Source organism: Sander lucioperca, chromosome 7 (assembly GCF_008315115.2).
Source record: "Sander lucioperca isolate FBNREF2018 chromosome 7, SLUC_FBN_1.2, whole genome shotgun sequence".
Taxonomy (NCBI): Eukaryota; Metazoa; Chordata; class Actinopteri; order Perciformes; family Percidae; genus Sander; species Sander lucioperca.
The window spans coordinates 16,326,124-16,468,117 of record NC_050179.1 but is presented as its reverse complement, the minus strand read 5'-3'; the positions used below and the strand labels follow the sequence as shown (position 1 = coordinate 16,468,117).

The 141,994-nt window shown below is 40.9% G+C and overlaps 9 protein-coding genes across 21 annotated transcripts in view; 2 read left to right on the top strand and 7 right to left on the bottom strand.

Annotated features, from left to right (window-relative positions):
- itpr2 (inositol 1,4,5-trisphosphate receptor, type 2) overlaps nt 1-16,965 on the bottom strand; it is a 64,784-nt gene extending 47,819 nt beyond the window's left edge. Inside the window, exons 1-16 of one of the 2 annotated variants that reach the window (XM_036003548.1) lie at nt 16,582-16,965; nt 10,901-10,971; nt 10,518-10,636; nt 10,313-10,399; nt 8,774-8,932; nt 7,828-7,926; nt 7,133-7,216; nt 6,846-6,992; nt 5,669-5,768; nt 5,309-5,349; nt 2,996-3,147; nt 2,625-2,724; nt 2,326-2,486; nt 2,090-2,231; nt 1,716-1,874; nt 525-697 (exon numbers count right to left, since the gene is read on the bottom strand). In XM_036003548.1, coding sequence (XP_035859441.1) covers nt 525-697; nt 1,716-1,874; nt 2,090-2,231; nt 2,326-2,486; nt 2,625-2,724; nt 2,996-3,147; nt 5,309-5,349; nt 5,669-5,768; nt 6,846-6,992; nt 7,133-7,216; nt 7,828-7,926; nt 8,774-8,932; nt 10,313-10,399; nt 10,518-10,636; nt 10,901-10,971; nt 16,582-16,673 — 1,886 coding nt within the window. In that variant the 5' untranslated portion in view covers nt 16,674-16,965. Of the gene's footprint in view, nt 1-524; nt 698-1,715; nt 1,875-2,089; nt 2,232-2,325; nt 2,487-2,624; nt 2,725-2,995; nt 3,148-5,308; nt 5,354-5,668; nt 5,769-6,845; nt 6,993-7,132; nt 7,217-7,827; nt 7,927-8,773; nt 8,933-10,312; nt 10,400-10,517; nt 10,637-10,900; nt 10,972-16,581 lie in introns of both variants that reach the window. The other variant, XM_031316926.2, reaches the window with a different exon arrangement.
- A 5,337-nt stretch (nt 16,966-22,302) lies between these two features.
- On the top strand, nt 22,303-39,153 carry plekhg7 (pleckstrin homology domain containing, family G (with RhoGef domain) member 7). 2 transcript variants are annotated; one of them, XM_036003553.1, is made up of 17 exons: nt 22,303-22,567; nt 23,241-24,021; nt 25,513-25,535; nt 29,684-29,802; nt 31,276-31,316; nt 31,658-31,759; nt 32,161-32,310; nt 32,534-32,629; nt 33,490-33,588; nt 34,135-34,248; nt 35,938-36,112; nt 37,027-37,142; nt 37,426-37,513; nt 37,608-37,687; nt 37,803-37,956; nt 38,103-38,200; nt 38,881-39,153. In XM_036003553.1, exons 2-17 carry the CDS (start codon nt 23,377-23,379, stop codon nt 38,989-38,991), a joined length of 2,211 nt encoding a protein of 736 aa, XP_035859446.1. In that variant the 5' UTR covers nt 22,303-22,567; nt 23,241-23,376; the 3' UTR covers nt 38,992-39,153. The 2 variants fall into 2 exon arrangements, with proteins under 2 accessions (XP_035859446.1, XP_031172860.1); XM_031317000.2 differs by having other exon boundaries at nt 29,675-29,802.
- A 2,888-nt stretch (nt 39,154-42,041) lies between these two features.
- On the bottom strand, nt 42,042-69,838 carry eea1 (early endosome antigen 1). Of its 3 annotated transcripts, XM_031317007.2 has the most exons (30): nt 69,667-69,838; nt 64,876-64,953; nt 64,636-64,748; nt 64,471-64,525; nt 64,311-64,376; nt 64,156-64,186; nt 63,967-64,071; nt 63,590-63,711; nt 59,274-59,429; nt 58,267-58,281; nt 57,868-57,984; nt 56,383-56,721; nt 54,668-54,817; nt 54,254-54,373; nt 51,162-51,365; nt 50,681-50,881; nt 50,392-50,505; nt 50,067-50,222; nt 49,783-49,922; nt 49,248-49,578; nt 49,043-49,144; nt 48,758-48,952; nt 48,370-48,552; nt 47,313-47,498; nt 47,077-47,208; nt 46,437-46,622; nt 46,091-46,329; nt 43,510-43,630; nt 43,290-43,388; nt 42,042-43,182 (listed from the first exon to the last, which is right to left on the bottom strand). In XM_031317007.2, the coding sequence occupies exons 1-30, from the start codon at nt 69,688-69,690 to the stop codon at nt 43,060-43,062; spliced, it is 4,203 nt and encodes a 1,400-aa protein (XP_031172867.1). In that variant the 5' UTR covers nt 69,691-69,838; the 3' UTR covers nt 42,042-43,059. The 3 variants fall into 3 exon arrangements, with proteins under 3 accessions (XP_031172867.1, XP_031172872.1, XP_035859442.1); XM_031317012.2 differs by lacking the exon at nt 58,267-58,281; XM_036003549.1 differs by lacking the exons at nt 64,636-64,748; nt 64,876-64,953; nt 69,667-69,838 and having other exon boundaries at nt 64,315-64,376.
- A 78-nt stretch (nt 69,839-69,916) lies between these two features.
- Nucleotides 69,917-86,638, bottom strand: nudt4a (nudix (nucleoside diphosphate linked moiety X)-type motif 4a). 3 transcript variants are annotated; one of them, XM_031317019.2, is made up of 6 exons: nt 86,010-86,638; nt 77,452-77,562; nt 74,950-74,976; nt 74,372-74,416; nt 73,671-73,758; nt 69,917-71,565 (listed from the first exon to the last, which is right to left on the bottom strand). In XM_031317019.2, exons 1-6 carry the CDS (start codon nt 86,106-86,108, stop codon nt 71,339-71,341), a joined length of 597 nt encoding a protein of 198 aa, XP_031172879.1. In that variant the 5' UTR covers nt 86,109-86,638; the 3' UTR covers nt 69,917-71,338. The 3 variants fall into 3 exon arrangements, with proteins under 3 accessions (XP_031172879.1, XP_031172888.1, XP_031172896.1); XM_031317028.2 differs by lacking the exon at nt 74,950-74,976 and having other exon boundaries at nt 86,010-86,631; XM_031317036.2 differs by lacking the exons at nt 74,950-74,976; nt 77,452-77,562 and having other exon boundaries at nt 86,010-86,637.
- Nucleotides 86,639-90,283: 3,645 nt separating this feature from the next.
- ube2na (ubiquitin-conjugating enzyme E2Na) lies at nt 90,284-96,488 on the bottom strand. 2 transcript variants are annotated; one of them, XR_004897937.1, is made up of 5 exons: nt 96,346-96,488; nt 91,714-91,960; nt 91,172-91,312; nt 90,364-90,513; nt 90,284-90,333 (listed from the first exon to the last, which is right to left on the bottom strand). XR_004897937.1 is itself a non-coding variant. In XM_031317056.2 (4 exons), exons 1-4 carry the CDS (start codon nt 96,373-96,375, stop codon nt 90,467-90,469), a joined length of 465 nt encoding a protein of 154 aa, XP_031172916.1. In that variant the 5' UTR covers nt 96,376-96,488; the 3' UTR covers nt 90,343-90,466. The 2 variants fall into 2 exon arrangements, 1 of the variants encoding a protein (XP_031172916.1); XM_031317056.2 differs by lacking the exon at nt 90,284-90,333 and having other exon boundaries at nt 90,343-90,513.
- A 1,771-nt stretch (nt 96,489-98,259) lies between these two features.
- c1qtnf13 (C1q and TNF related 13) lies at nt 98,260-109,268 on the top strand. The gene is made up of 3 exons (XM_031317066.2): nt 98,260-98,408; nt 100,315-101,445; nt 109,257-109,268. The coding sequence occupies exons 1-2, from the start codon at nt 98,378-98,380 to the stop codon at nt 101,385-101,387; spliced, it is 1,104 nt and encodes a 367-aa protein (XP_031172926.1). The 5' UTR covers nt 98,260-98,377; the 3' UTR covers nt 101,388-101,445; nt 109,257-109,268.
- On the bottom strand, nt 102,369-122,910 carry nr1h4 (nuclear receptor subfamily 1, group H, member 4). 4 transcript variants are annotated; one of them, XM_031317076.2, is made up of 10 exons: nt 122,724-122,910; nt 121,830-121,994; nt 114,412-114,789; nt 109,032-109,172; nt 107,245-107,411; nt 107,042-107,140; nt 106,606-106,705; nt 106,356-106,502; nt 103,711-103,824; nt 102,369-103,597 (listed from the first exon to the last, which is right to left on the bottom strand). In XM_031317076.2, the coding sequence occupies exons 2-10, from the start codon at nt 121,915-121,917 to the stop codon at nt 103,359-103,361; spliced, it is 1,473 nt and encodes a 490-aa protein (XP_031172936.1). In that variant the 5' UTR covers nt 121,918-121,994; nt 122,724-122,910; the 3' UTR covers nt 102,369-103,358. The 4 variants fall into 4 exon arrangements, with proteins under 4 accessions (XP_031172936.1, XP_031172941.1, XP_031172949.1 ...); XM_031317081.2 differs by having other exon boundaries at nt 103,350-103,597; nt 107,245-107,387; XM_031317089.2 differs by lacking the exons at nt 121,830-121,994; nt 122,724-122,910 and adding an exon at nt 116,012-116,243 and having other exon boundaries at nt 103,350-103,597.
- A 2,490-nt stretch (nt 122,911-125,400) lies between these two features.
- Nucleotides 125,401-136,704, bottom strand: slc17a8 (solute carrier family 17 member 8). The gene is made up of 12 exons (XM_031317097.2): nt 136,604-136,704; nt 134,015-134,270; nt 133,634-133,752; nt 131,887-132,001; nt 131,240-131,327; nt 130,440-130,526; nt 128,669-128,811; nt 128,360-128,509; nt 128,106-128,238; nt 127,506-127,616; nt 126,547-126,674; nt 125,401-126,072 (listed from the first exon to the last, which is right to left on the bottom strand). Exons 1-12 carry the CDS (start codon nt 136,702-136,704, stop codon nt 125,743-125,745), a joined length of 1,761 nt encoding a protein of 586 aa, XP_031172957.1. The 3' UTR covers nt 125,401-125,742.
- A 4,600-nt stretch (nt 136,705-141,304) lies between these two features.
- LOC116062434 (centrosome-associated protein CEP250-like) overlaps nt 141,305-141,994 on the bottom strand; it is a 3,730-nt gene continuing 3,040 nt past the window's right edge. For 2 of the 3 annotated variants that reach the window (XM_031317107.2, XM_036003551.1), the window contains one exon: nt 141,306-141,994. This exon is cut by the window's right edge. In XM_031317107.2, the coding sequence (XP_031172967.1) occupies nt 141,563-141,994 (432 nt within the window). In that variant the 3' untranslated portion in view covers nt 141,306-141,562. The other variant, XM_036003552.1, reaches the window with a different exon arrangement.

The following is a 141,994-nucleotide window of genomic DNA, read 5'->3' as shown; positions in this document are numbered from 1 at the left end:
ATGAACTGATTGTACACATGAAAGTGTGTGTGTGTGTGTGTGTGTGTGTGTGTGTGTGTGTGTGTGTGTGTGTGTGTGTGTTTCTGACTGTAACTAACATCTTTGTCCCCTTTTTTTACATGTAAAAAATCTTCATTCCTCCTTTTTGTTTTTTTGACAGATATGGCTCTTACAGTATATACTCTATTGTATTTTGACATAAAAAGCAGGGGGAAACACAATAACAGCAACACCAATACCACACCACAAAATATGGTGCCACAGCGACAGTAGAGGGAAGGTTAGAGGTGAATTTCTGATAAAAATCTGAATTATTTCACAAAAGTAGAGTAGGTAAGATTTACATATTGGATTGCATTATTCTGCATTGTCCTGTGTTCCTGTCATAGGGTTCAGTCCTTGTCTTACAAAAGTCTTATGTATGACTACTAATTTTCATGCACAATGTCAGATTTATCGTATACTTTTCATTATTGAATTGTTCCCTCGGATCATCTACTCTTCTGGAGGTGTACATGTCTGACCTGGGCTCTCTGTTGCGCCTCAGCAGGCTGACGAAGGTCTCAATCTCTCTGGCTGTGATGTGTTTTTCCAGAAGCTTGCGGTTGTTGTGCAGCAGAGCAGTGATTGTGTCCTCAGCCAGGATCTCATACCCAATCTGAGACTGCATGATTGAGAACTTTTTGGCTATATATTCCTACGTGGCACAAGAGACATATGGTTATAAACACTTTTGATAGAAGTGGTGATGAAATGAAGTTCAGAGAAAACGTCTGAGTAAAGACGTAAAGAAGAGAGCATAAAAAGGTGATGAATCACTGCATCTAGCCTTCATCAGTCTTTTTCACAGCAGACAATTTGAAGTGTAGTAGAAAAGCACAGGTGTTACTAACAACATTAACAATGGCTCTGTTCTATTCAAGTGTCACATTAAAACATGGCAGTGTGATCGTTCATTTTATTATTTACACCTGCCCTTTTACTACTGGACATGTCAAAATACATTATGTAAAGAGAAGACCTGTTGCTTTAATGAAGTAATTATTAGATGGCCTGGCTGAGAGTGAGGCGAATGAAAATAAAAGCAGGAAACCATAAATAACAAACGTGTCTTCTAGCAAGGTACCGTGTGTTTTCTTCCTGTTTTACTCTTGTAATAAAACCACACACATTGATCTGTGAAATGCTCAAATTCAGGACAACAGTTGCACAAGTAGAGTGATGTCCTAAGTCAGTCAAATTATGTAGTACAATAAGTATGCAGGAGTAGCTAAGGTTATCTTAATAGCTAGCTAGCTAGCTAATAGCTAACATCAGTAGGTGACAGTAGTAGCAAAAGCCATGAGTGTATTGAGCCAAGAATGGGTGCGTTTTATTCCTTATATAAATAAAAAATGTATTTATATAAAGAGAAAATGTGACCTTTCTTATCTCATAAAAATATATGTGAGCTCACACAAATTGTCAGGATTTTCTTTCTGTTGATCCACTAATGGATGACTGTTTGAGCACTAATTTTCTTGATTTAGGCAGCTGTGGTCTCTGCATAGATTTTTCCAGACAGTCATCAGAATCTATACTGACAAGCTCCTAGTCAAAAGCCATCTCTCTGTGCTTAAGCTTCCCCAAATCCCTGTGATAATGTGTAGTGTCAATGAGCCTGACAAACTCAATGAATACTTAATATTAGACTTGTGTAGAAGGCGGAAACATGCCTGGTTCTTGCGATAGTCCTGTTGGGAGTGGCGTAGCACCCTGTAGCAGAGTCTCAACATGTATTTGAAGTGAGCATAGCGCTGGTCTCCCAAATCCTCCAATTTTAGCATCGGACCATCACCCTGATCTGTAAATGGAGCCTTCAGGATGCCAAAGATCTGGAGGAACAGAAACGCACATACAATGATGGAGAACCAACCAACCAAGCATCTACGGACTATAACAGGAAAATACTTCAATAAGTACACTTCTTAAGTCCAATCTGTGGAAATGCGATAATTTAAGATTTGCACTCGTCATCACTGTCAATTCTGGAACCTCATGTTAAACTTTAGATCAATCTGCAACGACACACAGAAGTGTGTGTGCTGACCTGGGCGAGGATGTTCTGTTCCCTCATGAGTTTCTGCCTCTCTCGATTGGGTGTGGAGGTGACCACTGACAGAACATCCTGACCGTTGTTTGGTACCATGCACACAAAGAAAGCCAGGTCCTCCAGGAGCTTAGTCACAAACCTAAAATACATATGAAGGCAAAAATAACATGTGAAATCATAAAATATGCACACCATCTTGTGTCACCTGTGTCGTCACGCTTATGCATCTGTACCTCCTCTCATTCTGAGCGATGTTGCCATACTGAAGCTTCCTCACAGTGGACTCCAGGACTTTGTTGGCATCGTTAGCAAAGTCTAAGTCTCTGACCTCCGACAGGGGAACAGATACGATGGCAAAAGCCTCCTTGTCCTCTTTAGTGGGACAGGTGCCGATCTATTGTAACAGCCAAAAGAAATGTCTCAATAATGCATCCATGTTTGTTTTACCAAAGTATGTGTTTGTGTATGTGTTTGTGTATATGTGTGTGTGTGTGTGTGTGTGTGTGTGTGTGTGTGTGTGTGTGTGTCCGACCTTGAGCATAACTGGACGCTCCTCCTCTGAATCGATGGGGACGTTGGTGCTCGTCACCCAGGTGTTGGTGCACAGGTGCCTAAGTCTGACATAGGAGTTTCTGAGGAAGCATGGGACAAGTCATTTACAGTCACATGCATAACTGATTGTATGCTTACTGCTGTTGTTGAACTGAAAAGTATCCATCTTGGTCAGTCAGTTAGCTGCTAGCATGGCTAAAGGGATGGCAATGTCGGCCTGTCGTTTGGTCCACGACTTTGATCCAGACTGAAATATCTTGGGATGGATTGCCATGACATTTGGTACAGACACCAATGTCCCCCTCAGGATGAATTGTAACAACTTAAGTGCCCCAAATGTGAGTGACTGACCTGGGCACAAGACAGTCGGCCCGCTGCAGAGTGGTGGCATCCAGCTCAAACAGAGAAGCAATGTCATTCCCATGGGGAACAGAAACCAGGGTGAAAGCAATCTTATCTGCTGCTTGATGCTTCCTCTTGGAAAACACAGTATCCGTCTCATTCTGCAGGACACACACACACACATAGATACATACACACACACACACATAGATACACACCGCCATGCACACACGCAGAGGAAGTAGAAATTAGCGTCTGCAGTTAAGTCGTTTATCAATACTCACACAGTAGATTTTATACGGTCCTGACAATCATTAAACATCCACTACACAGTGCTGCATGTTCGGTCCATATTCAAGTCTATGAAAGAGAGATGCATGCAAAGCTTGTTCCCACGAGTGTGTTTACACTTTTGCAAGTCAATGGATCTTGCTTGCCGCAGGTTTGGGCTGCAACTAATCATTGATTTGGTTATTGATTATTCTGTAAGCTATTTCCATGAATGGATTGTAATGATTGTTGAGTCACTGAAGTGTCAAAGTTAAGTGCAAGAGCCCATTAGAAGTTTTCAGAGCCTAAATTGATGTTGCATTGCTTATTTTGTTAACCAACCATCAAAAAACTCAAAATGTAGGTACAATAAGTTGATAAATCAATTTTTCAATTAGTCCATCAACAGAAGATTAATCAGCAATTTGTTTCAATTTTGACAAAAATGTAAGCCATTTTTCAAGATTACTGGTTCCAGCTTCTCAAATGTGCTGATTTGCTGCTGTTCTTTGTCATATTTGATAGTAAATTGAAAATATTTGGGTTTTGAACTGTTGGTTGAATAAAAGAAGCAATATATTCACATTAGGCTATGGGAAATTACAATTTCACTTTTCTCTGACATTTTATACACAAAATGATTGATCGATCGGTAAAATAATCTGCAGACTAATAGATAACCATGGCATACCATACCATAATTCAATTTCTAATAATAAAACAAGAAAAAAGGCAAGTGTATTACTTTAAATGATGGCATCACACATGACAACTACACAGGATACTGTAAAAATAAGTGTTATAATAACTTCAAGTACTTTTCTGTCCATTAATTGATTAATTGATAAATAGTTTAGGGCTAACGGCAGTGTGCACAGCAGGACAACTCCTCTTACCTTCATGCCCAGCAGCACTAGGCCATCATTTTAAACTGTTCCACACTTTACACTATACACTTTACATTTCCTCATAAATGGTGTACAGCTATGTTATAAAAATTCAGCCTCATCTCAATGAACAAGAACTGTTATGTTGAATATTTGTAAGCCTATGCGAAGCTGAGCATAGAAATATTTTGTGTCAAGTTGCCATATCTTTCCACACATGCTCGATGTAAATTCTGATAAATGAGCCCAACTGTTGATAAAATCTACAATGGAGGACAAACGGATCCAAAATAGTTTGTGAGCCAAACTATACTGTCACAGCTTCTTACACTAATGAAGTATCAAATTACACAGAGATGTAGCCAGAGAGCCATGACTTCTGTGTGGTGTGTTAAGACACTGCAGTACGTAGGCTGGTACAGTGTGCGCTGTGTAGATGCAGCACATAATGGCGAGGGTTAATTTCTCCCACTGTTCTCTGCATGTCAATGGGAAGCTCCCCAGAGCTGCCTCCACGCCTCAGCTTCTCTATCCTCCCACTCCTCTCCCCTCCTCCTTCTCTCCCCCTCTGCTGGTGACTCACCCCACCAGCTTAGCACAGGCGAGTGGAGCAGAGCAGACAGCACGTCTGCCTCCCCTCCATCCCCTCTCGCAGGGCACCCCCACACCCAGACGTTATGTAAGGAGCCCCCTGTGTGTCTGAAATTCAGCACGTGCATGAGAAAGTGTGTGAGGCTGAGGGAGTTTGTGTGCGTGTTCCTTGCACTGCCAGAATACAAATGTGCAAGGTAGCTAAGAGCTGAAAGAAAGCTGTAGATATAGATTCAGAGATGGTGTGAGTGTAAGACAACTGGTGGTGTTGCATAACCAAAGGATGAGGAGACAGGGAAGGGTTCGAAGTTGGACAGACAATGTATAACTGCTGAGATAATCGTTCTTTCCACTAAAAACACTTGTATAATCTTCTCTCCTCTTCACCAACTCATTCTCTCTTTCAGTCAATCTGGCTCATCTATGGTGTAAAATGATATTTGCACTGCTGGCGTCTTGAATTATAAATATCAACTTACTATATACAATCACGTAAAAAATCTGTTAGTAATAGCCAGTCTGAGATCGGGTGTATGTGACTTTGCAGCTAAATGTGCTTGTTTGACTGACTCACCTCTCCTTTGGGCTCCACCGTGTTGTCTTTGAATTCAGGGTTTGCCTGCACAGAAATTGAGCGGTCAGTGACCTCATATATAAAAAGCTCTGATGATAATCATGTCATTATCATCTACCATCACCCTAAAATACAAACTATTCAACAGCAGATGAGCGACAGTGGCCATATCAATGGGAATACTGCCACCTACAGCACATCAACTAAAATCCCCTTCAACTGTGCATATTCAGAAACTGCAAAGCAGATACTCAGTTGTTTTATATTAGTAAAAACTACTCTTTAAAAGTACTGTGGAATTAAACACAATGAGAAGCAGCTAAATTTAGGAATAAAAAAAAAAAAAAAAACGAGTAAAACTCACCTCGGCTGCAAGGTAATTCCCAGTCGCCAGGTGTTTGAAGCGGAAGAGACTGTTCCACTGGCCGGCTCCGCCCCTGCAGGGGTCATAGTGCACAACCTGGAACGAAAACAAAAAATAAGGAGCATTACATACCTAGAAGCATCGGTTTTTGTCCACTGTTTATGATGTTTTCTGTCTCCTGCATGTGGTTTAGGGTCACAGGGACTTTTATAACATCGCTCACAGTTTTCAGTTTAGGTACAACAACGCTGCTCATTTAGTTTCTGGTTTCGTTTAACAGGCAGAACAGCTCTTTGTTGGATAAGCTTGACTTAATAGCAGTCAGAGGATGATTTATTTTATTTAGAGAGGTTATTCAAAGTGAGAATAACTCACAAACCAAATTACTTCCAGTTTTTAGCCTGTCACTCCGGTGTCAACCTATGTGCCAAGTACAACAGGAATTTGTGTTTGTCATACTAGCGCAACAACATGTCAGCAATTGATATGGTAACACATGTACATTCTGGCAGCAGAGGGACAACAGGAACTTCAACTTAGTGCACGCTAATAAAGGGAAACATAGTGTCCAGTACAATAGATAGGAGATTACAAAGAACTACAGGTTAAAGTGGCAGACAGGCAGACAGTTTGTATTCTCAGAGGGGAAATTATGGCATAAATGTGTGAGATAATGTTCCTTAGTTATGACAAAACTGTAAATTTAAGTGCTTAAAAACGCATCATTTGTTGATTTATGTTAATTTAAACTGAGCTGTGTATGGCTGGTTGTTACTAAAGGGACAACACATATATTTAAATTGTCCATGAACTGCACACAGAACAAAGTCACCAGAGCATGATAAATGAACATGACTCCTTTCTAAAAAAAAAAATCAATGATTTTAATATCAATCAATCAATTAAGTATCAATGGCAAAATGAAAGTGAGATGCTTTAAATTCCTGTGTGCGCGTGGCCGGGTTAGATCAGTTGGTAGAGCAGGCACACATATATAAAGGTTTACTCCTCGACGCAGCGGCCGCGGGTTCGACTCTGACCTGCGGCCCTTTGCTGCATGTCATTCCCCCTCTCTCTCCCCTTACATGTCTTCATCCGTCCTGTGGAAATAAAGGCCTAAAATGCCCCAAAAAATAATCTTTAAAAAAAAAAAAAATCCTGTGTGTGCTTCACCTCGATCTCCCAGAGAGCCTTGGAGCTGGTGGCGGAGGTGGCAGACTGCCGCAATGTGGTCCTGAGGAAGACGTGCTGCTGCTTCTTGTACTCGTCACAGGTCAGAAACTTCTCCTGCTCAGCGTGGAACAGCCTCACCACGTCTCCCTGACAGAGGACACAAGCAAAACATGAGACTGCCGCAAGATAACTGCATGCTGTTTGTTCTGAAAACATGGAAACCAGATGCAGTCGTGCTAAAAAGATGCACTGAGAAAACAGATCGAAGAGCAATAAAAACAACATACCCCCTTTAGCACGTCTTCCCTGTAGTCGCTAAACTTCATGAACAATGTAACCTTCCAGCTGGTGGTACAGTTAACAGCATTAACCTGCAGCATGAAGCAGAGAGTAAGGAAAAACACAACATGAAATAAAATACTTATCATACACACGCAGTCTGTTAAAATCCTTTGTAACATCACCATTGTTTTGTTTCGACCACAGTTAAACGACTAAAACGATAGATCATTCATAAACTATCTATGATAGCTATAAACTATAGCTAGATGACAAGCTATAGTTTCTTCTTGGTGAAAAGTTTTTATTTAGTTTAGAGTTGTTCCGATACCGATACCAGAAATCGGAAATGCTTCCGATACTGCCTAAAATGCTGGTATCGGCGAGTTTGTGAGTCTATGCATCAATCCGATACTACGTAATTTAGCCCTGAAAAAAAATCTACCTTAAAAGTAGTTTATTAATGTTTTTTATCTGTTATGACTGACTGTCAAAGTAGATAATAAAAGAAAGTTCTCTGGCATTCATTCTCTGTAATCTCTGTATTTGTTGTATGTTTTACAAAGGGTTTGACCTGAGCCAGACTGTACAACAATGATGCAACTATATCACATCCATACAGGAATAGGAGTATACAGCTGTATTACAGCTATAGTGAATTGTTTCAGTACTGATAGAAACAATATAGATGAATTAGTCCCACCTCTTTGCAGCCGGGGTTGTCGAGCAGCTCGATGTTACTGGCATGAAGAGGCTGCCCTGCGTTCACTGGCATCAGCACCACCTTGTCTCCAACCACCACCTTAAAACCAATAAGAGACAGTTATATCCCAGCACAGGTGGAGACACCGGTTGGTAAACTTCAAGAAGTGTTGGGTGATAAATGGAACCAAGAAGTTACAGTAAGGGTGTGTCCATGCAAGGGGCTTAAGTCTAAAGTCTGCAAACACCCTTTATTTAAAAAAAGAAAAAGAAAAAAAGGCGCTATGTGCAACAGCAACAGGTTGAGATTCACATGAGAGAGCGGTTGAGCTGCTCACGGCAAAGAAGTTCATCCGTACCATGGTGACTGGACATGAATGCAGCATACAGAGACATATGGGGACTGGAAAGTACACTGCCTGTCATTGTATCATCGCTTGCATAATACATGCTCTAACCCAATCTAAGTTATAATAGAGTCTACACAGTATCTACTGTTAACCAGCCACACACAAACACACTGTGGCTTCAGAAACGAGTTGCTCATCACACTTATCCCTGTGCTGTTCTGGTATATACAAAAACGATTTAAATACAATGAAACAGAATCAGTGATATGCAGTAGATAGAAAGTAACAACCCGACTGGATGCTTTTAAAGCTCAACCTAAACGTCTAACATGCAGTGGGAAGGCCGGTGTATCCATGCTTTTTATATGACATCCTGTGTCTGACCTCATAATGTACAAACACCATGCACAATCAGGAGCAATACCTTTAACCATACGATGCTAAAGCCAAAAGGGGGAAGGACAAAAATCAGAAATGTTACTGGGACAGGACGAACAACGAACTGACATTGTATAGGATTAAAAAGTACTTTTAAGAGAGAGAAATGTCACGTTGTTGATCAGTACTTTCTATAGAAATGTGTGGACAGAGACCTACATTATCTCCTTCGCTGCGGAGCTTCCAGAAGGGTTGAATGTAGAACCAGGATCCCTCGTTCCCGGCCGGGTCCAAAGAAACCCGCATGGCGTTCTTCTCAAGCAAAGCAGGGAGACGCTTGTTCACCGTCAGGTACTTATTACTCTTAATGTGCAGGAGCTGAGACAAAAGAGTCATAGTGTTTAAATACTGCAAGAGCAGTGGTGGAAGAAGTATTCAGATCCTTAAGTAAAAGTACTAATACCAAACTGTAAAAATAGAAGTAAAGTCCTGCATTGAAAATGTTACTTTAGTAAAAGTATGTACACCTTCACAATGCATGTTTTGTCCAATCAACAGTCCAAACCCTCAAAGTATGAAACATGTAATTTAAATTTTCAAACTAATTACAGAGGAAAATTAAACCATGGACCATGAAATATTGACATTGACTTAAAGTAATTATCAAATAGTTTTCTGACAATCAATAACCGATTAACTGACTAATCAACTAATCGTTTCAGCTCTGCAAAGACAAACAAAAATATTTTGAGATCACCATATGTTTTGTATACAAAACTCTTAATCTGTAATGTAACTAGCCGCTAAAGCAGTCAATAACTTTTAGTCGATTCAACTACTCAAGCGCAGTACCTGAGTTATTGTATTATAAGAGTTACTTTCCATCACTGTACAGGAGTAAGAAAAGTTTTTTGGGAGAAAAAGAAATAAGAATGTTGGTTATCGCCAAAAGGTAACTTCTTGTTTGAGTCAAAAGAGTTGGTTTACTATTTTATTCGATATGGCCTCATTTGAAAAAGTGTGTGTATTACCACAAAACACATTTCTCCATTCCATTTAAAGTGCTCATATCATGCTCATTTTCAGGTTCATAATTGTATTTAGAGGTTATATCAGAATAGGTTTACATGGTTTAATTTTCAAAAAACACCATATTTTTGTTGTACTGCACATTGCTGCAGCTCCTCTTTTCATCCTGTGTGTTGAGCTCTCCGTTTTAGCTACAGAGTGAGACATCTCACTTCTGTTCCATCTTTGTTGGGAGTCGCACATGTGCAGTAGCTAGGTAAGGACTACTAGCCAATCAGAAGCAGAGTATGAGGGCGTGCCACGCTCCCTTTGGGGTGGACTTTGGGCTTTTTCACTTTGTAAACCTATAACGTGCACACAAAAAAGATATATAACACAATAAAGGAAAATGGAAAAAGCCAAAAAGCATAATATGAGCACTTTAAGGGCTAAATTATACCAATGTTTTAAGTCAACCCTAACAAATTGATTATTGAACAAGACCTGTTTACTGAAGGAATAATAAAGACTGCCTTTCGCAACATGTTGCTTTTCTCAATTCAACCTGTAAAACAAGATTTTAGAAATCAGTGAAACCAAATACTACCACTGTGGACTTTTACGAAATTGCCTGAAGTATCAGAGATTGAGTTACAGTAACACAACCTTGGTAAACAAGAAAACCAAAGCAAGCCTCTCGACTAAAGAGAATCTGAAGCCGCAGGTGTTTGCTGAAGAGATGGGCTGTACCTGGATGACATTACTGTATTTCACAACTTCTCCAAGGAGCTTCTTGTTCTCGGAATCGTTCTGTTTCTGCTCCAGTTCAGCCGCATCCTGAGTAATGAAACAGAGATTTACTACAGCTTTGGGATGCAAATGAAAATGGAGATCCAGATGCAGATTGGGATTGTTGTTTTTTTAGGTTGTTTTTTTGTTATTTTAAAAGCTCTACCTGTAACTTCTTAAACAAGTCTCCCTGTGTATTGTTGTTTCCTTGTTTTCCTTGTTTTGCCTTCCAGAACTGCTTCTGGGCCGAGTATCTGTTCATGGGACACACCTTGAAGAGGCAATCTGGAGAAGAGGAGAAGCATTCAGGTACACAGGAGTCACTCTCTGTTAAGTCAGGTTAAGTGGCACTCAAGGGTCTGAATGTGGTGACACAGCATTTTTGAGGTTGATGGTTATTGACCCACCAGCAGCCTGCGGAGCCACTTAAACACATACAAGCTTCTCTAAAACCACAATGTTGTGTGTGTGTGTGTGTGTGTGTGTGTGTGTGTGTGTGTGTGTGTGTGTGTGACCTCAAACCAGTGCGGCTAGTACACTCATACACACCTCTGAACTTTTTGGGCGGGTTGGCCAGGTCTCCAGCATCAGGCTGGACCACACACCTGTCATCGACAAGCCTGCAGAGAAAAGGACAAAATGATAATCAAAAATCATCAATCAGCATAATTTCAGCATAGGTAAATCCACTTCTGAGACTTTTTTTATGCGAGAAATCAACTGTAGAGGTCAAATATGGGCCGTTTTACAAAAATTGATGGCTAATTGCAAATTTTGTCCGACTGTGTGTCGCAGTTCAGCAGGAGCTCAGCAGGCTACGTGACAGCGGCCGGTGCTGCCTCACCGCCCCGTGTCCTTCATAGACTCCGGCTCGCTGTGAGCTAGCTGGATCTCTGTCATGAAGGGAAGCCCGCGGCGCTCCATACCCGCGCAAAGTCACCGGTTCTGGGTTACTGGACTACAAAATGCCGAGGCCCTGATGGAGCTCCAGGGCCTGCAGCTAGCCGATCTTTACCCATAGGATTGAAGGGACAGTAGCAGCTAATGAAATCCCTAGCTAATGTTCACAAAAATGCATTAAATTGAAATCTGACACCATTGTTAGCTTTATAAGACCTTGGGGTATATGTTATATAAGTGGCATGACGAAATTCAAACTGTAAATATACTCTAGTTATGCCGGCAGCTGGCAGCCAGCCGAGCCCCGGTAGTCCAGTAACCGAGAAACGGTGACTTTCACTGGGTGAGGTTGCTGTTTTCACGTCAGACTGTGTGGAGCTCCTAAAGTCCGACACGTCTTACCAAATTTGCAATTAGCCATCAATTTTTGTAAAACGGCCCATATTTGAGCTTTATATAGTTGATTTCTCGCTTAAAAAAGTCTCAGAAGTGAATTTAATAACGAAATAGCCTGACAAACAACGTATAACTTTGCAGTGTCTGAAATATGAGACCTGCTGTCTCGTCTCCAATGTGTTTCTATGGGGTTCGCTCAAACCAATCAGCGTGCAGCTCATCTAAATACTCATGAGCATACCATATTTGGAAGAAAAGCTCTTGTTCCAAATAGAGCCATATTCACAGGGTAGTTAAGGGCCTAATAAAATAGAATTCAGGCAATTTTCAGCCCAACCAATGTTACATACCCTATTGTAGACCATAAGGAACAGTGTGAAATACCCTATATAATCATTCTATCACCCCTATCACAAAGATTTACATGACACACACTGTAGTCTAATTGTGGGATCACAGTCAAATGCAAATGCACAAAGCAGAGTCTCAGACTGCTATTAAAACCGATCTTTTGAATGCAGTTCAAAACCACACTTGCTCTACAGTTGATTGGCCACCTGCAGGATGAAGAGACTAATAAAGAGACTTTGACTTTGACTTTGAAGAGCTCAGCTGGCAACACAAGAAAGAGTGACGGCTCTGTTCACCATCACATCCATCTCCTGACAGCTCTTCCAGTATATAGACCGATGCTCTGGACATTTCTGGACAGAGCTCATCTAATTTAACATCGCTTTTATCTCCGCTTTCCAGCTCAGCGGGGGGGGGGGAGATCTGCTCAGTGTAGAGGCTGTAACGTGATGGATAAAGCGGGGTTAAATGATATCCAGGTGTCTGTGGCTTTCACATGGATGCATAGAAAATATAACAAAACCAGATATCAACATGGTGTGTGTAAAATGTAAATAAAGCTGAGAGTGAACATTGTATTGGCCACTGAAGACTGCGTTTCTCTGTCAAGTCTACTGTGGGTTCCTAAAACATGTAGGCGGCCACCAGAGGAAACCCTGTGGTTTCTGTGCAGGGTTGATTAGAGTGCATTCGAGGGGTGTCATCTAGTTAATAATAACTGCCATGTTTCCCACATCCTAGCCTTTTATTTGCTAGTTACTGACTATTTTACACACTAGACATGTTTCATTGACAGGTATAGTAATGCACAGCAGTAGGGATAGACCGATTATCGGGCCGTTTTCAATGACCTGTATCAGCGTTTTATTTGCCTGATAACCGATAGTTAATTAAGAAGTGCGCTGCCTTGACTCAGTGATAGCTGTCTGTCCCTCTGCTTCGGTTTCACTCACCACTGAGTCTGACTTAATGTCCCGCCCACAACACCATCTGACTATCTTTTGCTCGGTATTATGTTGAAAGTTTGTCATTTATTAAATAATTACTCAAAGCATTTTGTAACATTGCAAAAATCTTAATTTTGACACTGTTAATGCATATTGGTTTCAAATGTCGGTTATCGGTTTTATTAACTACTAATAATCGGTATTGGCCTTGAAAAAACAGTATTGGTCAATCCCTACACATCAGGTCAGTGAAATTCACACGTTTGGCTGACAGAGTCATGGAGATGATGACAGATATTTAGAGTAAATGCTTTGTTTTATTTGAGACTTAATTTAGTTCTGGAGTAACTCTAATCTAACTCAAGTCAAGACAAGGCTCAATATAAGAAAGCAAATGTGAGATAATCTGGTGTAAAAGTACACAGTTGAGAACTAGGTGTAATTCTCTGAGGGCAAGGGTCACAGTGTCTGAGGAAGTTTTTTTAGGATATACAGTGTGTGTAGGTTGTTTGCAGTTTTACAGTCACAGATGGCTTTATCATCCTGCTGGAATATATTCTATGACACCGGCAGCTCCACATCCATATCATCCCATTCCCTTTATCCCATTTGCACCAAAGGCCGAGGTGCACAAGCACATTCATTCATCCCGTCCACTGAGGAGAAACATAATGCAATGCACAATTCCTCCAATTCACACAAAGCTGGCAGCCCTGCTGAAGTGAGCGGAGCCATTTCCTATTAATGCTACGGCAGTTGATCAGCGTCAATCCATGGGCTGTGTATTATTTCTTCCAACTCTGTATCAGAGTTACATCTAAATGAGACACAATAGAGGCCAACAGGAAGCAGAATCAAGTGCTAAATGGCTAAACAGGAAGGCTCTCTGGAAATGTCCCTCCAGCTCATAAATAAGTAACCTTAAGTCCGCTGAGAGACAGGCTTTGGTTTAAACAGAGAGGCTTTGAGAGGCCTGACTATCTCAGCTAGTGCAAGGGTTTGCTCTGTAACTGAGTTAAACATGAACCAATGATACCAGGCTTGACACAGCAAGCTAATTTTAGCTCCACTGCTGTTGTGTTGAGCGGACTGAGACAACAATGCAGAAAGAAAAAAAAAAATACAGCATGTAATCCATGCAGAATAGCAGGTCTGATAGGTTCGTTATGACAGTGTTTTCAAAGAAAAAGCTAAAGTGCACAGAGGAATGACTCGTCTGTAAGAAAAGTGTAAGAGATTTGACACCCTGCCTGTTTTTGCATGTTTCAACGTGCTGATAAAGCAGCATAGTAATCTAATTGAGTCATGCACTTCCTCATTAAATGTATCCTGTCATTATTTCCTTTCTTATGGAACATATAAATAAAATGGGAAAATAATCATACACAAAACCACTTAAATAATGATTACAGAATAATTCTATATTTGTCCTATAATGTAGGCCATCTCTTATATAAGCACTACAGGTCCACAAGAAAGTGAATTGATTGATTACCATCAATCAAAAATATATTTTGTCTCTCCAAAGTGATGCTTTCTGATCATGACCACAAAATCCAAAAGGTCAACATCAATTAATGGTTCTGACCTTATAGGAAACTCAGAGGTCATTTGGCTTTTGAGTGTTTGCAATGTAAGGTGTGTGAGGAACTCGCAAAGCAAACAAGGGCATGAGTGGCCTTAGCCGAGGTTACGTTGTGCTCAGGGGCTGTGGCTCAGAGAGGTTCCTGCAGGGTCTGCCGCTCTCTCTCTCTCTCTCTCTCTCTCTCTCTCTGGGCCTTGGTGAGCTCTGGCACAGCACAGCCGTTGATAACATACTCGGCGCTCCGCTGTCAAACTACATGAGTTATTGAATCGTTGATAAGAGTTTGACTGCTTGTTTCACAACAACAAGAGCTGTGAACAATAGCCGCTGTGCACTTTTGCTTTTTCAAATGTACAGCTCCTGTGTGTGCTGCTGCTGCTACTTTCATTTGCATTAGCACAGGCCTTTACAGTTAAGGGAGCGTTTCAGCTAAAGAAAGTAGTTTGACTGTGTGCTGTCCTAGTGAGGCAGCCAAGGAACATTGTTGCAGACAGTGTAAGGTGCTAATGTTTTTTTAGCTGCCATTTTCTCCAAGACATTTAATTGTTTTGATCTTCCACAGCACAAGGCGTTAGAGAAGGTGCTTTAACATCAGAGTATGCCACCTGTTGGGAAGTTACTGTTTGTAAGAGGAAGAATTTAAGGGAGAGGAAAGGAAAAGAGTGAGAGTGAACAGAAGGAAAAGGAAGAGGTGGTGGGTGTGGTACACTCATTCCTCAGGGCCAGTCGATCTTTCCACTCATTTTCTGCAGGTTCAGAGGCCAGAGTGCACCAGGAACCACAAGGTATTCCACCTTGCACGGAAGCTTTCAGCTCAGGAGGAACTACAGCCAAACAAACTGCTGGTGAAATGTTTTTTTGCACTACTGTGTGACGAATGACACAATGAAAAGCAGTTTCAAACACACCTACACACAGCCTAAAATATAAAGTCAGACTGACAACTGTCAGCATAAGCTATATGACAAACCTAAAGGCAAAATAAAAACTGACATCACACTTTAAAGCAGTGGTTCCCAAACGCATGTGGGTGAAATGAAGCAGTGTTCACTTGTAAACCCTCATTATAAACTAAATGTCTATGTGCAGTCAGCAATTGTTAGACTACAGAGTATTTCACAAACAAAGCAAAGATTAGTAAAAAGTCTGATAGATTAAATAAAAAAGTAATGTTTTTTTCTTCTCTCCTGTCCCATTTCTTTACTTGTGGGCCCTCAGTTTTATCTTGTGGCGCATTGAAGGGGTCCTGACCACTAGGGTTGGTCACCAATGCTTTAAACGATGGCCTAGTGACTGAATCTTGCAAATCACTCTCTCCAAAATCATAATGTGGCTCAGATCTCTTCTAAAGTTGGCTGCTATACTATATTACATAATATAGAAGATCACAAGGACACCTCAAAGTGTATGAAACGCTCTCAACATAGGACATGGCTTCCTCAATTACTCACGTAAATAATAGATATCCTTATAGTATTATCAGAGGAGATAATGCAGTGTTCATTTAGGGTCAGATAACTCACATAGACACAATCAAACTATCTGTAAATGTCTAAATGTCTCTTAAGTGTTTTGTTTAATGGTCTACATAACTGAGTAACTTTATGCTGTAGGTGAGAAGGTGTGAGCACCATTCAAATCCATCACAACTATCCTAACTTCAAATAATAATAGTGAAACTCCATTATTTTGCTAAGGACCCCCCCTGGCACCACCTACTGTCGCCCTCTGGGTCCCCTGACCCTTCTTTGGGCACCACAGTAAAATGATCTGCTTGAAACCAACGACTTTTCTACCTGGGTAACACGCTGCTTTGCATTCCTGTTACATTTGCGTAAACGTGAAGAATTTCCTGAGAGGCAGCAGTTTGCGCGCTGACAGGCCTTGGCCACAAGTCGCACTTTAAGTTTTGACTAAAAGCAGTTTCCAGTGAACATGAAGAGAGGCATGAAGTGGCGTCAGATGTAACGTGGAAGTAGTAAAGATATGAGGATTAATCCATATGGAGTCCCCAGTGAGTAGAAAGTAAAAGGCACATAAGAGGAACTTACCCCAAAGTACTGATGAAGCCATTCACCGAGCCCTCCGCGTACAAAGACACAATGTCTCCAATGTGAAGAAAACTAGACCTGTGCTCTGACATTTTCGTTCAATTAATATACGTTTTAGATTTGTCCCGGTTTCTCCATTTAAAAACGACTGGTAGGCTACTTCTCTTCGGGTGAAGTAATCCTCACGTTACAGAGCCTCCAGATCAGCAGCAGTCCTCAGATTCAGATTCATTCTTCCAGCTCTACATTTCAGCAAGTCGACTAAGGGGGGGGAAAAGCAAAAGTGCAAAAGAAACTGGTGGCGAGTTTTAAAGGCAGCGCTGTGTTTTTGAGACTCTTTCAACTTCTTCCTGTATGTCAGACAAACCGGAGGGTGCTCTTCTTCACATCCACTTCAGGGGGAGGAGACTGCTGCTGTCAGGGCTGCGAGCCAATTCCGTTCAATGACATGTTTTGTTTTTTATTCGGTGCAGGCGCTCTTAAAAATCCTGAAAATATAATTGTTAGAAGAAAATATACATCGCAGTGTACATATAGGTCAAATGCATCATAAAGTCTGCTTAACAGATTACCTAGGCGTACTTGTTGTTTATATTGGAATATTGCATGATATAATGTGTGAATATATGGGCATAAACATTTCTCAGTAGTGACTTCACCTAATTCAAAATTCTTCACACAGTCAGCACAACAGTCAGTGTGTGGACTAAACTGTGGATCACTTTTCATTGCTTAGTCACACAAGTTTACAATGCAATGACCACACCTTTCACAATTTCCTGATCTGTTTTTTTTTAATCACTCAAAGTCAACCACCACCAAACTGTGTATTTAGACTCCATTTTGCACATGTCTACATATTATTATAAAAATGTGTTAAATCTACATACCACTAAATGACTGTAAATTGGATTGCAATTTGCCACATTCTGCTACATCTAGACTACATCTAAAATTAAGTCAAAAAATAAAAATGCTTATTGCTTATTGGGACATTAAAGACCGAGCACCTATTTTCATTCCTTGATGACCTCTATAAAATAAAATATGTGTGCCAAGTGAGGCAGAATCCAGGACGTTTTGAAATTGTGTGGGACTATGTGGTGTTTCACTATTCTCTTCCAGTCACAGAGTGGTTCAAGGCTCATCCCAGGATGGTTTTCCTTCCTTCCACCTTATTCTCCAAAACCACAGAGGAATTATTTTCCTGAATGGAAGTGGAAAGTGTCTGATCACCAGCCAGATGATCAGATGTCCCTCTTGGACGCAATAGATGCTGGATGTCTGGACATATCTGCAGATGATTGCCAGGGATGGATAAGGTATGCACAAAGATTCTTTCCCAGGTCTGCCTCTCTACAACAGTATAATGCCGATACATATTAAGAAACTAATAATGTCATTACTAGATTCTTAATATGCATTTATGTGTAATGTTGATGCTATGTGTCGTTTCACTCGGACGTTACTATATGTGATGTTTCAATGTGTTATGATTGTCGTCCTGATGTGTCAACTTACTGTTAGCAAGTTGAGCAGATTTCCCAGCTAAACAAGGGGAACGTTCCACACACGGTGGTCCTGCAGCCGTGGCAACAGAACCTGCCAATATTATCCCATTGTGATCTGGTAATGAGAGACAATAATAACTAATTTAGACTTTTGGGGGCTATTGTTATGCTACAATGGACATTATGTTGACCAGTGTTGACCTGGTGTTTCAGTGCATTTTGTGAAAACAATTGAACTATTATGCTATTAGATTTATGTTATTATTATTTTATAATTAGCCTATACTGCAGCCCATTCAGATTACTTTTAGCCAACTTTCCTGATATTCTCGTTGGTCTTATTAATGTGGCAAGCTGTTTGAAAATAATTTGCAATAATTGCCTCAGGAACCTGAGGTCATTTTTACAATTCATTGTCCGTCTGGTTTTATTTTCTAAAAAAGCTTGTAAAACATCAACCCTGTTGTCTACAGTCAATCTATGAACATCATTTTTTTCAGGAAAAACTGAGCTATTAGAATATTTGTGCTGCAGTGAGGTCACTTGAATGTAAAAAAAAGGTTGTATGACCTTAAGATGGGATAATAATGGCAGGCCCTGTTGCCACGGCTGCAGGGCCACCGTGTGTGGAACGTTCCCCTTGTAGCTGGGAAATCTCCTCAACTTGATAACAGTAAGTCGACACTTCAGGATGACAATCATAACAACACATTGAAACACCACATAGCAACGACACGTAGCAACGGCCGAGTGAAACGACGCATAGTAACGACACAAAGCATCGACAGAGTGCTACGACACAAAGCATCGACAGAGTGCTACGACACAGCAAGACAACACAGTCAAATGACAAGGAGGGCAACAGACGACAGGAGTTGAGTTGACAAAGACAAATGTTGAGTCATGTGAGCAATCGATATAGACAGACAGACATAGACATAGACAGACATTGACAGTAAGCATAGACATAGACATAGACATTGACAGTAAGCATAGACATAGACATAGACATTGACAGTAAGCATAGACATAGACATGGACATTGACACATAGACAGACACAGACCCGGCTCCAGACACAAATTCACGGACGGGCATGCCATTATTTTTGGGGGGGCACAAATTAAATAAATCTCATCATGTAACATTATGTTAATTATCTTGCAAATGAGCATTGAATGAATGCATACAGGTCTACACGTTTAACAGATTTTATTTGGTATTGAAACAGCATAACAGCAGAGTGACTTAATTTTCACTGCACAGTATGTACACTAAACATACAACTATTGCACACAACCCTTGCTTTGGGTTACAGTGTCGGCTAGCAGCACCGTGGCTAATGCTAGCTATGGCAGTGACAACTTCAGAACTAACGTTACTCCCTGTACTTTTGCCGTCTTTGTCAATTTCTTCCACCAACCTTGGAGCTCGTTGATTAACATTAAGGAAACGCCATATATCCATAGCCTAAATTATCTCTTTAGTTTACATTAAGCTACCTATTCTCTCATACAAATTCCCGATAGCTTCCTGACATGCAGGCTGCATGTCAATTTCCATTTGAACCGCATCAGTTTTGACAAACCAATCAAGCTTGTCAGTTAAAAAAGGGCTCGTCCGTCCAGGGCGGGCACAGCAGACTCTGGGGGCGGGCCCGGCCCCCTAAAGCCCGCCCATAACGCCGGGACTGGACAGACAGTAAGCATTTCGACTTAATTTTGGCATAAATGGAACCCCATACCATGGAAGAAGTATGGCAGTGGTTTTGGACATTTCCATGTAGTACCTTTATTGACACACCGGGGGCCGCTAGAGATCATGCCTCAAAGGGGTTAGACTACTACTCATACAGGCAATCCCTTATTCAGACCTATATCGCCCTCTAGTGTTCACTTCCCTGAATCAACAGGTAATTCTTTTGCTTTCCTGAAATGGACCACTGAAGGTTTTTTCATACCATACTGGTGCCAACGACTGGTTCCTCAGTCACATTCAGGGTGACACACATTTAAATATATATGGCATAGTCATCGGTAAGACATAGCCTAAACATTAATAGATTTCAGAGACATTATAGATAAATAAAAAACTAATTTTAAATTATTTTTTTAAAACGATATAGGAATAGTGAAACCAGAGGAATACCAGAAAAATGCCCTGGAGTCCCTGAAAGAGGTGTTGATGTTTATAGCCTAGTCTTCCATCACATATTACTACTGACCTTTTTAATGCTGTAAAATTATTTCATGTTGGCACACAAACTAGTTTATGTCTGCTTGGAAGTTACATCTTTAAAGCCCTGATGTGTGTAGTAGTCATTTTGACACAATGCCTCCAACAGAAAATAGTACTGTACTTTACAGTCACTATTTTTTTATTTCATATTGTGAGAGAAATAAAACTGCAAAATTAAAATGTATATCTTTAAAAATAAAATGTATGTAGTATGTGTGTATGCTGTGATAAAATTAAGAATGGAAGAAAAACATACAACAAATGATTTTCACGTTACTACACTATATACACACTGTACAATAGAAAAGGTAGTCTTGGTGTTGAAAAGTAACTAAGTACATTTACTCAAGTTCTTTACAAATTTGAGGTACTTTACTTGAGTTATTTGCATTTTAGGCTACTGTACTAGGCTACACCTCTACTACAATACATTTCAGTTACTTTTGACACTTCAAGCATATTTTTGTTGCTAATATTTTAAGTAAAAGGAGTACTTCTTCCACCATGGCCTACTTAACTATATCACTATTACATAATGTACTATAATGAAAGAAAAACAAATTGTTGCATACAAATATTCTTTAAAAGATTAAAGAATATACAGCATATATATGATGACATTTTTAACAACATTTTAAGAATTGAATGTCAATGGTGAGAACCAGTGATGAAAATAGGGGCACATTTTGAACGTATATAGTGTATGGTCAATACAATATAACTAAAAGGCCAGCAGTTGTACATTTGCTTATATTCCTATACTAAGGTAGAATAGAGTGTTGTTTCCATCTCCTACAATACCACTGTGACCAAAATAGATTAATACATGTAATTTAGTAAATAATTGCAATTAATTTTGTCCCTTGGGTTGGAGAGAGAGAGAGAGAGAGAGAGAGAGAAAGAGAGAGAGAGAGAGAGAGAGAGAGATAATGTCAGAAACCTATCTGGACCATTGAAAATAAGAAACTAAGCCAAAGTAGATTAGAATGCTATCTGGCACTAAAAAGAGATTATGAATTAGCTGAATATCTCTATACCGTCAGAGATAGAAAGCAGAGACAGATCCTAACCAAGTACAGGCTTTAGTCACCACAAACTGGCAATCGAAACAGGAAAACACAAAAAAGCATGACAACCAAAAGAAAACAGAACATGTGGTCACTGTGAGGTTGGGACAGAGATGCACTTTCTCCTACAATGTAAAACATTCAATAAAACAAGGAACATTTATCAAGTTCAACTCCGTAATCTCAGATTTCAAAGAGCTGAATGACCTCTCAAAATTAAAAATACTCATGGGAGAAGGAGAGAGGTCATATCTTGCTGCCCAATATGAATCACCACACACACACACACACACACACACACACACACACACACACACACACACACACACACACACACACACACACACACACACACCTATTTGTTTCACTATCTTTGTGGGGACCCGTCATTGACATAATGCATTCCCTAGCCCTTACCCTAACTTTAACCATCACAACTAAATGCCTAACCTTAACCCTTACCCTCACCCTAACCATAACCATAACCTAATTCTAACCCTAATCCTAAAACCAAGTCGTAATCCTCAAACAGCCCTTTAACCTTGCGGGGTCCAGCATGTTGGGCCACACAAGGCTGTGCAGACCCCACAAGTATACTGTATTCCCCGGTTTTTGGACCCCACGAATATAGTAAAACAAGCATACACACACACACACACACACACACACACACACACACACACGATATGTTTTTATGATTAATATAAATCAATCTTAATGGTGTGTGTTCATTTTAGGCCTACTGTTTGAATTGTAATTGTAATGCCAACAAAGCCCCTTTGAATTGAAAAAAAAATTGAATTGAATAGAAGAGAGAGAGAGCGAGAGAGAGAGAGAGAGGTCAGAGAAAGAGAGAGAGAGAGAGCGAGAGAGAGAGAGAGAGAGAGAGAGAGAGAGAGAGAGAGAGAGAGAGTATTGATGCAGGCAGTGCAGCAGTGCAGTCGCACCTTTCCACCAGCTCCGGACAAGGACACTCTCCCTCACTCCGCACCACACAGACCTGCTTCTTTTTTTTGTCAGAAAACTAAACACCGTCGGAGAATTTCTCCTTCTGAAATCTGCGAGCTTCATCTTGCACTTACTCTTTTTTTACCTCCGACAGCAGCAGGACTCTCCCGATCACACTTCACTTCACCGCCAGTCTTCAAGCCGTCGCGAGGTGCCGGCAGATGTAAGTAAACCAGCCTTCTTACATTTTAACGAGCTTCTTTTCCAAGCACGTGCGGTTTCTGCTTTCATCGTCAGATGAAATTCAGCGCAGTTGATTATCGCTGTAAACTTTCTTATACATTATTCATTCTTTTACCTTTGTTGCCTCGTGGATGTGCCGAGTTAACTGCGCGCGCGGCTTTGAATAAACAATGAAATTGACCTAATCTGGTGGAAAGGTGGGTATAAAAACGAGTGGGTTAGTGTTGTAGGCCTACCTTTAGTCGGCTATCAAAAGAGAAAATCAATATCAGTGTAGGCTACATACAGCTGACCAGACTACAGTCTGGGACAGGAAAGCTGAAATGAAGGTGCATGGCTGCTTTCGGCTCTTTGTGTCTCACACCACATTGTCAAGACTTAGATTGACTATGCAGTTACTGTACACTGAAATAGATTGTTCCCCCATTGACCAAGTCTACTCCACCAGTTTTGCCCCCCCCCCCCCCCCTCACACTGATGTGTTAATGCACACTTAACACACACTTTATCTTTTTAAGGGTACTTCACTGCCAACTGACCGTTTTCAACCCAGCTCAAATCCCCTTTCAGAAGATTAGGAGGCAAGTTGAGCCCACCCTGCTTCATTTTGCTTGTGGGTATTGACACATTTTCTACCCCCCCCCCCCCCCCAGGAGTTTGAGAGGTGAACGGTGTGAACAGTGCTGGAATGCAACAAGATTATCATCTGACCGTAACTCAGAGGAGGCGAAGCGACCAGGCCATTAGATCACACGTTTTCTGCTGCACTACAATGCTTTTGAGGTTATAATGTCTACGCTGAAGCACGTTATTCTACAGGATAAAGAGCAGGATGTTGAGAAGAAGCTGGACTGGAGTTACATTGAGTGGGTTGGAAATGAAGTTGTCACCACAGGTGTGGCAAATGTACAGACCCAAACGGACTGGGGGCCTTTTCAGCACAAGGAGTGTCAGACCAGCAACCCGGTCATAATGCACATAGATCTCACACGGACACACTCCAAGCAGAGAAATTCGTCCCTGGTGGACACTGATGGCTTGGTCGCACCTTTCTTCCAGTTTGACCGGCAGGCCCCTGCACGCATCTCCACATCTCCCACCTTGAGGAGGATGAGGAGCACCAGACGTCCTCTGGATATCCGGGATCCTGTCATGATGGGGAGCACTCAGGAGGAGCCTTCCTCTGAGAGCACAAAACCCCCCATAAGCCCCCTGTCCCTAGTACACAGAGGCCAATCTCCTCTTGCAGCAAGCCCACTCTCTGATGGAGAGATCTGTCACAATCATCGGCCCATTTCTTGCTCCAGCCGACAGAAAACCAGGTCACGTAGATCAAAGACTTTTGACAACGGTGTCACTTCCAAGAGACAAGAATGTCACAGTGCTCATCCTACTATTATTAAAGATTTTGGATTTCCTGAAAGTGGAGAACAGGTGAGCTTTTACCAGTCGTCTGTGGGATTTTAAATAAAGCATGTCTGGATATAATCATTTGTTTCTCTAATCATCACGCAAACTAGCGTTGCACGATATTAACAAAATGTGATATTGCGATATCGATATTCATTTCGATATTTTTAAACATAGGTAAAATTACAAAAGTTACAGGAAAACGCATCAAAATAGATTCATAACAAATTAAACAAATTTTCTTACAACACAAGGTTTATTTCAACGGACTGACATGAATAAATAAATAACGACCATGTCTACAGAACAGGACAGGTTTTACTGGTTGTACAGTATAAAATATATAAATAAAGAGAACAGGACACAACTTTTCTTTCGCTTGTCTGATTCGTTCCGTTTTGTTGTCTCTATCTATTTTTTCACTTACACTGTCACTCTGTCGAAATATGCACACATGTGGTACGCTCCGTAGAGTTTGTCACGTAGTGGACCCGTGCGCTGACGTGCACTAACATGTGCAAGTGGCACGGTAACTGGCCAATGAAACATGATCATTACAGCGTTTCAAGTGGCGTCTAAATCAAACACAACTAAGCCACACCACCAACGGACGGGACGCAGCGCTCCACAAAATAAACAAAATGTTGTATACTTATCGCGACGCTTTCAATATAATATTGCGCAACGTGATATCACGATAATGATATGGAGTCAATATATCATGCACTCCTAATGCAAACCTCTCCCCACCATCACCACAAGCTATGTGCTTTAGTCTGGTGAGGATTTTTATCCAAAGCCTATAAATTAAATGGTTAAAAATTCCTTCCTTGCGGAAACCTTCTCTCCCTCATGCTGCCTTACCTCCTGTGGTGGTCACTCACAATGCGAGCTTTGACAGCAAATGAATCAGCAGTTACATGCACTGACAGCTCTGACCAAACCCACTGCCTGGAGGACCCTGGGAAGTGCTCTCCTTGGGCCCCTATTCACCGCAGTCAGCAGTCACCCAATAATAGAGGGGTCAGTGAGCGATGGAAAAAGATAATGGGGAGATCTATTCATCAGCTCGTGGTATTCAACTGAGCACATTCTCAATAGAGTCCCGACATTCTCCTCAGATATCAGAGGCTTTTGAATCCAAGCGACCACTTAAAACACTGATTCAAATTTGAATGTCTTTGAAACTGATATAGCGGTGTCGTTAGCAGTTGGAGGTCTTTGCACCCTCAATTTAATGCTGAGTGCACAGTAAGATAGTGCTGTTATGGTATGTAAATAGTATAATATAATATATAATATATAGTATAACAGCTTTGGAGAAAAAAAAGTGTATCTGATTTGAACTTGTTTTGCTTACACACTGGAACTTCAAAGCATGTTAAGGAGACGTTAATCATCTCAGCACATTTACAGTTATGTATGTTTTCAGCAAATAGTGATGTCTTAGTGTATAGAATGGTTACAATTTGAAGTTTTTCATTGACTGATGTAGTATTTCTTCTCTTTTTGCAGGAGAAAGAGCTTTGCCATAATAGGTACGTGTACCTTGGACTGTTTTGCATGTTGTCTGTGGGCTGTTAGCATAGCCAAAAACACAGGGACTTCCCTTTCAAGCTTGTGAGAACATGTTTGCATATCAGCAATGTAGTAAAAACATTTCCTGTAATTGATAAGGTGGACTACAGTGTGCACATATATATATATATGTTTTTGATTAATCTCTAATTTCCATAGTAAACCACAGCTGTTTCAAAAATATCTGTGCAACATCATTTCCTTAAAGGGGTGGTTCAGAATTTCAGACATAGTACCTCATTTCCAAGTTAGCCAGTGTGTTATTTATCAGTGGAGACCTTTTTCAACACTTTTCATCCAGTCCTTCCAGTTGCAGAGTTCGCTGGTGCTAGGCTAGCGCAAGTCAACAGTATCTGCTAGCCTGCCACTAAAAACTGTCTTACCCACTCCACAGTACACCCGATGCAAATAAATGATAACGCCAGACTATCGATGTAAGTGTTTGTGTTAATAGAATAATGTTAGAAATAAAACTACCCTTGCATCGCATTGCAATAGTTATACTTTGTTCCCTGTAGGTAGCATAGGCTACAGCAGCGGCGGAGTGATATTACCTAGGCTACCGAGAAAGCCGGTTTACATGACAATCACGCAAGTTTATTTACCTGCCGCTGCAATTTGCATGTAAACTGTCCGAGCTTACATGACTTTTCTGTCAGCAATTACCTAAAGTTAGCGGTTAGCCCAGCCAGGTATCTACCAAGAGTGTAGCTATACCGTTAGCTAACGTTGTCACTTTCCACAATGCATTGAACTGTAACGTTATCTCCACTAACATTGTCAGTCTCAATCTATCAGTAGCAGCTAGGCTAACGTTATGAAAGGGGCTAGCTTTATTAGCTAGAGTAGCCTACCAAAAGTTATTACCTGTTCATCAGTAGCTGTTGGTGCATCTGGAAAGACGGATGGAACCGCATTCGTTGTCAGTGACTTGTGGTCCTTTAGATTGCGGGGTTTTTCAAAGTCGTCTTGTCTAAAATGATCACTACATATTCGCCACTTGAGTAGAGTCTCCGCCGGTGTCTTGATGTCCAAGCCAGCAGCAAGAAGCCACAGTTGGTTCCTTTCTGGATCTCCCAATGGAAATTTGTGGAAACTTTGTGGTGTCCATCTGTTTGATTTATTTTTACAATTTCTAAATGCACACTGAATCACCATGTTGCCTAGTCCTTAGTTTCCAATCCAATGCTTCAATACTACTGTACTAGGCTACTACTAGGTGTCCCGACTGTAGTGCGCTTCTCTGTTTATTTTTCGGTGCAGTACTACTAACCGGAGCAAAGTAAAATTCCGCCGCTGCTGAGAAACTAGTCCCTCAAAATGTAATGCAATCATTGAGATATAAGGGTAGTTTTATTTCTAACATTATTCTATCAACACAGACATTTACATCGATAGTCTGGCGTTATGATTTATTTGCCTTGGGTGTACTGTGGAGTGGGTAAGACTGTTTTTAGTGGCAGGCTAGCAGATACTGTTGACTTGCGCTAGCCTAGCACCAGCGAACTCTGCAACTGGAAGGACTGGATGAAAAGTGTTGAAAACGGTCTCCACAGATAAATAACACACTGGCTAACTTGGAAATGAGGTACTATGTCCAAAATTCTGAACCACCCCTTTAACACGTAAATTTGAGCTACAACATTCAGCATCATGAGTGCCATGCCTTCTATGCTCGTGAGTGAGGATGATTGGACCTTTGGTTTAAGGAGCCCTATTGTTCATTCATTGTCATTCACGTCTTTGTTAATGGAGCATAAGCTTGGTGGGTTACGTTTTGAGAGTCCCATGGTTATGTATGGGGCTAGACAAACCCTCATTAAGGCTGTTTTCTCTTACTGCCACCCACACCCCTCCTAATGGGCTGCCGGGCTCTTCCCCTCACTGGATAATTAGGCAGCTTTTGTCCCTGTAATTGCACCCTGGCACTGTGCCTCTTACAGTGACTGGGCCCTGCGAGCCATTGGTTGGGACAGTTTTGTTTTTGGGCATCATTATTTTCTCTTGTTGTGCGGGGAACAAAACACCCATTTTTTACAAGTACTGTCAGTGGCAGAGAGGCTAACACAGAGAAAGCTTTCTGAGTGGTCACACAACAACAAGATGTCATTGTGAGAATGCTGTGGAATGAACTGCAAGGAGGCACTGACCTGGTTTAGAGGAGTAATCGTGCCTTTCTTACTGTCCCATTAGCCACGCATCCTCTACAGTGCTCAGGTGCTGCTGCTGCTGACTATTGTCTGTCATAGCATCGCTGCCTGCCTATACATTGATCTGGAGGAGGGGGTTGTATCAGTTTACCTGGGGAGAACACAGTCCCTGCCAGTGGGAGCAATGAACAATTGGTGCTTTCACAGTTCAACAAAAGTGTTCTTGAGAAAAAAACGTGTCAGTGTTCTCCTGCTCAGTTGCACAGGTTGGCCCTGCAGTCATGTGGCCTACATGTGTATTGGAGTTAGTCTTGTTTGCTGCTTGTGCAAATGCAGCTACTGTATGAGGGGATATTATGAGCTATAAGAGGGAGAAAGTCATGTCTACAAAGCCGATTTTACATATAATGGTAGACAGAGACAAACCAGTACCAGCATTGTTCCCCTTGCTTGTACTTCTGCTCCACTTTATTGTATTGTTATAAACAGGGTCATTAGCTCTTATCTGTAAGCCAGGCTTCCTTATCATGTCCTGATAACCTTTACCATTACTAGGGGTGTGAATCTTCGCTGGTCTCACGTTTGGATTTTATTATCCTGTCAACGATTCGAATCGATTCAATGTCACAATGCATCACAATGTGTCACCTCCTCAATATTATTATGTATTGCTACACTTGGGTTTCATCAACAAATTCAAGCAGTCAGATATGTATGAACGCCCCTTTTTATTGTATCTGCTCTTAAAAAAGACACTTCCTGAATGCAGCGGAGTCTGAACACAGCAGACAAAAGGCAAAAACAAGTAACATCAGTAGGCAATAATCGATTATGGTCTGTCACTGGATCGATGCAGAACCGTCTAGGTCGGCATCGCGAAGTATTGATGCAGTGACTCATTTCAACACCCCTAACCGTTACACGTGTTGATCTAACCCGATGTAATGAGGATGCGTTTACTGTACAATCTAACATTGGTGTGAAGTGGATTCTGTAACTCCGATTTTGTGTTATTATTTCTCCTTTGTCAGACCATTTTCCATCTGCTTTTGAACTCTTAAACTCTTCTTTTTAAAGGCAAGACCCTGCTGTCAATCAGTGTCACCGTGCTAAAAGGGAACCATACCTTTGGCAAAACCAGCTTGTCTGGTTGCTGTGCAGCTTAGTTTAAATGACTGGAAACCTCTTGTTAGCATTGGCACAGTTTGGATTGTTATTGTTGAAGTCACACAGTCAACAATTAAGTTTTGCTACGTTTAGATTCATTTCATTCTTGTAACAAAGGAAAATATTAATGTGGCCATGCCCTTTCAAAATATTTAGTCAGCACATTTAATATCACGCTCACCTCTATAACATAATTGAATTACATTTATGAGGGTCTTTGGTTTTTAATTTTAACACTTCCATTTTACTTTCAGCAGTAATCCCTGAAGTACAACATCAGAGGATAAGTCAAAACACTTGAGAACAGTGGCTGTTTGAGCTTTGCCTGAGGCTAAAAGGTGTTTTTTCAGCCAAAGCCATGCCTTGGTTACTAACAATGAAAAGGAGACCAAGAGGATTATAACTGGCACACACTGGCAGCTCGCCTCCTTCCACACAAATAGGGTGATCCATTAATCAGCTGTCCACACATAACACTTATCCTTCATAATTTCTGCTCCTCATGTTAATCACCAAATCTTCACAATGCAGATGGTATTTCAGTGGTATTTCAACCATGTAAAATGACAAAAGGAATTCTGTTATTTCCTGTCTATTCTCTTTGTGCGGTATTACATTTACAGTAGAATAATAGTGGGTCTTCTTGTCACAGGGAATCTCAGATGTCCTGTGAGGCTGTTTTGAAAATGTCAAGCATTACTGCCTGCCAGTTTTAATGTTAGTGTGGTTGTCAGCCAAAAAAGAAGTGGAATACCATCTGAAGACGTAACACCTGTTTACAGTTCCCCTAGGCTCCATGAAAGGAGACGAAGCTCTGTGGTGGTCAGCTTGCCCGGATTGGATGTTTCACCAGGAGACCTTTTTGTATCCAATGGAGCAGCTGACATTTTAAATGATTCAAACTTCTCTGGTAAAATTCTACATTGTATTATATTTATATTTTAATGGTATCGTTTCTGGCTTTGTGAATCAAGTGGCTGATTTACCCTATGGATGCTTCCTCATGTACCGATTGGCATATCTCGCTGTCAGTCAAAATAAAAAATAACCCCCAGTCCTGAAGAGCAAAATGAGCTATCATGTGTAGGGATGCACCGATCCGACTTTTTCAGTCCCGATACCGATGCCTGGGCGATACCCGATACCGATCCGGTTGTTGAATTAATAATACACTGTATACCTTCCACCTTATACCTTCCTTCCACCATGTGGAAGAGACTAAATGCACCAGACTTTCCTAACTGAACATTACTCTCCTAATTAAGACAAAATAACATAGATGTAATGTATTGAATTCTTATTTATTTGTACGCTCAACTCTTCCAGCATGCGACACACGTGCGACAGAGGGAAAAAAAACTAACAAAACTGGATCGGCCCGTGGATCTGTTAATTTTTCCGATCCCCGATCTAGCTATTTTGTCAATATCGGGACCGATATCCGATTTTAACATCGGATCGGTGCACCCCTAATCATGTGTGTGGCTGTAATCTGTCCTTTCATGTTGTTGAGGCAATCTAAGCAAGATATCAGCATCAAAGTTTGGTTGTTTCCCACTTTCCATTAATGAAGGAAGTGACTGAAAATAGTTTTCTAAGTAGTTACTTTTGTTATGATGCTTTTGCAAACTATTCACAGTCTAGGTGTTGACCCTTTACCCTTTTGAAGGGAGGCAGATTAGTAAAATGGTTTAACTTGTAAAATCCAATTAACAGTTTCTTTGAGTAAATGTTTGTTTTTACACTTTCAAAACTTGACCCTGTATTATATTCTAGTTCAAAGACTGTTGTCAGCCCTGTAGTATTTTCACTCATTATCTGAATTACTGTTCTGTAATGAGCTTTCATGCTTTACAGCTTTTAGAATTTTAATAAATAGCATCTTATAAACATCATTTTTCTAGACAAACCGTTATTCTGTATATAATTCGTCATAAATTGCAAATGCAATTGTTCACACCAAAATTGTCAAACAATCCTGGTTATTCTAAAAAAAAAAAAAACTCCATATTTGAAGCTTATTAGAGACTTTGAGAGGCAGATAATTGGAACTAGCACTAAAACACAGTTTTAGACCTCAGATTGAAAAGGTTAATCAGCATACAGGTAGTCAGTGTGTGTTGGTGCTTCAAAGGATGCACCTTAACAGGGTATCAGTGTGAGGTGCAAAACCTAAAACATGTCCCAAAGATAAAAGAGCAACACATAGCCTTAACCTACACTATTTGCGTGCTTTAGAGGTCTCATATTTGCTAAACAAAGGCCAAACCAGTTGTAACCCTAACACACTGTTTTGTTTGATTCTAATCTCATCTGTTGCACAGCACACATTCTTGATCTTTTGTTCATAATCTGTATTTTATGTTTATGATTTTTGTTGCAGATACAAAGAAGTCAAAGTGGCCCTTTTCAAGGCGTGGCACGGTAGGTGTTTATCTGTTAGTTGTTGTTGTTATGTGTGGCTGATGCACTTTGTTTTAGCTGTGGGCAGTTGGTTTAGACATTGTTCTCTGGCCCACTTCTCAAAGCACATTAATGTGGTTCCTCTGGTCAACAATTGAAATGCAGAACTTAAACCAAACTTGTTAGTTTAGATTTTTAAAAACATAGTTTTTCAACGCTGTCATATAAAGAGATATTTGAACAAAATAACTTTTCAAACAGGTCCTTTTCCTCAATCAACACACATCCATAACTGAAAGTCATTTTTCAAAATCTGCCCATATACAGTATGATCACTGCATGTCTTTTCCCTCACCTTTCAGACTAAAGGGAAGTCACAGACAGGCACGACATCAGATATTGAAAAATATCTCTCAACATCACAGATTCAAGACTGGAGAAACCCTGACCTACAGAGGTATAAGGTGAGAAATGAGCACTGTCAGCTGCAAAAGCCCTTAAACATCCAGACTGTTTGTTAGGTAAATCCTCATGTTGGTTCAGACTGTGCAAAGGCTTCTAATGCAAGCAAAGTCAGCGTTTGACCTAAGAGATCCAGATTTAGAATCCAAAAAGATCTCAGTGTTTAACAAGTGACTCAGAAATAACAGGACGGCAGTTAGAGGGAAGCTCCCACAACGTTATATGACACAAGTTATGCAAGAACCAGAATTTCTAGGCAATAACCAGTCAGGTCAACCTGCACGCAATTATGGAGAGAAAAAAAAACAATGAGTGTGTCAGGGTGGCAGTAGGACCTTTACAGTAACAGAATATACTGTCTTTTCTTTTTTTTCGATTTGTCTTTCTGCCCGTCTGTATGCAGGACTACTCTCTGGCGGAGTTCCTGCGGGACCAGTCTTCCCAGGTGAGCGCCGCCTCTAACCCTCAGGGCTTCAAGAGACAAGAGGCCATCTGGGAACTCTTCACCAGCGAGTGTGTTTACTTCCTGGATCAGCTCATGGTTCTCAAAGAGGTGACCGTGCAAAGCCTCAGAATACACACACATACATACATACATACATACATACACACACACACACACACACACACACACAAACCACACATAAATAGACCAAACCCAAGAGAAACCCAACACCTGCTACTTTGTGTTTTTATTCTTTACAGCAGAGGATTGTAATGCTAGCACAACAGATAGCCTGAGCCTTTTCTTTCTCTGACTGCTTTGTTGCTTTCAGGTGTTTTTGGCTACCCTCACCAACCTGCACATGCGGAACTGCCTGACTGATGTCGACTCCTGGAGGCTGTTTGCAAACCTTAATGAGCTTTGCCTGGTGAGACCTGATGCAAATAAAAAGCACGAGGCCTGTTAGTTTTAGGCGTGTTTTATCAATAATTACAAGTGCAGCCTTCATAGCATTATAATAGAACATTTTGTTGTTGTGCAGCATCAAAAGGTAAAAGACAGAAAATCTTAACTCTTTGTTACTCTTGAAAAAGTGCTGTTATATGAAAAGATTAGTTATTTTGATTATTTATTTGTTAAAGCTTTACTTAACCAGGAAAGCCTTGTTGCGTTCAAGAGGCACCGATAGCAAGTAGTGAGAGACAAACAGCAAGACAGAAAACACAAGATACTGTCTGCCACGCAATCAGAATTAAACTGAAAAATCATGACTAACATTTAGAATAAAATCATTCAAAATATTTAAAAACAACAGCTGTCTAAAAACATAAAAGTAAAGACCAATCCAAAACAATAACTTAATGTGTGACATGCATAGTGTTTAAAACTGAGGTCAGTCTCTACCTATTAATTCGTTAATTCATTCATCACTCATTCACTTAACTGTTACAGTTGATCACATTTAATAGTCTTTTTAGTGGGAAATCAACTCCTTGTTGTTTTTGCCTTTTTAATTGACAACACTTACATTCTCACATTTACACTACAGTTACTGGTGATAACAAAGTGACCTGTAATATTGAAGGACTGCACCATTCATAGGGAAAGACATATTTATATTAGTTATTTTTGGTATTAATTATAATTAGTTGTATTTGTGATTCAGAAGACAAAATACATTTGAAAATGTGTTTTTTTTTTTCTTCTATTAACAAACTGAACGTGGCAGGTATGATGGTGTTGCATGACTGTGCGGTGACACTTGACACTGAGTGTTTTCTGCTGCAGGTGAGCTTTGGTTTCCTGAACAAAATCCTCCACGTCATCAAGGACACATTGGAGATTATGGAGGGTGGCGGGCCCACCCTGCTGGAGCTGCTGAGCAAGGCAAGTGTGACTCACACGTGGACACACATTAACACAAACACATTGACTCTGACTGCAGTTTACGCTCAACTATCCGTTCAAATGTAAAATGCCACTGATAAGATGTTGGACACAATGGAAACATTTCACACTTGAAGACAGACTTGTCTAAATGTATGCTGGATACGTGTGCACATTATTCATGAGTGCACAACACACATTCAATTAGATTGATTCAAAACATTTCAGAATAAAAAAAATCACATTGATGGCTTGCCAGGTTCAGGTTGTCTCAAAGAGCTCACAGCAATCATAGTTTAATATGTTCTTTGATAATGAATCATTTTGCTCCAAAGATCAAGGAAAATATTTGAAACCTTTTCATCATACTGTTAAATTATGCATCACAAGAAGCAGCCTCACAGTAGCTGGATAATGTGTTTTCACTCACAGGGTAAATTTTGTGCTTCTTCTTCTTTTTATGATCTGTTTATCTGCAGGTTCATGGCTGATGTGACCTAGCAGTCTGTATCCTAATGTTTGTATAACACTCCTATCTGTTGGTAGGCTTTCCAGGAGAGCGTATGTCACTGCCTGCAGAAGTACTGCCTCAACTACTCCACGGCTCTGCTTTATCTGGACAGCCTGAAGCCCAGAGAGGACTTTGGATCTTACGTGAAGGTACAGGAGGGAACTCACAGAAGGCAGCTAAATTGTGTGTACGAGTCAGAGCAGGGGCAGGGACGGCATGTACCTCAACAACGCTGCAGGCAGCACATTGCAAAGTATAATGGTGTGTTCCCTTTGTACTTGGAAGTCGAAATTTCCAAGTCAGAAATTTCAAATGGAATGCCCCCTGATGTTGGATTTCTGACTTGAAAAGTCGGACAACCTCACTTTCCAACATAGCGGCTCTGTGCTTCAACAGTAGTGAAAGCTGTAGTAATATATAGTTTAATAGCACTTCTGTCTTATTTGTGTCTCATTAAACCAGTCGTACACACAGTCCTGTCCAACTTCTATCTGTCAACATGTTGCTGCGGTGTTGTATGCACAAAATACAGCGTAATGTGTTTTTTTCAACTGCTAGCTAGTAATGCTAGCAATGGCTAGTATTGCTAGCAATGGCTAACCTGGCTAGAGCTCTGTCCAACTTATACTGGAACGAGATCAACTCGGGTGTGATGTCATTCCCAGCTCCGGCTTCCGACTTCCACGGTAAATGGAAAACAGCATAGGAGAGAACGCAGCATAGGAGAGGACACAGCAGAATTGAGGCCTAAACCGCAAACAACCAGTTCAGTGTCACCAAGGCCTGCTAAAGAGAGTAGGGTTGGGCATCGTTTTGATTTTAACAATTCTAATTCAAATTCCGATTCTTTCTTTCAATTCCCGTTCTTATAGATTCTCGATTCCGATTCTTTGAGGGTGGAGTTGAAACGGGTCACATGCTTATTTCACAGAGGAAATTTTTATTTTGATTCAATGGTGGTTCATAGTTTTACCGGGCTTTTCAACGAAAAATAAAGCCACACTTCAGAGCGCCGCTTACTGTGCTCCATGGCTGCAACACAACAAGCGCCTGAAAGTACGCTGGCCGCTATGGAAACCAAAACTTGCGCATGTTAAATCTGATTTTCTATCGGATTCAAAACCAAACTTTACAAACAATTCCAATAAAAAAAAAATTCCATTGGAATCGTAATTTTTGAAACGATTCCAAGTTGGAACCGGTTCTCGATGCCCAATCCTAAAAGAGAGGAATGTGACCATGTGTCCCTCGTTTAACCTTCCCTGTATTATGACTGGTACGCAGGCTACAACAAAGGGGGGAGAATACACAGCAAACTTAACGTTGACAAACTGACATTTATTAACTTCAACTGCATAAAGACAATGGGATGTAAAAGTCAGGATCAGTGGTGTATGAGGCCGTGTGAATGCAATAAACAATGTGAGATGCATTGTGTCAGTGTTAACAAAAGAAGCAACAAAACAAAGGTGAACTCAGGCTGGTGCAGGGTGAAGGGACCGACACACACTGGCCTGTGGGCAGGCAGGGTTAAGTAACCTGGGAACTACCAGTTACCTCATTATCACGTAGGCCAAAAGCCTGCAAGTGCACAAACAATAACACAGTACACAGACGCAAGGCAACAGGTTCTGGGACCGTCACACCCTGTCATCATGCGTATGTATTTGTAAGGGCTTTTGTTTTGGTCTTAGAAATCACACGCTTTTCACTGCCCATCCCCCGCCCCCCTCCATTACCTCTCTGTTCTAACAAACACCGTGACCACTCTTTCACCCCTCTTCCTTCTCCCGCCGACAGCCCTCCTCTCTCATCCTGTCCTCTCTCTTTCTCCCCAGTGGTGTGAGAGGAACGATCAGTGTCGGAGACTGCAACTGCGCGACCTGCTGGTGGCGCCGCTGCAGAGGCTAACTCGATACCCGCTGCTGTTGCGAAATATCGCGAAGAGATGCCAGACGGAGGATGAGACCAGAGGCCTGCAGGTCGTAGCAGAGCAAGTGGACACATCTATATGTGAGCACCCTGAACTACTTCCCTTTTTATTGAAAAATGCATCAATACAAATATGTTTTCACTGACATAAACCAGTGATGTTCTTTACCACCTGAGCATTCCTGCACTGCCTTATCAGCAGACTCTCACTGACTGATTAAACACACTGTAGGGTGGAGGGTTTTATATATATATATATATATATATATATATATATATATATATATGGGTTATATGACTTGAAGCTCTTTTCAGCAGATCACAAGCTGAACATTCCTGTGTCAGACGTATTAGCCGTGTCATAAAAACATAATAAGATACAAAAGCATGTCAAGCCAATGTAAGTAGGTTATCTTTGTAAAACAAACAGACCAGCTTGTGTCTTTTCGAACAAACAAGCTACATGATTTGGACGGCAGCCAGGAGCCCTGACCGTTTACTCCACACAGCATGCCTCTGCCTGCAGACCTGTTGTGGCGGTTTGCTCTGTAACTAGATGGGCAGGCCGTGGGAAATGTGCTGCTGCAATGCACCTCAACTACTGACTTTAATATAACCATTAAAAAGGTGTGGCAGAGCTGCACAGGTGGCCAGACGTATTGTAATCACGGCGAAGATGTGTAGGGCAATGTCCTCTGGGTGTGGGGGGATATCTACTGGAAAAGCTGAGTGTGCTATAATCTCCCACGAATCACGGCACGGTTACGCCCGTGTTTGGCAGGCAACCATCACTATACAGGAAAAGACGAGGTAATAAATCAGTGCTAAAGAACAATGTATCTGTCATTTGAAATAAAATGTAAAAAAGTACATAGCGTTAAAAGTAGTTAATTGATAAACCTATGCAGTATTGGTAGTTTTTAGCAGTACATTCCAGTCAGAGGTTTTTGTCTGTTTTGTCCCTCTTGATTGAAAGGATGCCTCTCTGCTTCCAGGTGATTTAGAGGGAAAAGTCAAATGGATGGATAACTACCAGAAGGTGAAACAGTTGAGAGATGCCCTGGTGTGGCAGCCTGTTTGGGAGAGAGACAAGCGTGCCTTCTTTCCTGAGGTCTGTGTGGTTATATGTTTGTTTGTTTATATATATATATATCACAGTCACAGATATAAGATACTTCATCCTCCAATAGCTTTTGTGTGCAGATAAGATGATCCAATCATGTATCTGGACATGAAATCAGATATCATGTAAAGCAAAGAAAACTCTTCCCATTTCACAATGCACTGTCATGAGCTTTTACTTAAGTGTCATTAACTTTGATCTTTTGATATCAGTTAACGTGCCAAAAGGTGAAAATGTTTTCTTCTGACCTTACGGACTGCTTCTCTTTCAGAATCTGAAACATCTCTTAAAGGCTGTCACTCTGGAGAATCTCATTTCTCACAGAAGTCTGCTGCACGAAGGGAAAATGGGGCTCACGGGTTTGTACAGCTGGCACAGCTCCAACACATTTTACGTGCTCATTGCTTCCATTTGAGTAAAATCTCACAGCATCTTTCTTTGGTTGATCACCAGGGAACACAAAGCTGAACGATGTTTACCTGTTCCTGTTTGACGAATTCCTGCTGATCACAAAGATAAAGAGAAACAAGAAGGTTTGTCACTCTGTTGTCCTGTTATCTGTCTGATCTGGACCACGACAGACATTCGGTGTAAGGCTGTACAGAGGCTTCACAACTTGTTCACACTGTGTCCTGTCTTCCTGTGTAGCGGTCCATCGGTCCAGAGCAGAATCCTCTCAGGATGCCACAGAACCTGGAACTGGATCATCTCCTGAAAGAGGGATGCACCTTCACGGTTCTGGACCAGCCTGTCTCTCTGGACCGACTCCAGCTCAAGAACATTGATCAGCTCAATGCCTCAAGTAATATTAGTATTCTTTCTTATTGATTTCATTGGGTTTCAAGCACCCTTAGCATGATATGTTGAGAGCATACAACAGAATCGAAACAGTCAGACTGGGTTGTGATAAAATGTTTTTTTTTTTTCAATTTTATGCTTCCTTTGTAGCATCGGGGCTGCCTCATTCTTTCATAATCATGCACCAGAACCGTTACCAGCAGTGTATCGGAGCGTTCATCCTGCAAGCTGCGTCAGAGTCTGCCAAGGTACAGTGAATTCCAAAAGGCGAGCTGGCAGAGCACCGGTTATGTTCTGTTCTCAAAAATATTGTGTACATACCATACAGATGTACAACATCACCTGTGGTTTTGTTAATTATCTCCAAACACACCACACCACAATATTTTTAAATTTATGTTTTGCTCAAGGCAGTTTTTTTATGAGTTTAGAGAATTTTGAAGTAAACCAACTCACCTCTTCCACAGTAAATTAGATTTACCTTGTATGCTTGCAATTACTTACTGACATAGACTATTTGAAATTGGCCAAGGGTTTTCTGTATGAAAATGTATTTTGTCTTAAATGTGCATGCATTTTATCTGCAAGTTAGTCTTCTACTTTATAAATTGCAATGCAGGAACTCATTAGTTAACATATTTATGCATATTACATTTTCATTTACATTAACTTCTACCTATGTGCATCTCTAAAGTCATTTTGTTCTTTCTGTAAATAGAGGAAAGTAGTTTAAGTAACTGGTCAGGGTTGATCTTCCATGTATGGGGCTGTAGCTGGGCCTGGTATCAATCCACTTTACAAATGAAGAGTTATACAAATAAGTACAACACTATCACATGAGCAAACCATCACAATAGCTGCTAACTGCTGGATAATAAACTTGATGACATTTCTCTTTCTGAACACCTTCATGTGTGACTTTCTGCAGAAAGCGTGGATGTCAAAGATAGAGGACGCTGTGACGGCGCTGCTGAAGCTGGACTCTCAGCAGCCGCGAGTCAAGAGCTCCTCACTGTGGCTGGAGTCTTCACAGATATGACCAACGGCACTAGAAGCCATCTAAAATGTCTCTACACTTCACTGTCTCCTGACATTTTGTAAATGACTGTACTAGCACTAGGATCATTTTGTAAACGTAATGTTTGCCTTTAAAGGCAGCTGCTGCAGTAGTTTACAATAAATCTCTCATTATGTAGTAAAAGATGTTCTTGAGTGTTTTTCCTTAGAACGCACATTTGATTTCTGATATAAAGTTCACTTTTCAGCAAATCAATTTGACCTCAAGTTCCATTTAGTAGCAGTTGTGATCATATCACATGCTCTTCTTTAGCAGTTGGAGATTGTTCAGTAGTGTCAATTTTGAAAAACCCATGTACCAGAAGTGCTTTAAAGTGAAATTTGAACATTCATGATTCAATGACAACTGAACAAACTCCCATATGCTAAACAAGCTCATGTGATACCGCATGATCAAAAGCTCCAGAAGAGCTACTAAATAGACCCCGAGGTGAGATTTTTAAGGATCGACCGATACTGGTTTTTCAAGGCCGATACCAATTATTAGTAGTTGATGAAACCGATAACAGATATTTGGAACCGATATGCATTAACAGTGAAAATGAACCTCTTTAAGTCAAAATTAAGATTTTGGAATGTAACAAACTCCAACACAAAACTATGTGTAAATGCTTTAAGCAATGATTAAATACATTAGAAACTTTCAACATAATACAGAGTAAAAGCTAGTCAGATAGTGTTGTGGGCGGGACATTAAGTCAGACTCAGTGGTGAGTGAAATTAATTTTATCGGTTATCAGGCAAATAAAACGCAGATACAGATAATCTGCAAACTGTCAAAAAACGGGCAGATAATCTGTCTATCCCTAGAGATTTTGCCAACTGCTGTTTTCCAAGCTCAAGAATGAACTTCAAATTAAAGGTCTTGCTTGGTGAACAAACAATAAAACAAAAAATATCTTTCTTCAGAGAGATTATATATATATATATATATATATATATATATATATATATATATATATATATATATATATATATATATATTTTTTTTTTTTTTTTTTTTAATTAACTTGTATTGCAAATTGTATGCATTTTTAAAAGCATTTCTTAAACTTTTTAATGTCTGTAAGAGTAATTATTATTGTCTATAAACATAAAAACATAACACAAGATAAATAGAAACATACAGTGGGTTTTATTTAGGTTTTTCATGATGATGAATTAGAAAATCAACTGGTGCATGTGAACATAAATTACATAATTTCTCTCACCCCTTCAGGTATACTGAGATCACCCAGACTGTGGTAATACATGGTGCGTGTCACCGCTAAGGGCCAGTTAAGTCATCATGCATGATAACTGACAGCAATACAAAGCAAGCCACAATTCAGTGTGTACAGATCTGTGGTGCCTTTTTTGTAATAAAAAAAAAAAAAGTAAGACACGGATGAGTCCACACACATTTTAACTGTTGTTAATGTTTCTACATCCACAAGTTTTATACATTTCCTTTTTCTCTTTCATTACAAACATTTACAAAGATAATTATGACAGCCTTAGTATTAATGAGCGGTTAAGTACATCAGGGCTAGAAATGCTGAAGCCTGTATAAAGTCGGTGGTCATACGTTTGTGGCTGGGTTCTCATACAAACGAGCCCAGAATACAATAAGGTGCAAATCATCTCTCTATGGTTTAAGGGACTGTACAGCTTGATAGATAAAATCACAAATCATTGATCAAATGCAGGCAATGACACAATATCTGTGACCTCTCAGAGTTTAGAAATAGTGCTTTTCCTGTGCCAATCTGAGGTAGACATAACAAAACCAATGCAACACTAAACGAGACAGGTGTTCTTGAGAGCTTGCAACTGAGATGGACATTGTTTTTTGAGCATACAGCAAGCATAAAGACCTAATTTGGTAAGCCAAAGTCTGAATCTGTTTGTTGCAAAATGCCAGAACAGCCTGCATTGTCGCCTGGCTTACAGTGTTTTTGCCTCCTCCAGTCTTGAGACAATTGCACAAAAGATCTAACCAATATCTGTCAACAGTTATAAATTATACAAAGCAGGAATGAACTTGTACAGTGTCCTCAGCTGCACACAGGTTGGACAGAGAACCGACAGCAACCACTCCACCTGAAAGCAGCACCGACATCCCCAAACAACACGCCAAAGAGATACTGAGGGGTTCTGAGCAGCCATCGTTCATACAGTGCATCTCGGCAGACACACAGCAGGGCTTAACACGAAAACACACACTCTGTTACAGCAATCTCACACACAGCCACAGTTACTGCTTCAAAGCAGAGTGCACACATGCACGCACACAGCAGCTAACTGACTGACCAAGATGGATACTTTTCAGTTCAACAACAGCAGTAAGCATACAATCAATTATGCACGTGACTGTAAATGACTTGTCCCATGCTTCCTCAGAAACTCCTATGTCAGACTTAGGCACCTGTGCACCAACACCTGGGTGACGAGCACCAACGTCCCCATCGATTCAGAGGAGGAGCGTCCAGTTATGCTCAAGGTCGGACACGCACGCACGCACGCACGCACGCACGCACGCGCGCGCGCGCACACACACACACACACACACACACACACACACACACAGTATTCAATGCTGCTGAGTGGAGACAAGCAGCAGGAAAATAAAATTGAAAAAATAAGCATGCAGGCATTAACATTGCAAACATTAACACACAGAGAGAAATGTGGCACAGCAAAAACAACTGACGGTACATAAAAGCCTCTCGGATCGTCATATGTGCTGTGTTCAAGATAAAAATGTAGAACCCTGTGATTTAAAACTCAAAATCTCCCAAAGAGACATTTAGAAAAATACTGAAATATGAAACAACCTCAGGGTTTTCATCTCGGCTGTATTCCTGCTGCAGACATTCTTTGGTCATGAGATAGCCTAACTACATCAATTTCAACAAATACACAAACACGCTGCCGCACAAAGGAAACATGCAGTAACTGATTTGACGTCACAGTTAATCTCAAGACCTGTACAGAAAATCGCTGGTGCATTAATCGACAGATGAATTGTTTTTTAGAGGGCAGCTTTTCTTTTTACAGTTGAACATTTATAATACCAAAAATTGTGAAAAAATGTAAGATGTAATTTGCTTGGTTTTGTTGTTTTATACTGTGCAACACAATGTTAACAAAAGGATCTAGTGATCTTTATTAATGTGAATTTACAAAACAATGCATACTCCTAAATTTAAAAACTCTACCTAATATTTTCTAATCATGTTTAAGCACAAATAATGATTTCTTGAAAGCAAATTTGAAGTATGCGCCTAAAAAAAAACAACTATTTCAGCACACTTATTATATGTATTATGAAGGTCAAATCTGCATTACACACATAAATACAGTTAAACTGAAAAAATATTCAAAAATATTTTTGTACTTACTGATAACTTTAATTCACTGTATCTTCCTATAAAAATCTGATTTCTTGGTAATCAGATTGGTGTAGTTATACAAAGAAAATACGTCACATTGGATATTTACAGATTTTTCTTTTCTTGACAAAATAGTTACCTGCATTTACTTTTGTAGGGCAGCAGTGATTTTCAACATCCACATGACAATATTTACTTCCTCCAGTCACTCTTGCAGCGTCACACTGACCTTACACCTCCTGACAACTGACACCAAACATCTTACAACATACACAGCAACCACCTTGCACTTACTAATGAATCTAAAAAAACAATGGAGATGGTGAATAGGAACTTAAAGAGATGGATGGTGTTTAGTTCTCGCTGCCTCCGCTCTCTGGCAGTCAACAGGACTAGCAAAGGCACAAAAACAGATACAGACAATCCCAACCAAATCCAACCCCAATCCCAGTTACGTGGCTCTGGTGTCTCTTCATTAAAACCCTTCAGTTATTTCCCTCCACACGAGAGCCGGAAGTCACATGCAGGTGGGCGTCTTTGCACTGGGTTTGTCCTTAATAGTGCACATTGAATATGACAAAGACACGCCTTCTTCTGCCCGCTGAAGTAGGAAGTGGAGGGGGAAGGGGGGGGGGGTTGAAGGGATGGGAGTGAAATCAGCCTTGGAGGTCCTCAAAGCACGTCTCACAGACCCGTACTGGCTTTTTAGAGGACGGTGTGAAGGCGTTCCTCGATGAACACTCGGCACAAAAAATGTTGCCGCAATGTCTGCAATGGTGCTGGATAATCACAGAGGAAAAGGACAGAGAGAGAGAGAGTTACGTTACGATTTAGACAGTTAAATGTGTGTCCCTAATGTGTATCCCTAAGATCACTTCATTCTTACCTTCCTGACAGTGACGCTAAAGCCTTTCCCGCAGGCCATGCAGTTCTGCACCTCGTGATCCTCGGCCCACTTCCTGGTCAGACTCTGGCACTGCTTGATCTAAAAGGCACGGACAGCGGGAGTTAAAACCTGAGCATCTAACAACAGCAACAAACTGTTGACAATCGTTTTCTGCTTCAATGTACACTTCCAACAAGATGTGCGGCGTTTTATTCCCGACCTGGAGCGACTGGTTCTCTCTGCCCAGCTCCTGCATGGCTGCCGTCGTGTCGTCCAGCTTCCTCCTCAGCTCCACCACCTTGGCCTGCAGTTTCTCTATCTCGCCTTCACCCTTCACACACCTGAAACACAACCACGGAGCACTGATGATGATGTGTGTGTACGTGTTCATTAGTGGCTCAGGAGAATACTTAGCTGGCCGCATAATAGGCTTGTAACTTAATACTTTCAATGCACAGTGTTTAGGGGAATTACAATTTGTCTTCTGGGAAATTCCTATTTACCACATCTCTGTGCTAACATGGCACTCTATTGTTAACAGGTGTATCACATTGCACCTATTTCACTCACAAATTCAACCCCATGTATTGAATATATTGCATGTAAAGCATTGTATGCTGACATTGTCTCTCTGTTCATCCATGTTCTGCTACCTTTGTCCTAATCGATGCCTTCTTGCTTGGTATTTCTTTGCACATGCAATAGCTAATAATAGGCCTAATACATATAATGAATTTCACATAAGAATTGTATTCATCATTTGTTATGCACGATGAAGTTCTTTAAAAAATTTAAACTGTAAATGAGTGTATGCAAAGAGTTGTGGGCAAAACTTCCCAGAGGCAATGTCATCAGAAGTTATGATTCAATCTTTGTCATTATATCTTTATAATGACTAAAGAATATAATATATAAAATATTATATCTTTATCTTTATAAGAAAGAAGATTTAATCAATGTTAGATACATTAGAAAACCTCTTTATAAAAAAAAATAAAAATAAAAAAATTATTATTAAAAAGGTCCAATGTGTAGGAATTTCTCCCATCTAGAGTTGAGATCATATATCGCAATCAACTCTCTCTCACCACGCAGTTCAAAGTACGTATTACAGCTACGGTAGCCTTCACACTTCAAAAAGCCGGTCTCTTGCTCTTTTCAATATCATTTCTCTTTTTCTGGGCGAAGCAGAAGACTCCTATTCCTGAAATTTGGATTTTGAATATGTGTGGTCCTCCATGTTTCCTTCGTCAACTTGCCGGGGCCGGGAAGCTACGATACCCATTAGCAGCACCTGTGAGTTTATCATGTGACAGCGAAAACGCGAAAGGCGGAGCAGTATGTCCTGTATGTCCCTTACCGGCTAACGTATTTCAAGATGGCGCATGAATATGGAGCGTCTACCCCAGTTCATGCCAATGCAAATGTAAAATTTCAAGCCAAAAGGAATACTTGGAATTGATGGTGGAGGTAAATATTCATGAAAAAGGACAAGTTTGTGAACAGGCAACACAGATTTTGATAATGAACAACTAAACACGTTACACACTGGCCCTTTAACACATTAAGAATCCTGGTGACTTCTGAAGCCGGCACTGGATGCAAGTGGTTTCAATAATCTGAATGTGCCGAATGAAAAGCATCCGTGCAGCAAAGGTCTGACTATGGATTACCAATTTATCTTTTCACTTAACCTTTAGGCAGCCAACTCAAGTCACCACCTCCTGAATACAGCCACAAGTGCTGTGAAAGAGGGATTAAAGCCATTTCTCACTCTTGCTATTTTAACTCGACATAATTGAGTGGTTTTAGGGCGCTTTCACACCTATAGTTTGGTGGACTCGGTGCGATTCGGGGGTGAAGTTGCAACATTGTGGCATTTTTCATTTGGTTCGGTTTGCTTTCACACTGCACTTTGTCAAACGCACCAAACACTGTAAACACGTCACACGATCGAAACGGTCGCCTGTTTATTGGACAGAATATCCGCAACTCTGAGACACTTCTGGTCTCAGAAATAATGGAGCAACACCAAATTTATAACGTCTTGGGTTTCCTGGTTCTGCTTTAGTGTTTCTAATATTTTAGAAGAAGGCGAACAATGTGAGCAGTTAGAAGATAGCTGTGTCTCATGTGACCTTGTTATTTGTACATGCTGTGACTATACAAATCACAACATGTAAATAGGAAAATGTTGGCGTTATTTTGTCACTTATTGGGAGCAGTAGGCTAGATGGAGCCGGTTACCTCCAAGATCTATGCTAAGCTAGGCTAGCGGTGGCTGCGTCAGACAGAGTTACAACACGCACAGAGATGAGAAGGGTATATATGGACTTATCTAACTCTGGGGGATACGGTGAATAAGCTAAAGTCCTAATAGGTCAGCGTGTTCCTTTAAATCATATAGAAGTCTGTAAATTGTGTGCAAGGTTGAAATTGCAGGCTAGTAAATGCATTGTTTTTGGTCCACTTCCTGTATTTGGGTCGGATCGCGTTCTCACCTAAAGTGAACCGAACTCTAATTCACTTGAAAGAGGTAAGTCAGTAGTAGGCCGCTATACAGTGTGGTTGCATAGTAAGTGCTTTGGGGGTCCTTCTGTAAGTAATTTTGGGATACAATGGTTCTGGAGAATGCTACAAGCAGCAATACCACAGGCCAAGCAATCTGCCCTTTCCTAACAGGCACATTTTGAATGGGCATTGTACTAGTACCTTTTTAAGGCGTTTACATATTTGTATAAAACAAAGAGTCATTACTTGAAGGCTGACATGTTGTTAAAAGGGAAACAATATCAACTCACCTCTCCAAAAGAGCCCGTCTCTCGTCCTGGTTGTTCTGGACGGTGGCCTCCAGCACAGCGATCTCTCCTCTCAGCTCATCGATCTGCTTCTCCAGTTCGCCTACTCTCCGTTGGCTGCCCTGCCACTCCCTCTTCAGCGTGGCCACGTTTTCGTTCAGAGCCGTCACCTGCACACCCATCTTAGCTGCTGTCTCCTCCCCACGCTTCACCTGCTCTTCTCTCGCTCGCTTCTCGGCCGACTTTGGAAAGAAGCATTGATCGTGTCGTGAGAAGGGATCAGAAGGAGTGAATGATATTTAATCCACCGGTTTAAAATCATTTGGTGGAATTTGGCAAGTGAGCATACCAACTGATCCTGGACAATCTTGGTTTGTGCGCAGAGCTGCTCCTCTCGCTGGCTCCTGCTGTCCCTGGTGGCCTGGTGCTCTTTCTGCTCCTGCTCCAGGCTCTTCTGTGCTGCCTCCACCTGACCCTGCAGCTCCACTTTCTGCTGGATCAACAGCTGCTTGGCTTCCAGCAACTCACCCAGGTCCTGAAGAGCAACAAATCTGTAGCTCAATGCACAATATTTGGTTGTAAAAAAAAAAGGGCACCTATTGCGTCTCAAAAACTCGTTTCACCCATGGGGTTAAACTTTAAAAGGCTTGAGCAGGTTTGAGCTTAAGAAATTATTGCTCTGACAACAGCTTCGGACCGATCTTAGGACAGCTTTGAAGAACTGAGAAATCCAATGCTCACGTCAAATTGTCAACTCAAGCACGCACAGTGACAACTTTGAAGAATGTGGCCCTGATGACCTGCAGTATTCATGAGTTAAGCTGTTTACGTAAGACACAAGCATGGGAAGCCGGTCATGTCAGCCAGTCTGGGACATACATTTTACTATTAACTATTTTTCTGAGGAATATTCCAGCCTCTCTGTTCCCCTTTAAATCCAAAGAAAGACATTGTTAGTTAGTTAGTTAGTTTTATGAAAAGTGACTGACCTTTTCACTCTTCTCCGTTACTGCTTTTAATTCAGAAGTCAGTCTGGTGTTATTCTTTTCCAGGACACTCTTGGCTTTGTTCAGCTCCTCCACTTTACTCCTCTCCTTCTCCAGTTCTTCCTTTACTTGACCCTGGGTGAGCAAGCACAGTTAGAATATACTGTAATAATATGAACTTAATCACATCAAGTCATATTAAGTGTTTGTGTCTATGTGGGTTAATCTGTTTGTCTGACCTGTTGCTTCTGTAGTTCCCTCAGGGTTTGTTCTTGCTGTTGGAGCTTCTGGTCCCGTTTTGCCAGCTCCTGCTCCAACGAGCCCCGGCCCGTCTGCAGCTCCTGGATCTGAGCCTCTAAACCTGTTTGATGGTTGCGGTTAGCGGCCAGCTCTTCCTGAGCCAAGTTCAGCTTCTTCTCTGACGCCTACAGTCAGAGAGAGGTCAAATGCACTCACTCACTGAGGAAGGCCAACAGAGAAATCAACAAAAGCAGCAGGGTCTATGGGAACTGCTTAGGAGCAGTGTGTGTTGATTTTGTGTTTTTATTTATCAGTCTGCAAGTCCAAAATCATCAACAGCCCTCCCTATCCTTAATCCATCACTGAGAATAAAAGTGATGTGGCATCACAGCTTCTGGATTCAACATTTAACCTCCTTGAAGTTACTACAAGAAACCTTTTGTGGTGATTTTGGCAGCCCCTGTGGACAAAAGCGTTGATCTTTCCATGAGCACCACCTCCTTGTGTCGTAAATATCTGCGGCTCCCAGACTCCATTAAGAAAAGCTCTCATTTTCCTGCAGCAGGGTCTGGCAGTCTGCCCCGCTCAGCTCCTGCAGCTGCAGGCGGATGGAGAGAAGCTGCTGCGGGGCAGCAGGGTCCGCCTGCAGCTGCAGTAGCTGAAGCTCACCGCCCGCTTTCATGGGAGCCAACAGGCCGTATTGCTAGGAAGAAAGGGATGCACGCAGTGGAAAGTCGAGGTGAAGTTCTTCCTGGACCACGTGGAAGATCCTCTCGACCACTACCTTGTCTTTTGCCGGAACAATTAAGAACGGCGGGTACCGGGGGAGCAGCGAGGCATCAGACCCGGTGGCAGGCATTAAGAATAACTATGTAGAAATAGCCAATATCTCGCTGATAGTCTTGTTTGCCTATGTAGGTCATACATAGGCATCAGTATTACATTGAGACAGTTTCATAGCCAGTTAAAAACTCATTGTAGCAATTCGATAAATTAGTAAAGTACATTAAGCCATTATCAGTCTCTACTCCTCCAGCCCTTCCTGCATAAACCTACCTTCAGATCTTGACGCATGGCAGAGACCTCAGACTCCTTGCCGTACAAGTCAGACTGAAGCTTAGTGAGGCTTTCCTGCCTTTGCTCCAAGGCCTTCTGCAGCTCTGTCGTCCGACTGTTCTCAGAGGCCAGCTCCTTGCCGAGATCTGACACCTGAGCCCTCAGCTTACTCTCCTCTTCCGTCTGGAGGTAAGAGTAAAGCACACATTCATAAACATAATCCCTATTGGCAGCGCACAAATTACTTCCACACAACCGTGTGGGAAAATACAGTAAATATAGTAATAACAATCCACTCAAATTATAGGAAGTGTAGCTATGTGGTGAAGTACGATGACAGTTGTCAGCAGTATGCGTGTCTGTATGTGTATTTAAAAATGTTACTTGCCTTCTTGACATTAACTTCTTGTAACTTTGCAACTTGGCCCTCCAGTTTCTTCATTTCCTCCTCAAAGGACCCCTGGGACATCTTAAGTTGTGCCTGCAACTTCTCCAACTCTTTCTCTTTTTCCTTCAGCGCCCCCTGAGCCTTTAAGTGCTGCTGCTCCAACGTGGTCAGCTGCACCTTCAACTTTTTCTCTGCCTGACATTTGTAAACACACAGCAGGGTCCGTAGGTTCAAACAAACATTCAAAACAATAATGCGCCATTTTCCATTTTATCAGAGGCTTACCTCTCCCATCTGCTCCAACTGATCTTTAGATTCTTTCATTGCCTTGGTGATGGCCTCGTTATTCTTAAGAAGCTCCTGTCTGGCCTTCTCATTGGACTTTTCCTGAGGATTAGGACAGATTAATTAATGTTGTGAATGTCCTGGTGATGTAATGAGGTGGCTCCCTACGTTGAAAAAATGGAAAACAGCAGCTTAATGAACCTACCTTCTCCTCCATTGCTGACTTATGGTTCTTCCTCTCTGTGTCCAGTTGACTCTGACTCTCTTTTAGTGCCTTATTAGCCTTTCCTAGACTCTCCTGCGTAGAGGCAAGCTCCTTCCTTTGAGCCTCTTTCTCTTGTTGGGCCTTTTGTAAGTCTACTGTCAGGCTCTGAGCTTTCCTGTCCAGCTCTGCATGTTTCGTCTTTCCCTCCTGGCTCACCTTGTCCAGATCCAACTTCAGAGCAGCTTTGTCCTCCTCACTGCGCTCCAGCTGCTGCTGAACGTCACTCAAAGCAGCCGCTTTTTTCTTCAATTCTTCTTGTAGTGTTGTGGCCCTTAACAGTTGAAAACCATATATGTTGTATTAGGGATAACTAATAAAAATACAGTGAAAGAAACCAAAAACCAGAATAGCATATGGTTGTACTATCACTACAATGCTGTGACAGAGGGTTAGTTACAGGTGTTTCCATGCATGTATTACTAGGTTGCAAAATCAGGTTTAATTGAAAGTAATGCACCAGTACAGTTTATCTCACCCTGCTTTCTCCGTTTCCAGCGAGCGCTGTAGCTCCTTGGCTTTCCGCTTGACCTCTGACCCCTCCTTTTGCAGCTTCTGCATTTCTTGCTGCACTTGGTCCCGTGTGGCTTGCAACTCCCCAACCTGTGACTCCAATTTCTGTCAGATTAAAACACAAGAAGATGTAAAACACATTTAGAACAAGCAATATCTATGTATACTGAGGGCACAAGAGACAGGAACGTTTTAGACCTAACATCATCCCCTCTTACAGTCCAGCATCAGGTAGTCGCAATCACAAACCTTATTGACCCCCTCCAGCTTCTCTATACGCTGTTCTGAGGCCAATAGTTTGTCTTTGCATTCCTTCAGATTGGTGTCCATCTGTGCGCACTGCTCCTGTCTCTCCTTGAGCCTCTGGGCCTGTTCCTCCACCTTCTTCTGAACTTTATTCAGCTCCTTTACAAGAGGGTGGGAGAGGGTGCAGGATACGAGAGGGAAAAGTGAGTATGGTGAAGTGGGAGAAGGAAGAAACCAACACATGTAAGTCAGGGAGTGACAAATATTTTCAAAGCACGGTACAAGACATAGGGTGGCACAACATCAGTGGCACAAAGAAGACGCTAACCTGCTGCTTGTCCTGCAGTGCATGTTGAGCAGTCTCCAGGTTGTTTTCCAGGTTTGCCTTCTGCGCAGCCTTGGCTGCCTCTGCAGATAGCAGCATCTCTGTCTTTGCCTTCAGCTGAAGAAAACATGAGCCACAAAAACTTACTCTCTTTTTATAAAACAAATCTGTAGGACAACATACTGTTTTAGGATCAATCTGTCTATGAATACAAACTGGACAACAATATCAATGACCCCACTATAGGTTATTAAATACGTAATTATACAGACATGTTTGTCAAGGGGTGTACCTGAGCATCCAGCTGGGCTACTTTCTCCTTGCTGTCTGCGAGCTGGGCGGTGAGTTCAGTGACGGAGGTCTCCAGGGTGTGGGCTCTGTCCTGGGCTGAACGCAGCAGGGTCTTCTGCTCCTGGACCTGCTCATGTAGGTTATCCTGGGCTTGCTTGTTGCTCTCTGACTGGTTCTTCAGCTTGTCTGTCAACTGTGTGACCTTTAAGACCCACATTTACAGAAACACTCAAAGCTCAAAAATGACAAATAGTTCCCTGTCGTTATTGTTAATGGTAAATAAAACCAAAGCCAACACCAGGCCTTTTTTATATAATTTCTATATGTTTTAATCTACACTGCAGGTTTTAGTTGTGACAATACACGTATTAGTTGTGTGAGGAGTGGCATGTGTCTTATGGCATATTACTTTTGTACTACAGAGAAGTGGCCGCAACATGAACGTGGACCTTTGAAAGAGAGCGTGTGTGTGGAGCACCCACCTGTTCCTGTAGTGCAAGGTTTTTCTCTTTTAGCTGGTTGAGGACAGCCGTCTCTCCCTCACCGGCCTGGATTTTGGCACACAGGTCATCTCTCTCGGCTTCCAGCTGGCTCACAATGTCCTTACTCTTCTGCAGCAGAGCCTCCAGATTCTGGATCTTTTGGTCCTTATCTCCGATCTGACGCAGCACCTGCTCCAGATCATTCTGCAGCATGAAGGCAGCGTAGCAGAAAGATGACATTAGGTATTTTGGCAGAAACATTTATTTTATGTTGTGTGCGAAATATATATTAAGATGTACCTTAGACCACACCAAGGCATAATATACCCGTTTGTTTTTGAACGGAAAAAATGTAATGCTATAATAATAAATAAGTATACTATAATCTAATCAAGCTTCTACACACAGGGGCTGTAAATAATATTCCAATTACTGTATGCATTTGTATTGTACCAATATATAAGGCAACATTGTCATGTGGCACCTACTTTTGTTTAGTTACAGTAAAATAACATTTAAAGGGATACTTTGCCGATTTTAAAAAGGTCCCATGGCATGAAAATTTCACTCTATGAGGTTTTTCAACATTAATATGAGTTCCCCCAGCCTGCGGCTGGTCCCCCAGTGGCTAGAAATGGTGATAGGTGTAAACTGAGCCCTGGGTATCCTGCTCTGCCTTTGAGAAAATGAAAGCTCAGATGGGCCAAACTGGAATCTTCCCTATATGTCATCATAAGGAGAAAGGTTACCTCCCCTTTCTCTGCTTTGCCCGCCCAGAGAATTTGGCCCGCCCATGAGAAAGAGACATCATGGCTTGAAAACTAGCGAAGCATGGCAGTTGGTCAAGGCCACACCCCCCACCCTCCACCTTGCCCCCCCTCTCTCCTCCTCAATAGCATTTAAAGCTGCAGACACAGAAATGGCACATCCTAAGGAAAAGCTCATTGTGGGACTGGCTCTACACTGTGTTCCAAATTATTATGCAAATTATATTTTTCACTGATTTTCCTAAATAGTCAATGCAAATGACAGTCAGTATAATTTTACAATTACACTGAACAAACCACCCAATGAAAACAGTATTTTTTTTTTAAATATTTAAAAAAAAAAAAAAAAAAAAAACTGAAAATGCACTGTTCCAAATTATTATGCACAACAGAGTTTCAAAGAATTTTATAGGTTGTAAAGAACTAAAAATGGTCATTTGCTGAATTTGCAGCATTAGGAGGTCATATTTACTGAAATCAAAAGCTATTTCAATCAAATACATCTTAACAGGGCCAGTTCCATGTTAACATAGGACCCATTCTTTGATATCACCTTCACAGTTCTAGCATCCATTGAACTTGTGAGTTTATGGAGAGTTTCTGCTTGAATGTCTTTGCAGGATGTTAGAATAGCCTCCCAGAGCTGCTGTTTTGATGTGAACTGCCTCCCACCCTCATAGATCTTTTGCTTGAGGATGCTCCAAAGGTTTGAATAGGGTTGCAGTCAGGGGAGGATGGGGGCCACACCATGAGTTTCTCTCCTTACAAGCAGAAAAGGTTGCAGTGGGCCCAGAAATACATGAAGATTTGCAAACAGTCTTGTTTACTGATGAGTGCCGTGCAAACCTGGATGGTCCAGATGGATGGAGTAGTGGACGGTTGGTGGATGGCCACCATGTCCCAATAAGGCTGCGACGTCAGCAAGGAGGTGGAGGAGTCATGTTTTGGTCCGGAATCGTGGGGAGAGAGCAGGTAGGCCCCTTTAGGGTCCCTGAAGGTGTGAAAATGACCTCGGCAAAGTATGTAGAGTTTCTGACTGACCACTTTCTTCCATGGTACAAAAAGAAGAACTGTGCCTTGCAAAATCATTTTCACACATGACAATGCACCATCTCATGCTGCAAAGAATACCTCTGTGTCATAGGCTGCTATGGGCATAAAAAGGAGAGAAACTCATGGTGTGGCCCCCATCCTCCCCTGACCTCAACCCTATTGAGAACCTTTGGAGCATCCTCAAGCAAAAGATCTATGAGGGTGGGAGGCAGTTTGCATCAAAACAGCAGCTCTGGGAGGCTATTCTGACATTCTGCAAAGACATTCAAGCAGAAACTCTCCATAAACTCACAAGCTCAATGGATGCTAGAACTGTGAAGGTGATATCAAAGAATGGGTCCTATGTTAACATGGAACTGGCCCTGTTAAGATGGGTTTGATTGAAATAGCTTTTGATTTCAGTAAAAATGACCTCCTAATGCTGCAAATTCAGCAAATGACCATTTTCAGTTCTTTACAACCTATAAAATTCTTTGAAACTCTTTTCATTTTCAGTTTTTTATTTTTAAATATAAAAAAAATATTGTTTTCATTGGGTGGTTTGTTCAATGAAATTTGACTTATACCCTAACAGTTGGTGACTTGAATATTATACTGACTGTCATTTGTATTGACTATTTAGGAAAATCAGTGAAAAATATAATTTGCATAATAATTTGGAACACAGTGTAGTGGCTGTAATTCTGTACCAAGGCTGACTTTCGGGAAAGAGACTTCAGATACAGTATTAGGGGACCACTAAGGTCTATATAAAAGCATCCAAAAAGCAGCATGTCATAGGACCTTTAAACCAACTCTGTGTCATCTTGTTGTGGGCAGTGTGTGCAGATCCCTCTGTGGTGCTGGTCTCCGCAGAGCGGAGCAGAGGTGGGGGGGGGGGGTCTGCTGAGATCCACCGGATGACACGAAACGACGCAGCGCCACGGAGGGAAGGACGATCAGCAAAATATCCCTTTAAGAGTTCAATGTTGCAACGTTCTAAATCCGCATTCTGGCCTGTACCATTATGGATCAAAACCTTTGCATAATGTAATTTACTACATTTTCAACTACTTAATGATGGAGAACAGCTTCATGAGTGAGCAAGCTCAAGTTAAATATCAAACAATGAAACTATCATCACAGTATTATCACCTCTTCTTGTTGCAACTACGTCACACATTATTCTAAGTAGAAACTCTTGGTGATTTTAAAACTCACTGTACAGCGCAGCCCCTCTTGGCTTCACGCTCTCCAATATTGTAATCAGAGGGGTTTTCTTGTGAACAGTACCTGTGCCTCGCGGAGTTTGCCGTTAGTGTTTTGCTGCAGCGCCTGCAGCTCCTGGTGCTGCTGCTTGGCTTTCTCCAGCTGGTGCTGCAGGTCTGTATTCTTACTGGCACTCTCCTTCAACTACACAAGTGGCACACAAAAGCACTTTTATTTCATTTTCCTATATTTGTTTTGTTTTATTGCCGTAAACCTAAATGCACTGCTAATTTCATTATGTGCATCTTACGGTTTCCGTATTATCAGTCAACGGTTACATAAACCTAACCTAAAGACACTTGCGTATCTCACAGCATACATTATATCTTACGATGCACACTTTAACATCAGACACATTTATGTACAGATGTTCAGTCTGCTCCGTTACATTATTTCAGTTTCCCTGTAGCGATCCTTAGGGTTTGATCTGTTGCCTACCTGTTCTTCTGCACGGGACAGTTTGAGCTGCAGGTCGGCTGCTTGCTGCTCGCGGTCTTTTAGTTTCTCCCCAGACAGCTGCCTCTGTTCTTTAAGACGACCCTGCGCCTCGCCCAGCTGCCTCTCCGTCTCCAGCAGTTTGGCGTGCAGCTAAGAAGAGCACAGAGAAAGAGGGGGGATGATTCAGATGGAAGACACAAGATGACAATGTCAATAGCAAGAAACACAGCAGATGCTTGGATCAGGAAACCTGATGCCTGGAATGCTCTTTGACTTTGGTTTTTAACACATCACTGCATGACATCTATGCCATATAATTATTAGTGATTTCTTTCTTTGTCGGTTCCCTTCCCTTCCCTGGTTCTCAGTAAGTGCTGCTGGAAAGGCTACAACACTGCAGTGTGTTGACATGATGAGAACAACATGGGACTGGAGGGGCCACTAAATACTTTGTTGAGTATTTAAATGACATAAATCATATATGACCCTCACAGTCCCAAATAAACATCTGTGGGAGATTTTTGGGTGAAGTGTTAAAGTGCCCATATTATGAAAAAAATCACTTTTTCTGGGATTTGGGGTGTTATTTTGTGTTTCTGGTGCTTCCACACACATACAAACTTTGAAAAAAAACCATCCATGCTGTTTAGAGTGAGATACAGTTTCTGAATGTGTCCTGCCTTCAGTCTCTGGGTGAGCTGGTCAAAATCTGCACGGCTTGTGATGTCACAAGCCGAAACGAGCAGGCTAACCGCAACCATTAGCTCGTAGCGTTAGCGTTACCATGCTAACGCTAACGCTAGCATGCTACCTCGTTCTCAATAGCAAAGCACTGCTACAACACACACAAGTTCACCATAATCTACAAAAGAACTACTTCCACGTGCGCCCTCGTTTAGAAGTCTCCCAGCTAATCCTGCCTTGTAACTGACTGAAGTTGTAGAAACAGCCTTTCTTTTACTGTCTATGGAGCTAGCTAGCTGACATGATCTACATCTGAGCTACTGAGCATGTGCAAGTGCAATCAAAGATAGTACAGAAGAAGAAGAAGAAAAGAGGTCTCACTCTGTAGCTAAAACAGAGACCAGGTGAAAAGAGGATCTGCAGCAGTGAGAGAGAGCACTGCAGTACAACAAAAATATGGTGTTTTTAGAAAATTAAACCATGTAAACCTATTCTGGTACAACCTTAAAATACAATTATGAACCTGAAAATGAGCATAATATGGCTGCTTTAAGCCGAAATTATACTGTCCGTGTCCGCGAGTGCTCAAGGGTCCGCGTGACGTAAATGCCGTCAATGGAGGGTTTATGTGTAGGCTCTGTGCAGATGTCTGTGTACAGCCAATTTGATTTGACCGCGTGGACTTGCCGGACATGTCGTAGCGTAGCAAACTGCTGCCCACGTGTGCAACACGTCCTCCAAGCTAATAGTATAAACAGAGTTACTATGGGAGTTCAGGAGTATAATCCCCATCATCAACACACTAAATGAGGAAATATATTTTTGTAGAATAGTGTTCATCCCTCCAATAGAGATCAGGAGAATCTATCACAAGGCGCACTGAAGCTGTTCCAAAGGCTAATGGTGACCAAATATCTTACTAATACATTTAATGTTGATTTCTTCCTTTGTCACCCATCAGTATATCAACATCGTCCTCCAACGTCACCCTGCATGTACTCTTGTGTGTGATCATTTTCCTCCCTACTTACCTGACTGATCTCAGTCTGCTGCTGAGCACCTTGGCTGTCTTTTTCTTCCCTTTGCTGTTCCAACTGTTTCCTCTCAACCTTCAGCTCTGCGTGCTTCACCTCCAGCTCCGTGATCTCACTCTTCAACTTTGCCACCTCCTCAGCCCTCTCTCCAAGCTCCGTCTGGGCCTTCTGCACGGAGGCTTCTGCCCCTGTGGCCCGAGCCTGGAGCTCTTGAACCTCCAGCTCCCTCTCTCTCAGGCTGCCTTGAACTCCCTTCTTGGCAGCCTTCTCAGCTTCCAGACACTCCTCCAGTTTCTGATACTCTTTCTCCTTGCGTGCAAGCTTCTCAGACAGGCTCTGTGAGAACAGGAGAGGACAACATGAGGCAGATTGCCTAGACGTTTGGAAACTATGGGAGTGAAAGCTGTCCCTGAGTAGGACTGAAAGTGAAAATGAGCAATGAAAAAACAATAGCGAGTAAAATAATATTTTTTTACGACTTTTCTCGAGGGAGCAGGGTCTCATGAAAAGGACAAAGATGTTTGAAAAGTGTTTGAAAGGTTAATCAGGAATTGTTTTAGTCATTAACTGAGCCACACTGTAACATGAACCATTTGTCTTTTCTAAATTTAAACAGTTGAAGTGATAGGAGCGGCAACACCCACAACTCATGCGATATAAGCTATGGAAAAGAACAGTCGGCTGCCAAGAGTCAAAAGTAAAGTGAGGTATGGCATTTCTAGGGGAAGGTTTACGACACAGGTCTTTCAATAACATGGTATGAGAACAGCACTTGCGCTGGTGTAAGCTCTGGCAGTAAACTTGGAAACGCGGTGATAAAGAACAAAATGTTGTTAACAGTGGAGCGTGCTGCTAACTAGGGAGTGTGACAGGGCACCTGGACTTTACAGACGTTCAATAAACCTCTACAGGCCACCACAGCAGCTGGCAGGCCAAACCCCAAACCCTGAAGCATGGGGTAGGGGGCAACACACTAGATATCCAGTTGTGTTATCCCATTCTTCCCCGGAAACCTACTTGGCAGGGAGGGCATTGACATGCCTGATGTGGGAGGATTTAATCTCTGGCAGAAACCCTGTGCCTCCATTCCCCAGTTCCCATTGCACCAGTGCAGTTACCTGTGATTGTATTTCACCCCAAGTGACAAAGCTGCCATGGCAGAGACCCCCCCCTGCTGGTTTAATTATAGAGCTGCGTGTGATTTTGTATCAACATGTCTATGTTGCCACAGAGGGCTGGTGACAGCGTGGCATTGTGATGAGGCCTGATGCCGAGCAACAGAGGAAGGTTTACAGAAACTGAGATGGCGTGCTCTGTACTTGAGGGGCAGCTGACAAGGCTTATTAACTGATTATTACTGAAGTAAATCCTACACAATCTATTGCTGTATAATTTGTGGCAGATGCCGTAGCAGATATGTTTGCGCCTGCAGTAATCTGCTGAGAGTGACAAAACTGTCATAACTGTAGTTGTGTGTGGTACCTGGCTTTCCTGCTGCAAATTATTCAGACTGCTCTGTAGCTGGTGGATCTGTTGTGTGTAGACAGCTGCTTCCTGTGGACCCTTCTCCAGCTCTGCTTTTAGTTGGTATATGGTCATCTGCAATACAATAGACGCACATGTTACACTCTTTTGCAAACCATTGAGAGCACATTCAAAGAACTGAAGCACCACGGTAAACAACTGACATAAAAGAAGAAAACAAACCCAACATGGATTAGTAACAACCAGGATTCGGTCGTACAAAAACAAAACATGAAGAGGTAACACATGGTTAAAAAAAAATGAAAAAAAAATAACTTTCTGAAAAACTTTTTAAACTTATAGAAACTCAAACAGATGAAAGCAAGTTTGGGGCCAACTTGAAACAACATGTTTTACCTCTAGTTTACGAATCTTGAAGAAAGAGTGAGTGTTGTGGAGGGATACAGTAAGTGAGGAGCAGAAGAAGAAGGGGAGGGAAAAAGAGACACAGACAAAGGTAAGTCACGATACAACAGCAAACAGCCAATCTGCAACACAGAGCGAGATGCCCCTTGGATGAGAGAATAAATAATCAAATGTATCACGAAGTTACCGTACTTCATGGTGACAACATTGTGCTGCGACGGCATTAAGCAGAACGTTTTATACAAAAGAGAGTTTGCTTTTTGCTATGTACTGTTGCATGGGCAGATGATGCATGAACCTGAATGTAACCTTAGCTGATGCCTTATGTTTTAGATGCAATGTTGACGTGCCGCTGGCCAACTTGTAGACTGGCTGCTGACCGCAAAAACTTCCAACAAGATATCATTCTGTGGAACTTAAACCTCAATGGATTACAACTACTGTTTCAGACTACTTGCAGACTATAACAAAGCCACTTGTCACTTAATATCCCAGGAGCTATTAAATGTTCGAAAACCAGACAGGTTTTGAATATATTCCGAATGGTTGCTAAATTATAAAAAAAACATGAAAACTATCTTTTGAGATAATTTGCAGTGATGTACAGAAGAAGCGGTTCGGGGCCTGGAGCTCCTTATAAACGCTGTTCTCCGTCTGGGATAATAAATGCAGGAAATAAGGCTGAATTATTCACCAGGCATTAATTAATAAGAAATATGGTCTATCCAGTATGACATAACTACAGTAAAACTATTTCATAAGGTTTCTCAGAGCTATTTTTGAATATGAATCTTACGAATGCAGTGGGTAGCACTGAGCGAACGGCAGAATTAAAACAACTAAACTATATTTCGCATCAACACTACAGTCTTGTAGATGATTATGCAAACTAAGGGAATCGGTGTGCGTGTTCATGTGCCTGCGACAAATACACTTCAGGATGGAACAGTGAGTAAAGTGAGAATCAGACAAGACATCAGGTGTTTTGGGCACCTCACCTCTGAGGTAGTGTAGTTAGCCTGCAGCTGCTCGTAGTGGGTTTTGAGGCGTTCAGACTCTTCCTCCCTGTCACGGGTCAGACTGTCCATCAGTGTCTGGACCTGCACCAGCTCCTTCTGCAGTACCTCCACATCCTCCACTCCCGGTCGCTGCAGCTAGGGGGCAGAGCAGAGGCACTGTGTTAAAGCAGTGAGAGTTGAGTGGCAGACAGTGGGGACAACAGGCTTTTTGCTATCACGATCAATCCAAACTAGATCCTTAGTAATAGCTGAAAAAGTGAATATGGATCTTTGAAGCTCTAGAACCAAACCTATATGTTTGTATGTAGCCTCTCACTCCATATAAGTAGAAAAAAAAAAAAAATGACAGACAGATAACATAAAAGTGCAACCGCACAACTTTACTTAAAGTGCTCATATTATGCTTTTTGGCTTTTTCCCTTTCCTTTATTGTGTTATATATCTTTTTTGTGCATGTTATGGTTTTACAAAGTGAAAAAGCCCAAAGTCCACCCCAAAGGGACTTACCATCTCCAACAGTAAACACTGTTCACAAACTGCTCCAAACAGCTCTATTGTAGTCCAGCCTTTACTTCCGTGACGAACGTGCGTCACTTTGTAACACACGTTATAATGCTCCCCTAGCTGCTGGCGTGGCACGCCCTCATACTCTGCTTCTGACTGGCTAGTAGTCCTTACCTAACTACTGCGCATGTGCGACTCCCAACAAAGATGGAACAAAAGTGAGATGTCTCACTCTGTAGCTAAAACAGAGAGCTCAACACACAGGGTGAAAAGAGGAGCTGCAGTAATGTGCAGTACAACAAAAATATGGTGTTTTTTTAAAATTAAACCATGTAAACCTATTCTGATATAACCTCTAAATACAATTATGAAGCTGAAAATGAGCATGATATGAGAACTTTAAAAGAACAGATGGAGTTCTGTTTCACGTTTCTATAACAACGGTGGACTGATCTGCTTTGATTCTTCCACCACACAGCTCAGAGCAAAACAGCAATAGCCTTAGTACTGCTTTCAACTCACTACTAGACTCAATTGGTTTCAGTCAGAGTGTGCATGAGGCCACGCACTGTTTTAACCACACCCTCGACCTTGTGCTGGCATATGGCATCAAAATTGAAGACGTAATAGTATTCCCGCAAAATCCTTTATTATCAGACCACTTCTTAATAACTTTCGAAATCTTACTACCCGATTATACGAAATTAGATAAAAGCTTCTACACTAGAAGCCTATCTGACAGTGCTATAGCTAAATTCAAGGAAGATATTCCAACAGCACTAAACTCATTACCGTGCCGTAATATAACAGAGGATCTTTATGTAAACTTTAGTCCCTCTCAAATTGATAATTTCGTAGACGGTGCTACGGCCTGCCTACGGACTACTTTAGACTCTGTTGCTCCCCTTAAAAAGAAGACGATGAAGCAAAGGAAACTAGCACCTTGGTATAACTCCCAAACTCGTAAATTAAAGCAAATCTCGCGCAAACTTGAAAGTAAATGGCGTTCCACCAAACTGGAAGAATCTCGTTTAGACTGGCAAGACAGTCTGAAAACCTATAGGAAGACCCTAAGAAAGGCCAGATCAGACTACTATTCATCACTAATAGAAGAAAATAAGAACAACCCAAGGTTTCTTTTCAGCACTGTAGCCAGGCTGACAGATAGCCACAGCTCTATTGAGCCATCTATTCCTATAGCTCTGAGTAGTGATGACTTCATGAGTTTCTTTAACGATAAAATTATAACAATTAGAGATACTATTCATCACCTCTTGCCCCCAACCTCTAATGGGTCACCTTTAACTGACAGACTGCTAGAAAGAACGACTAGACCTGACATATACTTAGATTGCTTTTATCCTATAAACCCTCAACAATTAATGTTAAAGGTCTCTTCAGCTAAGCCATCTACCTGTCTCTTGGACCCCATCCCAACGAGGCTACTTAAAGAAGCGTTACCCGTGGTTAACACTTCATTACTAGACATGATAAATATGTCTTTATTGACAGGTTATGTACCGCAGTCATTTAAAGTAGCTGTGATAAAACCTCTACTGAAAAAACCCACCCTCGATCCTGAGGTCTTAGCCAACTATAGACCTATATCTAACCTTCCCTTTCTCTCCAAGATCCTTGAGAAAGTAGTCGCTAATCAGTTATGTGATTTTCTACATAGCAATAGCTTATTTGAGGACTTTCAGTCAGGATTTAGAAAGCATCATAGCACAGAGACGGCACTGGTGAAAATCACTAACGACCTTCTAACTGCTTCAGACAAAGGACTTGTCTCCGTACTTGTCTTATTAGATCTTAGTGCTGCATTCGATACTATTGACCATACCATCCTCTTACAGAGACTGGAACATTTAGTTGGCATTAAAGGAATCGCACTAAACTGGTTTAAGTCCTATTTTTCTGATCGATCGCAATTTGTTAATGTTAACAATAAACCCTCCAATTACGCTAAAATTAACCATGGCGTTCCTCAAGGCTCAGTGCTTGGACCAATTCTATTCTCCTTATATATGCTTCCTCTAGGCAATATTATTAGGAAACACTCAATTAACTTTCACTGTTATGCGGATGACACCCAATTATATCTGTCAATCAAGCCAGACGAAACCAGCCAGCTAGCTAAACTTCAAGCATGCATTAAAGATATAAAATCATGGATGACCTACAATTTCCTGATGTTAAACTCAAACAAAACCGAAGTTATTGTGCTGGGCCCGAAACACCTACGAACCTCATTAGCCGAAGATATAATTACTCTGGATGGCATTGCCCTGGCCTCCAGTACTACTGTCAGAAATCTAGGAGTTATTTTTGATCAGGATCTATCCTTTAACGCCCATCTAAAATAAACCTCTAGAACAGCCTTTTTTCACCTTCGTAACATTGCTAAAATTAGGAACATCCTGTCTCAAAACGATGCTGAAAAACTAGTCCATGCATTCGTTACTTCCAGGCTGGACTATTGTAATTCCTTATTATCAGGATGCTCAAATAAAACCCTTAGGACTCTCCAGCTGATCCAGAATGCTGCAGCGCGTGTTCTGACAAGAACTAAGAAAAGAGATCACATTTCTCCTGTATTAGCTTCTCTCCATTGGCTTCCTGTAAAATCCAGGATTGAATTTAAAATCCTTCTTCTGACCTATAAAGCTCTAAATGGTCAAGCTCCTTCATATCTTGAGGACCTCTTAGTACCTTATTGTCCCACTAGAGCACTACGCTCCCAGAATGCAGAGTTACTTGTGGTTCCTAGAGTCTCTAAAAGTAGAATGGGAGGCAGAGCCTTCAGCTATCAGGCTCCTCTCCTGTGGAACCAGCTCCCAATCTGGGTTCGGGGGGCAGACACCGTCGCTACATTTAAGACTAAACTGAAAACTCTCCTCTTTGATAAAGCTTATAGTTAGGGAGTGAGGAGTTGCAGTGAACGCCTAGACCGGCGGGGCAGGGTGCATAGCTGCAGACACAGCACCCCTGCTTTTCTCTGCTTCTCTTTACAGTCATCAGATTTACCTATCGTATAATCAATAATATAGTGCCTCTCCTAGTTATGCTGTTAATAATATAATAATAATTCTAGACTGCCGAGGAAGTTCCTTCTTATGACACGCTCTTTTCTTTTGTTCCTTCTTCCTTTTATGCACATCCTGTCTCAGAAGTGCTTGTTACTAACCTAGCTCTGGGGAGTTTACTCCCCGGAGTCCTTATGTTTCTTCTTCGCCCAGAACATCGCCTCGGATTAGGGCGACACCAAGACCTGGGTCTTGGGTGCAGCTGTGGCTATGGACCTGCTACACCCTGCTACGCTCTGCGATTCCCTGCAATGTCCGGCTACGTCCTGCCGCATCCACCGCGTCCACCCATGCTCTGCTGTGCCACGCTACATCCTGTACCGTCATAACCCCAACCGTCAGACACCGCCCACCAAGAGTCTGGGTCTGCCGAGGTTTCTTCCTAAAAGGGAGTTTTTCCTCGCCACTGTTGCAATAGCCACTGCTAATGCTTGCTCTTGGGGGAACTATTGGAATTGCTGGGGCTTTATAGAGTGTGGTCTAGACCTACTCTATCTGTAAAGTGTCTCGAGATAACTCTTGTTATGATTTGATACTATAAATAAAATTGAATTGAATTGAATTGAAAACGGATGTCATTGTGTCGATTCAACGTTATTCTTTCAAACTCTAAAAAACAACATTCATGAAAGGTCTACACAAAGTCTGTCTCAAGCCTAGTTAGAAGAGGATAAATACCAAATGGAAACTTAGTGTGCGCCGTACCAGTTCTGTTTGGAGTCTCTCGTTCTCCTGCTTCTCTTTCTGTAGCTGTTCGGTCAGTTTGCCCAGCCTCTGGTCAGCAGCCTCCCTTAGGCTCTTCTCCTCATCATAGCGGGACTTTAAGTCTGTCAGATTCAACATATTTAATATCCAAATCAAAACAACACAAATATCGCACTTGTTCACATCATCCGAGTGATTTAAGGAAATCAGTGTAAAATGCAAAACCCTTGCCTTTAGTCTGTAAAACCAAATACTGAAGAAACAACTTTTGCGAGATAAACACACAATGGATGGATTGAGTTCAACAGTGGTCTAGTAAAGGAGTGTTGGTAAATGATGCAGACACAGGCCTCCCAGTTCCCTGGTGCCACACTAACCTACTATCTCTGTGGCCAGCTGGGCAGCCTTCTGCTCAAACAGGTCTTTCATCTGCTTGATGTTGAACTTTTCGGTCTCCGCTTCGTTCAACTTCCTTTCAAGGGCTGAGAAAAGAGCGCCACGTGTTAGTGATGAATGGTCACGATGAGATCTTTTCCCCCAGTTATCTTAAATATAATGTCACTTACCTGCATCCTCTGAGCCCGTCTGTCCATCATTCTGTGGAATGGAGGGAAAGAGAGAAACATGTACAGTAAGAGTAAGCATTGCAATCGTGTTTTATCAAGCAGTTTTATATTCAGAAAGCCATCATAATATATATTAAATATCTTGAAGGAATTACTTGCTTCAGTTGTCCTTGGACTTTGTCTAACTCCTTCTTGAGCTCTTCAGAGAACCACTTTTCCTCCTAATCAGGTGAAAACACACGCACAGACACACATAAAGTATTTATTGGACCGACTATTGACACACCTCTGTTGGGTTCAGAAACTCCACTATACCTTGAGAGAAGTATGCAGGTCCTGAACCTCTTGCCGCAGCATTGTAAGGTCTTCCCTAAAAGGAGGAAAGAGCGCGTTCACAAAACGACACAAACTAAAGTTCTGTCGCCATGAGGTCAGACTCATTGTCCTAATTATTTCAACACCAACATCTCTATATCTCACCGAGTGGGTGCCATATGAGTGGGCAGGTCTCCGGTGTCATGGAACAGCTGATAGTGCTTGAACAGCTCCTCTGCAGAGTTGTGTGACTTCATGCACTGAGGACAGATGAAGCCCTGAACACAGAAACACACCGTAGGAATCAAAACCATGTGATAAGAACTCTGCAGCTCTGCTTCCAGGTTAGGAAAAAAGTTAGAAAAAGTTATCGATTAAGAAAAACCCATGCCATGTCCGTGTTACCTCAGACGTCTGATCGTGGTTAAGGTCTGTGCTGGGCTGCTCCGGCTCTGCGTTCTGGGACCCTCCCTTCCCAGGAGTCTGGAGAGGAGAAAAATTGACCATATTAGTTTGAATGTAGAAAAGCATTCTATACACCTTTGTTAAATAACTTCACCGCCTGAGAGAAGCAGTTAAGCAATGGTAGGGAGATGATTTTTATCCTTTTCTTTTTTAACATATTTTAATCACTATTTTTATTTTTCTCTAATAAATGAATGCACTAGTACAGTTGAACAATAATTCAGTTCAGAATAGAACAGCGAGGCTTCCCAGAAAAGAGGCCCAGGCCTTTTGACAGTCATGGCTCACATGTCTCAAAAACATCAATGCTGGTTGTGACTAATAAGCCTTAAACGAATGTTGTGTAAACAATTAACTCAACGCTGGAATGTTGTTGTATTGGAAGCATGAATATATATATCATGAAATAACAACACTGTTGTATGTGGTGACACCAGTTCCTCCAACTGCTGTATCATGTTTACAAAAAGTATTCACACCACCTTGTACTTTTAGGACACGGGTCAACTTTTCCCCACTTCTTTTTTGCAAAACCTCTAAAGCTTTGTCATGTTGCATGGAGACCGTGAGTGAATAGCAGTTTTTGAGTCCAGCCACAAAATCCCTATTGGATTGAGGTCTGGACTCTGATTTGGCCACTCCTCAGCACTAACAATATTGTTTTGCAACTGCTAGATTTCTCTGTGATTTGCTGTGTTGATTTGTTGCCTGTACCATCAAAACCCTGCCTCCTGCAGAGTGGCATCCCGACAGCATGATGCTGCCACCGCCATGTTATATGGTAGGGATGGTGCGTGTCTGCTGATGTGCCATATTTGGCACCAAACATTTAGTAGGACTCCCAAGTGCTCCACTAACATCTTATCAGAGCATAGAACCTTCTTTCACTTTGTTGTAGGGCTGCAACTAACGACTATTTTCATAGTTGATTAATTTGTTGATTTTTTTCTCGATTAATCGATTAGTTGTTTGGTCTATAAAATGTCAGAAAATAGTGAAAAATGTGGAACAGTGTTTCCCAAAAGCCCAAGATGACGTCCTCAAATGTCTTGTTTTGTCCACAACTCAAAGATATTCAGTTTACTGTCACAGAGGAGAGAAGAAACTAGAAAATATTCACATTTAAGAAGCTGGAATCAGAGAATGTTGACTTTTGTCATAAAAAATTACTCAAGCCGACTAATCGATTATCAAAATAGTTGGCGATTAATTTAAGAGTTGACAACTAACCAATTAATCGATTAATTTTTGCAGCTCTATTTCAGAGTCTACAACAACTTTTGGCAAACAGTAGCCCAGATGTCAAGTGAGTTGTTTTTTTTTTTCCCCCAACAGTCAAAAAGCTGCAACTGGTGAAGCTCCCTGGCAAAAAGTAAGCAAGCACAGTGTCTCTTATCTGTGTGTCCACAGGCCTCTGGTCTCTCTCTCTTGTTCTTCTCACAAATTTATGGCTGTGCCATATCTATTTTCTACGACTGACCTGATGATGACTGATGATAAGGATATTCACCGCCTCGCTAATGTTCTTGTATCCTTGACCGTGATCTGACTTCCCCTGTTACTATACAATAACCTTGTTGCAGATGTTTTCATGATAGCTTTTGCAAGGAAATTGACTAGCCAGCAATTGGACCTTCTGGATAACTGACCGCAGGTATTCTCTTGTCCAGTTCAACTTTGTGATTGTTAACTATTATGTGACTTTACGCTGAGTGTTTATACATGCATTACTGCAACTATGTGGTCTACTCTGCTCTCTACACAGCTCGGAAGTAGACTGGAATAGGGTCACTTCAAATCAGCTCAGTCTACTTGCCTGAAGCACAAACATACCGGTACAGTATGTAGTGGAAGTGCCACTGGTGGTCCATTCACAAAAGGGGTTTGCCTGGGTTGGTGACAGCCTACGTGAATGAAATAGGTTTAACATTTGGGTTTGTGAGCTGGGAGGGGGACTTTGAGCACTCTGAACCGAGTTATCTCAGAGCCTATTGGATGGTAGACAAACACCCATTTGAAGGCCGGCTAAGCATTTGCATGATGGAACAACCCTTGACCCAACTCACACAAACTACATGCATGAAACAGCACTACACTGGCTTTACCTAAATCAAAATAATAATCAATTCAACACAGGCCCTGTGTGCATAAATGGGAACCTTACTTTTTTACTGATTTATTAGCCTATACGGTCTTGAAATAGACTGACAACATAATTTTTGTCTACCTAATACACTATTAAGCACAGTTTAAAACATGTTGAAATCTGCATCACAAGTGCTGCAAATATAAGCAAATTCGGATCAAAGGTGATAGTCCCGCCATGATACAGTAATAAAATGCATTGTAATCTTTATTAGCAATGTGGCCATGAACTGACATGTTATAAAAACAAGCCAGTGGTTCACAAACATTTTCATATGGAGGACAGATATGTACTAGAAAACTGACTATCATAATTCGATTGTTTCCTATAACATAAGCCCTAAACCCAGGAAAAAGTCTGTGTTGTTGGCTACACGGTTTGAATAAATAACAAGCTACTTCACGGGTCCGCTGTAGATTTATGTGAAGAGGTAACGAAACAAAACAGTAATTAAACAATTTTATAGATTAATATAAAATATTTTTTGTTTTTCTTCCTAACGGTAATCCCTTTGAGGTTACAGGTCCTGACAATCCTTGGCCTAAATGCATAATGTTTTAAGCATAGACTGTAGGTTTTAAGATTCAGTATCTCAATGACTACTTTGCAAGCCCCACATTTACAGTTACCTATAACATGGACACAAGGAATTACCTGGATATCAAAGTGGTTAGAAATGGTAGCAATTTCATTTTTGATCTGTACACAAAACCTGCATATCCAGATACACTATAAACATGAAAACAGTTTGCATTCACCCTCTTTGGGGAAAAAAAGCCTCCTAGTCAATTAGCAAGACTGAAGATGATCTGTGACAAAAATGATAACAAATTGAGGATGTTGGGAACATTTTTTGAATGGGGTATCTGATACTGAAATTGAACATGTGACTCAAGAAGACCAAAACATGTATAGAGGTAGGCCTAAGCCTAAATTTAAAGGGTTCATCATCACACCTAGTGTAGATTAAATTGTGTCAACAGCAAGTTTTACCCATCCAGTCACAGGGGAAATTATAAATATAAATACCCCAATCATCTGTGGAACAGAAAATGTGATCTATAACACTAGCTGTGATCACACTAGCTGTACATGCAAAGAAAAGGACAACTGGAAAGAGTTTCAATGATAAGATCGTAGAACATAGGTTTTTTTGGAGGCCAAACATTCAATGATGGATTTCTCTATTATTAGTATCGATAAAGACAATCTGGGACAGGTGTATTGGATTAATCTCAGAAGGTTACATCTGAGGGGAATGAATAAATATATTCAGCATTAGCTAGTTTTGTGTTATTTTAATAGTTATTCAATTAAAGAGTTTTGCAGTTTCTCCCCTGTGGTGTACACATTTATTATTCAATGATTAATATTCACAATGTTGTTGATTGTGTAGTAACTTTTTGTTTATGAAATAGTTTGTATACTTTTATTTTGAAGTTTCTGTGTTGGAGGTCCAGCATTCCTCAGACACTGGCCATATATGTGTCCAATTCTCATTGGATAATTGACATCTTGCAAGGAGTCTGTGCATACATTGGTTAAATAAAGAGCAGACCCTTCCTGTATAAAAAATAAATAAAAACATGTTTTAAGATGGATTTATGCGTTTCAGAGACGGTTTAGAAGCTATAAGCAAGGAAAATAGAAAGAAGGAACAGTCATTACTCATCACATACGTCATTGGTGCCAAGCCTGTAGAATTATACATGAATTTGATTGGAATAGAGCATCTTTCTTGTCAATAACTAACCAACCATCAAACTGTTAATGATATTTAAAAATATTCAGGAGGGCTAACGTTACCCAGCTTTGTCCATGTTTCCTATTCTTTATACTTTCCTGGTTACAACGGGTTACAAGCAGGCCGGGACTTCAATATGTACACAGCAATGCCCTGTGGTAAATGTAGTCCTAAATATAAGCTAGCCAAGTAGCTAGCTAACCTCTTGTTACTCCCACATGTAACTGTAGTGACAAGCTAGTAGTCTGTCCAAACAACCATGTCACCATTAACACAAATAACGTTTACGTTATAAACTCAATTAATTAAAACGCATGTTTTTTTTCATGTTGCGGTCAGGAAGCTGACACAGAACTTCCACTGCCAATCTGTGGCTAACGTCAGCGTTAGCATGTGATGAATTAACCAACTGATATAGCTAATATAGCTAGCTAACCGAAATCATGAAAATAAAATGATTCAGTGACCAAGCACGTTAGCTAGCTAAGTTATTTCTAAGTCGACTAACTAGCCCTGGCAAGTTGGACACTTGCTACATCCCTGTCAGGAGTAGCATCAACCAATCGAACCAAGTAGCATTTGATGGTTAGCTGTGTCAATCCTACACAAGTAGCGCTTGATATAGTTACTCCGATCTGACGGTGGAGCGGTGTTTTTTTTCCAATCGAGGAACTCCCGTTGGCTAAAAATAAAAACCCCGCCCACCCACTACACACTGTGTATTAAAACGCGCGTCCCCACCATGAAAACAGACAAGGATAGGCCTGTGTCTCTTAAGGAAAACGACTCAATTTAACCCAACAAAAGCGATACGGTTGACTTTGTTGAACCAGAAGCTTACCATTTGAAGTATCCGTCTGAACATGGCCTCGACTTTATTTGTCCCGACTCAAAATCCAACCAGTTTTCCTAATGCAAAGTTTACGTCGCTGTACAACTAACACCTGACCGAGATCAGGCAGCAGCGGCGAATGGGCGGGTCACGGAGCCGGGAGAGGATAGTTCAACAGGACACAGCCTGGCTATATTCAAGATTATAAAACGTGCCGTCATATTCTAGTGCACTGATTAAAACAATGTGGCAATGGGAATGATCAATAAACATTTTTTATTTAAAAGGTTTTATGTACAACATCATGGTACACCGCAGAATAGTTTTGTCACACATACACAAATAGAAAAAAAAGGGTTTATCAATCATCATCCCCATATGCTGCGAAGTGCAAGAGCCAATAGTCAATAAACTGAATTTATCACATAATTTGCGCTCCCTTTCTGTTGTATTGCTGACAAAAAAGTCTGGCACACTGACCATGACTTCCTGTCATAGTTTCCTGTTCATGGAGGGAGTATTTCCCTATGAAACCTAAATAAATAAATTCAATCAATGCATACTAAGTATTGTACATTCAATTGTAACAATTGCAAGTTTCCTTCCTCAACATGTGTTTAAATCTAACAACAGCTGAGAAATATAAGGGTATGGTTTCAACTGTGTTGTACTGCTTCCAGTCAGTGCTGTTGGGTTTAAAGTGTCTGGAAACTAAACCTAATTTACTATTGTGTTGGTGAAGGCACTTAGAAGAATCAGACGAAAGCACATTGTGATTCTCCTCTAAAACAAAGGCCTGTCAGACATTAACAGGACTTCACATTTGTCAAATGCACTTATAATAAGTGTTTATGTATTATGTCTTGTATGATACAGTCTGTAGTGTTGAATACTGTTTTTCTTTGGAACATTTGTGAGTTTTTGTCACTAGTCATTGTGAGTGTAATTTGTTCAATGCAACAGTCAGTATGACAACATTACCTTTATGTACCAACAAAAGGATGTTTGAGTAAGAACTGTTTAGCTCTCCATTTCAGTATGATGGCTGGTTTGCAGATATTTGCCTAATCTTTATTACAGTGTTACTCTGTTAATAGTGCCTAGAGATGATACTGAGTGTACTTGTAAGACGGTAATTACAGGAGGAGCAGTGTTGTTCACTCTTGTATCAAACAGACTTTGCCCTCAGCTCTCTTTTCGTGAAATACTTCACGTTAAGTTATAGTGAGGTGACATTTGTTTTACTGCCAAAACGTGTCATAACAATTCACACAAAAAACTGAATTGTAGTAAATGAGGGCATTATTTGGCACTGAGTCATTGTGGGGATATGACTTTCTCTAAAAGCAAACACTTTCCAGGAAACCACCCAAACACTTGTGTGCACTGCTAGTAAAATATTCTGAATTGAAGACTAAACAGAACCTTTACATTGCATAAGCAGCACACTGGGAAAATCCATTTAAAGCTGAACACTTTAAAAGGGACACATTTGCTCTATCACCTGGTAATGGTTGTTAAAAAATATACATATAAAAACTTAAATATACTTGGAAAACATTTTGGCACTCCCTCAAAATGGGTTTCACATCAACTTAAAGGAAGTCCATGCTGTACATATTAAGAGGCTGCGTTAGTAATGCAAAAGTCTTTCTTTTATCCCGGTGTCGAGCTGCTTGTCCTATCTGTTGGCTACATCTGAGCCCTGTGTGGAGCAAAAAACATAGTGAGGCGTGTTGTTGTGCATCACTTGGGAGCTCGGGGCGTTGCTGTGAGTTGGGCTACACACAGGATTGCAGGTGGGGTTACAGGTGTTTGTGAGCCTGCATAGGTACTCTGCGTGAACAGGCTTGTGGCTCTGCAGCACCCTGATGGCTTCGTCAACTTTGAACCACTTCCTCTTCCTTCCTGTGAAAACATTCAAGAGAGGACAAGGACTGATCAACAGGTAGAGGTTTGGTGTTGTGCTCAATGACACTTGGGTTATACTGAATGTTGGCCATCATTGGGATTGAACATGAGACCTTGTGGTTTGGAGTCTGCCAGAATGTCGGCTTCGGAAAAAAATTGTTGGATACAGCCTTCCCTATTCCATATTTCGACGATCGAACAAGCATTGTTTTAAGCATATTGACCCTTTAAACGAGACAATGAATAAATAATAGATGATAATATATGGATAACTATAATCTGTACTGCCCCTCATTCATTTTTTTTGCCCTCAACTTGTAGAATACGTTAGTACTATGATAGATAACCAAGATGAAACTGCCACTGCTCTGCAGCCCATGACAACTTCTGCAGTGTTACTGTGTGTCTGACTGAGCAGTGAGTACAATTGCTCAACAAGCAAAATAACCCTAAATTGCTAAACCACAATGTTATACAACAAGCTCAAGGATAAACTGTTCAGCACATGTTGCAGTACTAAAGTCAGAGTGGAAATGGACATTCCTGACCTGCTTCAGTTAGTGTTTATAAAGCCCTGTCGCCAAACCTTCCTAAAAAAGCACCTTCCATAAAAACGATGTGTGTGTCCAATAAAGCGTCAGCTGGGAGTTATTAATAGTTTACTTCAAACCCATCATCTACTCCCATTCAATTCAAAACAGCAGGGACAGCAAAAGGACTTTGCCGTGGCCTGTGATTATCGGAGGGCCGTGTGGGAGGGGAGGGGTTCGCCTACTTTACTGTATGTTGACACCCTGAAGTACACCACCGCTGGCCTTTCAGCAGAGGGGGAAAGTAAACTACACCAGCTCAGTCCCTGTGCCCACGCAGGGCAAGAGAGGACAAGTAAGGAGGGGGCTGTGGTGAGTGTTAATAACTGGAAAACAACTGGGCACAGTAAACATTCCTCCCCCTTGTGAACAGGCTGAACTCTATTTCTGTGGGTAAAGGGAGTCAATTATTACTATTTTCCAGCCGAGTTAGGGATAGTGAACGAGTTACTAAGTCCCAAGAGATGCCTAAGATTTGAAATGCCAAAGCCATTCAAAATCATTTGTGATCACATGCTTATACATGAGCCACATTACGAAAAGAGATAAGGGGGGGTGAGGATATTAGTTTTAGGGCTGAAACTAATGATTATTTTCTTTATTGATTAGGTTTGATCTATAAAATGTCTGAAATGCATTACAAAGAACCAGTGAGTGTTTTGTCTTAAAAATGACAAGCAATTAATGGTTTATCAAATTGTTGCAGATTCATCTTCTGTCGATGACTAATCACAGCTCTAATAAATTACCTCCAATACGACAACTCCTGATGTTTGAGAGAAATGGGACAAAATATCAAAGCTGTGGAGCATACTAGCAGTGGTAGTTCATTTAGGAGGACAAATTGTTGCTACGTGTTTTTTCGGTCAGTATTTTAGGACTGTAAACAATGTAGATCGGGTGGTTTGACTTTATTGATAAGTATTAGTCCTAGTTCCTCAGTTTACAAAGGGATGACTGGAGGGACGCCCCAACAGTCTTTCGCAACCGTCACCTCTAACGTCAAAGAGACAATAAAATCAATTGAACTGATTGAGAGTCAGAATAACTTCTTTATGCCATTATGATTGTGCACAGAAATAGTATGGCCTGTGTATTGATATGATTTACGCATAGATGTTTTAATTTGCCCGAAAATCTAAATATATGGGTTTGATAACCTCAATCAAATTAATTTAGTGTCAATAAACTGGAACAGTGGCCGGGTTGGCTCAGTGGGTAGAGCAGGCGCACATATAATTAGAGGTTTATGCCTCAGCGCAGTGGTCCATGGTTCGAATCCAACCTGTGACGATTTCCTGCATGTCTTCCCCCTCTCTCGCCCCTTTCTCACCTAGCTGTCCTGTCGAATAAAGGCGGAAAAAGCCCAAAAAATAATCTTAAAAAAAACCTGGAACAAAACTAATTTGTTGCAAAATGCTTTTTTCTGTGTGTGGGTAAATAACCGCAGCATAATTTATACAAACAATCAGTTATACGATGACAAAATGAGACTTAAATGTAGAGGCATACCAATGTTAACAGAATCCTCCCAGTCTTCCAGTGTCTCCGTCACTATGAGGGTGTAGACGTACGTCCTGTGCTTTCTGTCTTTATTTTGCTGGAAAGGTTTAAATAAAAACACTACTTTATATCACTGCAATAAACTGTGTCAATGCAATGCAAGCAACACTTTCACATACAATGAAAGACACTATGTAAACACAGTACTGTTTCTTCATAGATGCAACATGAACAAAAACACTTAATCTGTCTAACTTGTACTGAGGACTTGTACTAGCAAAGCAGGATGCTTGCCTACATATTTTTTTTTTTATTTAACATTTATTTATTCAGGGAAGGTTCACTGAGAGGCAACCTCTCTTTTGCAGGAACGCCCTTGATCACATTCACAAAGTTGCACACATTCATACCTGGAAGCTGCCCAGTACGACCACAGTTTGATCAGCTGGCCACTGAGCAGCTCCACTGGAGCGGTTGGGGTTAAGGGCCTTGCTCAAGGGCACCTCAGTGGTGGTAATGAGGGTAATGATTGAACCGACGACCTCCCGGTCACAAGTTTGCTTCTTAACCTTTAGGCCACCACTGCCCCCTATATGTATCGCAGGCATGATAGGAGGGTAACCAGCTGAGTTGATGCAGGATTTTAATCAGTATTATATCATGTATTATAAGCCCCATGAGGATTTTGAAGAAATTAGTTTGACACTTACTTCAAAAATCCCGAGTAGTCTGCCAAGCTTTCCCTTCACACCAGCCTGAACACACATGAAGAAAACTAATCAAGTGTCATCCAATACATTTACATCTTAGTGACAACACAGTGTTGTATTTCGCCGGTACTGAACATTACATGTAACCCATTAAGTAGATTTGTTCACTGATGTTCACAGGGACTGGTAAATTCGTACCAACAAAGCTGTCACTGTGCGATATTTTCACACAGCTGCTACGCCGTGAGAACATGTGACCTGGTATTAGGAACAGCTTGTCTCTGTTTAGATATGTATGCACATTCTTAGTTGAACATTTGTCTCATTTAGGACATGGAACCCTGTGGCGCGAGTGGGTACCATCCCAGCATCGCCACGTGCGTGTGAGGCAGCATAGCAGAGGTGACCAGGTAGACCTAAACTTAGTCTGAGTGACAGGATGACGAGACAGCGGGGCTTAACACACGCACGGTGCACGAGTCAAGATCTGGTTCTGCTTATGCACAGCTTGTGACCAATATACTTTTTTTTAAAGACCACGGCCGCTGAATTGAGCGGTGAAAAGGTCAACAGCTCACATGTATCCTAGAGCAGTGGGTTCCAACCTGGGGATCAGGAAACCCACGAGAATTTCCAAAGTCAATGGAGATGATTAGTGGGGTATAAAATAAGACAATCAGCTTTAGAAAATTAAGTTTCATTATCCTATTGGATACTAAACTGATCACATACTGGTTTGACCTCTTCAGGGTGCTAAAAATATTCAAAGTCACTCTTTATTTTAACTAGTCACAAACTTATAGACAAACTATACCCTGAGATCACAGGTCACAAGAAGAGAGTGCTTTGATCCCATCCTTCTTTACAAGCAGAAAAGGAACCACCATACTAGTTTTTGACAGTGAAGCTTATGAGCTTGTGGAGCATGTTCCAAGTCAGCAGATATCGGTGGCATTAATAATCAACTTTTTGTTACAAATAAAATAAATAAGAATCTCCCTGTTGCTAGCTGAAAGGCCCACGGAGGCACTCCAGGAGCTCATGGCTTGGTTTGGCCCTTGCTGTGTGGCATATTTCAGACTTTGCCTATCATGTTAGATCAGTTAGGATGTCTGGAACACCACAACAGACAGAGACAATTGCTGTGTCCCAATTCCATACTTCATACTGATTGTATACAGTATGTACTATTATACTTGTCTTTATAGTGTATTATATTGTTTTCGCAGTAAATATTCAAGACATCCACATACTTCAAACTTTACAAAATAAAGCAAAATTTCTTTCTTAAGATTGATGTTTTCCAAGATCTTTCTGAGGCAGTTTAACCACAATCTGCAATTTATTTTAATGTTGTGCAGCTGCAAGCAGCTCCTCCAATTTCCTTTGTGCATAGCTTTGTGGTAAAATGGTCTACATCAACACACTTAAAAATCAAGTGTTTTTCAGTACATTATGCATGCTGTTCATTTTTTAGCATAATGTCACTTTTCCGCTTTTCCAGTTTAAACGCATTACATACTCCTGCTTAGAACTGGTATGTAGTGTAGAACTGGGACACAGATATGGTCTATAGTGAGGGATAACAAATCACGAAAGATTCATCACGGTTGTATTTGCAGTATTATTTGCAAGCACTTTTGTCAAAATGTCATCTGTGATTGTCTTAGTGATTTTACAAAAACATATATCACAATTAAATTTGAAAATCGCCTGATAGGAAAGAAAAATCTTAGATCTGCACAAATGAAAACTACCATATTGACATTGATCTTGACAGCAGGGTATTAAAGCAACACTATGTAACTTTTCCCGCTTCGGTCCCCCTACAGGTTGTCTCATTGGAACTACAGCTGCAGCTAAAAGTTACATAGTGTTGCTTTAAACATGACGTTTTGAATTGTTAGCTTGCCACTGTAGTTGGTGTGCAGCTCATCTATATTCAGGTACATGTCTGGCCTGGGAGGCACAGGATGTGGGTAACTGGAAACCCTCCCTAAATGTCACTGTCATACTTCAAAACTGTCAGCACACTACTATCCAAGGCAGAGGCTCACAGCTCACTCCACTCCAACTACCAGCAACCCCCTTTACTTAACCACAGAACAATCAACTGGCAATTTATGTAGCATTGCCAAATATTTCCATCTCTCATCTGGATCTGGCTTATAGAACACTGGGAGCCTCTCATACGGCGACCAGTGACAGCAATACATTTCAAGAATTGTTGCTATATTCACTTGTTATGCTATGTTTATGATAATGATCATTTGTCTGTGCCACTGGTCTGTCAAAATCAATCAAATATAATCATAAATCGTCTTCTTTTTTAAGAAATACAATACTGACCCGTCAATTATGTATTTTTTGCTCATGTTATGTCAGGTTTTAGGGTCATACCAGGTTTTAGTTGGATTATTAACCACATTGACAGCCACTGAGTCCGGGTTTTAATAATGTTTCTTACTAATGCATTCACATGCTTGTGCAAATTTCCAACATCTGAATCTTGGGGAGTTGGCTTCCCCACCAAAGACCTTTTGAACACATGAAATGCCCTAGTTCACAATATCCTTATTTGCTTACTGTTTATCTTCTACTTTCATTTACATAGCTTGTAAAAGCAATGCTGTTGATCATCTGACTCTCATTACTCACATGTTGGAAATTCCCACAACCAGTTGAGCTCACCAACAACAAAGTCCTACTTTCACCTGCATTATCATGCAGCAGCATTATCACTTTGACTCCCTTAAAAATAAACAAAGCTATGATAAATTGGCAATCTCAAGCAAGTTCCAAGTCAAGTTGATTTTCAAATTTCACATTATTTTCATTTTCACACTAGCACAAATGGAAGCAGTGGCTCCCTGGGTGGGATAGACTCATCTAAATACATATGTATCGTATGCTTTGGGAAATGGCCTGCAGCATCAAGTGTATGCAATCTGTAGGTAAACATGCAAAAACACTATGGACATTTAATGGTTTTACTGGCTGCTTTGAAGTAGTGTCAATCCCAAAATGTAGAAGAACAGTTGCATGATGTTTTCTTCAGTTTTTTCAGTGAGTGAGCTCACCTCTTCGTACACCTCCCTGACGGCAGCCCCACAGGGCTCCTCCTCAGGTTCCATTCCTCCTCCTGGCACGATCCATTGGTCTGGATGACGACTGCTGCTCACCAGTAGCACCTGCCAAGGAGAAAGGCCTTCGTCAGGACTCTGCCACTGAGTCCGGGGTGCCAAAAACACGCCAATGGCATGCCCAAGTTTAGAGTCCGTCACCACTATAGGTGTCTGGTGGCGGCTGAGTGTGGTGCTAGTCATTCAGCAGGATGTGTATCGAACATCTCGCATGCCATGCCAGTGATTCACTTCATTTACTTAATGCAATACGAGCATAGTGTGGATTGGGCTGCTGAGCATGTCACCCCACATAATTAAATTGAGTGAATGAGAGTAAACTGTTGCATGATGTTCCTGCATTAAAAGCACAAACACATACACATGAGAACAGCCCCCTTTAGACAGAATATTACTGTGGGTAAGCTACATTTTATTTGATAATATTTCCCCAACACTAAAGCCTAACTCACTTTTCCTGCCTGAGAGTTTTACAGTCTGAAATGTGACCATAGCGGGACACAATACAAACAACACCTGTAAGGAATACCTGTTATTTTATTGTTAAATATTTCCATGAACAACAACTTCAACATTAAATACAGTTGAAACAGACTGATCTCTCTAACCCTAAGTGGCGTATGTATGACACGCGTGTTATCAAGACACATAATCGCTTTGTAGCATGTGTATTAACGCAGTTTGGCCTCCATTGACTTACATTACCTTGTGATTGCGTGTCAATTTATGCCGTAGCGAGTAGTATGAAAGCCCGAAAATCCGCGTAGGGAGGTTGGTTGGGGTGGTGGATGGGTCAAACACAGGACTTTCACCCAGGAGACCGGGGATCGTGTCCCACGTGTCACGTTTCCTAAACCCAACTGTCGCTTTCTTCTTTTCCTAAACCCAACCCCGTTCTTCTTTTCCTAAACCCAACCCCGTTCTTCTTTTCCTAAACCCAACCCCATTCTTCTTTTCCTAAACCTAACTGTGCCGTTGTTGTCCCGCGTCCCGTTATTGTTTTCCTAAATCCAACCGTCCCGTTGTTCTTTTCCTAAGCCCAACCAGTCCACTGTACACGCGGATAGCTCCAAATGCAAAGTTCCGTTCTGCCATAAACATACACGCGGATAGCTCCAAATGTATACAGATAACACGCCACTTGGCTTAAGAAAGTGGCGTATATGTTTACGCGAAGTCATGATATTACGTTGGTTGAAAATAAAATAAAAATCCTCTATGAAACTTTCCAACAAGTAACACTACAGTGGCCCATTTCAGCTGTCATTTGTTTAAAAAATAATAAACAACAATTTTTTTTTTAAGTTTTTAAAACCAGACAAAAATAAAACATTAAAAGCTTGAAGAGCTATTAAATATGAAAAAGAAAGATGACAAATCAGCATTCTAATCAGAAATAATCAAACTAAAGCCCCACAATAAATGTTTAACTGACCTCAAACACATGCTGTATGGTCCTATGGTCCGCACGGTGTCCCTCTAGAGATACAGTCACTTGACCTTAAACCCTATCTGGCACCACACCAACCCACATTATGTTCCCGTGTGAATACTTTCTGAATCCTCTCGGCCATGTGTCTACATTCTCCAGCACTGGATAACCCAGTAGTGGCTCTCTTGACAGCAAAGATTGATTAAAAACTAGCACCAAATCAGCACACGGTATGTTAAACACTATAGGTGACCACAACTTTCAATTGTCCCAGCAGAGGTTTCCCTACATTAAGATGTGTCTGCATTCCTCCTGAGACCTGATAGTGGAAGCATGGCAGATTTGTGAAGAGCACTAATGATAACAACTTCACTGCCGTCTCTGTTGCTATAGGTGGTCTCTATTGCACAGAAATGACAGTGATGAGTGAAACTTCATGCTGTGTGACTTGGCTTGGCTGTAATTCAATTCTGTAACAAAAAGGTCAGGAGAAAGATAAAACCAACAAACTGTCTCACTGTTAGATTCCTCAGTCAGCAACCTCATGAAAATGCACACTATGGAACTACAACTAAAAACTCACAAAGAGCTCCTGTTTAATGGTCTACATGCTTTGGACGATTGACATAAATGCATGTGGGTGTCTCTCTCTGGAGACCGCGTGGACAGAGTTGCCTGTGTTAAGAGAGTCACGCGACTTATTCTTAACACAGGCAACTCTGTCAATACTTGTTACCAAGTTAAGAGGGACAAGTGACTTTGCCGTCATGTAATCTGCCACAGCTACTTACTCACTCTAAAACCTGCGGAGTTAGATCTTTAACTCACTGGTTCACTACCCTACTATTTATAGAGCAAAATATGGACACCAAAGGATGAAACAGAATGATGCATCCCTTGAGGCAATCCTGCCAATCCACCTTACTAATTTGATGTCTTAGGGACTGTTCGTTATTTAATTAAGGGGCCACCGGAGGAGTTTTGTGGCCTCTAACCTAAAAAGACGTCACCCTCCCCTCGTCAGTAATAATTTTCCTATGACCCTCCAAAATGATTTGAAAAAAAGGAATGACCCTCCCCTTGCGTGCAAGTTTGCACTTAGCAAAGAAGTACAGATACCATTTGATTTTTACAACCATGACATACATGACTTAACCTCTGCATTCTCATCTTACACATCCCACTCCTCTGTTATGGTGTGGTGGCCATTTCAGTAGATTTACTCATTAACATTGTTGTGGAAACACAATAAACACTGGAAACTAAATGCACACTTCATGCATTACTGCATTACTTCAAATACTAAGTTACTCCTCTAATAAACTAATATTCACATGAAATAAAACAATAAAACATTGACACCATTCAGCAAAGGACATTGGGAAATAACCAATTCAACACTGGTTGCTATGGACTTGTCACTAGGCTTCGTCATTGTATATTTTAGAACATAGGTAAAGCTGCCGAAGCACATTATATTCCCAAACATATATGTTTATTTTTAAAGCTGTAACAATTTAACAATTCACCCTTATGAAATCCAATCGCGGCACGGCTGTTTTGGAACGCAATAGACAGACGGTGGCGGAATGCCCCGACACTTAAATTCAACTAAAATGTAACGGTGAACAATCAGTGTTGGACCTACAGTCTGTTGAGATGCTTCTCCAAACTCACCATAAAACGTTAAGACACGTCGAGAAAAAAAGATCCCTATTTTGCTGTAATCCAATGACATGAAGAAAAAAAAAGTAATCCACAGCGATCAGTAGATCCACAAAAAAGTAAATGACACGGTGTATCCAGCAAGGCGTCACATTCACCAGCCAGCTCCAAACAGGTGAACGAGGCCTCTCCACTTCACCGTTTAAACAAAGTGGAATAAACGTATAAAAGTCCAAATCTACACAAAACCCGCAATCAATTAGTAAGCTGACATCACATTTATATACATTGCATTTAGGAAACCTTTATTGCAAGGTTGGCACAGCAAGATGTCCAGACATCCAGTAACTTTCGGTTTTTGCGTCCTGCTGCTCCCATCGTCAGCCAGGTAATATTTTTTTTACTAAAGCAGTATATGAAATCTGATGTATTACCTACCACCATTTCGTTGTTTTGTGTTATTCAAGATATTTATAAAATATCTGGTCATGCCAGATGTAATTATTCCACTCATTTTTTAAACAATGCAATTACCTGTTTGAGCCACCAGGGGGGCAGTGCTCCTCCTGCCCCCCCAGCAAACTCCGCGTATGGGGTCAGACCATCTGCTAGGGGGCAGAGACTGAGAGCTACATGGATAAATATGCACCAAACAAGCCACTTTGAAATTTTGCTCTTTTCAGGAATAAAAAAGTTGGGTGACCCCCCCACCCAGACTAAAAAATGTTGGATGACCCTCCCCTTAGCATAAAATAAAAAGACATGACCCTCCCCTATTTTCCTCCGGTGGTCCATTCCATAAATACCGAACGGTCCCTTACTTGAATCAGTAATGAAGCAGAACTTTACATAATACATTTCTTTCAGCTAATCTAGAAGACAGTGCCAATAAAAGTCATTCACCCCACCCCAGTTTTTGTGTTTTATTGTCCCACAACATTGAGTCAAAGTAGATTTCAAGTGCTCATATTATGCTCATTTTCAGGTTCATAATTGTATCTAGAGGTTATATCAGAATAGGTTTACATGGTTTAATTTAAAAAAAAAACATTTTTGTTGTACTGCACATTGCTGCAGCTCCTCTTTTCACCCAGTGTGTTGAGATCTCTGTTTTAGCTACCGAATGAGGCAAAATCACTTCTGTTCCATCTTTGTTGGGAGTCGCACATGCGCAATAGAGAGGTGATACCGGGCCGGGTTCGGACAGATACTTAGAAATGATGTTCGGGTTCGGGTCGGGCTCAGTCACATCAGCGCGATAAGGCATTTGTTGTAAAATTGTGCTGCGGCTCCTTTAAGAGAGCTCAGTGCGTGCGAGTATGTGTGTGTGTGTGTGTGTGTGTGTGTGTGTGTGTGTGTGTGGAAAGTGGGCAGAAGAGAGATTGAGAAAGAGGAAGCAGACGTGTTGTACGCAACCGGAGCAGAGTTGGTGGAATAAGTTTAAGTTTTGTACACAGTGTGTGCGGTGTCCAAAATAATAAACCCCAGACTGAAAGCCAAGTTCATTCATTTGCTCACCAGAAACGTGATTTTAACCCCGACATGATTGATTTTATAACGTCGGCCCTGGAGGTAACGAGTCTCCCCTGGTTTTCTGACCACGGTCAGAAAAGAAGCAATCAGGAAAGGTTAACACATTGAACATTTTAAATTAAACAGCTTATTAACGTGTGCTTGTTTCCCCGTGTGCGCTGATGCGCTCATCTGTTTCCGAATGCCTTCCTACAGTTGCTTAATAAAAGTGGGCTTTCCACACAAACAAGCGTATATGTGTCATTGGTATGAGAAAATAAGCCATGTGTCGGGCTTGGGTCGGGCTCGGACATAAATTTCTTAATGCCTGTCGGGCTCGGGTCGGGTTCGGTTACTGCTCTGTCGGACGCGGGCCGGGCTCGGACAAAAAAATGCGGCCCGATCACCACTCAAATGAGCAGTAGCTAGGTAAGGACTACTAGCCAGTCAGAAGCAGAGTATGAGGGCGTGCCACGCCAGCAGCTAGGCGAGCATTATAACGTGTGTTACAAACTGACGCACGTTCGTCCCAGAAGTAAAGGCTGGACTACAATAGACCTGTTTGGAGCAGTTTGTGAACAGTGTTTTCTGTTGGAGATTTGGGGTGGACTTTGGGCTTTTTTACTTTGTAAACATATAACATGCACAAAAAAGATATATGACACAATAAAGGAAAGGGAAAAAGCCAAAAAGCATAATATGAGCACTTTAAGTTGGCTCATTTGACACCCTGTAATGTCAAAGTGAAATCAAATTGATCTAAATTAATCATAGATATAGGCACTGTACTAATTTATTTAATGTCCAAAAGGGGTGTTACTAGCGGTCGACTGATATGGATTTTTCAATGGCCGATGCCGATATTTAGAGAGCAGGGCGGCCGATGGCCGATATAAATGCCGATATCGTGTTTTTTGTTCATCTGATAAAATACAATTTAATAATAATAATAACAAATGAGAAAATTGCTGAACTTCAAATAAACATTTATTTAACACCATTATTGTCTGCATTGTCTCCGTTTTTAGTTGTAGCCTGAAACTCGCAGCATAGTTTTGAAAACGCAAAGGAAAAATGTTCAGAACTTGTCAAATCAATGTCAAAACTTCCTGTTGTCATGTGGACGCCCCCTAAAGGCTTCACACTTACACTTGCTTACCGTGCCAAAAGCATCCCAAATGACAAATCTGATAAATGTTTTGTTCATTTTCTGTTAATCAGCCTCATGAGCCCAGGCATCGGCCGATGCCTATTATTTTAAAAAGGCAATAATCAGCCCGATTAATCGGTCTTTCACTTTGTGTTAAACTGTATGTGGCATTCATGTGGTGTGAAGAGTTTGCTGCTGATGACTGATGATGTGATGGTAAATAATAGCGGCAGGGGATGAGAGCAGAGTCTCATTTGAGTCTCTGCGCCAAATCCACACAACACACACATGCATGCCCAATTTTACACAAACGCCACGTGAAGCACGTAGGCACTTCCACGTACGCAACTACTCACAAACACACACACACACACACACACACACTCCCAGCCAAAAGGCTTTTCAAAAACCACTGGATCAGCAGTCGCTTTTCTGTATGACAACAAAGAGCTTAGCAAAGGAGGTTAATGACCCCAACAGGCATCACACACCTCAGTGAGAGCTCAGAGTCAGGAGTGCCTTCACCACGCACATCCACATCAGCATCAACATCCGATCATAATACAGCTAAGATACTGTTGACAGATATTATCCTCAGATAAACGTGTAATGCATAAAACATAGTTATTTTACCCACATTTGTGATGTATTTTGATATATCTTGTCAATATTAATGATACACTGATTTCAACCATACTACCAAGCCAAAATCCTAAATTTGATAATCATTTTCTACTAGACTGCATTATATTGTAAGACCCACTGATTAACTGGAGACACGTTTCTTATTTCCAGCATAATTACTAGTAACAATACTTTATATGCCATTTACAGCATGATATATGGTATAAAGATTAGAAACATATGTAACAGTGTTATTTTCCCTTGAACTGAAGATGAATTGAAGGTGCATTATTTTTCTAAGTACAAACAAAATGAAGTTATGCTGTCTAGTATTCTTCCGGCAGACCTTTTCCTGTCCTCCTGGACTCCAGCTGACATGTAGAGGAAGTGACTGTAAACCAGGCATGCAGACTGGATGGATAGTTAACCACATGGAGTGTGACATATGCAATCAAAGCACAGACAGCGAGAATAAAGGACGAGATCAGCATGGCATGTGATGGGAGACCATTTCATCATCCTCCAGTGCAATCAACAATATTCAAAGTGACTTTTAGCATATGTCAGAGTGACTTTTAGTATATGTCAGCACTCGTGCAGGGGGGAGAGAGAGAGAGAGAGAGAGAGAGAGAGAGAGAGAGAGAGAGAGAAGAGACAGAAGAGGAGGGTGGGAGCAGGAAAGCAAAAGGAGGAGCAGGAAAGCAAATCTGTCAGGGGGACAGCAAGTGCCTGCACCTTGTTTCTATAAATCGCAGCTGATAGGTCACTTGGTGTTTAGCACACAGTGTAACACTCAACCAGCCCCTTACGACCCCACTCCCCCTATCAAATGTTGTCCTGAGATGGGCTGCCGTCACCAGGCAGACACGTTGTGATCTAGGACAACCGCTGCCCCCAGTGTATAACTTGAATACTTAATAACATCCATACCAACTCAGTCTTAATTATTACCAACTAAAAAAAAACCGTTGGTAGCATCAAATGAAAATAAAGGTTCTGGAAATGTGCTCACAATCTTTACATGCTTATGTTAGGAGTTTATGGTAGCTGCAGAATGAGTCTAATGGGAGAAATATTCAAACATGGTCATTGAGTTTAGTGTGCATATACTGTAAAATTCCTCATCAGCTATACAACCCTTTAGGTGGCAGGATGCGTTTGATATTAGTATTGGTATTATTATTAACATGGCACATTTGATGTTCAACTATAGCAACCCTCTACTTTAATTTAAGGAAAGCATGTTTGATTGGGTTTGTGCAAACTGAGCAGATGTAGGACAAGTCCTGCTGCCTATGCTAATTTTGCTGTATGATACATAGTTTAATACAGACTAAATAGGAATGGATGAGACAAATGTTGCAGCACTTAATGGACATCATAATACAGTTTAGTGATTGTTCAGTTTCATGGTTGCACATTGGATATTGTAAGAAATGCAGCAGCAACAGAGTGAGTGAGTTGCCTAGTGCCTCAGCAAAGGATTAGTGATCACAATGACATACGTTGATAATTAAATGACCCTGTACATAACCACAGCAGTTAGAAAACAGATGCCACCTATGTGCATACATGTAGGCTTGATACAATGTTTTATAATGGTAGATGGTATTAAAAGGCTGAGGTGCATTACATACTCAGGTGACACTAAAGTTTATACTCGCATGCAATATTAGACCTATGAAATACATCTGCGGTTGAACGAATATAACCAAATAAATTATTGAGGGTGCAGGACTGTAAGTGGCAATACCTCGGCCAGCACAGTTTGCACTGCCAGGACACAATGAGGATGCCTGTCTTTATGAATTATGAGTTATATGGATTTCCTCCTGGACAGGAAATTAAAAGGATGGTCTCCTGCTGAGTGCTGGTTACAGTGAGTGCCAGCTTGTTGTTTGATAGGTCAAGTATTTTGAATTGTAGCCAAGTTATGTCCACCTCTGCCCAACACCTCAATTAAAGACATGGGAAGGAACCTCACACACAATGTTAAACTGAAACTCGGTATGGCATGTCTGTTAGTGTACAGTGTACACAGATAAAGCAGGGTACTGTCTCATAGACAGCCAGCCAGAGTTCAAACTTTAGCCGTCGACGGTCAGCTCTTACCTCGTCCTCCTTCTCGTTTTTAAAACACAAACACGCCGCCCTTCTCTTGAACCCTTCGCCGTCGTACGTCCTGGTCTGGTTGGGCTTAAACTTCATCATTTATGTCTCTAGCTAATCGTCGAGTGCCCGAAAGACAATGTCAGGAATAGCGAAATTCTGGATTCAACCAGACGCTGAGTAAAGTGGCTTCGGCTGTCCCGGGACGGGAGAGTGGAAGAGCAGCAGCGGCGTATATCCCCAAATACTCCCCAACTTTAAACTTCTTCAGATAGTCCCAGTTACAAAGTGTGTACTCGGTTCATACATTCCTGGACAATGTCAGACTGCTTCTGGTCGTATATTGAACCTCCCATGGTGGTTTAGTGCCGCTGTCAACACGCATGATTCAACAAAGTCGCTCCCATCTGTGGTCGGTGAGCTGCTACTACCAGCTGACCTGAGAGCTGCGCAACAAGTTAGCTACCTGTCCTCTCCCACGTTACACTCAGTTTCTTGTTCATCATTAACACGGCGATTAATAAGCCAGACGTGGATCAAGTGTCTTTATACAGCTGCCAGCTTCACGCGGCCGTAGTTTTCATGAAAAACGTCGCGTGCGTGAGTGATGCTTTTCTCAGAATTACGAATGCTGCTTTCAAGTGCCGCTCTTGATATCTTAAATCCCTAAACTGAGATAGCCTACTTTGAAGGTAATTTGAGTGTCTTTACGTAGGCTATGAGATACGAACACATTTGCAGACCATTTAAAACTAACAGTTTGTGATAAGAGCGTTTTATTTCATGAATTATTCTTTCAAATTATTTTTTTTTATCAGTTTTATTATGAGTTTTTAAACATTATTCTCCATCCCATACATTTAACAACAATGTCTTAATTTTCCCCACACTTTTATCTGTTATATAGGCTATAGGTAGGGGATTATTCCTTTCCACATTCCCACATCTACAGAAACAAAATAGGCCTACCCAAAATAAACAAATAGGCCTATATAAAAACATAAATAGCCCAAATAAACCGTGCCTCAACATTTACTGTTTACTTTTATACCAGAAATGACCTGCTGCCTTAACTCATATCTTGGCAGCCAAGGTTCATGCCATGCGCTAAAAAAAATCTTTACCAATCGCATTTGGATTATCATGATTACCAAACTTCCCACAGTAACTGAAGGGGTCCTTCTCTGCAGTTTTAAGATCAAGCATTAACAGACCTATATCCACTAACGCTGAAACGTTTAGTTCAGTGCAGCAGTCTGGTCTGGTGGTGGTAACGCTCACTGGTAGCGGTTATTTACAGCAGAATGCTTCTTGTATGTATTGCTGCTGAGTATACACAGGTATACATGTTAGTTACAAAGCTCGGGGCTTCCCTCTAGTGGATGTGGACTGTCTTTAACCCTTGTGTGGTGTTCATATTTTGTGTTACACAGCCGATGTTCCCGGGTCTGGTGGACCCACCACATTATTAGGCTTTTAAATCAATACAGCCATAAGAATTTATGTAAAAATACTTAACAGATGTTTACTTTAACTCAATTACCAATGATATATATATATATATATATATATATATATATCATTTATGGTTTATATTTGCCATTTACCCCTGTGAGATCACATTTATGATCATTTTCGTTTTTTGTGAGAAAACAAGGAAATTCAATATAAAAAGGTTAAAAAAAAAATAGAAACAAGATTTTGATCATTGTTGGTGCTCATTTCTTAGAACTTAATCAGAACAGGTGAAAGTGCTTGAAATGTAACAATTTTGTAACTTTGTGTGGGAATAGCAGGTGCAGAAAGACAACATTCCCGTACACAGACACACAGAGACGCACAGACACAGACACACACAGTCACACAGAGACGCACAGATACACAGCAGGCCCGGTTAGGAGGAGGATACAGTTAAGTTTCATAGCACCTACAATTAATACACAGTTGTTACACTCGGGTCCAGCAGACCTGAACACCTCATATGTAATAGTTGTGTGTGTGTGTGTGTGTGTGTGTGTGTGTGTTACCGTGTGCAGTCATTGAAAATTATATATATATATATATATATATATATATATATATATATATATATATATATATATATATATATGTGTGTGTGTGTGTGTGTGTGTGTTTTATGTTCTTCACAGAAGTTTGAGTTAGAAGAAATAATAAATAGCATATTTTTTTCTTTTAGCAAACATTGAAAACGGGTCCCACACACCCGAACACTAAGCCACAGGATGTGTTCAAAGGTGAACATGTTTCGAGGTGTTAGAAGTGACAATGTCTGATTAGCTGGATGTGTCTTTTCATTGTAGACTTTTCAAGGCTGTCCACAATCAGGACGTGGTTGACATTCAGAACTTTAGGACACTGATTTCTGGTAGAAACCAAAGAAAAGTGCTTTTAAAATAAGAGAGGGCTTTACTAAAAAAAAAATAAATAAATACTAAAGCCCACACCCAAAGCAGCACTATGGCTCACATGAGGATTAAAATGAACCATACCATGCTCGCTTTGCAGAGATAATTATTAAAATGTCATGGGCATAGGAGCATGCAGGCTACAATTTTCTCTCTGAAGACTCCTTTGAACATAATCTGACTGGAACAGAGCCATTTGAGGACATACAGCTCAGGTTGATAACTGTGTGAGGGCATTAGGCACAAAGTTTAGAGAACAGTATGACTTTGGTTAGATTTGCAACACTGTATCAGCGACACTGTAGAAAATAATATCATCTGTATAAAGAACTGTTTTGTTGGAAAAGACAGGGCACACTTCTAGTACCCAGCAGGTTCAGTTCAGACTGGGCCATCTCAACCTTCACACACTGATTAAATAATAGTCCACTGGAAAGGAGGGAGGTAACAACTGCTGATTAAATAAAAATGGGATACTAAAAGTGAAATACTCTGACCAGCCCGTCTGGCACCAACAACCATGCCACGCTCAAAGTTGCTTAGATCACCTTTCGTTCCCATTCTGACATTCAGTTTGGAGTTCAGGAGATTGTTTAGACCTGGACCACACCCCTAAATGCATTGAAGCAGCTGCAAAGTGATTGGTTGATTAGATAATTGCATTAACGAGAAATTGAACAGGTGTTCCTAATAATCCTTCAGGTGAGTAAGTGACATGCATGTGTCAAATCAAGAATTACACCCAGACAATTATTTATTAATCAACAGATTTTATTTACAGAACATAAAGGTATGCAGGTGGACTGTTTCATAGCATTCTGAGAGCAGGAAAACATTTCCTCCCCAGATTAATAGAAATAATGAATTCACAAACAGTGAATTGAATACCGACTTTTCAGCCAAAGACCAATCACGACAGTTGAGAGTCAAGCCTTCAGTGACCTTTTAGAGTTTAATCCCGTACCGACTCAGCGTCTCCTCTCATACAGATCAGTCCCTCAGTACCCCACCCTATCCACCACCACTCTCGTCATCAAACAACTGACAGCTTAAATGTAACCACTGTGTTGTGAAATAAATGCCAATGGAATAAGTGAACCACTGAGTCTTGTACAGTAGCATTAAACTGTGATGACATATTGGGGGAAAAGCAAGGTAATTAGTATGGCAATAGCAAGAAAGATTCACATATAAAAGACTGGATATATTAAAACGTGTGCTAAAACCAAGGAAAGGTCCACAATGTCCACCCTACCCTCCACACTCTCTCATGCCATCCACAAGCCTACAGTGAGAGAGTGGTTGAAAAAGTTAATGTGACAGGCTCAGTTTGTTTTTAGTCATATTATTTTGTATTGAATACAGCCAGATATGACTTAAAGAAGAAGCAGGGCTACGATATACTATGCGTCCTGCTGGGCCATCTACACAGCACAAAACTCTGGTTGGTCGGCCTCCAAGTGAGTGTCTAAATACAGCGGGCTAGTAGTAGTTAGCTGCTTTTTTTTTTTTTTTTTAAACAAAACAGCAACACGAGAAACCAAAGTTAAAAGAAATGTGAAAAGTATACAATATTGACCGCATCTAGTCAGGCTCCAGGGCCCCCAAACTCACACCCCCACCCCAAAAAAATAAAAGAAAATGTGGGATGTATGACACGCCCCCCTCCCCCTTAAATGTGCTCGTTAAAGCAGCAGTTGGCAAAAGCTACCCAAAATCAATGGACAAAGAAAGCCAGGTGAGTAGATCTAAACCCTCTGCCCATGCATTTCAACAGTGAGTAAGGACAAGACGAGTCATTTCATTACTAGTGCGCATTTAAATCACCAATTGTCAGCAGTTGTTTTTTCCTTTACCATATATTCACGTTTATTTTATAATATATATATATATATATATATATATATATATATATATATATATATGTGTGTGTTTATATATATTCAAGACGGTGTCCTTTAAATGTAAATGAAGTAGGAAGAGGTCTTGGCAGAGCATAAGGAATCGCACTTGATTTCCACTTGTTGAGCTGCTTTACACTTCATTTCTGCTTCCAGCATAAAGCCTGGTCCATGACCTGGCTGCAAAGTTAAACAAAACAACAACTGAATATGAACATGAGTTACGTCAAATTATTCACCAATATGGCCATTTTTATTTTTTGTACAAAGCGTGCATTACGACAAGTTTATCATAATGACTCCCACACACCAAAATTCAAGCAATTCTAAATTATAGTTTTTTCACTTCATGATAAAATTGGGAGACACAAATTAAGTCGCCTTATTGCTGCTTGCAGATTAAATCAGGTTTTATTATTGCCTTTACTGCAATAACCTCATCTTATGCCACTGTATCCAGTCAACAGTTAGGACAGAAGTTGGTGGGACATGTTTATCTTCTAAAAGTTTTTAAAATGAAAACAATCTTTTGAGTACATTTTTAGTGATCATTACAGTGTTGGAGTGCTGTAGTTTCACCACATTTCAGTAACAGAAATACAGTATACAATAAGGATATGATATAAATAATTCTAGTTAAGATTTAAAAAAAAGAAAGTAATATGATACCAAACACAAAAACCTACCTTAAAAAGCAAAGTAAATCGTATTTAGTGGTTTTTTGTTTTGTTCCTGTGTGTGTGTATTTATACTGGGATATTCCTATAATCCAAATGACGATGGGGATAGAACTAGGAAAGGATGGAAAGTGTAATAAACCCTCTGTTGACCCTCTCACCTGTTTCTATGGCTTCAACTTCATTGGACTTCCACTTCTCTGCAACGTCATTTGCAAGGGGATCATCAGGGTTGGGTGCACTTAGTAATGCCTGGATTGACAGCAACACTGTGCGAATCTGCAGAGCTGGTGACCATTTATCTGACAAAATGAAGAACAGAGGGATTAATAAGTTGAGACCAAGAAAAGCAGAGGGACAATAGCGTGTTTTAAGCTGCAGGGGCAATGAAGAGACAGTGCTGATACGCAGTAGTAGTGGCACAAAGCTCCAGTTAGGGGCCACAAGTGTAACGTAAGAGGCCTTTGATCTTTTGAGCAAGATGAAATTGGCAAATCCCTCAATCCATTCACAGGCCAAACATTAGAGGACAGAATACATACAGGCTTTCCTACAGTAACAAGCCTGACTCAACAGACCAAAAACAGAACAGGGGAAAAGACATTTTCTGTCAGTTGAAAATGGGTCCTTTAAGGTAAAGCACCATGTATATCCGACATAGCTGGCCAAGCATGAACTGGGACATTACAGAGAATTGACTTACCTTTCAAAATGTCTAGACATATTCTCCCCAACTTGTCTACATTGGGGTGATATATTTTGGTCATGAAGCGCACTTTCGGAGCAGCCATGGGATACTCCTCTGGTAAAAAGAGCTCGAGTTTAAATGTGCCCCCCTCAAAAGGTGAGTCCTGAGGTCCACAAATGATCACATGAAAGTAGCGGGCGTTGCCTTCATCTGGCTCTGCCTCGATGCCTGGGACAGGCTCTGCAATCAAACGTTGAGTTTCCTGGTACAGAAAAAGACAGAGAAAAAAAAAATAAATAAATGATGCTGGTGCCACCATATTTCAAGTCATTGCCACAAAGTGCTTTCACTTTGCACTGCAAAATGCACTGTCACTACCATAGTATGGCTTTTCAGGCAGAGATGTGTGTTTAAGGAGGAACGCTTTTGAACTCTATATTTCAGTAGGGATGCAACTACTAGTGTTCAGGCATGATTGCACAAGGTGAAAAAACTTGAAAATAGTTGGATTTTTAACGGAGGTGCAGCATAGAGCATATGTCATACCCCACAAGCCAAGCAATAAGGGGGACCAAATGTATACACTTTGAATCTGGGTTGAAGTATTTGATGGTCATATCCTTCAGTGACTGCAGACACTTGGAAACAGTGCAATCCTTAGTAATAAATTATGACGCAACAAATAAAGCTGGGATTTATAGAGATCTAGGCTACACATGTATCAAGCATTACAGTTCAACTAACTGGAAACGACACATCACTGAATCTAAACAATATATGCATCTCATATTAAGTGAAACATCCTTTAGGAATTTTTATTTGATATTAGTAAAACTTGTTATTAATTCAACATTATTCATTCAAAAGATTTATAAAAGCCCTTGCCCACACGTGAGAGCTGCCAGAAAGTTGTGTCACTATTACATATTTTCACCAAAGAGATGTTAGGCAGGAGGTGGACTGTAGTCTGCTTTAACACAGAGGGGAGGGGGGCTTTGACTGCAGTGGTGGCTCAATGCTGAAGACTCTCTGTGCACTATGTAACTGTCTTTTTAGAGGTGACACTGACTCAGCCACCGGACCACAGGAGACCATTACTTTCATACCCATCAGCCACTGCAGCAAGGCTTCTCCCAACTCATAGTGACAGCCACGTGACCTACAGAAACACATCTTTACTGTTAAAGAGGAACATCTCTTATGGTATGCATGAGGCAGCATGAGAGTGGCGCACCTGATAAGAGGTCTCTAACAAGAAAACTACATTCAAGCTTGCTAGTATGCACATGCACGTTGTCAGTATAAATGATAAATTGCAGTGTTCTCTACTCTTCTTCACTGTACATTCACCATTCTCCTTCTCTGTGGTGCTGATACTACAATTATCCTGGTCTATGAGGGCCTTTAATTTCCCAATCTAAAAACCAAGTATCCCCTTGTGCCTGTTTGAAATGCAGCATTGTGCAATAGATGCATCGTTCATCACAACAACAGAACAATAAATAAATAAATAACATAACAACTATGGATTAAAAAAAAAGCATCAAATAAAGTTTGCCAACAGCCGGCACTCTTGTTTTGGGCGTTCTTTTCCTGAATGCAACTGAGAGTGAGATTCCTGAAATGTTTCAGATAACCCACAGACAAAACCACGCAGTGAAAACACAGACGGGAGAGGGGCACCCAGTCCCAGTCACACGCTCTGAGGGCTCAAGGGCTCGGTCTGCTAAGTACTGTTCCCAACTCTTCCACCTTTTCCCACCAACACTAGTCCCCAGTCTGCATACTCACCCACCTGTGCAACCTTCTATTAGACTAGGGCTGAACGATTTTGAAAAACTATCAAATTGCGATTGTTGATCATTTTTACATAATTATTCTCATTTTTATTGAAAAATGCTAAAATGATTAGGCCTATTGCGTGATTTTTGTTGGGATCTGTATCAAACAAAGATGTTTTCTTAAGTCTGTAGAATATGATGTGTAGGCCAGAGGCCTGTACTACGAATCAAGATCACCGTGCCCTGGATTGATTTCAGTTACCCGGCTTCACCTAACCTAACAACCGCGGTCCCGCATAAGCTGTGTCACGACAGTGGTTAACAACTAGTTCAATCAACCCAGGGTTTCCCAATCCAGCGATGCGCGCGTTCACATAAAAGAGGCGGTGTTTGCGCAGCACAACCAATCACAAACATCTACCAGAGCCGCATATTTTACATGAGAAGAGGAAATTATAATTCTACATAAATATGAAGAACACAGACACAGGTTTTTGCAGACAAAACGCAATACAGTCGCAGCTTCCTAAAACAGGAAGGAAAGCTGGCAAAAAAATAGCTGACACTGTAAATGCATAAATCACAACGCTTATTAATATCACTTCCCCATCAGTCAGGCACAAGATCTGACCATAATTACACTTGTGCACTTTCCATAAACTGCCGTTGCTTTAGCCTGTTATTTCAGTTGCAACCCTGGCAGTGGGAAGCCATCGTGAGAGCAAATAAAAGATATAAAAACATAATTCACACTGATGTGCGCGTTGGCAACACACGGCTCAAGAAGCCGAGCCGATATGTAATTCCCTCCCATTACAATCTATGTATTTCATAAATATACACATCAGGGAATGCTAACGGGGTTGTCGGTCTCTAAATGTTTAACTTTTATGTGCGCACCCCTTTCTCCCCCTCTCCCTCTCTCCCTCTCTCTCTGCGCACCGAGCTCCGCCTGATCTTCTAAGAACGGTGAGGCCGTTATCAGTCGAGTATTGATTAGTCAGTAGGCGGTGCTTTTACACCGGTTGATCTCTGATCTCCAACATAACCTGCTCCCGACCAGGTTAGGTGTTCAGCATAGGTTACCATGGTGATTGAACACGGTAACACGTGATACATAAAACCCTGGGTTGAACCTGAAGTTAGCTCGTTAAAGCCAAATCTTGCTTCGTAGTACAGGCCTCAGGACATCTCTGCAGCACAACAATATTTAATTTAAAATGGTATTTTGGCACTACCTTTAACAAATGCCTCCTGCGATTTAAAAATTGCAGCAGGCCATATTGCGATTTTTATCAAATTTCGATTCATTGTGCAGTCCTATCCTACCATTCATGTTCCGATAATGCTCTCTCTATAAACACAATACAGGCTAAGCACTATTCCTTTACCAATCATAAGATGTAATTTCAGTGAATATGCACAAAAGCAATGACTGTTATTTGTAAATGCACAAACTTACAGCATGGGCACTTTAACGGTTTCCCCAAAGAAAAAGGAAAGGGTAAATGGCATCTGTAAGGCTTGTCAATCAAAAACCTAAATTAAGAATCAACTAATAAAATAGTGGGTTTACAAATAGAAGACTGTCAGCTTTTGTGTTTCATAAGATTATAAATGACATATTTGGGGATTTGTGGCTGCTGGTCAGACAGTGGAAGCAGTATCAACACATTACCCTGGTATCTGGGAACTTAAGTTTTTTTTTTTTTTTTTTTTACATTTTATAGACCAAATGATTAATCATTTAATTCATATTAATGAATAATGAAAACATTAAGTACAAACCTAACTGAAATCATAACTTCTGATCACATAAGATAAACAACACAACACAGTTTGCCAAGTAATCAGAGCTCCTCTCAAATCCTGTGTGTCCACTAAAATGTCATAATAGCGTAGAGATAAAATGCAACTACTGTTTTTGTCCTTGCTTGTGAACACACATTTTCGCTGACTACAATGGCTGTCATGACATTAGCCAGTTCTGGTACTGTAATTATGGGTTTGCATTTAGGAGGTGCAGGAAATGGAAGGCAGTTGTCAAGCGACACTGTATAATATTGATTAAAAGGCTGGGGATGTAGCTAACTAATTAGCATATTTAAATATATGCTGTGCAGACATCTTACTTGTGGTTAGATGGCGCACATCACTTTCTGATGCTGCCCAATTGAGTCAGTGGAAGTTATTTCTGATCACAGGCGCAAACTGTTGCCCCATATCACTTTGTTAGGTTACCACATGTACGACTAAGATATGGTAACGTAACTACTAGCTAACATTTAACTCCTAGTTGGCTAATGGTACACTTAAGAACTTCACTAACTTAGCTAAATGAAAAGACGAAAACGCTGTCAAAAGAAACGAGTACAAGAGGCAAACATCCAATATTAGCTAAATTCATGTATGCTTAAATGAAAATTATAAATACGGAGAGTATCAGGCTACCAGGCTAGCTTTAGCTTGTTCCTGTTTTTTTATTATTTTTATTATCGTCCAAACACAAGCTAACAAACTAGCCAGGGTTAGCACAGTTAGCCAGCATAACACTTTTGATCAGTAGCAACTGGAGAACACTTGTCCTTGTAAAGTATATTTAGAAAAGATCAGCCCGTCACACAGTACATTAATCTGCCATTTTCACGAAGGGTTGATGTATTTTTAACCCACCGTGTCTCGGTGTATCTGGGCACAGGAATGAAACGGAAGTTAATTTAGCAAACTAGCGCTAGCGAGCTGGATGCTAACGTTAGCACAAAGAACTGGTAATGAGCAGAGCACTGGGACTTTAGACTGTTTAAGTACAATGTTGGCCGTGATAGAAAAGTGACACATGATGCTGCTTAAAGTGCGAAATAATTACCTTAAGGATCCTACGGGGCAGTCCTGCCATCTTGTCTTAAATGCGGGGTTTCAGCTGTGCCTCCTCTCTGTCGTTGGCATTGACAGCAAACACACGTCTTCCGGGTTCTCTGCGTCATAGCAGCGGATGGACAGGAGCAATGACTGGGACTCAAACCCAATTGAAAATGTTTCCTTGAGCTCTGTAAAAACATACTTAGAGTCCATAGAAACTGCCAATACCACGAGTGCAGAGCAGAACTCAGCCAATTTCCCCTCTTAATTTAAATTTAAGAAGAACAATCACATTTTGGAACCACTTGATCAAGTCAGATAAGATTCACACCAATACTAGAGCATAATACATACACAATATAGGCTATAGTATGGAGTAGTAGCCTATATAGGCTACCTAGAAAAGTGAAACTATCTGAACCCAGATAAAAATACCTGGAATGGAACAAATGAGGGAATCATTTTCACATGTCAAAGTGATGCTATGAAAATAATTTCCAACTCACAAGTAAAACAAATAGGCCTAGCTTAGACAAAGATAATAAAGATATTTCAAGCAGCGGAAAACAGAAAGCCAATCAAAAAACTAGAATGCTATCATTTAGTGGTCAGAGAATTTCAGACTAATTCAAACCCTTCTGGGAGAAGACAGCACTATAGTAAAACTGGCAGGAGAATGTGTTACTGCATGTCACAGAGCAATACATATTTTTGCTTTGGCAACATGTTTATAGCATAACATCATGCCAATAAAGCCAATAAATACAAATTGTAGCTATGTACCTATAGCTAGCTTTATCAATATAAAGGATAAACATATACCAACAGATACATCCGACTATGCTTAATAGCCCTGCAATTCCTTTTGGTAAGCACAATTTGAATATTCACTTTCACCATATTAACTGGAAATCAATTTGGTCTTTTAATAAATATTTTGTCACAAAGTCAGAGAAATATATTTTCAGAGAAAGTCTGAGAAAGTCCAAGAAATATATTTAACTAACAAACTAAAGAATAATGACACTAATGAATTCTCTGGATTTTGTGATATATTGGCAGAGAAACAATTCATTTATTATAAATGTATTTCTGTGAAAAGTTTTTGAACTGATGTGGAACATGCATTTGAAATGCTTTCTGTGGGATAAAGATTCAGTTAGAGAAATGCTGAAAACAGATTTTATGAAAACGACAATATGGACAGAAGTCATGTGTTTATTTTTCATCTTCTTATTTTCAATCTATAAAAAAGTAATTTTTCTTTTTTTCTTGTTTAGCCTTCATGGTTTAACACCAAATGAACCAAATAAAGCACGAGATCAGACTGTAACCTGAAATTATGATAATACAACATTAAAGTTGTGGTTACAACCATTTTACACACACATAATTAAAGAATTGGGTGAGAAAGTCCTTTTGTTTGGGACTCTTAAGATTATTTTCAGCCAATATTTATTTTCACCCAAGTATTATTGGACTTTTATTGAGTATTTTTACACTGTGATAGTGCTCATTTTTAATGGACACTTTGAATGCTTTTTGTACAGTTGCTAAGTTGTCACAACATGTTTGCACCAAAGTTCAGTTTATGCATTACAACATCTGAGATGCAGAACTCTAAAAGTATCTTTGCTACTAACATTAATATGGCAGTGCATTATTTGTCAATTTCATACATTTTAAACATGAATCTTTTTTGTCTGCTTGATTTGGACAAAAGTTGAAAAGCCAAACTTTGTGTACCGCAGCTACTCTATTTGTCTATGTCTTAGACAAAACAAAGCATGAATTAGACCTAACACTTCCATGAGCCAATAAGGCTGTATGTTACAGCTGCATTTTCACTGTTTTTGCACTGCAGGCTGAATGGGAGCTATAGATTGGAGGGGACTTGGAGCTCCTCCTCCTGACATGTCTGTATGGACAGACGCTTTGTCCCTTTGGTTGTCAGGCCTGTTACATGGGCATTGTCTTAGTTGTGCAGCAAACTAAGAGGAACTTTATTTACAAAGCTGTCTAAGAAGACGAAGTTCAGCATGCATTTTCTGTCCCAACAAAGCCCAACAGGTGGGTTTGGTTACTTTTTTTGAGCATGACGTCTGTGTGTAGAAACAGAGGTGGAATAAGACATGTATGTATGATCTGTTTTTTATTTGTCTTGGCAGGAGTATAGTAAGTTCTACTGGTCTAGTTTGCTCTAGTTTATTGTAGTCACACTTTATTTGACATTATTGCTACACAAACATGGATTCTATTCAATAAGAATACATTATGTTATACTGTAGATTGTTTTGAATTGTCAAAATGTTATTTTGAAACGTGAAGGTGAGACTCCTATAAAGCTATTATTTTGCCAGCGCACTCATTCATTTCATGACACTGACCTTGGCTTTTCCACCACAGTTTAAGGCAAAATATCTATCTTTAGGGTTTTCTAAAATGTGTATATAACAGGTGACAGAGGCAACAACCAGGTCTAAATTCTGAACCTATAATTACTACTCATGTTTGTTACCTTACAGGTGCAAGGTTTCCACTCATTAAGTCATAATCAGTCCAATCTGATCTTGTGGGATTTTAAATTGATCTATTTCTGTACATGTCTGCAAACATTATAAAATATTATAGTAATAATAGTAGCCTATTTTTGTTTAAGATATATAATAATTTTACATCTGAATCTGAATCTGGTATACTCTCCAATGTATGTAAAGGTAAAACGGAAGGATTTCAGGAATGTCAAAAAAAGTCCTGAAAAGAAGTCTTCAAAAAGCTAAAGCATTTCATGAAAATCACATATTAATAATAACTGATTTTCTGCAACTTATCCAAGTGATCTCTTTTAGCATTCTGCTCTGCCACACCTCACCAATCCTCTGAACCTTTGCATTGTTCCACACACACAGGAACAGATGAACCAGCACCTAATCTAGTCCCTTCTCTCAGTGCACAGAGAGAACAGACAATATCAGCCACATTACAGCGGCTGCTGCTCCCACGGAGTGCCTGATTTGAGAGGCAAGATCTATCCCGACAGGGCTTAGCCAGACTTCCTTATCAACTCGGATTATTTTATATGGAGGCATTTTGGGTTAAGCTCAGTCTCATAAGCAAGACTCAAACTAAAAGAAGTTTATTTTTTTTTTATATTGAAGCATACTTGTAAACCCCTATCACAGGATATGTGTTGTGAGCAGTATAACTAAACAGTGATTTAGAGGCCTGAAATATGTACATATATAGTATTTTACAAGAAAAAGTCAGAGAGAATAATGTGTTTTCTGTGAAAATACTATTTTCTTTTTTTCTTTTTTTTTCTTTTTATCCTTTTAAAGCAAAAGGCTCCACATTTCCAGAAATACTCCTATTATTAGCTCTCTGGTGGAGAGTTAGAACTAGATGAAAAGATCAAATACCACTCTCGTCTGGTCAATATGAAGCTACACCGGCAGCCGGTTAGCTTAGCTTAACATAAATGGGGAACGGGGAAACAGCTAGTCCCCTCTGTCAAATGGTGACGAAATCCGCCTATCAACACCGAGCAGAACCTTTTTCTTACACTTTTGTTTTTTTACAGATTCAACAAACAAGATAACGTGTTAATTGGTGGGCTTTAGAGGTGGTGGCAGGATGACTTTGCTATCATTGGACAGAGCCAGGCTAGCTGTTTCCAGTCTTTGCCCTAAGCTAAACTATCGTCTGTTGGCTGTTGCTTTTCTATTTAATGGACAAACGAGAGTGATATCAATCCTCTCATCTAACTCTCTGCAAGAAAGCCAATAAACGTTTATCCCAAAATGTTGAAATATTCCTTTAATCATTTGGTGATCCTCTCAGATTTGTCTTGTGAACCCTTTAGGAGTCCTGACCACCAGGTTCAGAACTATAAAACAGCAAAAACATCTCAAGTATCTAACTCACTACACTTTCAGTGACGTATGTAAATGTAATTTCTTTGATTCTCTTTATTTAGCTCATTGGAACACACACTGCTACCTGGCATGTGTATTTATCATGATTGCCTGGTCTGGACCAGCTTCTCCCCTTCATGCCCCTCCAGTGACAACAGGACTTCGCTCTGCTTTCTCTGCCACACGAACCAACAGCGTAGTGGGGGGCAAGCAGAAGGCAGTGAGCTTCGACAGGCTCAAGGTCAACATTGGAGGGGATTTCAATCCAGACACCGGTCACTTCCGCTGCCGCATCCCCGGGGCGTACTACTTCTCTTTCTCTGTGGGGAAATTTCCAAAGAAGATGCTCTCTGTGATACTGGTGAAGAATGGAGAGGAGGTGCAGGCTATAGCATATGATGACTACCGCAAGAAAGGGAGGAAAGTTCAAAGCCAAAGCATAATGATCACTTTGAAGGAAATGGACACAGTGTGGCTGCTTTTACAGCAGAGTCCTCAATATGCCTTGTACAGCAATGCTGGCCCTTACATCACCTTCTCTGGTTACCTCGTCTATGCTGACATCTCCCCAACCGGCTACATCAGCAACCACCTGTCCCCATCAGGGCTGTCCTACCCACAATGCCCCCCTCAGGCTGACCCCTTGGCCAGAGGTCTGACGTCAGAGCAGCCACGGTCTGCCTTCTCTGTGGCAAGAACATCCACACTCATGGGTCAGAGTATCAGGCAGCAGGACAAGCCACCTCTGACGTTTGATGTGGAATACGTCAACATCGGGGAGCATTTCAACAAAACCTCAGGCCTGTTCACCTGTCACTTTCCAGGAGCTTACTTCTTCGCCTTCACAGTGGGAAAACACCCTCATAAGGCTGTTTCTGTGAAGCTGATGACCGGGAAGGGCGAGGTGCAGGCAATGGTGTTTGATGAGGACACTTCGAAGAGACGGGAGATGCAAAGTCAGAGCTTGCTGCTGTCTCTCCGCCGGGGCGACAATGTGTGGCTGTACAGTCAGCAGGATGAGCGTTATGCTGTCTACAGCAACCAGGGGAGGTACACCACCTTTTCTGGCTTCCTGGTTTATCTTGAAGCAGAAACACTCCCACCTCCCACCACCAAGGACAGAACTCAACTCTAAATGTCTTTACCCTTCATAACACAATCTGATGTTTATGTAGATTCTAAAATCTGTAGATGTACTGCTTTGTTTGTTTGCTTTTTGTTTATTTTCTCTAGTGTGAATAATGTCACTCCAGGGATAACAGTTGCTGCCAAATTTCTCCACAAGATGGTGCTATGATACAATTATGGACACTGACCAGCATGCAACATGGTTATTTTTGTCCTTAAAGTGCAATTAGCTGCAAGACATGGCAACAAGAAAAGTTGTGTTTATGTAACAACTTGTCAATTAATACAATTGGGGGTTTGCTTTACAGATAGATTTACTTTTCAAATTATTTGTATTTAGATGTTTTCAAAAGCTTTTTTTACATGTAAAAATTATTGCATGGCAAAGAATATTATGTAAATGATGTATAGTTTATCAAAATCTACTTACTGTAAAAATTAGATTTAGAGATACATCATGGTCATGTGAGTGATAGTCATAACATGGAACTTTTTATTGTAGATATATCTGTACTGTATATCTTATGATGTTAAATGTGCATTAGTTTTATATGTGCAGGAAACTAAATAAATTCATACACTTCAACAAATTCAAAAGGTCTTGTTTCTTCTAAGTCCAATGCTAATGATACAGTCTGTTTCATTCACTCTCAGTTAAATGAATGCTGTTGGCGCTGGAATGCAAAGTTAGCTGCTGTAACTGATGACATCTTTATTACTTTCACATATACACAGTTCTCAAAATATGAATCCTCCCCACAGATATTACTACTACTACTGTTACCACTCAGGTGGTGGTGGAGTTGCTGCTGCAGCAACTATTAAAGCTTTTGCTACAGAGTCATGCCTACTTCAACTACAGCAATAATAGCAGGATACCATAAATGAAGATAAATATAAAGAAAGAAAGAGCTTTACAAAAAGGAAAATGGAGAAACCATTTTACCAATTTACAACCCAAATTTTACAAATTAAAAATGGTCAACAGCAGTGTTAAATATTCTTTAATTATAGAAAATTGGCCAAACGTATAAAAACACAGCTATGGTCCTGTAATTGAGTTGCATTTGTTCTGATACCCACTGAAATGAAATATTATATATAGCAGAGGGTTAAATATAGGCATAACATAAAAAAGTCATAGGAAGTCATTGTTTATGTTAGTTGTTGCAGGTTATATAGTGGAAGTGGAAGACCACATTTTATCAGGGAAACCCTTAGATATTAATATTTTTACAATGTTTTGGGGTAATTTGAACATATTTCAGTTTAGTTTATTTAGACAGTTTCAGAAAGTACCAGATGTTATGTCTTTATGTTTACTCATAAATAGTAATATAACAGGTATGAAAATATTCTGAAGAATGTTCTAACCTAAACCCTTTTCTGTTACTCTTGTTATTTACTGAAAACATACAACTTTTGTGTATTTACAGCAAGTACCCTTTGTAGCATGTACTATGAGTTTCACAAATAAAAAATAAACGTAGCCATTTTTAAACTCAATGTAATATAAACTTTACACTTCTTATCAGCACCTTTGCTTTGAATAGGTTTCAGTGTTTGTACTTGTCAAGCTAATCACATTGGGACTTCAAGATGTTTATCCTGAGGTATACAGTAAAAAGAAGTTTGCCAAATCCCATCCCTTGAAGAGTTTCCTCTTTGCACTGAAAACTCTGTCATAATTTCAAACATCTCAACAATGAGACAAGTCTGAGTTGGCTGAATCACACAGTAGATAGACATGAAGATGCTGTGAGCCCTAAAAAAACCCATGAGCAGAATAAACACAATCCATTCAGCCATTCACTGATACATTCACTGATGTATGACTAATGCTATCAACAGGTCACATTACATCCTCACATCATCCAGTATAAATATGCACTGTAGTTGGACCATGACTTTGTCTTGCAAGTTGAAATGTTCATGTTATCATCCCTAGGTTACCGCTTTCTTCGCTACTCCTGGTGTGTCACTGCACATCCCAGAGCTCACAGAGCAACGGTGTAAATTTTTGGTCGTTCATTCTCCAGGATGTTAGCATCTCTGCGTGGTAGTGGTTGAGTGTTCTCAGCTCCGTCAGACGGCCCAGGAGACGAGCAAAGTACTGTGGGTCCTGTGGGTGTTGCAGGACACACAGCTTCCTCAGCACGACCAGCATGGTCTCCTGAAGTCTCTCCACAGCTTGATAATCCTTCACGTAAGGCCGATCTGGAGAGGATGATACATTAGCCTTTTAGAATATCAAAAAATTGTAGAAAACACACCTCACGTGTGTTTATAAAATACTTGTGGATCATTGAAAGCTGTTGATGCTGGCTCACCTGGTGTCAGGATGGTTACGGCAGTTAGAAGAGCCTGTTCCTCCTGCACCATTTGGAGTTCATCGATGCTTTTGTAAAAGTTGAACATGGGTGTCATGAATTCCTCTGACATACCTGCATAAAAGGATGCATTCAATTAATTAATTACTGTTGCTTTAACATATAAACAGTACTACATTTACAATGCCTTAGTCTGGATCAAAGATAAGTTGTTACAACACACAACAAAACGGTAGGAGGGAAAGTCTTACATTTTAAAGCTAAGGTGCGAAGTTTCTGTCTTCCCAATGAGGAATTTTAAGTAATGACAACAACACTGTTGTTGCATCCATATGGCACAAGCCTTCCGTGATCGCACACCACCCCCACCCCCACCCCTCCTCCACGTAGTTACTTACAAGGAGGACAAGGGGGATTAAAAAACATGATGGACTCTTCAGAAGAGGTAATTATCTTCACTCAAGCTTCTGTGTGCAAAAGTCGCCGGAAGACACCATTTTGTAAACATAGCCATACTGAGAAATACAGACTTTTGTGGAGCTGATAGGCTTAATTAGCTTTGTTTCAACTAATTTGGCAATGGCTTAAATGTAATGGATGTCCATTATTATAAAAAAAGTTTTATATATATATATATATATATATATATATATATATATATATATATATAATGTTTTGAAATGTAACAGTTTTAAATCTGCTGTAGCAATCTATTTATATTAACTGGGAATCTTTCACCAAATGTGTAAACTTTAACATTGTTAACTGATTTTCTCTGATGTTTAACTTTCAAAATAAGAAGTGATATGTATCTGTATGCAGATGATGTTAGTTTGTATAGTGCTCATGTGATAAACTGTGATGTGTCAAAGGCGGTGCAGGACAAAGAACAGTCAACACAGTCAAACCACTGCACAGGAACAAGTATAGTTGTTTTATCTGGTACAATGCATGTACAGAACATGCAGAAGGAAGAGCAGTAAAAGAGTAGAAAGAGCTTGTGTTACATAACAATCTGCACTTTGAGCCCAGATATTCAACAGTCCTCCCTAATCTGCATTATTGTTCATCTATTTGATCAACAGGAAAATAAACCCAAGCTTACATAAAAGGAGAGCAGCAAGTCTAGTTCTCCACATATTGCAAGTATTCTGGTGTTCTTTTATTTCTGCAAACAGGGTACATGTGTGACCCAGTATTTGACCATGTTTGGACACTTATCTTTCAAACAGAACTGGAGAAGAGAGAGAGAGAGGAGGAGAAATTTAAGAAAGAAGTTAAGGAGAATGATAAAAAGGGGGAAGAAAAAGAGAACACAGCAAAATATTTTTGCCTACGTTTATGAATATACTGTCCAAAATATTATGAACCTGAGTGATAAGCTGGGGATGGATCAGTGTAATATTGTACATTATTCCACAAGAAGATTGCAACTGAAATACTTTGATTGCATTGTGTTTTAACTCCGCTTTGATTATATATTTCCTGGTCATACATTTATACAAATTAAAATACAATAGTTGCAATGCAGTACGATCCGTCGTCATTCATCTCTAAACGGGAACAATTTTGGGGAGCCCTTAAGCATATAACAAATATAAACTTCCCTGTTGCTCTACTTTAGGTAATGATTCAGTAATAAATAAGGATGATTATTACAAACTGCTCTCTATATAATTTCAAATGTTTGCATTCATTTTGCTCTTGCACACTGGCAACATTTCCTACTTTCGATGCTCTGCAAACATGCAGAGGGTGTCTGTCTGCTCGGACGCATCATCAAGCATTCAAAAATGCCAGTGGGGCTCAGAGGGAGAAAAGTGAACAATAGCACTCTTGATGTTTTGATAAGGAACAATGGTCTCTTCAGACAGCTTTGCTCCCTTATTCTCCCAGACTGGCCTTTAGTGTGAATGTCTCTTATCCCCACTATTCACACCAGAGCTGCACTGAGGGACCCAGTGAATCACACACACACACACACACACACACACACACACACACACACACACACACACACACACACACACACACACACACTCCTGCCATCGCTGTCTGTCTAACTGTCCAACCTGGTTGACATAATGACACCTCCCATACATATAAATGATTTCTTAAAACCACCAAGCAGTCAACTATTTGATATGGAAGTTATGTGTAAACAGTGAGGCTGCTAAAAACAAACGTATATGTGTGTAGTTTAATAAATTAAACCCAATGCTACTGAAGAGCTGGGTTTGCTTCAAATGCTCTTCTTCTTCTACCTGTCAGCATGCCCACACACACACATGCCTAAACTGAGTGAAACTCTACCCAGTGAGGGTGTGTGTGCATGTGTAACCTACACCCAGCCAGAGATCAACAGGTCAGCACACATCTCCCGGCTGCATCACACAGATCAGGCGGATCAATTATTAAAGCAGGATCAGACTAGACCTGGCTGCAGGTGGAACTACAAATGTCATGATGCTGCATGTGCAACCTGCTGGTAGATCAAAAGCACCAAAGACACATGAAGGTAATGAATTAGGAGTAAATATATTCTAGTTCCACACTTTAAAATTATTTTGATAATTTAGCGTGATGCAAGTTTAGAGGTGTGAGTCAGTGCCTTACATTTTTACGGATCACTTCAGTTGACTCACCACTATTGCGTACCCTCTCCTTTAAAACTTCTGTGTATCCGTTGGGCATTCTTTTGCTGAGAACCTGAGCTGAGCGTAGAAACATGGCCTCCACAGCCGAACCTTTCAGCAGAGCGATCTGATCCTCACAATCCAGAGAGAGAAAGCCTGCCAGAGGCATCAGACCACCCATTACATACAGCATTATGTTATCATCCATTGTCTTAGTATAATAAAAGTATGTATTCTATAAGATACTAGGAAACAATACCTGGAATATTTTTTGTAAACTCCACCAGAACTTGAACTTGACTTGTTGCCATTTCTGTCAATAGGAGGAAGTTTTCCTCTGCGCTGTACTGTTCTTGGAGCTGTAGGAGAAAAAAAAAGAGTTAACAGTACTGAAAAAGATCAGATCAACAGAGACAAGACTGATCAAGCCACTCCACCAGTAGTTGGTTATACCAACTACGTTTAGTAGCTATAGCGGCATCAGAGGTCTAAATGGTCCAAGTGAAGCGTCTTTCTGTACTGGCTTTGAGCTGCACTCTCTGTTGCCAGTTTTCAGGAACTCATCTATTGGATCTTTCATCCATTCATTCATTCAACCTTTTATTTATCCTTGAAAGATCTTCGAAAGATCAATGTCCATAATTAAAATAGTGTAAAGAAAAGCAAAGTTTGAAGTGATATTGAGGATGATATACCAGCTTTTTGGTCATGTCTTGAGGAATTTGATGTCTGTTGTAAGCATCTACGATGGATTTCACGAGCGCCTGCTGCTCTTTGGTGATTTCAACTTTTTCCTGAACAGAAACAAGGTCACAGTTTATATGACTCAGTGAATTTGGAGAAAAAATGAAAGTGGAAAAACTGCAAATTCCCAAGACACGACAGAGGTTGTGATTACCTTTGACAGTTTGGTGGTTGAGGTGACCTGTTTGTTGTCTGTGTTGTCCGCCCCCTCTGTCTCGTCTCCAGTCGACTGTCCCGGGGAGGCCTTGGTGTTCTTCCGCAGCCTTTTAGACTTACACTGGATCTCTGTCAGCAGGCCTGCCAGTGGTGATGAAGGCTTCACTATGTGTGTTAAATACCTCACAGCTCTTTATTCAATAGCATTTGTAAATGTTCTTTTTCATTTATCATGAGGCCATATTAATATTAGTACCAATACTGCAAAGTGGAGTGAGAATCTTAACTGTAATGTTCTGCCATTAATACTTTAACATAATATAGTATATTATATTCAGTGTAACATAATCCATACATGTCAGCGATGCGTTTTAACGCGTCAATGATCCATAAGTAACAGTTTACATTTAAATCATTGATTTATTGTCTTGTTTCATTCAATTCTAATTCAATCCGTTTCTGTTTTTATAATCTAACTATGTGTTTTTTTTTCTAACAGTAACCTTTTTTTACTTTTACTGTAGCACTGGCCATATTTTCCATTAATTGAAAACATATTTTTACTTCACCATCCTTTATTATGATAACTTAATCTAATGCTAATGCATGAATGCAAAACTTTGTTAGTCCTTTACATTTCTATCTGAGTTCAATCAAAAGAAAATTTCAAGACTTGAGAAGAAACCAATCTCTCCAGTGAATTAGCATCCGTCTTTTCACACTATGACCGAAGAAATGTCTAATTTGTTGAGCTCTTATTGCTCCAGCGGGTAGAGTCATGAATGCCTGACACCCTGCAATATTCATCACAACTTGCCTGAACTATTTATGAGCAACAGGAGTCCAGTCCGTCATCCTGTTCTTTTAAACTGACAGCGCTTAATAGACCCAATAACTAATCATCCTCCAAAGATTCCAAAAGTACATGTTCACATATACAAGTTCTGTTGCTCAGATTAAGGTATGCTCAGTTTATAGAAAATACAGAAGACATTCCCAAATATAAATGTTTTAAGAAAACAACACTTCATAGCAAATTCCTTTTAATGACTGCAGCCACTTTGAAGGTGTTAATTTCTCTAAATGGAGCTTAAGGTGTCTTAACTACTTCTATTCCTGTAACAGTAACACAAGCTGCACCTTTCTATTGTGTGATATAAGCCATGTCAGAATGGAAAATGGGGGCTCACCACAACAGCCTTTGCAAGCCTCTACTGATTAGACTGTAATGTGTGTGTGTGTGTGTGTGTGTGTGTGTGTGTGTGTGTGTGTGTGTGTGTGTGTGTGTGTGTGTGTGTGTGTGTGTGTGTGTGTGTGTGTGTGTGTGTGTGGGCTTGTTTAACTATATTCGTGGGGTCCAAAAACCGGGAGTCCAGTATACTTGTGGGGTCCCGACAGCTTTGTGGGGCCAAAATGCTGGACCCTACAAGTTTAAAGGGCTGTTTGAGGGTTAAGAATTGGTTGTAGGATTAGGGATAGAATTAGGTTATGGTTAGGGTGAGGGTAAGGGTTGAGGTTAGGCATTTAGTTGTGATGGTTAAGGTTAGGGAATGCATTATGTCAATGACGGGTCCCCACAAAAATAGTGCCACAAACCTGTGTGTGTGTGTGTGTGTGTGTGTGTGTGTGTGGACGGTGCAAATCAGCTTGAATTGATGCATCATAGTAAGTACAAATGTGTCTACAAGTCATTCGTTTCCCATCACATTGATTAATTACTGACTGTTGCGGCATCCTGTCAGTATGACCATGAACCAGAGTCTCTTAACTATCAATGATACTCACATTCGGCCAGCATGCCCATCTCCTTGCACTTTCTTAGCCGACACTCCTGGCATTTCCGGCGCATGTACATGTCCATCTCACAGTTTCCGCCACTCTTGCATTTGTACACAGCGTTCTTGGTTATGCTCCGTCTGAAAAAACCTGAACATGGTGGACAAAAAGAGGTATTATCATGGGCCAGGTACAGAAGATGTTGATACAAAGCCAAGACATTTTGTACATTAGTATTTTCTGATGGGCCACACTATAATATGGTGGTGGGAAGTACATTCACTTAAAGCAACGTTGTGTAACTATTTAACCTTAAAATAACAGCTTCAAAATTAAATGGACACTAAACTGACCTGTAATAGGGAGAATGGTGCCTCTGTCATTCCGAATCTGCACCCCGATTGCTTGTTCTTTCACCATGTAACTTTGGCAAAGAAGTGCGTAACGCTTCACGGCACTACAACTGATTTTGGTGAAACTAGATCATATTTAATGGAGAAAACGTTTTCTGGTTTTCCCTCTGATTTCCTCTGACTGCTTTGCCTCGACTCTTTGTGGTTTATGGAGTTTTCTGATGGACAGAAATTTTCACTTGTTGCTAATGTAATGCTAACTCCTAACTGCTAACGTTAGCTGCTGTCAGCTAGTTAGCTAAGTTAGCCGTGGTGCCAGGACTGGGAGTTCGGAGCACCGTGGGAATGTTGGTGTTTAAACCGCTAGCGCCGGAGCTTTGGACCACTGGGAGGAGGAGGTTTTCGGGGGGGGGAAGGGGGTGCTAGCGGGGAGCAGCACCGGTGTCGAAGCTAAGAAGAGAAAAGGAGAGAGTCACGAGCAAGAGGCCGCCAGACAAGAATCTCGGACTGGCTTTTAGTTGTTGGCAGGAGCTTCACGAAATAAAAGGCTGCAAGACAGATGCAGAACTGGCCATCTTGCTCTTGGACTAGTAAGTAATAGCTGGCATGCAATGTCTTGTGTTGTTGCACACTTCATGTTTGGCTCTGTTAGCAAAGTTGTCGACTCGCTAGTTTTTGATCATAAGTAATGTAGTCGTAACAAATGCACATAGCTCTCCATAAATTTACAACAGCGGTGTAGAAGTAGGCCTAATTGCAAAAAAATACCAATGTTATACAATGTTGCTTTAAGTAGCCTACTGTTTGAAAATTACTTCCAGAAGTACTTTATTAGTACATTATTTGCATTTATTACTACTTGAATGGAAATACCTCTGCTCTGGTGCATTTCACTTTGCATTTATCTTATAAACATTATGCAATCTAAATTATCTCCATATCAACCAACATCAACAGTTAATAGTTGCTTACACAAAAAAAGTATCAGGAATTATGATAAAATAATACAACACTTCAGAAGAGCCCATTCTTCATATTGATTGGTCATAGTTTTGTTACTTAAATCTGTATTAACAGATTTGTTTGGTTTCTTTGACCACTAGGGGGCAGCAGAAACAAGCTGTACACTACATTGACATATTATCTATCAACTTCACAAACAATTGTCCATGTACACATCCAGCAGACACAGAGCAAGATTATCGTTCATCTGGAGTCTTGTTTCTGGCAACCTGATGAATGTAAGTCAAATTTTTACTGTCTTTTAAGCTCTGTTTTTGGTTTCCAACAACTCCTAAGGGAAACATCTGGCTCTTTAGCTACTAAGCGTTATGTTCATCAGCTAGTCGCTAACTATGTCTGTCTGCCATCTACCTGTGCAGATAGTGTGTGCAGTCGTTTTTTAGAAGTCTTTCACTGCTGGAGCTCAAAACAATGCTGATGAGAGAGGTGAGAATGACTGGTGGTGGAAGAAGTATTTAGATCCTTTACTTAAGTAAAAGTACTAAAACCACACTGTAAAAAAAAAAACTCAGTTACAAGTAAAAGTCCTGCAGTGAAAATGTTACTTAAGTAAAAGTATGTAAGTATCATCAGGAAAATGTACTTAAAGTATTAAAAGTAAAAGTACTCATGCAGAAAAATCCTCACGTTTTAGAAACTGGAAACAATCAAAACAGTTCTTTCAATCAAGTGTTTAATGGGCTAATCATTTAGCTGTACCTAGCCCCTATATTGTTGGGTAGTTTAATTCATAATAAAACCTTGTATTTTCATAAAGTAGATGTGTTTTGTGTGCAAAAATCTTAATTTGTAAAGTAACTAGTAACTAAAGCTGTCAGATTTATGAAGTGGAGTAAAAAGTACAATATTTTTCTCAAAAATGTAGTGGAGTAGACGTATAAAGTAGCATAAAAAGAGACTACAAGTACCACAATTTGTACTTAACAGTACTTGAGTAAATGCACTTAGTTACATTCCACCACTGAGAATGACCCATGTTGAAGGCCAGAGAACCAAAACAATGAGACACTAAAATGCTCCGTAGAGTTGGGGCGAACGAGCAGCAGAGTCAGGTGATAATTCTTTGTAGGTACGAGTGACACCTTTCACATACACATAATCAGTGTGCAATTTGTGAAAAAAGCAGAGGGGGGGGACATTTTTTTGATCATGTACAACAAAACAAAACATGCAAGAATTAAATCCCCCTTGCAATACCATGGATATAGTGCCACTCGGCCAGGCATGCCAAACACTAAATATGCACTTCAGTATTCAATGGAAAATACAGCGCTTTCAAGCCAGAGAGCAGAGTTCACTTCGCGGCGAAAACAAAATAAATACTTTCACCCAAGAAACGCTTGTTCGTTCCACGGGAATGTCTTAATCCAAACCACAATCTTATTCCTAAACTTAGTTGTTTTGTTGCCTAAACTGCATGACGCTAACCTTTTTCCTGGCTAGACTCCACTACCATGGCCCCTGAAAGGTCCGTTATCTGGCGGTGCCTGTAGCCGGCTCACAGTCACCTATTGACAGCTTAAGAACTGCAGCTGGTAGCCGGCATCCCGGAGCTCTGTAGCGGCTAAATACAACCACTTGCTGCTCAGATTTTATCGTTCTATATGGCACTAAAGACTGTTCACGTTACAGCACTTTACTTAGTTTACAATACTTATATTTTAGCTATATAATGGTATATTGGTGAAGTAGCATTGATCACCTTTAGGGGGGGATACATTTTGTCCCCACCGGGGATAAAATAATTCAGCAGAGGCAGGGATATATAGACCAGAAAGGGGAAAATCCCACTCATCCAAACCCCCCCCCCCCTCCCCCACCCTCCCGGCAAATCGCACACTGCACATAATCAATTGAGACATTGCCACGAACGTTTAATAGATAATCCTTCTGTACTTAACTTGAGTACACTTATTAATTCAGAACTTTTTGGGAGTTTTTTTTCTCATTGTGGTATGTCTAATTTTACATAAGTACATAATCTGATCTTCTTTTATCATTTCTCAGTATGTATTTCATGCAGCTTTCCCCTTATTAAACCAGATAAGGATAACATGTCAAGGTGATATAAATGAAATTCGTAGGTTACACAGTGTTAATAATGTCAATGAGAGAATCCTGTGAACCCGGCTGCAATGTCCCAGACAGGAAGAGCAGCAGGGCAAAACACACACACACACACACACACACACACACACACACACACACACACACACACACACACAGACACATGCAGAATAACTTTGGAACAGTTATTAGACATTCTGACATAGAACATTTAGCAGAATGACATGCATTAGCGTAACTGAGCTCAGGTTGCTTCTGCTTTGTACAGCAGAAAGCTGAGAGGGAACCCAATCTGGCAGCAGTACCGGGTAGACCTGTGCCTATTCTCAGTCAAACGGCAAGACAGGCCAGCTGCCGCACTCCTGGCATTGTCCAACCTCACAGTGTGGAATTACACTCATATCCATTCACCTGGTGGTTTGGCAGGAATCACAGCAAATTCACATTGTCATAAAAACACAGCTAAAGGCCACGATTCCGCTGTCACCAAGTGGATCATATTTACATGGAGAAGGGTTGTAAAATGACTGTAATACTTTCTTCTATCCTTTGTTCTCTTTAAATCGGCCTCTATCTTTTCTTCAGCTTGAGAAGTCACAGTCAGACCTGAACTTGATGTACTGTAAGATTGCATGGATTTACTGCCTGTCCCCGGCATGTAATTAAATGTTATCAAAAGCAGTATGCTACAGTGTACAGCAGTAGTAGTAATCGTTGTAAAGTATGATTAAACAACCCTTAATCAGTTTTTATCAAGAGCACACAAACCAGGAACAAGGAAATCAGATGCAGCACAGAAGCATATTCCTGAAAAAGAACTGTCACTTTTCTGCACAAACCAAGGCTTTTGTATTAATTACAAATGACAAATGCTCATGTGCTTATTACTCTTCACCAGCTGGCAGGTGGCTGCAGTCTATCAGGACCAAAACCTCACGCCATAAAAACAGTTACTTCCCCTCTGCAGTCAGCCTCAATAACAAGGCCCCACACCCCCACTGACATTGAAATCTTAATCCGACATCCTCCTCCACTATATACCTGTCCTCTGCACATTCTATATATCCTGAACCTTTGCACATCCCGCAACATTTTTTTGCACATCCATGTACAGCTTCTTTTTTTCTTAAAGATGCCATGCCACACGTTTTTCATTACTTTGTGGTAATGTCTGAAGTTCTACAATGGACTCTGTAAAAACATTTGTGGAAAAAATGCCTTGGTTACCTTGTTTCAAGCCATTCTAGTGTGGTATAGAAAGCCTGCAGGAAGACTCAGCTCGATTTGTGCCAGTTCTCATTACTATTCAACGAGCTAAGCTGCTTGACTATGATTGGCTAACAGCTAGCCAATGAGAGCCTGGCTATCAGCGTCCTTTACCCAGCGCAACTGGGCAAGCTCATGAATAGTAATGAGCTCAGGCAACACCACGTCAGACTGACCAGCTTTTGTAATTGGCCTGATTTCTCCGCTTATTTCTTTTCAGTGGCTAGAGCTGACAGAGGAAGTAGCAGTTCATTTTCACATTCACCACATAACACAAACACATATGGACCTAACATATTTAAAAGAAATACAAGTAAAAATGGTTTTGTGTGGCAGGGCACCTTTAATGTTAAATAGTTATATATGTATGTGTTATTTGTTTGTGTATTCATTGTTTGTTTATTTCATATTAATGTTTAATATGTTTTTGTATGCACCAACAACCAAGACAAATTCCTCATAAGTGCTACTTACCTGAAAATTAATCCCTTCTGATTCTGATTTCTGATTCTGACTCTTTGTCTGTGCCTGTACATTAAACCGTACAAACACAGACATTCACACTCTGCATTTTGCATGCAAATGCAAGCAAATCTGCCAGAACAGAGCGGAGTAAAAATCACATATAACTGTTTTGCATTTAAACTCCAGCGCATTTGTGTCACTACAGCACCGCTCACCTTTACATCCCTCACAGGTAAGAGCGTTATAGTGGTATCCAGAGGCCTTGTCTCCACACACCACACACAGTTCCTCCCCTTTGACCCTTCCAGCCTGCGACATGTGCCGGGTCCTCTTGCACACAGCAGGCACCACAGCAGACACATCCTCCATCTCAGCATCAAAGCTGACCTCCAGCGGTCCTTTCCTCAGTTCATATATCCCCGTGTGTGAATACCATTCATCTCCATTGTACTGTGGGTAGTAGTTCTGACTGGAGTAGTATGGTGTAGAAGACATGGTCGGCTCTATGCATGGGTATTGCATGCTGGGATAGCTGGTGAAGGGTAAGATGTCGGGATCCTGCAGGAGAGGACTTCCTTGATCTGCCAGAATATCTAAGAGGAAGGAGAAGGATTATAAAACAGCATGCCCACTTCCTCCCTTTTAATTTTTTTTTATTTTAGATTTTAGCTGGATCTTGTGGCCTTCTTTAGTGAATGGTGATAGGTTAGTTGTCTCATTGCATAACTAGAAGGGCAATCGGAGAGCGCATACCTCTACCAAGGCCATGCCTCTCACAAATGTTAACGAAAGAAAAATCATTTGTGTATCCTTCCCGCTATTTGGATCCGCTCCACAATTTGATGAGTTATTTTTATCCCATGCTACACCCTTCCACCAAGTTTCATGAAAATGGGGCTAGTAGTTTTTCCATAATCCTGCTGACAAACAGACAAACAAACCAGCAAACCTAGCCGAAAACATAACCTCCTTGCGGAGCTAAATATGGAACCAAATAATGTCAGCTGAAGTTATCTCCATGTCAGCTGAGAAAACTCATTCTGCTGGCAATGATTTTAAGATGTGGTTGAAAGCTTTGAAAAAAACTTGTGAAAGGAACTTGAGTTAAGCAGCTTGTCTGCTTTCTATGTTTCATGTTGTATCTTGTGCTTGGTGAGCCGAAGACAAATTTCCAACCTAGTGGACAATAAAGACATATTCTATTCTATTCTATTCTATTCTATTCTATTCTATTAAACAACCCATTACAAAGTAACTTTCACACCTTGTAAAGTTGATATTACCTAGCCTCATATACCTTGGACTAAGATTGTCAGAAAGCAGTTAAATACCAAAGGCTCGAAATCACCTGTTTGTCACAGGGGGCTTCACAGTCTGTGCAACATTAACTTAACATGAAAACCACAAGACAGTTTTATTTCAAGTGCATCCCTGCAGAAGCTTGTTAGACTAGAAACTGGCTCAGCAGTAGTAGGTAACCCTCACAACACATATTATAAACCTATAAATGATTAACAACTCGCTTGCACAGAGCACACTGTGCCTTTTAAGAATGACATGTAACCTCCACTCCAAACAAGATGGCACTTTTGAAATGGATACAAGAATAGTTAGCAGGATTACAGGGTTGTTTCATCATTACTGATTTCCAGAAGTGTGGCATTTCACAACATGAAATTCCCTTTGAAAACAGCAGCAGGGGGATGGTTTCAAAGACCATGTGTAGTCTATAAGAATAATCCCTCAAATCAATTCTGTCATTTCCTGACACACTCAACACTAATGCAACTCCTGTAAAGTATATGTAACACTGACCTCTTGAAGACTTGGTCTGGACCATGGCCATCTCTATTCAACCAAACACACAAACTATTCAGAGACTTTAGTCTCTGATCCCGACAGTCCAGCTGTGTTTTGTAGACCAGTCCTTCCTTTGCTTCTAACTAACAAATCTTCTTCCATTTATTTCTTTTGATGGGAAAGACGGGAGAACGGCAGATCAAGTACTGAACTCCTTGGCGCTTGCTTGAGAAATCCCAAGAGGAGCAAAGGTTGCCACGGCTACTCATTAACCACACAGTGACATTTCCAGATTTGGGCAATGGTAGGCCTACCAGCTGACTGCTACTATATGGTGAGATTGTAAGCTGCCAGACCTGGATGTGAACTGGTTCATGATTATCATGTGCATCCATACATTTTTTTTGCAGGTGCAGGGTATTTATTTTCCGCCTACATGTTTGATCTTTGTATTTTCTTTCAAATCTAAGATCAGATTGGTTTTGAAATATCTAGATTTATCAGGACTTCCCTGCTTTTTCGCTAACTAGTTTGCAGCACATGGTGTTATGTTACAACTCACTTGGACAGGTTGGAGGTGTGTCTTGTGCAGCCAGCCTATAATAGCGCTTAGTTGATTGGTTGTTGTGACAATAAATGTACGGATCAGCCTCTCACCAAACTATTTATAATCGTATTTTCATGGACAGAAACACAAATATGTAAATATTTTCTTGGAATATATTTAACTTTTCTCTTCTCTCTGTAAGTGTGTGTGAATTTATTGTTATGCTTTACTTACTTATAATGTAATGTTGATGGTACATTTACATGAATTATTTCCACAACTGTTGGATGGATTGCCATGAAAACAGTTTACCTTTAGGCATGGGCGCCATATAGGGGGGAAAAGTTAGTGTCAGGGTTTTGGTATTTTGTGGTGTGTATTATTTTTGTAGTCGGTTTCTGTTCTGTATTGTGCTTGTTTCCTGTTTTATTTTGTAGTCTGTCTTGTCTCCCTTGTCTTGTCTAGCTTTCTTCCTGTCTTTGTTTGTTTCCCGCCTTTTTTGATTTGTTCCACCTGTTGTGTCACCTGCCTCTCGTTCCCTCGTTACCTTGTGTATTTAGCCTCTCTGTTTTCCCTTGTCTCTCGTGGGATCATTGTTTGTGTCTGGTTTTGTTCCTGTCAGCACGTCGTAGCCTGTTCTGTTGTTTTCTGCCTGCTCCATTTTTGGACCGCCTTTGGTTTGCTCCTGTTTTTGTGTTTAATAAATCCTCGTGCTCATTACTCCTTCGCCTGCTCTCTGCATTTGGGTCCACCATCCTCGCTAACCATGACAGAATGATCCGACCAACTATGGACCCAGCAGAATTCAAGCCAGTTTTTCATCCACTGGACTCGGATGGAAAACTTTTGATTGGGTTTTACCGCTCCCTCCATAAGGAGGACCCCGCCTTCGCTAGGCACCTTATGGAGGTACGTTGGCAGGCCACAGCACAGGAGTTTCGCCTCCCCGTCTCCATGCCTGTTTTTTGTCCTGAGCCTCAGCCGACCTGTGTACCTGAGCCTAAGCTAACCTGTGTATCTGAGCCTGAGCTGACGTGCAACCCTTCTGTTCCCGAGCTGACGTGCAACCCTTCTGTTTCCGGGCGTACGTGCAGCTCTCCTGACTCCGTGCTGACGTGCAGCTCTCCTGACTCCGGGCTAGCTAGTAGCCTTCCTGAGCCCAGGCTAGCTAGCAGGCCCCCTGAATCCAGGCTAGCTAGCAACCTCCCTGAGCCCCGGCTAGCTAGCAACCTCCCTAAATCCAGGCTAGCTAGCAACTTTCCTAAATCCAGGCTAGCTAGCAAACCCCCTGAATCCAGGCTAGCTAGCAGCCTCCCTGATTCCCCGCTAGCTAGCAACCCCCCTGAATCCAAGCTAGCTAGCAACCTCCCTGAGCCCCGGCTAGCTAGTAACCTTCCTAAATCCAGGCTAGCTAGCAAACCCCCTGAATCCAGGCTAGCTAGCAACTTTCTTGAGTCCCGGCTAGCTAGTAGCCTTCCTGAGCCCAGGCTAGCTAGCAGGCCCCCTAAATTCAGGCTAGCTAGCAACCCCCCTGAAACAAGGCTAGCTAGCAGCCTCTCTGAGCCCCGGCTAGCTAGTAGCCTTCCTGAGCCCAGGCTAGTTAGCAGCTCTTCTGAATCCAGGCTAGCTAGCAGCCTTCTTGAGCCCCGGCTGGCTAGCAGCCCCCTTAAGCCCAAGCTAGCTAGCAGCCCTCCTGAGTCCAGGCTAGTTAGCACTCTCCCAGATCCCAGGCTTGCTAGCAGCCTTCCTAGCTTCCCCGAGCTTCCTAGTGTTCCCGAGTTTCCTAGAGTTCCCGAGTTTCCTAATGTTTCCGAGTTTCCTAGTGTCCCCAAGCTGCCCAGTTTCCCAGCACTGCGCAGCCTTCCAGAACCGCCGCTGACGTGCAGCCTTCCAGAACCGCCGCTGACGTGCAGTCTTCAAGAGTCGTCGATGACCGCTCTTCAAGAATCTACGATGACCGCTCTGCTAGAGTCTTCCAGTCGTCCAGAGTCTCCGATGACCGCTCTGCAAGAGTCTTCCAGTCGTCCAGAGTCTCCGATGACCGCTCTGCTAGAGTCTTCCAGTCGTCCAGAGTCTTCGATGACCACTCTCCCAGAGTCCATGTCGACAGCTCTCCCAGAGTCCACGTCTACGGGCAAGCCAGAGGCCTTGCCGGTCTCCGGCGTCCAAGAGACTGCCCCTGAGACTTTGTTGGTCTCTGGAGTCCCAGAGACCTCCCTAGTGACTTTGCCTTTGTTCTTCCCCCATGAGACTTTGCCTGTGGCGGTCAGGCCGACTCCTGCCCCTCGTGTCCTGTCGGCGGTCAGGCCGACTCCTGCCCCTCGTGTCCTGTCGGCGGTCAGGCCGACTCCTGCCCCTCGTGTCCTCTCGGCGGGCAGGCCAACTCCTGCTCCCCGTGTGTTGTCGGCGGTTCGGCCGACTCCTGCTCCCCGTGTTTTGTCGGTGGTCCGGCCGACTAATGCTCCAGTTACCCTGTCGGCGGAGTTGCCGACTCCTGACCCTGTTGTCTGTTACTGATCCTGTTACCTTGTTGGCAGACACTGACCCAGCTGACCCGTCGCCTGTGTCCAGCCCAGCTGCCCCTTCATCTGCTGAGCCTGTCTGGCCACCAGAGGGGATTCGCCTTCGCCGCCGGTCTTCAGAAGGAATTCGCCCTCGCAGACGGCCTCCAGAAGGATTCTGCTTTCGCTGTCGCCCTCCAGAGGGGTTTCGCCTTCGTCGCCGTCCTTCAGAGAGGCTTCGCCTTCGCCGCCAGTCATCTCGGTGCCCTCGACATCCTGTACGGCCACCAGAGAGATTCTGCCTTCGTCGCCGGTGGCCAGAAGGGTTCTGCCTTCGTCGCAGGCCGCCTGAAGGTTTCTGCCTTCGATTCTGCTCCCAGTCCCCTGTTGCCGAGGCCTCTCTGCCCCCTGTTGCCGAGGCCTCTCTGCCCCCTGTTGCCGAGGCCTCTCTGCCCCCTGTTGCCGAGGCCTCTCTGCCCCCTGTCCCGGGGCCTTCCTGTTCCCTGTCCCGAGTGGTCTCTCCATTCCCTAGCCCCACTTGACTTGTTTGCTGACCTGTTTGGCCCTCCTCCGGTCCCCCTCCGCCCTCCCTGGGTTGTCTTTTTGTTCTGTTTTTGGGCCATCTGGGATCTGTCCCTTGGGGGGGGGTACTGTCAGGGTTTTGGTATTTTGTGGTGTGTATTATTTTTGTAGTCGGTTTCTGTTCTGTATTGTGCTTGTTTCCTGTTTTATTTTGTAGTCTGTCTTGTCTCCCTTGTCTTGTCTAGCTTTCTTCCTGTCTTTGTTTGTTTCCCGCCTTTTTTGATTTGTTCCACCTGTTGTGTCACCTGCCTCTCGTTCCCTCGTTACCTTGTGTATTTAGCCTCTCTGTTTTCCCTTGTCTCTCGTGGGATCATTGTTTGTGTCTGGTTTTGTTCCTGTCAGCACGTCGTAGCCTGTTCTGTTGTTTTCTGCCTGCTCCATTTTTGGACCGCCTTTGGTTTGCTCCTGTTTTTGTGTTTAATAAATCCTCGTGCTCATTACTCCTTCGCCTGCTCTCTGCATTTGGGTCCACCATCCTCGCTAACCATGACAGTTAGGACAATTCCAAGGGCCCATGACTGACAGGGCCCCCAAAAAATAGGTAAAAACTAATATAAAATTATTAAACCATCATCATTCAGTATATATATTTCAAATATAATAATAAAATGAATGATCTCTTTGTTTTTACTTGTTTTTGGCAGTAAAAGTTAAATATCCCCATTGACCAAAAAGTAAACATCCATATTGACCGACCAATATGATTTTGTCATGGGGCCCAAAATTGCTGGCGGCGCCCCTGCCTTTAGGATCACTTGTAATAACTTTTGGTGATTCCCCTGACTTTTCATCCGACGCCATCATCAGGTCACAATTTGAATTTGTTCAATACTTTGTTTTATGACCAAATACCTGACATTCCCATCAACTTCAGCTGTATTTAATGCTAAATAGCAACTGTTCGCTTGCTAACACGCAAAACTATGATAGTTACATTATACCTGCTTAACATCAGCATATTAGTCAGTCCTTCCAGAAAAATGCGGAGTTTTTTTGTGATTGTTGCGGGCAAAAATCCTTTATGCGGCACGTTTTCTTAAATGCAATGGAATATGCGGGATATTTATGCGATGAAATTGCGGGAACTTGCAAAAATTGCGGGAACTTGCAAAAATTACGGGAACTTGCAAAAATTGCCCATCCCGGGGTTTGCAGCTTTTCGATGATGTTCACATCGCGTAATTACGTCACTTCATAACGTCACTTCATAACGTCACTTCATAACGTCACTTCATAGCGTTCCCATGGCAACAGGGGAAAATGGCTGCTCTTGTGTGAAGGAAACGCAACACTTTTCAACTTTCTGCTAAGATATATGTGATTTTTTTTGCAACAGAAACACGGAAATCTGCAATTTATGCGGCGAAAGTGCGGCGTATTTGAAAAAATGCGGCCCCCCGCATAAATATGCGGACTTTGGCTGATTATGCATTGAATTGTGCGATCGCATAATCGCGTTTTTCTGGAGGGACTGATTAGTGTTGTCACTGTGAGTCAGACTGTAGCTTCCGCGTCTTTAAAGTGAAGCCAACCTGCATTCTATCTAATTTCCAGCAGGGGGCAACTCCACTTGTAGCAAAAAGAAGTCAGTTTCTATAGAAGTCTAGGGGGAAATGACCCTACTTCTCAATTGATTTATTACCTCAGTAAGCATTTTGATATTGAGTTTATGGTCTCAATTGCTATTTTCAAGTCTTCTTCAATACAGCATGATGTTCATATTGTAAATGATGGTCCCATTTACTTTAACATTGATGATAAAGCAGGGCATGCTTTAGGATGTGGCTACACACTGACCTGTCAATCATGATAGAGGCTTAGCAATGCTGACCATGGCCTTGTGTACATTAAAATAACTGTTAATTTGTTTTCGCGTTGTCTGGCAAAACTCCACCAGATGACTCTCTTCAGCCAGTTTAAAATTGGCAAGTTTCCCTCTTTAGCGTATAGTTTAGCGCAGTGCTATTGAACCGTAGGCAACATTAGCTTAGCCGCGTCATCTTCCCCAGCTCCAAACCCTTGTCCAAATATGAGCATGTCCGGTTTAAAATAACCAAGATGGCAACGGCCAAATGCCAGACATCACTGTCCAGTATTTTTTACAGTCTATGCTGTGAGCATGTTAGCATCCATTAGCATTTAGCTCAAAACACCACTGTGGGACTGTAGACTCTTCTTTCTGTGAGCTGCCAAGTAGACTTACCAAACAAGTGGGAGCTCTCTGAGATGGAGAATTCATCGCTGGGTGGGATTGGTCCCACCACATTGATGTCGGGGCACCACTCATTCATTCAGGATGGTCGTCGGGCACCAACTCAGAAAACACAGATTGGACTGGGTAGTGGTAATGGTAAGTCTCTGTTTACTTCTGTAACAAGCATACAAATAAAGTGATTGGTAAAGCATTGAGAAAAACTTTTGGACACCCTTATAGGTCTGCAGGATCCTCTGAAACCTGCATCGCAATGTAATTAAACCTCAGCCTCATAGTCTCTGCATTAACACAACTGACAGGTCTTCTCTCCCACACATGGATAAGATGTTCAGTAGCTGCATGCAGGGAGGTGGGGGATGAAGGTCAGGAAACAACAAGGCCTTCCTAAGAGCATGTCATGGAATGAATATTTTCTTTCTACCTCCTGTCAGAATATTTTTTTTCTTTTCCTGTCACATTACATATTTAAATACATATTCGTTAGGGCTCAGGATGTATCACAAGATCCTCGTTGTCTTTTGTAATATCATTTTGCTAAACATTATTTATGCAAGCCTTCAGTCTTAGTTAGCGATGGTAAAACCTGAACTGTAGATTGTAGCTTAAGGTATCATGTGAATAACAGACACATTTTTAAACTTGTCCACAACATGGGAACATTTTATAGACTTCACCTGCCACATTTCTTTTTAATTAACTCAGTATAATTTCCCCTGAGATCCAAAAGCAACCCACAAGGATTCAGAAACCTCCAGTCCAATCTAACAACCCACACAACAGCCAAACATACCTCAGATACAGTGGCACGCCGCAGGCTCATAAGAAGTTACCTGCTCAGCAGTAAACATGAAATATGTTCAGACTCAATCTCATAGTTCTTACCTTTTCCCAGTCAGTTAATGTTAAATTCCTGCCCGCTAACTTTCCTCTTTTTCAGCCTTGTTTCTGATATCCATGCCGTGAGCTACAGCTCAATCAATATTTGCTCATGAACATTAAGCTGCTTGTGTCTGGGCTCCAGTGAGAGCATGTGTGACTAGTTGAGGTCAGGGAGAAATGGATGGTGGTTATTAATTAAACTGTCCATTCCTGTCCATGTCATCCTGCCTCCAAAAAAATCCCTCTTTATCTCACCAAGACAAGAGGCTGCCTCATGAATTCTCCAGCAGACCAGAAATCCCCCCCACACACAAACATCACACATTGAACATGGATCCTGTCATTAGCAAACAGCTGGTGTTACTTTTTTTTTTTTCTTTGACTAAAAACAGAACATCATGGTGTCTTCTCTTCCCTGCAACAGTTAGGACAGGAAGAAATTGAGGTTATTATAAAAAACATCTGAAATCAGACTGTGGCAATCGTCATCCGTCCTTGAACTAATCAAAGCCATTTTATCATGTCACTGCAATGTGCAGTACCAGTCTGCACCACATTTGTTTATAACAGTACTTAAATACCTCAGCGTACCTGCCCTGTTGTCTTTGCGACTCTAAAATGGACTCACACACAGTAAATCAAATCATTCTCGTCCTTATAATCCTTAATTTGTCCAAAAAACCCAATGGTTTAATCATTGACGGGTTGTTGCTACATCCAAAGAGGCCCTTCTGAGTCAACAGACAGTCTCTCTGAAATAAACAAAACCTTTGCCATTGGCTGCTGGCTGTGTTTGCGAGCATGTGGGGAATGAGCTGGCTGCGATGGCCTCGGGAAAAAGGACACACACAACTCTACTGAACATATTTATGAGTTACATGTACAGCAGTCAAAGCTCAAGTATTGATGAGGTTCATATACACTAGTTACTATTAAATACCTTTCTTCATATGATGAGGACTAGAACAGATATTGTGGTGTTCACCTTGGTGTTTTGTTATTTATTCCAGACGGACCGTATACTGAGTGATGTACACATGAAATAACAGAAACACACCCTGGAAAGTGACATAATCGCCCGCATGTTCCTCTGGACTAAGAGCAATGTGAGGACGACCAGCAACACAGTCTATAACCTTGAACCTTTTCATCAATATGTGAGAGGGAACAATCATTAGACTCTTCATTGATCAACAAATGCACGCAAAGCATCACTTTTAAGTGTTAAACGTTTGTATATTTCACAATATAAGGACTCCATATAACTGTCATCTTTTAAAGCGTCAGTATAGAAACAGACTGACACTGGTGAGGAATATCCTGTCCAGTAATTATCTTCCATGGTGAAAATGAAGCAAGAGGATAAAGACAGATAAGACAGAGGATGTTTACCACAGTTTGATGGGAAACAGAGCAGTCTTTGGAATATTTAAAAATGTCTAATTTGAGCTCACTAACATAAACAGGCAACAATAAGGACAGCCTGCCCTATTCTAAGTAATTACAGACGAGAATCTATTGTATAAAGGGCACATTGTGTATTTATAAAGGCTTTATGTTCATTATTTAAATGAACATAGAGGGAAAAGTGTTGTGCTACTTTCTCTCATTCTTTCTTTCTTTCTTTCTTTCTTTCTTTCTTTCTTTCTTTCTTCTTATGACATTCATGGTCCCCAGAGGATGATGACTTTGGTTATCCCCTGGCTTGTCTTCTGATGTCACCAGCAGATTGACATTTTTGGTTTTGAGATAAATCTCTTGGCACTGTTGTGCCAAACTCTCAGTCTTGTCTTCCATTACACACAATTTGCAATTTGATGATTCATTATTTCTTTTTATAATTTCTTTGAAACACAAAGTAACATGAATGTCCAATAACCACAGGATTTTATGTCTCTAAACAATTAATACAGAATAGAAATGTAGTTTATTACATCTCCAGTGTATTCAGGTAAAGTTCAAATGAAATCAATGCTCTCTCAAACAATATATTAATTTACTGTACAAATATTCCCTCTCCTTTAGCATTAATGATAAACAGTGAGTGTAAATGTCCTATACTCTTTTATTATTAAACATTACATTATTTTTTAGAAATAAACCGGGTCTCCATGTATCAAACATAGAAACACACACAGAAATTGCAAAAAAGAAACACCAGGAGAATACATAGAGTTACACTAAATGCTTCAGCACTGAACTCACCATCCATTGCATCCCATAATGAGCTCAGAGCACTATAAATAATGAAGCTGATATAATGCTGGAAGAAGTGCATTACAAACGGATGGTAAACTAAGACCTGCTCAAAAAAGGAGTGAGCTAAGCGTTGACAGAGTGCTATCATTCAGCAACAGCAAATACATACAAGCAAAAAAAGAAGAAAAAAAGTAAGGCTTAACATTGCTGTCAAACCCATTATTACATTCCAGAAGCACATCTCTTTTCACGTTGCATAGCTGACACAAAACATTTCAAGAACTGTTCATGTGGTTCAAAGTAAGCTACATAAAGTTCAGTTTGCTTGCACAGATGGAGTACGATCAACGCAGGTTGCAGGAAAAGTAAAATCAGGTTCAAAAGTTGATATGTGTTTCTGATGTTCTTCTAACACAGCACTTGTTGGTTCATTAATGTGGGTCTGTAGTTGACTTTCTATTATACTAAGCATACTAGTCTGTAGTATATGTCAGTGTGGATTCAATTTATTGTTCAATTTCGAATTATATCGTGTAGTTGTTGATGTTCCTTTCTTTCTTATTTTGCCCCAATGGGTTCATTATAAACATTATGTTTGATTTTACTATTTTCCCTTTTTTTGTTGCATTTCCCTATTTTTTTTTTTTTTTTTTCTTTTTTTTTTTACAGTACTCACAGTTAAACTGGAGTACTGACCAAAAATGAAAGACGACCATCTTGAGGTACCAATAATGCTGCTGCTCCTGTCCCTTCTCCGATGTTTCTGACATTCAGCCTCGACTAGACTTGAGTGTTTTGGAAATCCTTTGCCCCACAGGGCGTCTCACTGGTACCGGTCCTGGTAATCGCCATTACCAAAATGTTCCTCCTCCTCTTGCATGGTCACCCCTCTCTTTTTTTTCCAGCCCTGTTTTCCACCAGATGAATTGTCTGTGGTTCCGTAACTCTTTTTGGGAGCCACTGTATTCTCCATGTTGAGCTCTGACTCTTCAGCCAGCTCGTCCTCATCAATAATGCCACATTTATCCTCGCTGGTGCTCTCAGGGTCGGCCCAGTCCTGTTGCTCTCCCGAAGCAAAGATAGCGTAGAAGATGACCCCTGTGTAATGCACCATGGACGCAATAATAAAGACATGTTGCCACTCCAGACGAGTCTGTGAGGAGATGAATAGAGTCATGAATTTCCTGTCCAAAGCAGATTTACTGATCTTTTGATTATGTACCACTGAGGTAATGCTGTAAATCCACTGCTTTACTCATGGCATCGGAAAAACTACAACTGGAATGTGTTACAGGGCTTTACATTATTAACAACAGCAACTGATAGGTGCAAGATTACCTACAGTGATTCTGTGTTCGACCAAAAAAAACAAAGCTGATATAATTTATACATGCCATGAGGGACAACCTCAGTGAAGGACACTGTTTCTGAGTTTCCTGTTATGTTTTATACACTACTAATTAAAAATAAAAGAATTTCAACAGAATAGGAGATCGAAGGAATCAAGTAATCTTCAGTTACAGTCAAGATAAGAGCAACATATCTAAGGTCAACGACAACTAATCAATGTACTATATATATATATATATATACAAAACAGTTACTGTTACAAATCAACTTGTTATACCTTGTTTTTAGTCAGGGCTCCAACAATCAGAGGACACACCATTCCGGATAGTGTCCCCACCCCGTTAGAAATACCCATCAGGATGCTGGCATAGCGAGGAGCAATATCCAAATGATTGACATTAAAACCTGAAGACAAATCACACACACGTACATTCAATTAAGTAAAGAGTAACACAATTACAAAATAAATATTCTAAAAGAACATGGCTTTTGGATCCACACACAGGTTTGGATTTTTGGTTGCCTTGAGAACAATCTATAAAATATTCAAGCGAAGTGCTAAGGCTTGACAGGCTGATGCATGTATACAGCATCGCATCAAAAGCAAAAGTAGTACCACATTTCAGTTTTTAGACAAGACAGAGAAAAAGGAGAAAAAAAGCAACATCCCGTTCATTTGAGGGATTTCAACTGACTCAAATTTCAAACAAAACCCTCCTGTTTTCGGTTTAGAATATAGCTAGTCTTGCATTGCTAGACCTATCTCCACAGCTCTGTGTCAGCGCTGGAGTATGGTCTGGCTACACCGCTTATCTGTTCTGGGATGGGGGAAAAACGCCTTGGCTGGTTTGTATTTCTTTAAAAAACAATCACAAACGTGGCCGGGTTAGCTCAGTTGGTAGAGCAGGCGCACATATATAGAGGTTTACTCCTTGACGCAGCGGCCGCGGGTTTGACTCCGACCTGCGGCCCTTTGCTGCATGTCATTTCCTCTCTCTCCCCTTTCATGTCTTCATCTGTCCTGTGAAAATAAAGGCCTAAAAATGTCCCCCAAAAAAAACAATCACAAACAGCCTGGACGGCACTAAGCCCTGGACGCAGCTACGGTCCCCTTGCAAAATAGATAGCGGAGATAGGGGAGAGACATCTGTTGAGCCAGACTAGTATATATCTAAAGTAAAAGTCTTACATTTCAGGTAAAACACAAATGTTTCTTCAGTGCATATGTTGTAATACCTGAGATGGCGAATCCACTGAACCCTACAGCCAGAACTAAGAAGGAGATGGCGACTCCTCGAGTGTGAGAAAACCCAACCACCAACAGTAGAGTAGCTTCCATACCAAATCCTGTAAAAATACAGGACCAAAGAATGTCATTAGCTCCTGTAAGAAACAACATGATAAACATTTTCAAATGTACGCCAAGGATCTGTAAGAAATTAATCAATTCATCATCCTGCACAATACATCATCAGCAGGACTCATTTACAACTGAAACATATTCTTTTTGTACACTGCACTGGCATACTTTTTTTTAAACAGTTCCTAAAATGTACAGAAAATATGACTTAATCTTCTTAAATCTGTATTGATATGGCTTCTTTTTTTCAACACCAGTACCAGCTGAAAGCTAGCTAACAGTCACAAAAATGACATGATATAATCACTTTGGTGTTTACAGTAGAAACATTTAACACTACTAATGCAAGAATGGTTGAAAAACATTATTGGGCATTATATTACAGTAAAATCATAGAGTCTCTTAGTTTTTAATATACAGTAAAGTTTAAAAAAAAAAATGACAAAAAGTATTGCTTCTAGTTTACCACGACGTACCTCCACAGTTCATGAGTTTCCTCACATTTGTGGTAGACATGATTTTGTTACTGCGTAAGAAGTCAGCCAGCTGTCCTCCAATAGGAACTACAATTGTCATCACCATGTGGGGGACAGCGGACAGGAGCCCTACCTGTTGGGAGATCATACGTTCAGGAATCCATAATGTAAATCAGTCCTATGATTACTTATCATGTCTTTATGGATATTTGTCATAGTCAGTTGAATAGCTATAGTGAAACTGTGAGGCCAACCTTGCTGATGGGAAAGCCAAAGACCTCCTCAAAATACGCCGGCTGGCTGATAAGGAGCAGGTAGAAGGTCCAGCTGCGGCAAAAGTTGGCCACGATGATGGCATAGACGGGCATGGAGGTAAAGAAACGACGCCACGGAGTCTTGAATTTCTGTGATTGGATGGCAGAAGTCATTGTATGCTGTTTATACTGTTTGTGTGTGTGTGTGTGTGTGTGTGTGTGTGTGTGTGTGTGTGTGTGTGTGTGTGAAATGATAAAAAAAATTGCACTGTGATACCCTGAAACTGGCAGCATATTACGCATACAAACCTCAGTCACACTCAGTTGGCGCATTGTTTCACCAATGGTGGTCTCGATGTACGTCCTCTCCTCCTCGGTGATTGTGGGATGTTCAGCAGGACTTCCATATGCCAGCAGGAGCCACATGATATACCATATGATCCCAAAAACACCTTTTTGTGAAATGACACCAACAAAAAATTTAAATTGTAGTAAAGGCTTTTTAAGGGGCAGGGCAGACTAATTAAAACTAGCCCTGACCACAAGAATTTTCATTATTAAAATGAAATGAACAAGGTATGAGTCACAGAGCCCAGACAGGAAAATGCTAATTCACATCAATAAATCATGAGATTATATCAGAGCAGAACCACAGTAGATTTTGATTAAAACACATTTGGCAAAGTATGAATTTTATGTCGGTGTTAATCATTTTAATCAAACTCTAAAGCAATTCAGATAACGCTTATTGTGCAAAGCATACAAAGTACAACTGCCACAGAGTGGCGTCCCAGTCAAGGATTAAAACACTTTGCATGTCACTAAACTGACACCTAGTGTATACAATGACTCAACAACAGTGTGTGTGTGTGTGTGTGTGTGTGTGTGTGTGTGTGTGTGTGTGTGTGTGTGTGTGTGTGTGTGTGTGGGCTTGTTTAACTATATTTGTGGGGTCCAAAAACCGGGAGTCCAGTATACTTGTGGGGTCCCAACAGCTTTGTGGGGCCAAAATGCTGGACCCCACGAGTTTAAAGGGCTGTTTGAGGATTACGACTTGGTTTTAGGATTAGGGTTAGAATTAGGTTATGGTTAGGGTGAGGGTAAGGGTTAAGGTTAGGCATTTAGTTGTGATGGTTAAGGTTAGGGTAAGGGGCTAGGGAATGCATTATGTCAATGATGGGTCCCCACAAAGATAGTGCCACAAACCTGTGTGTGTATGTGTGTGTGTGTGTGTGTGTGTGTGTGTGTGTGTGTGTGTGTGTGTGTGTGTGTGTGTGTGTGTGCGTGCGTGCGTTCGTGCGTGCGTGTGTGCGTGTGTGTGTGTGTGTGTGTGTGTGTGTGTGTGTGTGTGTGTGTGTGTGTGTGTGTGTGTGTGCGTGCGTGCATATATATAATAATGAATAGGACTGGGCTGGTTTACATCCATTTGTTAAAATGACAACAAATGGTTGTGAGGGTTCTAAAATGATTGGTAAAACACAAAGATCCCTTTTACAGCTTGAAGAAATAGTTTGACAGTTTGGGTGATACTATTATTATCTCTATTCGCTTTCTTGCTGAGAGTTAGATGAGAAGATCAACACATACTGTATGTCATATGCCTGTGTGATAAATATTAAGGTACTGCCAACTGCCTGTTAACTTAGCTTAGCACAAAAACTGAAATCAGGGGGCAACAGCTAGCCTGGCCGGGTCTGTCAAAGGTTAAATAAATGATCCTATAAAGCTCACTGATTAACATGTTATATGTATTTTGTATAAACCATAAACAAGTGTAAAAGTGAAAATATGCACATTGTTGATTTATGTTGGGTTATGTGCTAAACTATTTCTCGGCCAGCGGCAGTAACTTCCTGAAGTCTCAGCTGTTTTCACCATTTCCAGCCTTCATGCTAAGCTAAGCTAAGCTAATCGGCTTCTGGCTGCAGTTACATAATTTATCTTCCCATCAAACTCTCTGCAATATCTTTATCTTTACGTGAACATTTACACTTTTATGTTGTTTTCAAGAGAGTGACCGAAATGTTTGTTGTGATTTTATGTGTGTAATGTTCATTTAAACACAAGACAGCAGTCTTACCATAGATATAGAAGACCGAAGACCATCCAACATACTGAACGAGCACTCCAGCTAAAGGCATGGCGATCACTGCTCCTGCGTAGGATCCTGGGAACAGTAATTTGTTTCAGATTTTAATGTCAAGGTATGATTATACCAGCAGTAACATTGGATCTTAGTAATAAATAACTAAAGTATTAAAAAATATATATATTGTTGTATTGTATATTATATGCTTATATTTCCTTTTCACAACTTTGAACATTATACAAAAGAACTAAATTATGTTGTTACAGTGCAACAGCCTTCAAATGCACAAAAACCTACACTGTATAGTGAAAATGTGTCTGAATAAAGACAAACACATCAAAGAACACATTTGTTTCATTGAATAAATGCTGAGTCTTTGGCACTGCCGAGACAGGCAGGGTGTTTTAATGTGTTTTCTATTATCAGACAGATTCATGAACACTGTTGTTTTGAATAGAGCAGGAAGCATGAGAGAGCTTTTGGACCGTAATGTGACGGTTCATTTAGGTGAATAGAGGGAGAAGCTCCTTCTGAGTCAAGAGGGGTTTGATGCGTGGGTTGTCATGGTACCAGTAAAGAGTGAAACATGGTTATTTTAATTTCAGGAGATACAGCAGTGGACTAAATCTGCAAAACAAAATGACCTTTCTCATGTCCATTTACTGACCAGCCCCTCTATGACTTATAAGGGTGTGTAAACTGGTTTGTAAAAGGGAAAAGCTTTGTGTTGTGGTAAATTTTGGAGCGTTCGTTGAGTTTTTTGATAAGAGGAAATTAGAGGCATCCCTCACCACAGAATGAAGTTGTGGCCAGTCGACTCCGTTCAAGAGGTGGCGCCCATTTGGACCACATCCCATGACATGCTGGGTAGGTGACACCCTAGCAGGGACATGGTGTGGAAGATGTCAAAGGTCAAAGATTGACTCGAGAGGAAACCTGTGATTTATCTGACAGCTTTCAAAGAATAGTTCAACATTTTGGGAAATACACTTATTTTGCTTTCTTGCTTAGATGTTTGTACGATAAATATGAAGCTACTGAACGGAGCCGGTTAGCTTCGCGCAAAAAACTGGAAACAGCTAGCCTGGCTCCTCCAATGATCACTAATAAAAACTTTAAATCTTGTTAAATCAGCACAAACATAGGTCTTTGGGTAGCAAGTCTTGCGAGAGTTTTCGCAAATCTAGGGTTATCATCTAGTCACAACCTATTCAGACAAAGCCAGGCTAGCTATTTTGCCCTGTTTCCAGTCTTTATGCTAAGCTAAGCTAAGCTAACTGGTGTTAGCTTCATGGACAGGACAGACATGAAAGGATCTTCTCTTCTAAGTCTCAACAATAAATCAAATAGGCACATTTTCTCAAAATTTTGAACTATTATTTTTACTGTAAGCCGATCATTTTCACTGTTTTACTGCCAACATGTTTTTTTTTCTTACCTCCACTAAGCCCTGAAGGATGCGAACAAACATGACACAACCGTAGTGCACCCTTGCTGCTGATGGGATGAACATGTTCAGCAGTGCCGTCAGGAAAATGGCAGCCCCAAACACCCTGTAGAAATACTGGAGTGTCATTATACATCTCCACCCATGGCTTAAACTAGGTTTCTAATTGCATACTTACTTTTAGTATGTCTTGCAGCTGCCCTTACAAAGTTAGATACTGTTGCATGCAATATGCATAAAATTGGGACATACTACTTTGTCATAATATTGCGCCCTTGAACTTTGACTCTCTTGCTCATATATCCCTTACAGACCTCTGTCAATCAGGCTGTCATCTGTCTGTGCTCTCTTGGAAGCTCAGTTGATGTGACGTATCTTCCGCTGCAGAGGATTGTGGGTCAATTGTGGTTGAATACTAAATAGTATGGTAGTATGGATATTGTAACACCTTTGCAAAGGTGCGTTATATTTGTTTGTAAGCCAATCAGAGCAGGCTAGGCTTTTTTGGGAGGGGGGCTTAAAGAGACAAGCACTTAAATGGAGCGTTTCAGACAGACAGGTGAATACAGGCATATTCAGACAGACAGTATTTTGTTGTTGTTGAACATTTACGCATGTAAACATGTTTCAGTAGAAACCCAAAATACAAGTACAAACTTTAAAATGAGCATATATGTCCCCTTTAAAGCCTTTTCTTGTAAAAAAAAATATATATATATATTGTTATTGGGGAAATACTGCATTGTTAAAATACTACACTTTCAATTAATACATTTCAATTTATTGGTAATGTAAGCAATAGTACTAGTCAGTGCACAGCATGTCAGCTGAACATGTGACAATGTGAAATGTATCCTCCAGTCAACATGAGAGTAAAGACTCACTAATAATAAATGAATAATGATAGTCACTTGATGGAGTACAATGGAGAAGGAATGTCCTATTTCCTATTACCAAACTACACAATTATTTCCATGAAAAAGCCTTAGAAATAAATTAATTAGGAAATTATAACCTTGACTTATATTGTGATATTTGTCAGGTAAAAAGACAACACATGCTACCATGTGTCTAAAAGCAACTGTAGATGTCTAATAATGGCAGGCAGTATCTCCAAATATCTCCCGGTCAAAGCATCTCAGTCAGCCTTATAATGAGACAGATCTCACGCCTCTGCCTTTCATGCGCTGAGATAAAGACATCCCATTCAATCTGCAACTTTCTGCTCCATCACCACGGTGCCGCTTAGCTCCAATCTCTTTTCTCTTTCACCTCATCCCCCCTTCCTTCTCTTTTTCCAAAACAGTGTGTAAGTGACACTTGTAATATTCCAGTGGCTGGTGTTTCAGAAAGAAATCAGAGGCAGGATCTTTCATTATTAACTCTGTCAGTGGCGTGTCCTCTTTTCCTGTGAAGCTTTTATTACAGGACTGCTATCTGCTCCATCGGCACCGCTCACCACACCGTACAGCTTTAACCCTTTAACCACACAGACTCTCCCCAAACCTTCATCCTGTTTTAGTCTTTCTTATGATCCTTTTAACATACATGGCTGCAGTGAGCATGACCTCACCCTCATCTCATGGAAAAACATCAACAAAAAAACACAATATGTCTCTTATTGTTTTTGTTGGCACACCTCACATTAGTTTCTATCTCTTGGCATCATTTATAATGACATAAAACCAAGATTACAGCGTTACAGTGGAACTATTGATAGCCATGAAGTGCATGTCACCTGTTCGCAAACAGCTTGTTGGAGATGAAACCACCAGGGATTTGAGTGACAATGTAGCCCCAGAAGAAGGAGCCGTGGATCAGCCCCACTGTCTCTGGGTCCCAGTTAAACTGAGCTTTCTGGAGAGGGTGAAAAAAACAAAACAGATGCATGCTAAAATCTGGAAATGACCCCCATTTACCACTAAAGTGCATTAACTTGGTATTATCTACCTAGCTACTTCACATATACACCCCTAAAAGAGTTGATAAAAACAATGGTTAACTGCAGTTGAGTTTGCTTCTGTAAGGTCAGACATCTTCTGGCCAACAAAAGAAAGACACATATTACACAAAGTCCTAGTCAATAACCCAGGGGTCCTGTCGGATTTGATCCAGCTACCTGAAGCACAGGAGTCCCATTGATATAGACCGTGTTGTTGTTCACCATCTCCACAATGGCCACACCAAGGTTGCAACGGATGCCAAAGGAGATGCAGAAGCCCAGGCCGCTGAGGATGGCTAGGATGTAGCGCTTGGGCAGACCGCCGCAGCTGCAGTCCAGCAGTGGGGCAGGACGTGGTGCTGATGCCACCGGACGCCCATCCTCTGTCAGTTCAATGGTGTCCTCTTCTTCTACATTACTACCATCTATTTTCCTAAGATGCAAATAGCAGGAAAATAAATCACAGTAAGAGCATGTGACCGTCAGCAGTACTAGTCAATTGTTATCTCTGTTATCTTTTTTAGCTTGAAATAAAAATATTTGTCTTCATCCATTTTCTTCCTTCTTATTTATTCTTTCAACCTCAATATTTTCAAATGTACCAAAAATCTGTGATTCTCTTATCTGGTTGCTTATAGGTGCGACACTCACCACACCTGTCGCACTACCCAGAATCGTTCTCTGTCTCTGTTCCCCTGCTGACATGAACTGCTTTCATCTGCCTGCAGCAGATCTATACTGCAGTTCTCTTTCAGCAAGACACAAATTAACCAGAACCTGGGATCAACATTTCATATCAAGCACTCAAATTTTCCCTTTTTTCGAGCTCAGTGTTTGAAAAATCATTATTGTCTTAGTTGTAACAACAGGTGAGTCCTGTTACATTATCTATTACGAAATAATACACAGTAGGCGTGATTCTTTGAAAGAATAGTCAGGTGTCTCTCACAACATATAAACAGCTGTATCAAAACCTCTGACCTGCATTACAATACAAATCTTAACAACATTTCATGTCCTTTCAGTGTTAATGTACTGCAACCAGTTTCAAATGTACTGTATAAGGTTACAAGATGACATGTTCAAAAACAACTAAGTATGGTTAAAAGTTCATGTCTAGTCACTAACTTCATGTGTTTACTTTGAAAATATGTCATAACTTCTCCATTGGTGCATTAAAGTGACTGTATGTAACTGTTTTACAGTACAATAGTCAGAAACAGATGCCTGGGTCCGATTTTTCCCGCAAAGTCACAAAATGATTTAAGGCAGGTAGAAAGTGTTACACATTCTGAAGGGTCACAGATTTCGGTGTAACACCGGAAAAGCCTGTGTTATTGTATCCAGCCAGGTAAAAGGTAGCAGGAGATTTCTTTATATAGGCCTAATTGTATTTTTATTTTATTTTAGAAGTTATCTGTTGTAGTTATGGCTGACACTGGGGCAGGGCCATCAATTAAATGAAGAATAACGAAAAGCTAAAAGGGAACGTGAAAGACGACAGTGGCAAAATTGAGTCAATCTCTGTAGGGCTTTCAACAGATGGAGACAATTACGAGATTGTAAATGATTCAAATACGTCCCAGAATTGGCCCTCAGGTATGTAAAATGTCTATTTCATTCATAAAATAACTTTACAATGCACAATGTGGTTGTATGTCAGTAGCCGACAGTAAATTACATACCCTTTCCATTTAGCGCAGACGTTTTATTCCTTTTAGTCCGTGTTTGTGTTGGCCAACTATTTTCTTCTTTCTTTCTAAACTGAAAGTTACATATAGCTACTTTAAACAAAAAAGGGCACTACAAATGACATTCCAAGTCCTACATTTGTGCAGCCATCTATGAAAGTTAGGTTTATTGGGTTTATTTGTCCTTTTTTAATTTTTGTTTTTTTTCAAATGTCAAATATGTGTGTTTAGGGTAGAGGGACGTTCTGAAGAAGAAACTGAACAAATTGAATTATTATATACATTATAATGTTATATATTATTAGATTGTTGACAATTTGACATAAACCTGGCTTTGTTGGTTCTTCAAAACTGGTTTTAAATCCATCTGGAAATGTTGCCATAGCAACAAGTCCTTAAACTCAAACCTGCAAAAGTGCATGCTTATTGATAGGTAGCTGGATCATAACCAAAACCTTTTATTATTCTATTTTCCAACCACTTTTCAGATACAAATAGCTGAACATTGCATATATATATATATATATATATATATATATATAGCAAACAGCAAATACAGCACCGACCAAAATATTCCCATTTTCCACTTGTGTGTAATGTTAATGCATGTGATGTTATATATATATATATATATTTAACACATGACAAAAATGACATGCACATTCACAATGCACACACAAAATTAGTTTTCCAGGAAATTGCCTACTTAGTCCTTTATCTCTTAAAATTACAAAAATCTTACATCAGAATGGGGGCACACACAAACCACACACACATCTCTCTGTGAAATATTTATCAGAAATTAAATATGTATTGATGTCTTAGAATACAATCTGTGATTACATCACTGGCATTGCCTGGCAAGCACAAGAATCAAATATTTATTTATCGTCAGGATCTCTGAGAACACGCTGCTCGCTTCAAGGCTCTCCACATCCCTCTGACAGTGGAGTGGATGTGGATGAGTGACATGCTTATTCCATGCAGTCCAACAACATCTAAAATATGGATCAAACACCCCGCACACACAGTCTTCATGCCTCCTTCCCAACACTCTTCATACAAACCCTCTCACCTTTGCAGTTTTCCTAGAGAGTCCCCCACTGTGCTTTTCACTTCCTCCTTCCCAGGCTTAAGCACCTGTTCCTTCAAACCTGCCAACCCACTAAAAGGCATTTTTGTGTCTTTGTTTTCTCTCCCCCGTTTTCTGAAAACAGTGTCTTGATACCTCACTAACACACTCTGTTCTGACAAAGAGAAAATAATCCACTAGAAGCTGTTCATCATCCTGTCTGAGTTTGTGGCACCAGGGGTTGGCTCCACCTTTTAGTGGTGCCACGGGTCCCTCCGAGGAAAGAGACTTTTTCTCTCCACTTTTCTCTGGGGTGAGGACTCAATGGAGAAGTAGAGGTGTAGATGATGTTAAAGTATTCATCAATGTCCAAAGTACCATGCAGCCAGAGCTTCTGGAACTTGTTTCATCTTTTAAAGATCCAGTTTAGAGAAATACTGATGAATAAGGAAGAGAGCAAATGAAAGTGTAGAATCCAGGTTTTAGTCTCTAGGCATTGTGAGCCACCTTTTGTCTGCAGCTGAACTGAATGAACCGCTTAGATCTCTCCATCTCATAACACATTTATTCCTGGTGAGGAGGGGCAGGTGTACTGGTTTTTCAAAACCCAACCCCCTCGCTTTACACACCATCATCATCATCATCATTTCCCCCAGCACCATCCCTTCAGCTAGTTAGGTTCATCTGATAGCAGCATGAACAGTTAAATATGCATGAGCTTCACAAGTTGCATTGAGGAGAGACGGGGAGAAACTGGACTGCTGTGGTGTAAAATGGGAGCAGGTGAAACCTAAGACAGAGCCATCAAGTTCCAGGTTTACATTCTCGCAATTTAAAATTTCTGCATTTCTGACGGAGTGACAGGAATCATAACTGCTGCCATGAAGCTGTATTGTTTATTGACTTAGCAATAATACCATATCTCATATTTGACACTGATGGGTATATTTCCCTGAAATGCTTGTTTTGCCAGTAGGGAGAATTTTCTTTCTTTCAAGATAATCAAATATGCAGCATTTCAGTGATAATTTAATATTTAAACAGTTGACAGGATGGTGTGGGCATGAGCCCTAAGAGTCAAATTTAGCAATGGGCTGTTGCAAAGCAACTGCTCAGGGTGATACTGGTTCTCCAGCTGTTCATGCACTCCATAAATAAACCGAGAGCTTGATCCCCAGTGGACACTCTTTCAATAAATAAGGTTCTTTGTCCCAGAAATATCACAGCTCCATCACAGGAAACAAAATGGAACTGCCTTCTTTTTTTGTAGGTACTCCATGGCATGAAAATCAGATACTTCAGAAATGACTGAAAAAATACATGTATACTTGATTTAAATAGATTTTTTTTATGAAGTGTATTACAGTAAGCAGTCTTTAGAACACTGTTCAGATTAACAAAATGAATACATTTGAGAAATGAACAAGAATGATCAGCCAGAAAGACCATTAATGCTTCAATGGTATTTATTTTAATTAAGATAATGATTAACAATGGAATGACTATGATTACATGGCAGAGTGACAAAAAGTCACACGCATTACAATGGCAAACAAAACAAGAAACAGTGTAACCAAACACTTCCAGATGTAAGTCAACTAAATATTCAACTTGTCTTGTGGAATTGTAAAGATTAGCCTAAACCACAGTAATGCAATTATTGGATTTGGCAAATGGTTGGTTTAAAGTATTCTGTGAACTTGTGATGCAACATTTTTCTGAGTGTAAAATCTGAATATGAAGCCAAGGACGTTTTGTCCCTACGTCTTTCAATTTCAGAGTAAGCCATGCCTACCATCTAGTGTTTGAAAGAAGAAGTCACATGTAATCATTTTACAGAGATACACATACAATCAATACACTGTATATAATTATATTGTCCACCCACTGTGGAACTAAAACTAACATGAGAAATTATTAGACTTTGGGGTGGAAGAGAAGGGCTTTTCTCCGGGGGAACTAAAAGCAATTAGAAAGTTATTCACCCTCTTCATTAAAGTTCTGTAGGATTGAAAAAAATAATGATGGCTACTAGAGGAGGTGATGTTTTAAGAAACTGGCCCAGAGATCAATGTTTTGGATATATACAATTAACACTATGACACCAAATGGACTTAATTATGGCTTTAAATGCATTTTTTTTGTTGTTGGGTCTGTTTGTAATGTTTTCAATTCAATTCAATTCAATTTTATTTATAGTATCAAATCATATCAAGAGTTATCTCGAGACACTTTACAGATAGAGTAGGTCTAGACCATACTCTATAATTTACAAAGACCCAACAATTCCAGTAATTCCCCCAAGAGCAAGCATTCAGTGCGACAGTGGCGAGGAAAATATCCCTTTTAGGAAGAAAGCTCGGCCAGACCCAGGCTCTTGGTAGGCGGTGTCTGACGGTGCCGGTTGGGGGTGTGATGAACAGTGGCAATAACAGTCACAATAAAGATAATGGAACAGTGACTAGAAATAGTAGTTGTAGTAGTTCATGGCATAGCAGGGCACTGCAGGGCGTTACAGGATGTAGCATGGCACAGCAGAGCATAGCTGGACGTAGCAGGATGCAGCAGGGTGCAGCAGGGTGCAGCAGGACACTGCAGGACACTGCAGGACACTGCAGGGCACCGCAGAGCGTAGCAGGGTGTAGCAGGGAGTGCAGCAGGACCACAACGACAGCTGCAACCATGAATCCAAGGAAACATGGTGGGTGAGAAAAAACATAAGGACTCTGGGGAATAGGCTCCCCATAGCTAGGTTAGTATCAAGCATTTCTGAGATACATGGATGCACACAAATGGAAAGAGAGAGGCGAGAGAAGCTTTTTTATTATATTACTGATTATATGGTAAATGAATCTGACGACTATGAGGAGAGCAGGTGGGCCGGGTTAGGCGGACGCTGCAATTCCTCACTCCCTAACTATAAGCTTTATCGAAGAGGAGAGTTTTAAGTTTACTCTTAAATGTGGTGATGGTGTCTGCCTCCCGAACCCAGACTGAGAGCTGGTTCCACAGGCTCTGGCTCCCAATCTACTTTTAGAGACTCTAGAAACCACAAGTAACTCTGCAGTCTGGGAGCGAAGTGCTCTAGTGGGACAATAAGGTACTATGAGCTTTTCAAGATATGATGGTGCTTGACCATTTAGAGCTTTGTAGGTTAGAAGAAGGATTTTAAATTCAATCCTGGATTTTACAGGAAGCCAATGCAGAGAAGCTAATACAGGAGAAATATGATCTTTGATATCCTGATCAAAAATAACTCCTAGATTTCTGACAGTAGTGCTGGATGCCAGGGCAATACCATCCAAAATAGCTATATCTTTGGATAATGAGGTTCGGAGGTGTTTAGGGCCCAGCACAATAACTTCAGTTTTGTCTGAGTTTAACATCAGAAAATTGTAGGTCATCCATGATTTTATATCTTTGATGCATGCTTGAAGTTTGGCTAACTGACTGGTTTCGTCAGGCTTAATTGATAGGTATAATTGGGTGTCATCCGCATAACAATGAAAGTTAATTGAGTGTTTCCTAATAATATTGCCTAGAGGAAGCATATATAAGGTGAATAGAATTGGTCCAAGCACTGAGCCTTGAGGAACGCCATGGCTAACTTTAGCGTGCCTGGAGGAATCGCCGTTAACATTAACAAATTGAGATCGATCAGATAAATAGGACTTAAACCAGCTTAGTGTGATTCCTTTAATGCCAACTAAGTGTTCCAGTCTCTGTAAGATGATGGTATGGTCAATAGTGTTGAATGCAGCACTAAGATCTAGTAAGACAAGTACGTAGACAAGTCCTTTGTCTGAGGCAGTTAGAAGGTCGTTAGTAATTTTCACCAGTGCCACCTCTGTGCTATGATGCATTCTAAATCCTGACTGAAAGTCCTCAAATAAACTATTGCTATGTAGAAAGTCACATAACTTATTAGTGACTAACTTCTCAAGGATTTTGGAGAGAAAGGGGAGATTAGATACAGGTCTATAGTTGGCTAAAACCTCAGGATCGAGGGTGGGTTTTTTCAGAAGAGGTTTTATCACAGCTACTTTAAATGACTGCGGTACATAACCTGTTAATAAAGACATATTGATCATATCTAGCAATAAAGTGTTAACCATGGGTTTTGAAACCCACAAACCATAAATGTGACCATTTATTGATAGGTAAATCTAGGATCCCCCTTTAGATAATCTTACAATGGAAACGGGCCAAATAAACAAGGGTAAGGTGAATATTTTGTCCTTCTCGACTTGGAATTTGTGATGTGCTACCTTTTCACATTTATTGGAACAAGCTGATTCTTCGTCAGGCTCCTCTACTCCACCTCATCTTCCTCACACCACCATAAAATGAACAACTGAAAAATGTTTTGTCATCTACCTTCATTTTACATGCAATACCTGTTACACACATTGCACTACAAATACAGATATTTCATCAGCAAATTTGCAAAATATGTTTTGTTCCTTTGCAAAACACTACAATCAGTCCAGTGCAGTCATTTTATCATTCCAGATGGGAAACTTGATTTGCACTCAGGAGTGCAAGATAACAAACCCATGTACAAATATACGAACACAATTTTACGCAATACTACAGCAGCAATCTCTAAAAAAAAATCTAAATTACTTTATTACATTATTATGATGCTCAAGTGTTCCTGTTCTATCTAATACATTTATATTTTTATTTTACAGATTCAATTCCACCTCCAAATGTTTTTTTTAGGTTTTATTTTATTAATTGATGGCCTGCATGTCTTTGGATTGTGGGAGGAAACCAGAGCACCTGGAGAAAACCCACACAGGGGGGAACATGCAAATTCAACACAGAAAGGCCTGCCTTCTGTTTGGTGACAGTGACCACCACTGCACCACCATGTCGCCCTGCTAAATAAATAGAAATGATGAATATATTTCATATTCATGATTTATATTTATACATACATAACTGAACCTTCACTGTTCAGAAGGGATGAAGCACCCTGGGATGGCCGTTGCAGGTCGGCTGTAGCAGGCTGTAGGCACAGTCCCACAGGTTGCAGTTACAGGCTGTATTGCAGTTGGCATTCCCTTTGGTTGTCAGGATACCCATGGTAATAACCGTAACGGCAGTGATTAAGCCAACATGCCAACACACTTTCAGTGTACCTTTAGCACAGCGACGCCACCAGCTACTGGTCTTAGCCTGAGCAGCTGGAGTCCCCTTGATGCTCTCTTCGCTCCACTCCTCAGGTATAGTCTCGAGGAGGATCTCACCGCTCTGTTCCTCAGGTGTAATCTCGAGGAGGATTTCACCGCTCTGTTCCTCAGGTGTAGTCTCGAGGAGGATCTCATCGCTCTGTTCCTCAGGTGTAGTCACAAGGAGGATCTCATTGCTCTGTTCCTCAGGTGTAGT

Bases quoted from the DNA above. Each gene is read 5' to 3' on its own strand.
- plekhg7 (XM_031317000.2), top strand. From the start codon at position 23,377: ATGTCTACGCTGAAGCACGTTATTCTACAGGATAAAGAGCAGGATGTT. The intron at 34,249-35,937 runs GTACAGGAGGGA...CTTTCTCCCCAG, and splicing joins ACTTTGGATCTTACGTGAAG to TGGTGTGAGAGGAACGATCA. The intron at 37,688-37,802 runs GTTTGTCACTCT...CTTCCTGTGTAG, and splicing joins AGATAAAGAGAAACAAGAAG to CGGTCCATCGGTCCAGAGCA.
- eea1 (XM_031317007.2), bottom strand. From the start codon at position 69,690: ATGTTCAGACGGATACTTCAAATG. The intron at 50,223-50,391 runs GTTAGCGTCTTC...CCTCTTGTAAAG, and splicing joins CACTGCAGGACAAGCAGCAG to GAGCTGAATAAAGTTCAGAA. The intron at 49,923-50,066 runs GTTTGTGATTGC...TTAATCTGACAG, and splicing joins AGCTGGAGGGGGTCAATAAG to AAATTGGAGTCACAGGTTGG.
- nudt4a (XM_031317019.2), bottom strand. From the start codon at position 86,108: ATGATGAAGTTTAAGCCCAACCAGACCAGGACGTACGACGGCGAAGGG. The intron at 74,417-74,949 runs GTGAGCTGTTGA...ATGTGTGTTCAG, and splicing joins CCCACTGCTCTAGGATACAT to GCTGGTGTGAAGGGAAAGCT. The intron at 73,759-74,371 runs GTAAGTGTCAAA...AAACCTTTCCAG, and splicing joins GACTACTCGGGATTTTTGAA to CAAAATAAAGACAGAAAGCA.
- ube2na (XM_031317056.2), bottom strand. From the start codon at position 96,375: ATGGCAGGACTGCCCCGTAGGATCCTTAAG. The intron at 91,961-96,345 runs GTAATTATTTCG...TTTCTGTACCAG, and splicing joins TGCCCCGTAGGATCCTTAAG to GAAACTCAACGTTTGATTGC. The intron at 90,514-91,171 runs GTGAGAGGGTCA...TTAACTTTGCAG, and splicing joins AGTTGAAGCCATAGAAACAG to CCAGGTCATGGACCAGGCTT.
- c1qtnf13 (XM_031317066.2), top strand. From the start codon at position 98,378: ATGCATTTTCTGTCCCAACAAAGCCCAACAG. The intron at 98,409-100,314 runs GTGGGTTTGGTT...CTCTTTATTTAG, and splicing joins GTCCCAACAAAGCCCAACAG to CTCATTGGAACACACACTGC.
- nr1h4 (XM_031317076.2), bottom strand. From the start codon at position 121,917: ATGAATGAGTGGTGCCCCGACATCAATGTGGTGGGACCAATCCCACCC. The intron at 107,412-109,031 runs GTGAGTATCATT...TAACACACATAG, and splicing joins GATGGGCATGCTGGCCGAAT to TGAAGCCTTCATCACCACTG. The intron at 107,141-107,244 runs GTAATCACAACC...GTTTCTGTTCAG, and splicing joins CAACCACCAAACTGTCAAAG to GAAAAAGTTGAAATCACCAA.
- slc17a8 (XM_031317097.2), bottom strand. From the start codon at position 136,704: ATGCCTTTTAGTGGGTTGGCAGGTTTGAAGGAACAGGTGCTTAAGCCT. The intron at 127,617-128,105 runs GTACGTCGTGGT...GTATTTTTACAG, and splicing joins GAAACTCATGAACTGTGGAG to GATTTGGTATGGAAGCTACT. The intron at 126,675-127,505 runs GTATTACAACAT...ATTTGTCTTCAG, and splicing joins CAGTGGATTCGCCATCTCAG to GTTTTAATGTCAATCATTTG.